The sequence below is a fragment of the Globicephala melas genome, chromosome 17 (assembly GCF_963455315.2).
Source record: "Globicephala melas chromosome 17, mGloMel1.2, whole genome shotgun sequence".
NCBI classification, from domain to species: domain Eukaryota; kingdom Metazoa; phylum Chordata; class Mammalia; order Artiodactyla; family Delphinidae; genus Globicephala; species Globicephala melas.
In genome coordinates this window covers 41,919,374-42,063,552 of record NC_083330.1, presented here as the reverse complement: position 1 = coordinate 42,063,552, position 144,179 = coordinate 41,919,374, and the positions used below count along the sequence as shown (strand labels likewise).

General features: G+C 40.6%; 1 protein-coding gene and 1 pseudogene across 2 annotated transcripts; one reads left to right on the top strand and one right to left on the bottom strand.

Moving 5' to 3' along the window:
- Positions 1-61,129: 61,129 nt before the first annotated feature.
- LOC115856587 (EF-hand domain-containing protein D1 pseudogene) lies at positions 61,130-61,671 on the bottom strand (annotated as a pseudogene).
- Positions 61,672-65,315: 3,644 nt separating this feature from the next.
- NIPAL2 (NIPA like domain containing 2) lies at positions 65,316-138,265 on the top strand. 2 transcript variants are annotated; one of them, XM_030862976.3, is made up of 11 exons: positions 65,317-65,550; positions 85,151-85,219; positions 87,130-87,301; positions 103,367-103,426; positions 115,820-115,941; positions 121,980-122,076; positions 127,334-127,469; positions 129,413-129,501; positions 133,387-133,450; positions 134,569-134,663; positions 135,992-138,265. In XM_030862976.3, the coding sequence occupies exons 1-11, from the start codon at positions 65,416-65,418 to the stop codon at positions 136,102-136,104; spliced, it is 1,152 nt and encodes a 383-aa protein (XP_030718836.2). In that variant the 5' UTR covers positions 65,317-65,415; the 3' UTR covers positions 136,105-138,265. The 2 variants fall into 2 exon arrangements, with proteins under 2 accessions (XP_030718837.2, XP_030718836.2); XM_030862977.3 differs by lacking the exon at positions 133,387-133,450 and having other exon boundaries at positions 65,316-65,550.
- Positions 138,266-144,179: the final 5,914 nt, after the last annotated feature.

Below are 144,179 nucleotides of genomic sequence, written 5' to 3'. Positions count from 1 at the left end.
TCACAATGCAATTTGCTGCGCATTTTTGTGAGGTCTAAACACCAGTTCTTGAAAGGAATTTTCCATTATTGCATCTTGGGAAGATAACTTCTTCATGAAAAATTCATTTGACTTTTATATTTCATAAAATCATCACATCGCATTCCCACATTTGGGATCTGCATGTGCGCTGGAGCACCCATGATTTTCAGCTTGTCTTTCCAGACTTCTAAGCCTCCCTTCATGACTTTTGCAGGGCGGGGACAACATCAGAAGCCTTACCTGGTCGTTGAGGTTACGTTGCATCCCCTGCCCAGGACCCTGTCCTTCTGAAAGCCAGGCGGAGTACCAGCAAAGGGAGAGCTCTCTTTGAGCCTCGTTTGAGAACCAAACTCCCCTACCCAAACTCGGTTCACGTATGCACACCCCTGGGCACCACCCCCATCCAAGCGAGAAATAAGCTTTCACCCACATTATTTTTTGGTGGCATCACTACTAGCATTAGCACTTTTCTTTCTGAGGTAAGGATAAAAGATTCATGGGAAACAGACAGAGGAGAGGAGAGGGGTCTATGTAACAGACTTGGTGCTATAAGTTGGAGTCTTCAAATACCTTTTTTTTTTTTTTTTTTTTTTTGGTGGTACGCGGGCCTCTTCACTGTTGTGGCCTGTCCCGTTGTGGAGCACAGGCTCCGGACGCGCAGGCCCAGCGGCCATGGCTCACGGGCCCAGCCGCTCCGCAGCACGTGGGATCTTCCCGGACCGGGGCACGAACCCGTGTCCCCTGCATCGGCAGGCGGACTCCCAACCACTGCGCCACCAGGGAAGCCCCAGATACCTTTTTTCATAAATGATGCTGATCCCAGCCCAGTTCCCGTGGTATCAGCCATGATAGGGTAAGCACGCTGCTGCACTAACAAACAGCCCCAAATCTCAATGACTTATTTCTGCTTATATTACACGTCCATCATAGACCCACTGCATTGTAATGGTTATTCCAGGATCCAGCCGATGGGACAACCACTATCTGAGATGCTGTCAGTGTTCGTGGCAGAGGAGAAGGGTATCTTGGAAGGCCTCTCATGAATAATTAAATGTTCACGCTCATTGGCCAGAACTGGTCGTATGGTGCCATCCAGACCCAGGGGATGCCAGGAAATGAAACCCCTTTACTTACCCAGAAGACAGACAGCAGAAAAGACTTGGTGACCGGCATTGATGGATGTTACATCCAACACGTCTGCCTAATGGTGGAGGTCCTTCGGCAGTCTCTATCCTAGCCAGCAACCCTTCTGCACCTTGGCCTTGACAAGGTCACAGCCCTGGGAGTACAGTCATAGAGAGCAGTCAGACTTGTAGTGAATACCATCTTGGGGTGTCTTCCCAGTCCCTGTACCTCTTCTCTGAGTGCTACACCCAAACTACCTACTCATAGGGGTGACCCCAGCAGTTGCTGTCATGTCAGTACTGCACAAGCCCTCCCTAGATCCAGTTGATTGGATCAGAGGAGTGCACCTAACCAGAGCAGAGCTAACAGGATTCTATGTCCCAGAAATTTAGAATTGTGGTTCAGAAACAGCTAGTCTGAGTGATGCATGGACATTTGGAAGCTCTGCTAAAGGCATTTTCTGCTTATGCATGGAAAAACTAAGAAAATTGTACTGCAGAAGGACGCGTCAGGCATACAGAGAGAATCCCAGCCTCACCCTAGCACGTAGACACTTGATTCTAGCTCGAACCTGGCACTTGGTTGGCAAAGAAAAATGAACGTTGTGTGGGCTAATGCAAGCATCCACCACAGAAGGTAATTACTTAGGTCAAGGGCATTGGGTGTCTGTAAGATTCCTATTAAAACACTGTCACTCATGGAATAGATAATAGCTAGCACCGTTACCAGCCATGGCCACTTTATGGTGGAGAAGTTTAGCAGGTTGGGCAGCCATTTGGTGATATCTTTAGAGAAAAGAGCCCCAGATTAGTCAATTTTGATAGACTGGAATGTATGGGCTTATAATAATGAGGAAATGTTTAATTGCAGATAACAGGAAGCTCCCAAATAACAGTAGGTTATTTCTCTCACACACAAAGAGGTAGGTAGTCTGGGGCCAGCACAGCCACTCAACAAAATCAACACTGGTGCAGTTTTTTCCCTTCAGTTCTCTGCTCTGCCTGCCCTTAGAAATCTCATCTTCATGTTCTAAAACGATGGCTGTTGGAACGCCTCCATGTTGTTCCTGCCAGGTGGAAGAAGAGAAGAAAGTTGTGTTCCCTTCTCTGAAGACTTCCCAGAAGTCTCAGTGGCCAGAACTTAATCACTTAGATGAGAAAGGCAGGAAAGCAGCTCTAAGAAGCTCTTCCTACGTGGAGTTGCCCGGGCTCCACCAGGTGCTTGCAGTAACATTAGCTCTGTTACACTGGCTCCAACTAACTGGAGTAGGAACCAGGAGCCAAATAGGACACCCATGGGTACATCAGGCATGAAGAAATCCGGCCTTGATGGCAAGTTGGTTTGAAACTGTCTAGTTGGAACTTTCTGGCCAGTTGGAGCCTTACATAATGAACGGTGACATAAAGACCAGATCAGATCCTCCCTTGGAGGGTGCACCACACAGATGGAAGGGAGTCACGCAGCCTCAGGCTATGTCCCAAATGGTGCCGACCCACCGCTCCATGGCTCCTTGAGTTCTGTTGTACGTCCCTGACTTGGAAGTCCTGGGATCCTCAGGGACACCATATTAGAGGCCACGCTTGTCTCATGTATCCTTGTAGTAAACCTCCTTACCAGATGTTATCTAGGAGAGTTTCTTTTTTTTTTTTTTTTGCGGTACGCGGGCCTCTCACTGTTGTGGCCTCTCCCGTTGCGGAGCACAGACTCCGGACGCGCAGGCTCAGCGGCCGTGGCTCACGGGCCCAGCCGCTCTGCAGAATGTGGGCTCTTCCTGGACCGGGGCATGAACCCGCGTCCCCTGCATCGGCAGGCGGACTCTCAACCACTGCACCACCAGGGAAGCCCCCTAGGAGGGTTTCTTTATCAAACCTTTAAAAGTCTGATTAATACAGGAATTATTGTGATAATTATAATTATTGTAATTAACGTCAGAGAGTTTCCAGAAGAGGGAAGGGAAAGAGAATGACATTGATGATTCACCACTTTGCTTCAAACTGATCTGGACATGGAGAGGACTGTGATCACTGTAATTTCTGTCTGCCTACAGAACAACAAATGTATGTCTTTCCCATACCTTTCCTCCTGGTTCCTATGGCCTCTATACCTACTTTCACCTATATTTGTTAATTCACTAGGAGTTGCAAATTGGTGATATTTTAGTTCTAATAATTTGTTTTCATTTACTAATTGGAATACTTTTATAAAGAAACTCTTGCCCTTATCTACTATTTGGTTACCCAAAGGTACAGTTCAAATAGGAAAAGCAAGATATATAAAAAGCCTGCCTCCTCTGTAGATGACTAATTCTTTTTTTTTTTAATTTAAATACCATTATGAAATTGTGGGTTTAAACATATGTAATGGATTTCAATATACTAAAATTATTTCTCATTGTCCTTTCATTGGTGGGGTTTTCTTCAGGTTGGCTCCTGAGTCCTTTTGACATAACACTTTCTTCCTGTTTCCTGCTAACTGGTCTGACAAGTTGTTCACCTTGTATATTTCCTGTCTTATATTTGGAGTCAGTCATTTGTCTAAGTAGCTCTGTTTCTTCTGAGTAAGAAATAGCATTTAGAAAGCCATCTGGGTGTTAAGGATGCTATTGCTACTGTGTTGATCATTGTTCCTAGACATTTTCAGTGGACAGAGTGCTGGAGGTGAGGGAGGGAACATATATGAAGCATATATATATATATATACACACACACACACATATATATATATATATATGATTACAGAGCTTTGATTAAGCTCTTAAATCTTTATCTCCTTTATTCCATGCCAAGAGTCCTGGTCCTCAAGCACACAGAGGTTGATAGAATTTAGAATATCCCACAATTACTTATTTGTTTTATCCCATATTGCACACATAACTATCTCAGAATAACAATACCAATCCTACCACCACTGCAATGACCAAAAACATTTTTTAAATAAATTTATTTATTTCTGGCTGCATTGGGTCTTCATTCCTGCATGCTGGCTTTCTCCAGTTGCAGCAAGCTGGGCCTGCTCTTCGTCGCGGTGCGTGGGCTTCTCATTGCGGTGGCTTCTCTTGTTGCGGAGCACGAGCTCTAGGCATGCAGGCTTCAGTAGTTCTGGCATGAGGGCTCAGTATTTGTGGCTCACTGGCTCTAGAGCGCACACTCCGTAGTTGTGGCACACAGGCTTAGTTGCTCCGAGGCATGTGGGATCTTCCCAGACCAGGACTTGAACCTGTGTCTCCTGCATTGCCAGGCGGAATCCTATCCACTACGCCACCAGGGAAGTCCCCCAAAACATTTTTTTTTAATGTGCATATGATTGCTCCATCCCCCCAATTTAAAAAATAGTTATACTCTATCTACATGATCAGAGCATGGAGCTATTATATTCTTACTCTCCTTCTTAGTCCTCATCTAGTCTTACAGTGCCAAGTAGTTATATATTTAATGCTCCCCACAGTGTCTCTCTAGATATTTTGATTGTTCAAAGTTTATTCCCCAGTAGACTTCTTAAGGAAAGCTTAGGGGACCAGTTTCCCTAAATTGTCACATCTTGGTAACAGTATGTCTGTACCCTCCCTTTACGCTAGAAAGCCAGTTTTGCTGAATATATCCTTGGCTCACATTTTCTTTCCTTGAGTAACTTAAGCATGTAACTCCGTTTTGTTCTGGCGTACAGTGTCACTATCAAAGTCTGATGATAATTTAATTTTTTCTCTTTTATGCCATGTGCTCTTTTTTCTAGATGCCCAAAATATTTTTTTCTATTTCTTTAAAGTCATATGATTTTGTTAAAATATATTGTGGAGTTGTTCATTCAAGCCAATGTTCCCAGGTACGTGGTATGCTTTTTTCCTCCTGATGAATTGGGCACTTTGTTATAAAATAGACTTGCTTATGCCTGGTAATATTATTTGCTCTGAAATCTACTTTGCATGATATTAATTTACCACCTTTAACTTTAGATATTTTTATTTTTAATTGTGGTAAAACATATATAACACAAAATTTACTATTTTAACTATTTTTAAGTGTACGTTTCAGTAGGGTTAAGTACATACACATTGTTGTGCAACTAATCTCCAGAACTCTTTTCATCTTGCAAAACTGAAACTTTATTCCTATAAAACAACTTCCCATTCTCCTGTCTCCCTAGCCCCTGGCAACTATCATTCTACTTTCTGTCTCTGTGAATTTGACTGCTGTAGGTACCTCATATAAGTGGAATGATATAGCACTTGTCTTTTTGTGACTGTTTTATTTCACTTATCATAATGTCCTCAAAGTTCATCCATACTGTAGAAGGTGTCAGAATTTCCTTTCTTTTTTATTTACTTACGTTTTTTATTTTTGGCTGCATTGGGTCTTCATTGCTTCACACGGGCTTTCTCTAGCTGTGGCGAGTGGGGGCTACTCTTGGTTGCAGTGTGCGATGCCTTCTCTTTGTTGCAGAGCACGGGCTCTAGGCACATGGGCTTCAATAGTTGTGGCTTGCAGGCTCTAGAGTGCAGGCTCAGTAGCTGTGACACATGGCTTAGTTGCTCCACGGCATGTGGGATCTTCCCAAACCAGGGATCAAACCTGTGTCCCCTGCATTGGCAGGCGGATTCTTAACCACTGCGCCACCAGGGAAGTCCTCCTTTCTTTTTAAGCCTAAATAATATTCCATTGTATGTGTATACCAAAATTTTGTTTATCCATTCAACTTGTCATGACACTTGGGCTCCTTTCATCCTTTGACTATTGTTAATAATGCTGCTATGAAAATGGATGTACAAATATCTCTTTGAGATCCTGTTTTCAATTCTTTTGGATATATACTAGAAGTGGAATTGCTGGATCACATGGTAGTTCTATGTTTAATTTTTTGAGGAACCACCGTACTGTTTTCGGTAGTGGTTACACCATTTTACATTCCAACCAGCAGTGCACAAGGAAGGGTTCCAATTTCTCCACATCCTCACCAACACTTATTTCCTGTGGCTTTGTTTGTTTTGTTTTGTTTTACAGATAGTAGCCATCCTAATGTGAGTAATGTGGTAGCTCATTATGATTTTGATTTACATTTCCCTAATGATTAGTGACGTTGAGCACTTTTTCATGTGTTTATTTGTATATCTTCTTTGGAGAAATGTCTATTCAAGTCCTTTGCTCATTTTTTAATCAAGTTTTTTTGGTTGTTATTGTTATTGAGTTGTAGGAGTTCTTTATGTATTCTGGATATTAACCCCTTATCAGACATATGATTTGCAAATATTTTCTCCTATTCCATAGGTTGCCTTTTCACTCTGTTGTTTATATCCTCTGATGCACAGAAGTCCAGCTTTCTTATGATTACTATTACTGTGCTATATATTTTCCATCCTTTAACTTTTAATCTATTTGCTTTTTTATCCATTCTGACAATCTGCCTTTTAATTGAGTGTTTAGACCATTTACATTTAATGTGATTTTGAATATGAGTAGGTTTAAATCTATCATTTTGTTGTTTGTTTTTTTTTGTCAAGTCTGTATTGTATTCCATTTTTCTCTATTTTTAACCTTCTTTTGGATTGAGTACTTTTTATGATTTTATCTCCTTTGTTGGCTTATTAGCTATAACTCTGCTTTATTATTTAGTTTTTATTTTAGGGTTTATAATATATATCTTTAATGTATCATAGTCACACATATTATAAGAACCTTATTTCTCTTTCTCCCTTTCTGGCCTTTGGGCTATTGTTGACGTACATCTTACTTACATACTTTTACATATGTTAAAAATCCTGAAATATATTGCTATTATTTTTGTTTAAACAGATAATTACTTTCTAAAGAGATTTAAATAATAAGAAAACTTTTATACATATGCACATGTACTCACCATTTTCAGTGTTCTTTATTCCTTTGTGTAGAACCATATTTTTTAATCTAGTATCATTTTCTTCTGCCTGAGATTTCCCATAGCATTTCTTATAATACATGTCTGCTGGTTATTAATTCTATCAGCTTTTTATGTCTGAATAAAAAATCTTTATTTTACACTTTCTGGGAAAGATCTTTTTGGTAGGTATAGAATTCTATCAATAGATTGACGTGACCTTATCTCTTCCATTGTTCCCCAAGGGAAATCTACTATCATTCTTATCTTATTCCTTTGTATGTTAAATGTCTTTTACCTCTGGCTGATTTTATGATTTTATCAGTGGTTTTGTGCAATTTGATCTTGATGTGCCTGCATGTAGTTTTCTTCTTGTTTCTTGTACTTGGGGTTCATTAAGCTTCTTGGATCAGTGAGTTTAGAGTTTTCATCAAATTTGGAAGCAATTTGGACATTATTTCTTTGTATGTTTTTTCAAGCCCCCTCCTCTCCTTCAAGGACTCTAAGTACACTTCTATTCGGCTATTGAAGTTGTCCCAGAGCTCACTGATACTCTGTTAACTTTTTGAAATTATTTTTTCTCTCTGTGTTTCATTTTAGATAGTCTGTATACTTATATCTTCAAGCTCAACTAATCTTTTTTTTTTTGGCAATGCTTAGTCTGCAATGCCAGTCATCTCACCCAGTATATATATTTTTTATTTTGTTGTTGTTCACTTTAAAGTTTTTACTTCTCTTTTTCTTTTTTTTTGAATTTTATTTATTTTTTTTATACAGCATGTTCTTATGAGTTATCTATTTTATACATATTAGTGTATACATGTCAATCCCAATTTCCCAATTCACACCACCACCACCACCCCACCCATCCACTTTCCCCACTTGGTGTCTGTATGTTTGTTTTCTACATCAGTGTCTCTATTTCTGCCTTGCAAACCAGTTCATCTGTACCATTTTTCTAGATTCCACATATATGCATTAATATACGATATTTGTTTTTCTCTTTCTGACTTACTTTGCTCTGTATGACAGTCTCTAGGTCCATCCATGTCTCTACAAATGACCCAACTTCATTCCTTTTTATGGCTGAGTAATATTCCATTGTATATATGTACCACATCTTCTTTATCCATTCATCTGTCAATGGGCATTTAGGTTGCTTCCATGACCTTCATCCAGTATATGTTTAATCTTAGAAATTATAGTTTTAATTTCTGGAAATTCAATTTGGATCTCTCATATTTTCCATTTTCTATTTAACTTTTTGCACATAGTCATAAAGAACTGTTTTATTGTTCTTGACTGTTAATTTTAATGTCTATGTCAGTTCTGGGTTGGTTTCAATAATGATTAATTATTCTCCTCATTATGGCTTGTGCTTTCCTGCCTCTTTGCAAGCCTGGCCACAATAGGCATTATTCCCAACACTGAGTAAGTGTCAGGTACTCTTCCCCTCAGTCTTTTCAGGTGGTTCCTTCCCCAGCTTTGGGTAGCACTGATCAGTACTCTGTTGAATACCCTAAGAGGGCCCTCTTCAGATCTCTAGAGTTCTTTTTCTGTGCTGCTCTCTCCTCAGCATTCTGTTCTGCTAACTCTAGCTCCTTTTGGTCTCCCTAGGCTCATAGGTTTGTCTCCTCAACTTGAGGAATCTGCCAGACTCCTCCTTGGTTTCCCATCTCTGCACCAAAACCTGGAAACTCTCATAAGGCAGCAAGTTGAAGCAATCATAGGGCTTACTTTGATTGTTTCCCATGTCTCAGGGGTCACTGTCATTCATTGCTTGATGTCCAGTGTCTTGAAACCACTGTTTCATATATTTTGTCCAGTTTTTCTTTGGCTTTTCCATATTGGAGAGTAAATCCAGCCTCTGTTATTCCATCTTGGCCTGAAGCAGAAGAGTGATGTGCTTTTCAACCTTTTTTTTCAGCAATATTTCCAGAATTGTGCATGCTAGTATTTTTTCTGTTCCGTTGTTTTAATTTTCATCTTCAGAAATTTCTGTTATCTGTATGTTGGATTTGTTTTGCCTATCTTCAATATTTGTTCTTTTGTCTCAAATTCTTTTTATGTTATTCTTCACTTCTTTCTGATTTTTAATTTTTTCCTCTTTCTTGTGTCTACCTTTCTTAAGACATTATCTGTTGTGTTTTTTTGCTAACAGCTTTATAGTTTAGTATTCATTTCTTTTTTTTTAAATTTTTCGCTGCATTCGGTCTTCGTTGCTGTGTGCAGGCTTTCTCTAGTTGCAGCAAGCAGGGGCTACTCTTTGTTGCAGTGCGCGGACTTCTCATTGCAGTGGCTTCTCTTGTTGCAGAGCATGGGCTCTAGGCACACGAGCTTCAGTAGCTATGGCTCGTGGGCTCAGTAGTTGTGGCGCACAGGCTTAGTTGCTCCGTGGCATGTGGGATCTTCCCAGGCAAGGGCTCAAACCCAAGTCCCCTGCATTGGCAGGTGGATTCTTAACCACTGCGCCACCAGGGAAGTCCTAGTATTCATTTCTGAAATAATGTTGTTGTTTTTTTTTAACATCTTTCCAGAGTTCTGTCAGCTCATTTCTGAGTTTTTCTATTTCTGACTTTTGTTGTTTTTTCAAGTCTTAAATTATCTTCCTAGTGTCTTTTGGTTCATTTTGAAGTAATAAGTTGTGATTTTGATATGTTTTGTGGACATGTCTTTCTGGTGTGTTTTTTATTATTTATAGGAATGTTATTCTCATTTACTTTTGTTTTTAAATAGTAACTTTGTATGGGCTTTGAGTGTTGCTCATTATGTGACATTAGTTTTCCTAAGCATGTAGAATGAGGTAGGAAATGAGGTTTGGGAAAACTTTTCTAACCACTCAGAGTGCCATCTTCTGTTGTTGTGTAGAGTTAATAAATACATGAGCTTCTTTCTGACACTTGCAGGCTCTGTTCTTTCCCTCCATGCCAGATTGGACTTTTGCTTTCATCCTTTCTTATTACCCATGTCCTGACCAATTTTGATTCCATTCCCATAAGTTTCTCCTAACTGTGTAGCCCTGTCTTAGAAGGGAGCTCTGGGTTAGTTTTGAGAGTTCAGAGGGTTAGATGGATCCAGCCTCTTCAGTCATTCTTACCAGAGCCCCTTTTTATTCACCTGTATGGGAAGAAGCAATGCCCTCCCAGTTTCACCTGCCATTCTCAAATTGGCTCACTCTGCTTTCCAGTGTGTACCTGCTGGGTATTTGTTCTTGGGCCCATCAAACCCTGCCAAGTTGCTTCTTTCCTCTTCCACTTGTGCAGATCCTTGATACTGTGCAGTTTTGTGGCTGCTGTTGGTTTGCCTTACCTGCTTGCATTTTGGGTTGTCACCTAGTTTTGTGTCCATGTGTTTTCAGTTTTGCTATGTATTTGTACTGTATTTATGAGAGGGTTCAGACAGATTGAAAAGCTCTGCTGTGGCCACCACCATTTCCCAAAGATTCTGTATCTGGCACATGACGTTTTGAAAGAGTTTCTTCCCCATTGGCAAAGCCCTAGACAGACCGAAACCAGGAAAGGGGAGTGAGAGATAGGATTCCCACTAAGAAGAAATGGAGAAAAGCATTAGGAGGTTATCCAGTGCATTCAGTGTAGGTGCTGAGGGTAAAGGAATGGTGTTAGTATTTGAAGAGCTGCTTTATTTACTTCTACTCAATAAATATGATGTCATTTTTCCATTATGAGGGTCAAGAGGACCTGCAGTAGTTTGGGTATGTATTTCTAGATCCAGTATATATAGATCTCTTACTTCAGGCTCAGTAACTTACAATATTTTGTTCTTTTTTAAATCAAAATGGCCTATTTCCACATTCTCACTGATACCTAGGACTCTCAGTTCTAACATTCTGTGCTTCTAAGGATCTCAAAATATTTGATAGATCTTTTATGGTATGCGTCCTGTAATGACCTTGGAGATGCAATTCAGGATTTCAACTACCCTATATTTTCCTACCCTATATTTCACTAATATGTGTGATAGGATTAGCAGCACAGGGTCATAAATTGATGAGTCCCAAACCTCCCATTCATGTTCTCCTGCTCTGGCCATGTTGCATTTCCCAGTTGAGTTTGTCTATCCCACTTTTGAAAACAAACCCAGGCCATTTGCCAAAGAGATAAAAGACACTGAGCAGTGATGATGCCTAAACTATGCTGAGCATGTTGCCCAATCTTTCTCTTTCTGGGCTATTGGGCTTTCCTGGCAGACTGACTTTGTGGGGCTTCTCAGAGTGTTTGCTACAGGTAACTGTCCGTGTCTCATTTGGAGTCCATGGCTCCAGAGCTATAGGGAGCCAAGGAAGGAAATGGGCTGGATCCTCAGATGAAGGGGAATGTGGCATTGGAAAATATGGGGGAATTAGGGCAAACTTTATCTCCAGATGTAAACAGCGCCTTTCTAAGGACTTGTCAGATGATTTGCAAAACAATTGTGTTTTCTTCAGTGGCCCGAAACAATGTCCAAATGGGGTTTTTATGGTTCTAGGGTCCCACATGGCCCAATCTCTTTTCAAAATCACATTCAAAGAAAATGCACTTCAGAAACTAAAAACAATTTTAAAATCACACTAGTCTTTATTGTATCTCTCAAAGATGGGGATCCAATTTTGAATCCTAGGCAACACAGGGTACCATAAAATTTTCACTCATCTCCAATTCTCCACAGCTATTCCATAGCCTCTAACTCACTCAGTCTTCTCCAAAACTTTCCCTGACGTCCATCCTGTGGGTCATCATACATGATTTTCTCCACTATCATTATTCTCTGCCCTGCTGCCTCACCAGAAATTGCCACAGGGGTTACCACACCTCCAGGCTGCTCTAGGAAAGCTGGGAGACCTGTGGCTCCTTACTCCCTGGTCTTCCCTTGTTGCCTGAGGGAAGCTGGCAGGACCTCTGGGAGCTATATTCTTTGCTTGCTCTGAATGTTTTTTTTTGCGTGTAAGTCCAGGGAAGAATTACTAATGAATAAAGCTCTCCTCCTTTATATATTTAATCAATTATGGAAAGTACATTTGAGAAAGCTTCCAAATGAGCCCCTGGGGTCAGTGATAGTGGTGAGAAGGGGACTAATGCTGAGCAAAATCATTAATAGCCACCCCAGTGGATGGGCAGGGCTTCCAAAGGGCAGACCTCCAAGGGAGTACTGAGGAGTGATCTTGCTTGTTGTAGAAGCTGATTCTGTGGTCTAAGCTCCCTGGCACCCCTTTAGGAAAATCCAGTTTTGCTTGTAGTCCCCTTATAAGTGCTTCAGTGTCATCTGGAGTGGTTTAAACCTAGGGGACAGATGGGAAAATTTGATGAGGTATTAGCAGTGATCAGAGATGATCAAAAGCTTACAATTGGGCCTAGAATAGAGAAGAGTATGGAGGTCAGAGAGAGGCAGTGTGGTTTCACAACAGGATGGTCCACTAGGAGCAACGAGAAAGTGATAATTATCTACAAACCTAGAAGGTACTGGGGCACCCACCCAGTAGGCTGGGACTCATGGGCAGTACTGGAAAGATCAAGACACATATTTTGTCCTAGAGAAATTGAGGTGCTGGCTATGACAGGCACTCCATGCAGGGGAACTAGAAAAGGATGCAGTGAGCAGAAATGGGGCCTAAAACAAGGAGACTGGTCATAGGGAACAAGACACAGCCTAGTTTTTAGAATCAAGGGACAAGATCAGAACTAAGTCCTAGGAAAACTGAGTGAAGCTGAGCCCACAAAGTACAAAGTGTAAGAGCATGGGCTGGGTTGGAATCCTGGCTCTTTGACCTCTCACCTTTGTGACCTCAGGAAAGTTAAAGAATCCCAGCCCAGTTTCCTTATCTCTAAAAGGGGGTTAGTAATTCCCACCTCACAGAATAGTCATAGACACTACATGGCATGACTGTTCTCAAGCACCGGTACTGCAGAGTAGGGCTATAAAGCATGTTAGCTCTTCTTCTCCTCCCCCAATCATCATCATCATCATCATAGCTCACCCACCCATTCAGAACACAACTCACCCCAGAGCCTGGGCTGCTGATTCTGCAGAGAAGTGATGGGGAGAAGTAGGCACAAAATACCTGCACGTGTACAAACGAGATAGCCCCATCTTCCTAAAGTTTGTTTGCAAGTCAGTTTTTTGGCACTCGGAACCCCTGTGCTTCAAAGCTATACTATAAACAATGGTCGAGGTGTCAGGCTGGCCCACCCATGCCTTTTTCTTCAGGGGAAAGAGGCTAAGCATTGAGTTGCCATGAGGTGGGGCTGTCATCTTCACTCTGACCTTCAAAGGAGAGGACTTGAAAGCAGAGGAAGGGTGGAAATCTGCCTTGAGATGAGACAAGCTCTTCAAGGCCACATGAGGGCTTTCCCAAACCCATAGATCTCTTGGAGCCATGCTACAACACTGATCCTGGAGAGCAGCGCCGAACCCCCAACCATGGAAGCCCAGATGTTCCAGGGCTGAGAGCTGGGGAGAAGGGGGGCGGCTAGATCTTCTTTGCGATGGTCCATGATCCTCATTCTTTTCCCTGCCCCTACTGAAGCTGCATTAGTTGAGTGGGTGCGTCTATTTCTGCCATTTGCCAGCTGTTGTAAGAGAACTAAAAGTCCCATCTGAGGCTGTGATGACCAATTTAATGATGTGGCTGTGAATTAGGGCCTAACAACAGAATTGTCACTTCATTTTCAGGCTTAGATGAGTTGAGTTGACTTTATGCTGCTTGACCCTGAAGTGGGCCCTATGATGCAGCTCTGCGTGGAATCCTCCAGGAGGGAGAAGGGGTGGAAGAAGGGCAATGACAAAACTTGCTCAGGCCACTCTGAACCAGAGGACAGAAAGTCTCAGATTAAATGGGAACTGCAGCAATACCCAACTTACCCTGAATTGTTGGAGAATAGGAGGTCTAAATTGATGCATTTTTTAAACAACTGAAAGCAAATGCTTCTTCCCCAAAATGGAAACTTCTAAAAGCACATTCATCATTGTTCCATGCTGTAATGGAGCTGTGTCCCGAGGAGCTTTCCCTGGCACTAAATGACCCCCAACTAATGTGTTTTTCTATTCGGGGATTCTTTTGTCTCTTTTTTTATTGCCAGCTACCACTTCTCAGCATGTCATCTCCCAGCATCTCCCACTCTGCTTGCTTGGCTTTGAACTCTGCAGGAGCTAAAGGTTACCAGAGAAAATGAGAAAATCAATCTGCTGGAAGAGTATCTTTATATTTCATTTGATTCTAAGGCAATAGAGTTGGATGAAGGATTGTTTTTCTTCCTCATCTTCTATGTGTCATCACTGCCACCCACCTCCCCAAAACACACACAGAAACACTCAAGGAAGACCAAGGCCCTGACCCATAGCCTTTTTCTTCATCCCAATCCCTGCCATTACTACCCTTAGACCCAGCCCACCAGGGCTCCTGCCCTGGACCCCCTCTTTTAGAGGACCCTACTGTGACCTTCCTACAGCCATCTTCCTTCCCATGGGGCAAGGAATCCAAGGAGCCAAGGGAAGAGTCCCATAGGGAGTCCATACTCCCTCTTTCAAGTCCATGTTCTGGGTACCTAGGACCCTGGGCGTCCCATGCTCAAACGGCCTTGAACCCACTTCAAAGGCCTCTTCCCTCTAGAGGGTGGACAGCGCTGCTGTGGTTAGAAGGGTGTGGATGGAGCTTGGATGCACAGGCTGAGGTCACACAACTAACTCCATCTGGGAACGGAACAGGGCTGGGGTTGGGAAGAGAAGGAAGGCACCACCATCTGCACTCTTGCCAAAGCTGCACAAATCTTAGGGGTGGACTAAATTCCTGCTGTATTTTAGGACATTTCAATGGCTTTGTGAGTGTCCCATCCAACACAATACTAGCCTTTTTGGGTTCTTGGCCTCCTGAATTCCAAGTACCTTCACCTGTACTCCAGATTTTAGCATTGCCCTGAATTTCACTAGTATTTCTGAATTTGTGGGCACTAAGCACGTCAAATATTATTTGCCCACTTGGGCCATTCCCCTCCTGCCCTCTGCCAGCTAAGGCACTGAGCCTGGGAAACCCAGACCACCATTTCTTTCAAAATCTGAATCTCCTTTTCCTTCTCATTGCTGTGACATCACCCTTTGGGGAAACAATCTGCTCCTTCTTTGACAACCAACTTTAGTTCTTTGATGAGCCTAGAATTTTAAAAACACAAAGACCTCTATTAGGAATATCTGCAAAACAGCTGACCCTCTCTACCTAAAAAGACACAAAAATCTGAACAGGAGTAGCACAGAGATGAGGGAGAAATACTTTTCACATCTCTACAGATCTGACACATCTCTCAAAGGCCACCCAACCGCCCTTGGACTCTCCCTTGCTCAGAGGGTTGCCACTTGTATTTCAGCCTATTCTGAGACATTCTGTTCCGATTCTTGACTTTGTGCCTTTCCTCCTTTCATTACCTGGAGAAGGCCCTAACCACCTCTGCCGTCAAATGTCATATTATTCTCTCACACGGCCTCTGTTCTTTAAGCTTGCGCTTCATGCTGAAGCAAAGCACAAATCAGGCTGCCTTACCCTTTGTAAAACCCTTCACTTCTCCCCATGTGGAAGAAAGCTCCCACTCTACGGCCTGCCTGTCCATCTCTCCATACTCATATCCCATCATCCCCAGTTTCAGTAATATCAGATCACTTGCTTCTGTGTGTTTGTTCATGCTACCCCTCTGCCTGGACGCCCTTGCTGCCACCCCGCCCCTTCACTGTTCACCTCTCTTCTCATGACCGACTCTGACTGTCCCTTGACACTCAGCTCAGGTGTCCACTTCCTGACCCTGCTCCTATCTCCTGGCAAAGGCCAGGTTGATGCCCCTCTACTGGGCATCCACAGGACTCGTTAAGCCCCTGTATGTGTTTTTAAGTGTCCTTAAGTTCCTCAAGAGTGGCCACTGAATTTTTTTCACCTCTGTTTCCCAACTCTACCGCACCAAGCCCTCAATAAATATTTCCTGAACACATTCAAACTGAGAAGAGGATGTGGATTTGGGGGATACTTATTTCCTCACTAGTGACTCACTCAAAGGTCTGCTTATTTCTGGGTCCCCTATGACTGGGGCTAGTAGAAGTCAAACTACTAGTAGATCAATCTTAATCAATCAGTTAATTATTATATCAATAGATTCATTACGCATCTGCTATGTGCTGAGCATTCCGAAAAAGTACGCAATTATACTCAAAGGTTTCTGTCTTCAAGGAGATGAAAACCTTGATAATTTTTCTGGAAACTAAAAATAACATTATTCACAACACAGCATTTTTAATAGAAAACGCATGAAAAAAATTCTTTTTTCCCTTTTCATGTCTCAAAATGTTTGATTATCAGCTCGCCTAAGGTTCCCAAGCCACGGGTTTCTGGATTGTGTTTGGCAGCTACAGTCTGCCTGAGAGGACTGAGAAAATCAAATAAGGACAAAGTATTATAGGGGAATGTTATTTTCAGGCAATAAAAAGAGACCAGAACTAGAAAAGCAACAACAGACCAAAGCGGGGAAAGGTGAAGACCTGTTTCTTTTATTCTTTTGAGAAAAAAAAAAAAATTGAACAAGCCACTTAGAGAGATTTTGTGGAATATTTGCTTCCAGAGCAGTGATTTTGTGACCCTTCGTCAGTGATTCTCAAACAGGGGCGATTTTGCCCCCCAAAGGACATTTGGCAATGTCTGGAGACATTTTTGGTTGTCACATCTTCAGAGAGGGATGGTCTACGGGCATCTGTCTATCCCATGGAGGCCAAGGGTGGTTCTAAACGTCCTGCAATGCAAGGACAGACCCCACAGCAAAGAATTATCTGGCCCCAAATGTCAGTAGTGCTGAGATTGAGAAACCCTGCCCTGTATTAGGGAGTGGGATCGACACTAACTACATTCCAAAATTCCACAAAAACAATCAAACGCAGTAATGGTGTTTCGTAGTCACAAGCTTGACCCCTGGGCATCTCTGACTCACACGTAAGGACAAAGCTGGGACTTTGACAGACGCCGGAACAGAGCTCTTGGATGATTTTTATGCTATAATTAGCCTTTAAATACTCTCACCCGCCTTTCCCTTCCCTGCCTCCAGTTTTGTTTTGTTTTTTTAAAAAAAAGGGAAATTAAATAAACAAGAACAACCCCAAAATACCCTTTGTTTATGTCGTTGGCTTTTGTTTTTTTTACTTTTCTTTGCTGATGGAGTAAAACACAATATTAGAGAGAAAGAAGATCACTAAAGGTTACTGCCGAGGCTTAGTGGCAGCTCATGGAGCACAGCAAAAGCCTTGCTTATGTGAACTACTCAAGAGAGTCAAACGCCTCAGACAGAGATGAAATACATAGGGGAAATACGATCGTCACGACTTGCTAATTGTGCTTTCCCCCATGGTAGGTATTTCTGGGTTATTTATTTATTTAAACACGGTGGTGTATGTTTGAAGTAAGAATATCCCAATCCATATTGTTCTATTTTCCCCTGAGAGGGTCATATTTCTTCTGTCAATAACCCAGGCTCAGTTCTCCTTCAGCCCCATATTACACTTCCTCATAAGAGATGAAAATGCCACATTTGCCTCGAGATCTTTATTCCACATGACTTTGCTAATGACTAGAGTAAAATTGAGAAGTTCAGGAGCAGGAAGTCTCTCTCTCTCTGTTAAAGTGAGTAAACAAACCAAAGGCAAACAAGACGCCAGAAGCTGAAATGTACTTTTAGAGTGTTTAAGATCTGTTCCACAAACCTGGAGGATATCCTCGATCTGTGCTAGGACCTTCTTGCCTCTCCACCCAATTCTCCCTGCAACATACAACCATGTCACATAGCCAATGCTGACAAAATCTTCTCATCATTTTGTTGTAGATTTTTGTCTCTTGGCATTGAAAGGATGTAATGCAAATGTTTATCAAGTCTCGCCAATCTTACCTCGCCCCATCTCTTTACCTCCACCCCACAGCGACTCATCTGCACCCAGATACCCACATGAACGTGCTAATTCACATGCCCAAGCCCTCGTAATATCTTACTGCTCTGAAGCACTTTCCCGACTTGTTCACCTGAAGAACTTTTCACCTTCAAAACCTTGCTATGACAGCACCTCTAAGAATATTCTGCTGACCTATAATACCCTCCCCCCCACAAACATAATTCTGTGTCAATGTAGCAGGTGTTGTTGACACCTCGCTCTTATTCCCTGGGACAACCCCAGAAGCCACCTGGAGATTCAGTAGACAATTCCTGTACCTGTCTATGACTTCATTTCTCAGGATGCTGTGTCTCTTGACTTGAGGACTTTCTCTGACCACAAGAGCATGTCATCCCCACACGTGGTAGGCAAGAGTGGTGGGGGAAGGTTGCCTCAGAAGCAACCCTTAACCATTGAGGGGTGGGAATTCATTCCTTATTTTACAAAGAAACCATCTTGAGGGATGTTCTCCACCATGTCTCTGATGGTTCCTGTAGGTCCGAGCCCCTGTTACCCACAGCCTTTACCCACTTATTAATACGCTCTTGATTGGCTCTTTCTCCTTCTCTGCTTTACTCTCTCATGCCTTCTTTGGACCTCCTTGGATCACCTCTCAAATAAATGAATGGCACCTAAATCTCTGTCACATGATCGACATCTTAGGAGAATACAAACTAAGACAGTCCCATACAAACTTCCATTATCATGTGTCTGCTCTGTGTTGTAATTATTTTTTCTGTGTGTTTCAGATAGCTCCTCCGAGGATAAGCACTGTGTGGTATTTATTTATCCTCAGTGCCTGACAAATAGTGGACCCTCTGTAAATGCGGTTGAAGTAAACTGAGGGGGAAATGGATGGAGGGGCTTGAACAACCATCTGCAGAAGAACTGGAAGAGTGGACCAGTGGGAATAGAAATAAAGAGAAGAAGGAATTTACTTATACAAACTGAGTTCTGAGGAAAAATCAAATAACTAGTGAGGATGGAGAACTCCCAGAAACAGCAATTAGAAAATGCATCTACTGAGGGGAATTCTCAAGAGGACAGAAGCAGCATTATAAATATGTGGAAGGAGGACTCTCGGGTGGGACAGTATCCAGGCTGGCATTTGGGTGGCCAAGGAAAGGGGGTTTCCTGCTGAATGGAAGGTGTAGATTAGACTGAACACAAGGCAAGATGAAGGAGTAATCTGGTTCTTAATTATTTATTTATTTTTGGCTGCATTGGGTCTTCGTTGCTGCATGCAGGCTTTTTCTAGTTACGGAGAGCGGGGGCTACTCTTCGATGCAGTGCACAGGCTTCTCATTGTGGTGGCTTCTCATGTTGCAGAGCACGGGCTCTAGAGCACAGGCTCAGTAGTTGTGGCGCACGGGCTTAGCTGTTCCTCGGCTTGTGGGATCTTCCTGGACCAGGGCTCGAACCCGTGTCCCCTGTATTGGCAGGCGGACTCTCAACCACTGCGCCACCAGGGAAGTCCTGTTCTGGCTCTTTTTGAGGAGAAACCTCCTTGAATGGTTAAGCCCCAGACTGATGTGTCAGATGACATCAAGGTTTAGCCCTCTGAGCACTTGCCATCCACTTGCACGTAGTTTCTGCTCAGCAATGAATGTCAATATGGTAGAAAAAACATGATGTGTGTTCTAAGTGGCTGAGCCTGGGCTGGGCTGCAGATGCACTGAAGAAGAGTCAGTGGAGAGAAGGTAGAGGCAAGGTGCCCCATGTGCCGAGGGAGTGGAAAGACCCAGGAACAGAGCGCTGGGTGTTTATTTGCGTGGGGGTGTGCATTGTTTCATCACAATGCTATATCCTTCCTTAATTTTCTTCTCTTTGTAGCCTCTATTTTTTTTTTCATTTTTCATGATGCAATGCTAATGAAAACTCTCAACGGATGTGAATGGAGAGGCAACGAATGAATACAGGATTCCATCTGACAAAAATTCACTGACAATCCACTAAGTACCAGGACATGTGCCAGAGACTAAGCTTGAAGTGGGTAAAAATATAATCCCTACCCTCAAGGAGCTTACAATTTAACAGGACCGTATTTGTAGCACATTTTCAGGAGGGCATGGAGAAGGGCATGCTAATTCCACAGAGGGGACAGAGAAGGGACAGCTTTACAGAAGAACTGAAGTTGGAGCCAAACAAGGAAAGCAGGGATTTCATCAGGGAGTGAAGACAGGGCAGGCAACCAGACAGCCATTCACTTGTTCATTTGCTCACTGATATTGAGTTCCTATTAAGTGGCAGGCATTGGGTCAGTGATAGTGAATAAGATGACAGTCCTGCCAGTTAGGTAGAGTCCAGTGCTAGAAGCTGATGAGAACCAGGTGTGACCATACAGTGGGACAAGAACAAAAGTAAGTAATTAGCATAATTAGTAAGTAATTAGCATAGTGTGCTCTTGTACACTGATGGCACAGTATGTTTCCAACCTGGAGGGCAGTGGGTAGGGGCAAGAGTAGAGGATGGTGTGCTGGAGGAGATGACATCCCAGCAGAGACATGAAGGTTGAGGCGTTGGCCAAGTGAGCCATTGGCCATGTGAGGACAAAGCAGAATATTTTAGCGAAGAGGCCCTTCTGTGCAAATGTCTGGGAAGAAAGGGTCCATTTAGGAGGATGGTTATCGATGAGCCTGGAGAGATAAACTGGGACAAGATCTTGAAGGGCACTTTGAAGGAATGTGGACTTTATTCCTCTGACAATGAGAAATTATTGAGGCCTTAAGCATGGGCATGCCATGTTTGTCTTTGCATTTTAGAAGGATTAGTCTGGCCACCAAGTAGAAAATGAATTGAAGGGGATAGGAATAGAGGCAGGAAGTCCAGCTGGGAGCCGGCTGCAGTAATTCAAATGAAAAATGAGGTCCTAAGAATGAGTGGTAATGGCACGTAGAGATGGGGAGAAGTGACCCAAGTAGTACATGCACACGCCCATAGACACCAAAGAATACAGTGGAGCAGAGAGATGTCACATAACATGGCTTCAGCCCAGAGGGAGCGGTAGAAATTGAATCAAGGTCACCCAAACGTTTGTGGACTTGCAATGCCATGCTAAGTAATTTGGAATTCATACTAATGGCAGTGGTAAACCAATGAAGGATTTAAGGAAAAGAAGATTTTAACCCTGATATCTCTGGAGGATGGATTGGCGAGAGAGGAAACTGCCACCATTTTGGAAATTGATGTCGCAGTCCAGGTGTGACACTGGGCCAAGATGTTGAACCTATCTGAGCCTGTACTCAACTATAATGTAAGTATAATAGTCTTTCAATAAGGTAAAATGGATAAAAATCTACCATATATAACTAACTAATTATATATATTATATATATATATTTTTTCTATCTTTCTTTTTTTCTCCCTTTAGCTCTGAGCCGTGCGGTTGACAGGGTCTTGGTGCTCTGGCGGGGTGTCAGGCCTCTGCCTTTGAGGTGGGAGAGGCGAGTTCAGGACATTGGTCCACCAGAGACTTCCCGGCTCCACTTAATATTAAATGGTGAAAGCTCTCCCAGAGATCTCCATCTCAATGCTAAGACCCAGCTCCACTCAACAACCAGCACGCTACAGGGCTGGACACCCTGTGCCAAACAACTAGCAAGACAGGAACACAACCCCACCCATTAGTAGAGAGGCTGCGTAAAATCCTAATAAGGTCACAGACACCCCAAAACACACCACCGGATGCAGTCCTGCCCACTAGAAAGACAAGATCCAGCCTCATCCTCCAGAACACAGGTACCAGTGCCCTCCACCAGGAAGCCTACACAACCCACTGAACCAAACTTAGCCATTGGGGGCAGACACCAAAAACAACGGGAACCAGAAACCTGCAGCCAGCGAAAAGGAGACCCCCAAACACAGTAAGTTAAGCAAAATGAGAAGACAGAGGAACAGCAGTTGAAGGAGCAAGGCAAATACCCACCAGACCAAAAAAATGAAGAGGAAATAGGCAGTCTACCTGAAAAGAATTCAGAGTAATGATAGTAAAGATGATCCAAAATTTTTGGAAATAGAATGGAGAAAATACAAGAAACATTTAACAAGGATCTAGAAGAACTAAAGAGCAAACAAACAATAATGAACAACACAATAAATGAAATTAAAAATATGCTAGAAGGAATCAATAGCAGAATAACTGAAGCAGAAGAACGGATAAGTGACCTGGAAGATAAAACCATGGAAATAAGTAATGCAGAGAAGAATAAAGAAAACAGAATGAAAAGAATGGAGGACAGTCTCAGAGACCTCTGGGACAACATTAAAATCACCAGTATTTGAATTATACGGGTGCCAGAAGAAGAAGAGAAAACGAAAGGGACTGAGAAAATATTGATGAGATTATAGCTGAAAACTTCCCTAACATGGGAAAGGAAATAGTTAATGAAGTCCAGGAACTGCAGGGATCCCATACAAGATAAACCCAAGGAGAAACATGCCAAGACACATATTAATCCAACTATCAAAAATCAAATACAAAGAAAACATATTAAAAGCAGCAAGGGAAAAACAACAAATAACATACAAGGGAATCCCCATAAGGTTAACAGCTGATCTTTCAGCAGAAACTCTGCAAGCCAGAAGGGAGTGGCAAGACATATTTAGAGTGATGAAAGGGAAAAACCTACAACCAAGATTACTCTACCCAGCAAGGATTTCATTCAGATTTGATGGAGAAATTAAAACTCTTACAGACAAGCAAAAGCTAAGAGAATTCAGCACCACAAAACCAGCTTTACAACAAATGCTAAAGGAACTTCTCTAGGCAGGAAACACAAGAGGAGGAAAAGACCTACAATAACAAAGCCAAAACAATTAAGAAAATGGTAATAGGAACATACATATTGATAATTACTTTAAATGTAAAATGGATTAAATGTTCCCACCAAAAGACATAGACTGGCTGAATGGATACAAAAACAAGACCCATACATATGCTGTCTACAAGAGATCCACTTCAAACCTAGGACACATACAGACTGAAAGTGAGGGGATGGAAAAAGTTGTTCCATACAAATGGAAATCAAAAGAAAGCTGGAGGGCTTCCCTGGTGGCGCAGTGGTTGAGAGTCCGCCTGCCGATGCAGGGGACACGGGTTCGTGCCCGGTCCGGGAAGATCCCACATGCTGCAGAGTGGCTAGGCCTGTGAGCTATGGCCACTGAGCCTGAGCATCCGGAGCCTGTGCTCTGCAATGGGAGAGGCCACAGCAGTGAGAGGCCCGCGTACAGCAAAAAAAAAAACTGGAGTAGCAATTCTCATATCAGACAAAATCAACTTTAAAATAAAGACTATTACAAAAGACAAAGAAGAACACTACATAATGATCAAGGGATCAATCCAAGAAGAATATATAATAATTATAAATATTTATGCACCAAACATAGGAGCACCTCAATACATAAGGCAAATGCTAACAGCTATAAAGGGGAAATCGACAGTAACACAATAATAGTAGGGGATTTTAACACCCTACTTTCACCAATGGACAGATCATCCGAATGAAAATAAATAAGGAAACACAAGCTTTAAATGACATATTAAGCAAGATGGACTTCATTGATATTTATAGGACATTCCACCCAAAAACAACAGAATACACTTTCTACTCATGTGCTCATGGAACATTCTCCAGGATAGATCATATCTTGGGTCACAAATCAAGTCTTGGTAAACTTAAGAAAATTGAAATCATATCAAGTATATTTTCTGACCACAGCACTATGAGACTAGATAGTAATTACAGGAAAAAAATCTGTAAAAATACAAACACATGGAGGCTAAACAATACACTGCTTAATAACCAAGAGATCACTGAAGAAATCAAAGAGGAAATCAAAAAATACCTAGAAACAAATGACAATGAAAACACGATGACCCAAAACCTATGGTACACAGCAAAAGCAGTTCTAAGAGGGAAGTTTATAGCAATACAATCCTACCTCAAGAAACAAGAAATATCTCAAATAAAAAACCTAACCTTACACCTAAAGCAATTAGAGAAAGAAGAACAAAATAACTGCAAAGTTAGCAAAAGGAAAGAAATCATAAAGATCAGATCAGAAATAAATGAAAAAGAAATGAAGGAAACAGTAACAAAGATCAATAAAACTAAAAGCTGGTTCTCTGAGAAGATAAACAAAATTGATAAACCATTAGCCAGACTCATGAAAAAAAAGGGAGAAGACTCAAATCAATAGAATTAGAAATGAAAAAGGAGAAGTAACAACTGACAATGCAGAAATACAAAGGATCATGGGAGATTACTACAAGCAACTCTATGCCAATAAAATGGATAACCTGGAAGAAATGGACACATTCTTAGAAAAGCACAACCTTCCAAGACCAAACCAGGAAGAAATAGAAAATAAAAACAGGCCAATCACAAGCACTGAGATTGAGACTGTGATGAAAAATCTTCCAACAAATAAAAGCCCAGGATCAGATGGCTTCACAGGCGAATTCTATCACACATTTAGAGAAAAGCTAACACCTATCCTTCTCAAACTCTTCAAAAATATAGCAGAGGGAGGAACACTCCCAAACTCATGCTATGAGGTCACCATCACCATGATAACAAAACCAGACAAAGATGTCACAAAGAAAGAAAACTACAGGCCAATATCACTGATGAACATAGATGCAAAAATCCTCAACAAAATACTAGCAAACAGAATCCAACAGCATATTAAAAGGATCATACACCACGATCAAGTGGGGTTGATCCCAGGAATGCAAGGATTCTTCAATATACATAAATCAATCAATGTGATACACCATATTAACAAATTGAAGGAGAAAACCCATATGATCATATCAATAGATGCAGAAAAAGCTTTTGACAAAATTCAACACCCATTTATGATAAAAAAAAAAAACCCTCCAGAAAGTAGGCATAGAGGGAAATTTCCTCAACATAATAAAGGCCATATATGACAAACCCACAGCCAATATTGTTCTCAAAGGTGAAAAACTGAAACCATTTCCACTAAGATCAGCAGCAAGACAAGGTTATCCACTCTAACCACTCTTATTCAACAAAGTTTTGGAAGTTTTACCCACAACAATCAGAAAAGAAAAAGAAATAAAAGGAATCCAAATTGGAAAACAAGGAGCAAAGCTGTCACTGTTTGTAGATGACATGATACTATACATAGAGAATCCTAAAGATGCTGCCAGAAAACTACTAGAGCTAATCAATGAATTTGGTAAAGTAGCAGGATACAAAATTAATGCACAGAAATCTCTGGCATTCCTATACACTAATGATGAAAAATATGAAAGAGAAATTAAGGAAACCCTCCCATTTACCATTGCAACAAAGTGAATAAAATGCCTAGGAATAAACCTACCTAAGAAGACAAAAGAACTGTATGCAGAAAACTATATGACACTGATGAAAGAAATCAAAGATGATACAAACAGATGGAGAGATATACCATGTTCTTCATTTGGAAGAATCAACATTGTGAAAATGACTATACTACCCAAAGCAATCTACAGATTCAATGCAATCCCTATCAAACTACCAATGGCATTTTTCACAGAACTAGAACAAAAAATTTCACAATTTGTATGGAAACACAGAAGACCCCAAATAGCCAAAGCAATCTTGAGAAAGAAAAATGCAGCTGGAGGAATCAGGCTCCCTGACTTCAGACTATACTACAAAGCTACAGTAATCAACACAGTATGGTACTGGCACAAAAACAGAAAGATAGATCAATGGAACAGGATAGAAAGCCCAGAGGTAAACTCACGCACATATGGTCACCTTATTTTTCATAAAGGAGGCAAGAATATACAATGGAGGAAAGACAGCCTCTTCAATAAGTGGTGCTGGGAAAACTGGACAGCTACATGTAAAATAAAGAAATTAGAATACTCCCTAACACCATACACAAAAGTAAACTCAAAATGGATTAAAGACCTAAATGTAAGGCCAGACACTATAAAACTCTTAGAGGAAAACTTAGGCAGAACACTCTATGACATAAATCACAGCAAGATCCTTTTTGACCCACCTCTTAGAGAAATGGAAATAAAAAGAAAATAAACAAATGGGACCTAATGAAACTTAAAAGCTTTTGCACAGCAAAGGAAACCATAAACAAGATGAAAAGACAACATGCAGAATGGGAGAAAATATTTGAAAATGAAGCAACTGACAAAAGATTAATCTCCAAAATTTACAAGCAGCTCATACAGCTCAATATGAAAAAAACAAACAACCCAAACCAAAAATAGGCAGAAGACATAAACAGACATTTCTCCAAAGAAGATATACAGATTGCCAACAAACGCATGAAAGGATGCTCAACATCACTAATCATTAGAGAAATGCAAATCAAAACTACAATGAGGTATTACCTCACACTGGTCAGAATGGCCATCATTAAAAATCTACAAATAATAAATGCTGGAGAGGGTGTGGAGAAAAGAGAACCCTCTCGCACTGTTGGTGGGAATGTAAATTGATACAGCCACTATGGAGAACAGTATGGAGATTCCTTAAGAAACTAAAAATAGAACTATCATATGACCCAGCCATCCACTACTGGGCATATACCTGAGAAAACCATAATTCAAAAAGCGTAAGGTACCATAATGTTCATTGCAGCTCTATTTACAATAGCCAGGACATGGAAGCAACCTAAGTGTCGCTCAACAGATGAATGGATAAAGATGTGGCACATATATACAATGGAATATTACTCAGCCATAAAAGGAAACAAAATTGAGTTATTTGTAGTGAGGTGGATGGACCTAGAGTCTGTCATACAGAGTGAAGTAAGTCAGAAAGAGAAAAACAAATACCGTATGGTAACACATATATATGGAATTCAAAAAACAAAAAAAAGGAAGAAAATGGTCATGAAGAACCTAGGGGCAAGACGGGAATAAAGATGCAGACCTACTAGAGAATGGACTTGAGGATACGGGGAGGGGGAAGGATAAGCTGGGACAAAGTGAGAGAGTGGCATGGACATATATACACTACCAAATATAAAATAGATAGCTAGTGGGAAGCAGCCACATAGCACAGGGAGATCAGCTCAGTGCTTTGTGACCACCTAGAGGGGTGGGATAGGGAGGGTGGGAGGGAGGGAGACCCAAGAGGGAAGAGATATGGGGATATATGTATATGTATAACTGATTCACTTTGTTATAAAGCAGAAACTAACACACCATTGTAAAACAATTATACTCTAATAAAGATGTTAAAAAAAAAAGATGTGGCACATATATACAATGGAATATTATTCAGCCATAAAAAGAAATGAAATTGAGTTATTTGTAGTGAGATGGATGGACCTAGAGTCTGTCATACAGAGTGAAGTAAGTCTGAAAGAGAAAAACAAATACCGTATGCTAACAAATATATATGGAATCTAAAAAAAAAAGGTTATGAAGAACCTAGGGACAGGACAGAATAAAGATGTAGATGTAGAGAATGGACTTGAGGACACGGGGTGGGGAGAAGGGTAACCTGGGACAAAATGAGAGAGTGGCATGGACATGTATACACTACCAAATGTAAAATAAATAGTTCGTGGGAAGCAGCGGCATAGCACAGGGATATCAGCTCGGTGTTTTGTGACCACCTAGTGGGGTGGGACAGGGAGGGTGGGAGGGAGATGCAAGAGGGAGGAGATATGGGAATATATGTATATTTATAGCTGATTCACTTTGTTATAATGCAGAAACTAACATGCCATTATGAAGCAATTATACTCCAATAAAGATGTTTAAAAAATAACAATAAAATTATCCATCACACACAGTAAGCCCTCAGTGTTAACCTTATTTGTTCTCTTACTTTTGTGAGGGTTAAATTAAATAATATATATGAGGTTCTCAGCAGAGTAATGGCCCATACAAAATAATAAGTAATAACTATTACTATTAGTTCTATTATTTTATGATTAATGTTGAGATCATGAACTAGTGCTATGACAGTGGAGAGCCAGAGGAAGGAATCTTGTCCGCAATGTCATGGTGAGTACAAACCTGATAAAAGGACTTTCCAAAAATAAAAAAGAAATAGAGAAGCTCTTTTTTCATTGTTTCAGAATCATTGGAAGTAAGAAAGCTAACCAATTTACTTTGAAATATTATGATATGATTAAGAAAAACAGGCAGGGGCTTCCCTGGTGGCGCAGTGGTTGAGAGTCCGCCTGCTGATTCAGGGGACGTGGGTTCGTGCCCCGGTCCAGGAGGGTCCCACATGCCGCAGAGGGGCTGGGCCCGTGAGCCGTGGCCACTGAGCCTGCGCGTCCGGAGCCTGTGCTCCGCAACAGGAGAGGCCACGGCAGTGAGAGGCCCGCATACTGCAAAAAAGAAAAAAAAAGAAAAACAGGCATATGGTGGAAACGATTTGATAGGTTTCAGACTCCTATATTGAGGAGGTTAAAATTTTTTTTTAAATACGTATACTATATTGTCAGTGCAAATCTTTGCAAAAGTCAGTCTTTTCTTTCTAGCCTAGCTTCTTTTTGTTTCGTGAAGGTTTCAGAGCTTGCCCTTTTGGGGTCAATGAAATGTCAACTGGTTATTTTTTCCTTTACCTGCATGCAGAGGTATGTTTACCCTAAAAAACAAAGCAGAAGGTGTGCAGTATTTAAAAATCTCTGGCTCTACTCAGGTGCCCTCTGACAGCAGCTCTGCAGCCAAGCTTGGGAAGAGTCACTTTGCCATGGAAAGGCCCCCCAGAGTGATTCTAGGACTATGACCAGGCTTTGGGTCATTCATAACCAAAGGATCTGCAGAGGGATAAACCAGAGTAAATCCTCATCTCCTGCACAGAATATGCAAACACACGAGTAAGAGTTTCTCTTCCATTGTATCAGAACAGCTGGAATTTTTATGAGATGACTTTCAAGGTTAGATGAAGTGTTGAATACCACCACCCAGGACCAACTGGTGAGTGAACACCAAAAAAGATGGTTTCTTAAATCCCGTGAACTTCCCCAGTGGAAAGTTATAAGTAATACTTGCACAATCTTGTGAAATGATTTTCCTTTCCACTGCCCCTGGTTACACACGTTCTCTGTGTACCCAAGAACAAAATGGCAGCCGTTAGACCATGAGTGTTTACTCAGCAAGTGCCGGTGTCCTTAGGAGACTCTCTGGCCGAATACTTTGTGATCTTTTGAGGGCTGGCTCCAAACTGGCCCCAGGAAGGATCTTATTACTTTTCCAAATCACTGGGGATCATCAATCAGACACCAGAGTAGAAACTGCCTCAGTCATTCAGTTAAAAACAAACAGAGCTATCTGGTTAGGGAAGAGGTTTATTCCCCATTGCGCCCTTGGTATTGAGGTCTGTTTAAGAACTTTGTATCACCTAAGCTTATTGAGACCTGTGTTAAGTAAGCAAGGCTGAATTTTAAAATATATCAATTTTTAGACCCTAACCTTGTCAACACAATATCAATCTCTCATAACTTGATAATAAAATCATAAAGATACCTTTATCAACTCTTGTTTTTTGTCTTTCTCTTTCTTTCTGTTTTGGAAATGAAGTTTTAACTTAGAGGGGAGAAACGGCGGAAAGATGAGCTACAGGACGAGAACAGGACATTTGGAGCACTGAGCCAGCATGAGGGCTCTGAGTCCATGTTCCCTCTTCCTGCCCCATTTCGAGTTCATGAGCAGGCAGAAGCCTGCTGACCATACATATCTGCATGTAAAGCCACATTTGACCAGTATCCCTTGCTGGGATTCTTTATATTTTATTTCCTTGGGGATCTATGGACTGTCCTTCTCAGGGGGCTTACAGACTGCAAGAGAAAAGCAAACCTGTAATTTAGTTAAGATATTGAGAATGTGGAATAAATCAGGACTAGTAGTAAAAGAGAGAGAAAAATTTAGGGTGTTGTTGGTTAGTGCTAAGAGTTATAGTGTTGGACTTTATCGTGAAGATCCTGTTCAAACATCATCCAGTGCATTGGCAATGAGTTTCGTGTCCAATTGTATTATCCTTCCTCATGTCATTTTGGAAAAGTAACTTAATCAGAGACATCTTGGACTGGACAGAGAGCATGGTTTCTGGAACCAGACAGATCTGGGTCTAAATCCTGGCTCTATAGTGACCTTGGACATGTTAATTAACTTCTCTGAACCAGTTTCCTTGTTTATCAGATGGGGAGGGTTACCTTCCCTCATATGGTTTTGTGAAGAATAAATGAGACAATGTGTGTAAAATGCCTTCCACTTCCTCCTGTTTTCTTTTTCCAGCTTTAAAAGATGAATTATACCTGCTACCTACTTGTCTAATGATCTATTAGGAAGATTAGTTAAGATTAGTTAATGCCTAGAAACCAGTTTTAGTGAGTAAAATAAATTAGTTTACAATAAAACTATGATTATTAAGGATTAAGAAGGGACTTCCCTGGTGGCACAGTGGTTAAGAATCTGCCTGCGAATGCAAGGGACACAGGTTCTAGCCCTGGTCTGGGAAGATCCCACATGCCGCAGGGCAACTAAGCCCATGCACCACAACTACTGAGCCTGCGCCCTAGAGCCTGCGTTGCACAACTACTGAAGCCCGTATGCCACAATTACTGAAGCCCGCGTGCCTAGAGCCCGTGCTCTGTGACAAGAGAAGCCACCGCAATGAGAGACCCGCTCACAGCAACGAAGAGTAGCCCCCGCTCGCCACAACTAGAGAAAGCCAGCGCATAGCAATGAAGACCCAACACAGCCAAAACTAAATACATAAATAAATAAATTTATTTAAAAAAGAATTAAGTAGAATAATGCCATTTGCAGCAACATGGCTGGACCTAGAGAGTATCTATGAAGTGAAGTCAGTCAGACAAAGACAAATATGATACAATATCACTTATATGTGGAAACTGATAAAATGACACAAAATACTTATTTACAAAGCAGAAACAGACACAGAAAGCAAACTTATGGTTACCAAAGGGGAAAAAGAGGGGGAGGGAGTTTGGGATTAACATATACACACTGCTATATATAAAATAGATAAACAACAAGGACCTAGTGTATAGCACAGGGAACTATACTCAATATCTTATAACAACCTATAAGGGAAAAGAATCTGAAAAAGAATATATATATATATATGTATTCTTTTCAGTTATATGTATAACTGAATCACTCTGCAGTACACCTGAAACTAACACAACATTGTAAATCAACTATACTTCAATAAAAAGGAATTAAATAGTGCAAATGCCCAGGGACCTGAGAGTGGCTGGGATTCACATGCCATGGCTGACCTGCAAGGCCCTAATCAAGTTATTCCTCTGAGCATTAGTGTCCCCCAAATGAAAAGTGGGGCTGGGAGAAGCAGTGGGTTTAACTATCACTGTATGAAGACTGAAGTCCTCCCCAGCTGGCATGATTTTGATTCAACCAATGACTAGTTCTGTAGTCTGTGGAAAGTATTTTTATAAGGAAACATTCTAGGACAAGTAAGATTTCTCTAAGAGTGGCTTTTGTAGCGTCTTCTCTTAGTCACTAGGTAAAATGTTCTGATTCCTAAGGCTTTATGATGGTGATGGTATGCGAGTGCAGATATTGAAATACAATGACTTCGGTGGTCTATTTCATGAAACATGTATGTTACCAAGTAAAAATTCCCCATTTGACATTGTCCAATAGAGAATCTTAACTATTTGGTTCCGCATTCTCTATGTGCCAATGAAATAATGTGTGCACGTGCATTTGGAGACAAGGGGAGTCCTGTTTGCAGTGAACTTCACAAACACTTTGAAGTCAGAAACGCTTTTAAAAAATTCAAAGGTATCTTCTCACAAGCACAATGGCAGGTGTCTCGATGTTTTTGTAAGTAGAGTCCAAGGAATTTTGTCTGGCTTTTCTTCCTCTTGTCCTAAAGGACAAGACTATAACAATTTTTTCACATAATAAAGACGAATATTTCAAAGGATTTCTCTTCAAGGGCAAAACCTACAGCAATATCAACTTCTTTATTCCTAATTAAAATGTGCATTCTTCATTATGCAGCAGGAAGCCTGGAGCTACCTTGCCATGCTGTCCCTAGGGACCACGCCCAGGACCCTCCCACACTAAGACTTCATAATGTGAAGTTCCAACGTGGACTTTGTTTATGCAAAATTCTCTTTTTTTTTTCTTCTGAAAACATAGCAAAGTGCCAGGGCCTTTGAGTATTTCTAAAGCTTACGGTTAACAAAATGCACACGTATCTCACAAAGGCATACTCTTAAATAGCATTTAAAATTTTATCCTTACTAGTTCCTTAAATGCTTTCCAGATTTATCCAGTTAAAGAAGCAACCAGTCGTTGCTTAATAATAACCTAAAAATGTAAGATTTTGCCAGTTTTAGTTAACTTTTTGACCACGACATCACTTTTGTTAACTGAAATGAAAATGCTGAAAGGCTTGAGAACTCATTTTCAGTCTTTCGTGTTGTCAAAGAGAAACACACAATAAGCTTTCAGGCATTTTATTTTATTATTTATTTATTTATTTATAAATTTATTTATTTATTTGTGGCTGTGTTGGGTCTTCATTGCTGCGTGCGGGCTTTCTCTAGTTGCGGTGACCGGGGGCTACTCCTTGTTGCGGTGTGCAGGCTTCTCACTGCGGTGGCTTCTCTTGTTGCAGAGCACAGGCTCTAGGTGTGCGGACTTCAGTAGTTGTGGCTCGTGGGCTCTAGAGCACAGGCTCAGTAGTTGTGGCGCGTGGGCTTAGTTGCTCTGCAGCATGTGGGATCTTCCCGGACCAGGGCTCAAACCCCTGTCCCCTGCATTGGCAGGTGGATTCTTAACCACTGCGCCACCAGGGAAGTCCCCAGGGCATTTTAAACTTTCTTTCTTTCTCAATTTTTTATTGTTTCAATAAGATAACACAGGTAAAAGTCCTAGTACATATCTAGGATTTCAGTAAAAATTATTCCTCCATTAATAAAATGCCCCTTATCTAGCTGATAACCCTTTGGTTTAAACATCAAATGCCAATAAGACATTGCCCAAATGCAAAAGTCAGGTCAATAGAAAAAACCACAGAAGTACAGGTCTAGAGCTGGCCCAGCTTAAGCTGTGCTTAAGTTTATGTTCTTCAACACGCTGTTTGAGCTCGAAGACCATGCCTCAGTTCCAGAGAATGGCATTCTTACTTTCAAGAACCTCAGTGCCAAGATTTATTGGGAAGTTGGGAATTTGTTTCTAAACTGAGAGGCCTCAACCATAACATAACCAACGTTGAGGAATAGGATTTATAATCCTCTAGAGAGCCTTAATTATTTGGCCACTACATCATTTTCATTAACTGGAATGAAAACTCTGGCTGGTTTTGAGAACTCAGTGCTAATCACGCAGAGTATACTGACATCTGGTGGCACTGATTAAGCAAATACTTATGAATTAATACGCGCTGTAATTAAAATTATTGACTGAATTCTTTTTAGATATTCAGCATTCCTTTGGAGCTTTCCTAAACTCTATTTAAAAAGGCTTTGCTGTTCCCCGATAATATTTATCAACTGGCTTAGTCCATTCATTTAAGACACTCAGTAAAACATTATGTTTTAACTCAAGGTGAATTAAACCTAAATTAATCATGATAGGTGTGAACTGTTGACTAATTTAGGACTCCAATTTCAACAGTAAGAGCTAAACAGGAATCAATTTTTATGGGGTTTTTTTTGGTTTCAAGGAATGCTTTAACATGGAATGTGATTATTCTAGTTTCCTGCTTAGAAGCCAAGAGTGGAGAGCTGCCCACAGTAAAAATAGGGTGTGGTGTGTACAATTTTATGCTACTAAATCATTTGACCTTTGAAAAATACATCTAATCAAATCTAGGAGAGAATTACCACTGTCTCCTTATTAGCATGACTCTCTCCAGAGTTGTCCATCAAAAGAAGTTAAACAATAGTTTCCACCCGAATCTTCAGAGTAAAAAATGAAGACAGATTTTGACTTGTCCAAAGTCAGTGTCAAATCCATGAATAGAATCCGGGAGTTACTAAATCTTGGTTTTTGCCACCTTTTGATGTGTGTTTCCATTTAAGATGAGTGACAAGTAGTCAGTTGTCATGGTTTTTAAAAGATCTCTGTAAGGTCTGGATTTTGCATCAGAGTCTGGACTAAAATCATGTTTAAATTTTGTTTCCTCTCATCTTTTCCTGGTTTTGATTATTTTTTAAGAGTAGTTGATGGTCTCATGACACGAGCCTTCTATTTTGTGTTTTGTGTCTTGTGTTTTGAATTTTATGTGAAATTGTGGGTTTGATCTTTGACCTCTGTTTACTATAATACTGATTTGCCACTGATTTGATAGCAAGCCATAGGGATCTAGTGTAAACATGCTGCTCACTTTACACAGCTCTGTTTTACTCTTAAGTGAAGAAATATGTGTGTAGAATATAATTGAGAGGCTCTTGCAGAAGGAATAAAAACCACATAAAGTTTCAACGTCCCAGGTAGCACTCAGATTAATCACCTTCTGTGGCAGGAAGATCTAGTAAATCAAGAGGAAGTCATCAATGTAAAGAGGTGTAACCTCGAATTTAGTTGTAACTTGGTCAATGTACTCCTCCAGAAATAGGGGGAATGGTATAGACCACACAGTTCTCCTGACCTGGCCGAGGCTCTGAACTCAGAGAATGCTGATCACAGGTGTGGTCAGCGCAAGAGGTGAGATTAGCCCTGAATCGTTGCATGCACTAATCACAAGGTTGGGGGTGGGGGGTGGGATCAGTGCAACTGGGCAGGAAACGCGCAACATGGGGGGGAAGAACTGCCATGATTGAGAGTGGCAGGAAGTGGGCATCGTGAAGGCTTGGCCAAGCCTGCTCTGGAGCAAGCACCAAAGCTGTGAGGTGTCACACCATGAATTGTATTTCCCACTTCTCAGATTTTCCAAAGGGACTATGTTTAGTTCTTAATCCCACAACCAAAGAGAGATGAGAAGACCTTGTCAAAACTCCAAAGAAGGTTTGCCTTGTTACAGCTGTGCCTTTGGTTTCTGGCCAGGAAAGCACAGAGCTGCACTAACCTCAGGAAGGTGGGGAAATGGCAAAGCCTTCCTTCTGGGGGGAAAACAGTTCCTGTTTCTTCCTGTTATGCCAACTGTCTATGAGTTGCTGGCCTGAAGTGAAAGTTGTGAAAGAATTGTCTTATCAGTGTATATTCCAAGTCTTAGTTTCCTGTGGGCTGGTTTCTGTTATGCCCAGTTTAGGATCACTCAGCCCTTATGACTCCAGGCCTCAGCTAAACATGGAGCTTTAGTGGCTGTCCTTGGAATACTTTGATTCATTAGAAAAGAATTTGCTGTTAAAAAGACAACCTGGTCTCCGTTTTTCAGTTTCATCTCATTTCTCTTAATCATATTCAGAGACAGCATGAGAATGAAATCATTCGTTTGTCCAACAAATATTTATTGGGCCCCCGCCTTCTTAATGCACTACAGAAGGCATTGTGGAGGAGAAAAGAAATATATGCTAGTTAGATGCTCCCTCAAAGAGCATACAGTTCCGTTGGAGACATGGGGCATACACATGGGCAAAGTCGAGGAGAAATTCAAGAGTCTCGGTGCACAAGACAAACACCCAACAAGGTAGAGGTGCCACAAAGCATGGTAGGATTCTGAGGAAAAGGAAATGGTGTCAACAAAAAGTGTGTGAGCTCAGAAGAGGAGAAAGAGAGCCCGGAATACCGGAGCTCAGGAAACGTTTGCTAGCAGGCAGAAAGTGAACTGGAACTCAAAAGGCGGCATTGCACACGGAGAAGGGGGAGGCATTCTGTGGTGCAGCAAAGAATCAGGTAGGCATGTTTGGGGAACAAGTCTAACCTAGAAGAAAAGATTCATGAACATGTCTCATGTTGCAGGAGACATGAGTTCCAGCCCTGACTCAGCCCCTTATGGCTGTGTGGCCTTTAGCCGGTCTATTAAACCAGCTATACCTGATTTATACCTTATTTATCTGTAAAATGGGAATGCAAACATCCCCTCCGACTTGCATGAGGGTACTGTAAAGATCAAATGAAGTAATAGGCATGAAAATGCTTTGCGATACCACATCAGGGACAGATTAGAGAACGCCTGAAATGCCAGCTGGGATTTGTCTTTAATCCTTTAAGTAATAAGAAGTCATTGAAGATCTCTGAGGAAGGGAGTGAATGACATGATGAACAAGGTGTAAGGAACCTAATTCCCTTCTCCAACTCCCTCCTCCAGCCCAGCAATCTGTCTCTCTTCTCTGCTGACAATTTTCTGTGATGTCAATTCAACATCTCCTACAGGCGCTGGGAGGAAAATCCATCCCAGCTCTTGGGAAGGGCTGTGTGTGCCTTGAAACAATCATGCTATGTAAATCAAAAGCCTCGCTGCATCTCAGTCCTCCCATTCACTTGAGCATATCTATTGTTTTTGGAACTTCATCCAATTTATTCACATTTCAAGATGCTTCATACTGTGTACAGAGCATTCTTGTACTGTATCACCAGAAAGCATCTTTGTTTTATGATGGTTGTCTTTTGGCTACGCAGCCCTGAAGAGCATTAGCCCTTTTCCCCATTTCACTGCCTTGCTGAATCCAAACACATTTCTAAGCCCCTTTAATCTTTTAACATTATCCACCTTTTGAGATGAAAATGTTTATTTTTTTCTTATATTTGAATCTTATTTGAATTGCTGCTAAAATTCATGATATTACAGAGTTTTAACTTAGCAATGAATCATTTTGCAGTAAGTTGGAAAATCCTTGAATATCCAAAATCTTAATCAAATACAGCTAATTTTTAAAAATAACATATTATTCAGTTTAGTTTTTCCTTTCTTTGTTTGAAACAACTGAAAGGTTTGAAGAAAATTAAAAGGTAATATCTAAAGACATTTTTAACCCCCTGAGTGATTCCATGAATTTTAGTTCCTATTTGTCTTGGCAAAGGAATGAATGAATGGGTGAACTCAACCAACTAGATCTGGAAAAACGTATTTCTTTTTATATCATTCATCTCGTTCAGGAGTTGGCGAACTTTTTCTGTAAAGGGACAGATAGTAAATATTTTCAGGTTTGTGAGCCATATGGTTTATGTCACAACTACTCTGTCATTGTATCGGGAAAGCAGCCATAGACAATACAAAAATGATGGCTGTGGCCGTATTCCAATAAAACGTTATTTACAAAAACAGTCAGTGGGTGGATTTGGCCTTTGGGCTGATCTTGTCCTCAAGCTCAGTTGTTCTCAAACTTTGGTGTGCATCAGAATGACCTGAGCGACTTGTGACAACAAAAGCTGTCCAGACCCCAGATTCTGATTCCATGGGTTTGGGCTGGGCTGGGGGTTCTCACCATTATTCTGAGGCACCAAAGTTAGAGAACCTCTGCTCTTTTCCCTTAAGAAATGCAGCTCCAATGTCCTATATTAACCACCACAATTTTAATGAGAGACTCATAAAAGGGAGGTTGAGAGAAGAGAATCAAACTTGGCCCAATGAAGATTAGCATATTTTAAAGTGTAAAAATAAAACAATTTTTGCATTTCTGGAAATTTTAGGGACTGATCATTTTGATCCATAATTCTAGCTAGCATCAATTTCTATATATCATCTAAAAGGTGACATTCAAATACATTATAGAACTATAGCTATAGCCAAATTATACTTAAGATTTAGTTCTTAAGGCATAAACTGAAGTTAAACAACCTCAAGTGATTTTAAAAGGTTCATCAGCCTTCCAGCTTCTAAAATAGTTTATTACTATTATTGTTAAAATTATCACAACCAAAAATTACTTAATAATAAGAGCTTTACAACCCATAAAATACCCCGTTGTTTTAGCACAGCATCAGTTGATACTTTATAAATCCGGATCCAGACTTTTTCCAAAAACTTGTTGAAAGCTACTCAGCAAAGCAATGAAAAGATAGAAAATATTTTTTTCCATATAGAAATTGAGAGGCGCATGGGTCCCACCCTGTACAAAAGCATTTCTCACACAAAGAAAAGACACTCAGATTATAAACAGATGGCCAATCACATGGCAATCAATTAAAATATATCAGGTGAGATCTGGTTCCAAATTTGAATTCCATTTTTGTTGGCTAACCCCAAGAGTTTCCTTCACAGTGGGATGTACTGCTACGTGGAACTGTAGGCTCCAGCCACTCCCTGTTCTCCCTCTCTGGATGGCAAGGAGAAAGACTGCTGCATAAGCAGAGAACTTGGCATCTGAGGAGGACTGCATTACTCTTGAGCCCATCTGCCAGCTGGTGGTGATGGATGGGGGAGTGAACTATAGCCCTTCTTGGCTAGTGGATGAGTTTCCATTTGGTGCTCCTTTGTTATTCAACTCAAAGCTAATAATTTTTTAAAATTTTATGATTTTCCTTCTTTTCTCTTAACAGTATGCTGCCTGCCTGACATACTGTACAAATACAGACCAGGTTAAAAAACAATCAGAGTCTGATTCTTGAATTTGAACACTGGATTGATGAATGCACATGCACAAATTGCTTCATTTCCCTGCACTTCAATTTTTGATAAATGAGAGAATAACACTTTTTAATGTATTTAATTATAAGACAATAAACAGGTTAATCCTGGCTGTAAGGCAGTTGGCCATTAGAACAGAGAAAATTCAATAATCTGATATTTTAAATTGTTTTTGTAAGTGATACAAAGCTGTTTTACATATGTGGTCAATGATGCAAGACGTTAATGCCCATATAATTAAGAAATGATTTTTATATTTGTATTTGGCAAATATAAACTAACTTCTAAATGCTTAATAACATAGTAATGATCTCTGTATGTGTCCAAATCCTCTTAAACCCAGAGCACTGCCTCCCAGTGAGGACACATTTAGTACTCTGGTTTTTATTTTGAAGAGCTGCTAATCCTCAGCTTGTCCTCAAGTGAGCACTGGTGATCTCACTGGTTTCGTTTAAAGCCAGGTGAACCACACGGATACCATTTCTGAAGCCTCTGGTAATGCCGAATGAACAATTCTCAGCCACAAACAGAGTGCCTGCCACACACCCTAACTGCTGATCTCGTTCTAGTGCATAGTCCATAAAGCCCATCGGATTCTGGAACAGATTCTAAGAGGTCAAATATGTAACTGTATTTTCCCCAAAGATAGTGGAATAAAACGCCTTTATGTTTGCTTGATTTAATTTTCCCCCCAAAGAACAAGCATCACGGCCCAAGAATGTTGGTTTACTACCAAACTGATATTTTATCTTAAAGTCACAATACTCTTAAAACAATTTATTCCTCTGGACTGTATTCCCTCTGTGTCTCTATTCAGTTTGAAATCAACTCCTGTTTTTCTCTGTTATTGTGATCCAAGAAGACGCACTATCGTATCACATCTAATATGCATCTCCCAGACCCCTATTGTATGACTCTCACTTTTGATCGCGAGGTTAAACAATGAGTTGCTTATTTGTGCCTGCAACGTGTAAAATGGAGCGATCTTTAAGTGGTTGCTGAATTTTCTACATAAAGTGCTGTTAATCTCCTTAACAATAACATAAGAAGCATCCCGTTGAAAACTTTTCAGGGTACATTTCTAAAATGAAAGTGAATAAAGTAAAATGAAGATTAACCCCTTCATCCTAAAGGAAGACTTTTCATAAAAGTGTGTACTTTTTCTTTTCTTTTTCTTCTTCCATCAAGCATCAAACTACAGTATAACAACATCTCAAATAAACAAGACTCCTAAGTTCCAAAACAAGGGAAAGGAAAGCACAAAAATTCTCTTCTGGGAGAATTTATGTCTTCCATTCTCTCTTCTCCAGATGATGAACCTTCATTTTTCTGAGTCATGTATCCTCCCTTCACTACTGTATCTGCCGAAATCGTATGCATCTTCTGACACTTTATTCAAGTTCTGCACACTCAGTGATGTTCTCTGTCTTCCTCTGACCAGAAAGCTATACTCCTTCTGATTTGATATACTTTTTTTTTTAACATCTTTATTGGAGTATAGTTGCTTTACAATGGTGTGTTAGTTGCTGCTGTATAACAAAGTGAATCAGCTATACATATACATATATCTAAATATCCCCTCCCTCTTGCGTCTCCCTCCCACCCTCCCTATCCCACCCCTCTACGTGGTCACAGAGCACCGAGCTGATCTCCCTGTGCTATGCAGCTGCTTCCCACTAGCTACTATTTTACATTTGGTAGTGTATATATGTCAAGGCTACTCTCTTTCGTGCCAGCTTACCCTTCCTCTTCCCCATGTCCTCAAGTCCATTATCTACGTGTGTGTCTTTATTTGGTTTGATATACTTTGGACAATATATTGCACACAGATTACCCTGCAGCTATTCTCCAGTGGCTTCATATCTGTGTTTTGTGGCTTGCCCAAGGTCACATAACTAGTAAGCACTTAGGAGGAAATGAAAACCCATGGCTGCTGGCTCCAAATTCTAGGATCTTTCCCTCCACATCACGCATCTCCTTGAACATTGCTCTGTGTTACTATTTGCTCAGAAAAAAGAAAGAAGCTGTCCTTTCCCCAAAGAACTGTAACTTAGTATTTCATGTGCTGTCAAAGTACTTTGTCTCTATAAGTTCCATTCTTCTAACTGGTTCTCTGCTCCTTGAATGTCTCCTTTGGGGGCTCCTGGTCTCTCACTGTTCTTTCCAATTTCAAAATTCCCCAAAGTTTATCTTCAGTCACCTTCTATTGTGTTCTCTACATCTTCGACTTCATTTATACTTATGAGTTCAACAACTGTTCCTGTGTAGATAATTTAGCTCAACTCTCTTGGCCTGCACTCTTTCTAGTTCCACTATTATATTTTCTGGTGCCTGTTTAAAGTCTGCAACATGTTTTTTTAAAATGACCTAATCATTTTCCTGTATTAGGTCCTCTTCCTACCATACCAGATTCTTCCAAGTGAGAATCTCAAAGTAATCTTTCTTTCTCCTGCATCCCCATTGTAATCACCAGACAAATCTTCTAGGTCTGTTCCATTCTTTTCCATCCATTCCAGATGAATTAAGAGGCACCTCCTTAATTCATCTCTCTTCTGAACAATTGCAATAGGTAGCTGACTCTTTTTCTCACAACCTGTCTCCCTGCCCAATCGTTCCTATACATCGCTTGAAGCCAGGGAATAAATGATGCCAAAGCACAGGAGGCAAGGCTAAGTAAGTACCTTGACCTTGAACAGTGAGAAAACTGGGACCAATTAAACTTAAAAGCTTTTGCACAGCAAAGGAAACCATAAACAAAATGAAAAGACAGCCCTCAGAATGGGAGAAAATATTTGCCAACGAAGCAAATGACAAGGAATTAATCTCTAAAATATACAAACAGCTCATGCAGCTCAATATCAAAAAAACAAACAACCCGATCAAAAAATGGGCAAAAGATCTAAATAGATATTTCTCCAAAGAAGACATACAGATGGCTAAAAAGCACATGAAAAGATGCTCAGCATCACTAATTATTAGAGAAATGCAAATTAAAACTACGATGAGGTATCACCTCACACAAGTCAGAACGGTCCTCATCAAAATATCTACAAACAGTAAGTGCTGCAGAGGGTGTGCAGAAAAGGAAACCCTCCTACACTGTTGGTGGGAATGTAAACTGGTACAGCCACTATAGAGAACAGTATGGAGCTTCCTTAAAAAATTAAAAATAGAGCCACCATATGATCCAGCAATCCCACTCCTGGGCATATATCTGGAGAAAATCATAATTCGAAAAGATACATGCACCCCAATGTTCATTGCAGCACTATTTACAATAGCCAGGACATGGAAGCAACCTAAATGTCCATCAACAGATGAGTGGATAAAGATGTGGTACATATATACAATGGAATATTAGCCATAAAAAAGAACGAAATAATGCCATTTGCAGCAACACGGATAGACCTAGAGATTGTCATACTGAGTGAAGTAAGTCAGAGAAAGACAAATATATGATATTGCTTATAGGTGGAATCTGAAAAAAACGGTACAAATGAACTTAGCTACAAAACAGAAATAGAGCTACAGATGTAGAAACTTACGGGGGTAAGGGGGGAGAGGGATAAATTGGAAGATTAAGATTCACATATACACGTGACTATATATAAAATAGATAACTAATAAGGACCTACTGTATAGCACAGGGAACTCTACTCAATACTCTGTAATGGCCTATATGGGGAAAGAATCTAAAAAAGTATATGTATAACTGATTCACTTTGCTGCACACCTGAAATGAACACACAACATTATAAATCAACTATACTCCAATAAAAAAATTTTTTTAAAACTGACTTTTAAAGATTGAGGTAGAATAGATCAATAGATCAGTATTTTAAAACTATTGGAAAATATAGGGAGAATGAGAGAAAGAGAGAGATTGATTGATTCTGAAGGGATATCCTGAAAGCCAAGGAGGAGAAGCAAGGAGGGACCAAATACTGAAGAGGTCAAAGAAGCTACTTCTTTACCTCTGGTACATTCTACTTTCTTACCATCTATATTCTTATATCACCAACAAGAAATAATTCTGTTAAAGCAAAACCCAAAATTAATAGCCACTTCATTTTGGTATTTACAATTAGTTGCACCCATCAAAGTAATGATTCTCAAAATATTGGCAGAGTAGGAAGTCAGAGCAGTATTAAATAGGATATAAACCTAGATCCTGGGAATGTACTAAAGTGTTCTTTTTATGAGAGTAATAGTTACTACTGTATCAGTCTCAACATAATATCTTTTATAAGACTGTAGTGAGTATATTTAACCACCAACACTCGAGGGAAAGTGTTAGGTTTTACCAACCCCAGGTAAACATTTAAACTTTATCAGAGAAAACAAAATCAAACAGGTATTGGGCTTCCCTGGTGGCACAGTGGTTAGGAATCCTCCTGCCAATGCAGGGGACACAGGTTCGAACCCTGGGCCGGGAAGATCCCACATGCCACAGAGCAACTAACCCCGTATGCCACAACTACTGAGCCTGCGTGCCACAACTACTGAAGCCCGCACACCTAGAGCCCGTGCTCCACAACAAGAGAAGCCACCACAATGAGAAGCCTGCGCACCACAACCAAGAGTAGCCACCGCTCGCCGCAACTAGAGAAAGCCCATGCGCAGCAACGAAGACCCAACGCAGCCAAAAATAAATAAATAAATTTATTTTTTAAAAAAATCAAACAGGTATTTAATGTAATAATATACATGCTGCATCCTTAAAACGAAATATTTCTCATTTGACTACACATTAAAATCTGAACTCATTTGCAACTGAATCAAGAAACGGCAGAGTAAGCAACCATTAAAAACTCCTGGATACATTTAGTCTCCAACCAAAGGTAATCAACCCTTAGGAGGGTTGATACATTACAAAAGGAAAGCATCTTTATTTAAACCAGATTTTTGCCAACTGTGGTTTCCCATTAGTGAGTTGCAAGATTAATTTAGTGGGTCATGACCATTATTTTTTTAAAAAATGAAATAGAATAACATAAAATGTTACAGTTCATCACAAATTGTAAGGATATCTTTATTCAGTAAATATAATATATCTGTATGTATTGTACACTGTGCTACAGTGTAGATAATATATCTTTTGTGTATTACAGTCAAAAAACTTGAAAAACTGATTTAGGGCAGTAAATTATGCTTCCTGCTGCTCAATAAAAAATAGTGACAGCAGCAAATTCCATCAAATTATATTGCTCTGCATCATCATACCTATTCTTGAAGTAGCTGCTTTAAAAAAATACCCTGTCTCTCTCCTCTGCTCCACCTTCCGTGCATTTCTTATACCAGTGATTCTCAAAGTGCTGTCCATGGACTCTGGAGATCTCTGAAAAGAGTCTACAAGTTCATTGTAAGATGAGGATGTTATTTGTATTTTCACTGTGCTGACATTTGCATTGGTGCAGCAAAGGCCAAATGGATAAAACAGCTGGGCCCCTAGCACCAGTTGAGGCAGTGTCACCAGATTGTAACAGCCAGTGTCTACGGCACTGCCATGCCCTCCTGGATTTTTCTTAAAGTGCCAATTTCACTTAACAATGATCCTGATAAGGCAGTAGAAAGTATTCACTTTATTAAATGTCAACCCTTGAACACATACCATTTTAATATTTTGTGTGAGAAATGGGACATTCTAACAAGACCTCGATGCATACCAACTATGATGGTTGTGAGCTAAGCTAGCTGCTTTTTTAATGGAATACCATTTTTACTTGAAAACAAACTATGCTTATTCAGATGTGGGTATTTAGCAGACAGTTTTTTCTAACATGAACAAAGTGAGACTATCACTTCAAGGGAAGCAACTGAAAGTATTTATTACCAATAATAAAATTCCAGCTTTATAGCAAAAATGAAAATTTTAGAAAACTTGACAGTATACCAATACTTAAAGAATTTTAGGATGAAATCGGTGGTGATATTGACCAAAGTGATTGTTCGATATTGTATAACGAAATGTGTCAACATTTGGAAGATCTGCATAACTCAGTGAATCAATGTTTTCCAAATGACCATTGCATGACACAAGTACAAGATAGACCAATGGTTTTTAGAGGAATGGAGTATAAAAAGTTATTAACATGGTTTAGAATCCACCAACTTTTAAGAAACCAACCTTTAAAAACTATTACTCATATGTATAACTGAATAACTTTGCCGGACACCTGAAACTATCACAACATGGTTAATAACATATACTCCAATATAAAATTAAAAGTTAAAACAAAACAAAACCTATCACTTTTTGCATTATGGTGTCAAGTCAAAAAGCAACATCAACAATTATCTAAGAAGGCTGTTAAAATACTCCTCCCTTTCCAGTTACATATTTGTGTTAGGCCAAATTTTCTTCATCTATTGCAACCAAATTATGTATCATATCAGATTGGATGCAGAAGCAGATATGGAACTACAGCTGTTTTCTATTAAGATAGACATTTAAAAGATTTATTAAAAATATAAAACAATGCCACTCTTCTCACCTTTTCTCCTTAAAAGTCTCTTACTTACGTTATTATATAGTAAGCTTATTATTTTCAATGAATATATAAATTAAAAAAAAATTTTACCTTTAATGTCTAATACAATAAACATTGATAGATAGAACACACATAAACAAAAGCTCTTTTGGGTCCTCAATGATTTTTAAGAGTATAAAAAACCCTGAGACCAAAATGTTTGAAAAACACGGTCCTAGACCTTATTTGACTCTTCTCTCAAATCCAAAACTATGAATACACATTTGAGCTTCTGAATCAACAATCAATTACACTGTTTAAGAAGAGCTTACAACAGGTATGGATGAGGGAATACTTAAAGCCATTTCTGGGTTTAAAAAATGAATTTCCTAACTGAAGAATATTTAAAGTACATATTATATAATAGGCAAGGTTAACATAAGGCCCCAACTAAGACCTTTAGTGTTTTCTCTCCTGCTCATCTTGATATTAAAGTGTTTGCTTTTAGAGGGAGGAACACTCCCAAACTCATTCTATGAGGCCACCATCACCTTGATACCAAAAGCAGACAAAGATGTCACAAAGAAAGAAAACTACAGGCCAATATCACTGATGAACATAGATGCAAAAATCCTCAACAAAATACTAGCAAACAGAATCCAATAGCACATTAAAAGGAAAATACACCACGATCAAGTGGGGTTGATCCCAGGAATGCAAGGATTCTTCAATATACGCAAATCAATCAATGTGATACACCACATTAACAAATTGAAGGAGAAAACCATATGATCATCTAAATAGATGCAGAAAAAGCTTTCAACAAAATTCAACACCCATTTATGATAAAAACCCTCCAGAGGGTAGGCATAGAGGGAATGTACCTCAACATAATAAAGGCCATATACGACAAACCCACAGCCAACATCATTGTCAATGGTGAAAAACTGAAACCATTTCCACTAAGATCAGGAGCAAGACAAGGTTGTTCTCTTTCACCACTATTATTCAACACAGTTTCGGAAGTTTTATCCACAGCAGTCAGAGAAGAAAAAGAAATAACAGGAATCCAAATTGGAAAGAAGAAGTAAAGCTGTCACTGTTTGCAGATGACATGATACTATACATAGAGAATCCTAAAGATGCTACCAGAAAACTACTAGAGCTAATCAATGAATTTGGTAACGTTGCAGGACACAAAATTAATGCAAAGAAATCTCTTGCATTCCTATACACTAATGATGAAAAATCTGAAAGAGAAATTAAGGAAACAGTCCCATTTACCATTGCAACAAAAAGAATAAAATACCTAAGAATAAACCTACCTAAGGAGACAAAAGACCTGTATGCAAAAAACTATAAGACACTGATGAAAGAAATTTAAAATGTTATGAACAGATGGAGAGATATACCATGTTCTTCAATTAGAAGAAGAAATATTGTGAAAATGACTATACTACCCAAAGCAATCTACAGATTCAATGCAATCCTTATCAAACTACCAATGGCATTTTTCACAGAACTACAACAAAAAATTTCACAATTTGTATGGAAACACGAAAGACCTCGAATAGACAAAGTAATCTGAGAAAGAAAAACGGAGCTAGAGGAATCAGGCTCCCTGACTTCAGAATATACTACAAAGCTACAGTAATCAAGACAATATGGTACTGGCACAAAAACAGAAATATAGATCAATGGAACAAGATAGAAAGCCCAGAGATAAACCCACGCACACATGGTCACCTTATTTTTGATAAAGGAGGCAAGAATATACAATGGAGAAAAGATAGCCTCTTCAATAAGTGGTGCTGGGAAAACTGGACAGCTACATGAAAAAGAATGAAATTAGAACACTCCCTAACACAATACACAAAAATAAACTCAAAATGGATTAAAGACCTAAATGTAGGGCCAGACACAATAAAACTCTTAGAGGAAAACATAGGCAGAACACTCTATGACATAAATCACAGCAAGATCCTTTTTGACCCACCTCCTAGAGAAATGGAAATAAAAACAAAAATAAACAAGTGGGACCTAATGAAACTTCAAAGCTTTTACACAGAAAAGGAAACCATAAACAAGACAAAAAGACAACCCTCAGAATGGGAGAAAATATTTGCCAATGAAGCAACTGACAAAGGATTAATCTCCAAAATATACAAGCAGCTCATGCAGCTCAATATCAAAAAAACAAATAACCCAATCCAAAAATGGGCAGAAGACCTAAATAGACATATCTCCAAAGAAGATATACAGATCGCCAACAAACACATGAAAGGATGCTCAACATCACTAATCATTAGAGAAATGCAAATCAAAACTACAATGAGGTATCACCTCACGCCAGTCAGAATGGCCATCATCAAAAATCTACAAACAATAAATGCTGGAGAGGGTGTGGAGAAAAGGGAGCCCTCTTGCACTGTTGGTGGGAATGTGAATTGATACAGCCACCATGGAGAACACTATGGAGGTTCCTTAAAAAACTAAAAATAGAACTACCATATGACCCAGCAATCCCACTACTGGGCATATACCCTGGGAAAACCATAATTCAAAAAGAAACATGCACCCCAATGTTCATTGCAGCTCTATTTACAATAGCCAGGACATGGAAGCAACCTAAGTGTTCATCGACAGATGAATGGATAAAAATGTGGCACATATACACAATGGAATATTACTCAGCCATAAAAAGAAACGAAATTGAGTTATTTGTAGTGAGGTGGATGGACCTAGACTCTGTCATACAGAGTGAAGTAAGTCAGAAAGAGAAAAGCAAATACCGTATGTTAACACATATATATGGAATCTTAAAAAAAAAAAAGGTTCTGAAGAACCTAGGGGCAGGAGGACAGGAATAAAGGCACAGACATGGAGAATGGACTTGAGGACACGAGGAGGAGGAAGGGTGAGCTGGGACGAAGTGAGAGAGTGGCATGGACATATATACACTACCAAATATAAAATAGATAGCTAGTGGGAAGCAGCCACATAGCACAGGGAGATCAGCTCGGTGCTTTGTGATCACCTAGAGGGGTGGGATAGGGAGGGTGGGAGGGAGACTCAAGAGGGAGGAGATATTGGGATATATGTACTTGTATAGCTGATTCACTTTGTTATAAAGCAGAAACTAACACACCATTGTAAAGCAATTATACTCCAATAAAAATGTTAAATAAATAAAGTGTTTGCTTTTATTCACTGTACTGTCAAGCTGGGTATCATTACAAACACATTTATTCATCAGTAGAAGCCACAATTCTCATCTGACACTTTAAATGCCTCATCTCCCCTGAGATGTGTATCACACTTGATGCAAAATGCTTGCCACAGCGCTCCCAGTGTCAGAACTCTTCTTGGTGAAATGGCAGCATGAGAACCAGTGCACCCATGCCCTCAGAATACTCCAGAACAGACGTTACCCTGCAATGAAAGTTCATATGAAATCAGCATGACTTAATTACATTCATCACACCGAAAATCTAATTCTATGCCAATGATACATGGCACTTGGAGCTTATTTTACAAACATTACCTAATTAATCTCAAAACATCCCTGAGAGGCAAGACATAATGATATATGAGCTGACAATCTAATTATGTCTAATTATTTATAAGATTTCCCCCTGCCAAGAGGTTTCTATCGCCAGTTCAGAGAAGTGGGCTTGCTACGTGCTCAAATCAGGTGTGGAAATCAATTACCACTTATTCCATCCAAAATTGTCTTGCTATAAAGCACCCACATTTCCTTTTAGAACAGATCAACCTGTACCATTTTCCATTGGAAACGCTCATGGAAACTCCAAAGCCCCCAAGCAATCTAGTGTTGAACTCATAGTTCTGTACCTTAAATGACATTCTTTGCTCACTTTTTACCCACGAGCAATTTTGATTATTATCCCAATTGCTTTGACCAGCTTTGCTCTACTGTCCTCTTTTTCCCCCCCACAGTATCTTTTTCTCCTGTAAAGATACTCACAGACACTGGCCCTATCATCGAGACAGTTTTCTTGCCTCCAAATTCTGTCATCAGAAAGCTGCCTTCTCTGTGCTTTTGTTCCTGTTGCCTCGCTGACTTGAACGCTCTCGGGTTTCCTCAAGTTCTCTGCATTCCCTTATTTCCATTCGACTTGAAATTAGGCAACTTTGTTCCATCAGATAATTACACATCAGCTTCTAAATTTTCTCTTGAGCAGCAAGTTGGGCCTTGAAAGTGAATGCCATATGTTTAAAAACATTGCTAGAAGACATATTGTGAAGGGGAATGTTACTGTTTGTGGGAAAAAAAAGATTATACAAGTATGCTTAAAAATACACCTCAGGAATGTTATTTATTTAAATAACAATTCTTATGAGGGCTGTATTAAAATTCTCCAGAGACAGAGAGATTTATTTTTAAGGAATTGGCTCACATGACTGTGGGGGATGGTAAATCCAAACTCTGCAGGGTAGGCTGGCAGGCTGGAAATTCCCCCAGGAATCGATCTTGTAGTTTTGAGGCTGAAAGCTGAATTCCCTCTCCTTGGGGGGAACCTCAGTCTTTGCTCTTTAGGCCTTCAAATGATTGAATGAGGCCCGTCCACATTAAGGAGGATTATCTGTTTTACTCAAGTCTACTTATTTAAATGTTAATCACATCTAAAAAAATACATAACAGCAACATCTAGAATGGTGTTTGACCAAACAACTGGGCACCATAGCCTAGCCAAGGTGACACATATAATTAACCTCACAAGGTCCTACCTTGTTTAAGAAAGCTTTTTTTTTTTTTTTTAACTTTTGACTGCGTTGGGTCTTCGTTGCTGTGCATGGGTTTTCTCTAGTTGTGGCGAGTGGGGGCTACTCTTCATTGCGGTGCACGGGCTCTAGGCGCGTGAGCTTCCGTAATTGTGGTACGTGACCTCAGTAGTTGTGGCTCATGGACTCTAGGGCGCAGGCTCAGTAGTTGTGGTTCATGGGTTTAGTCACTCCACATCATATGGGATCTTCCCGGACCAGGGCTTGAACCCCTGTCCCCTGCATTGGCAGGCAGATTCTTAAACACTGTGCCACCAGAGGAGTCCTAAGAAAGCATTTAAAGCAACTGTATTTTTCATCTTTGTAATCTTACTGTCTAACAAAGTACCTCCTATACTAGGTGTTCACTAACTATTCAGTGGTGAAATAAATGAATGTGTATTAGACTTGTGTTTCCAATAAAATTGTAAACTTGAGCGACAATATTTCCCTTGCATTTTCTGTAACTATGGCAATCACATAACTCAAATTTTCCAGGGTAGTATTGATTTCAAATGCTCTGTCCCATTGTCACACCATGTGTCCTAATTTTAAATTGTAGAAAACATGGTGACCATAATTCTAACAAGTAGTTTCATGCTGAACACAGTACTTAAACCTCACTAAATACTTAACTGATTGAAATGGAATTTCCAGCCAGTGGACATTTTGTTTAAAATATGACAAAATACAACTGGGGGAAATTATCATTTCTCTTCTCATTTATTCCTGAGACACGAAATGCAATCTGGTTCTTGTATTTTAAATTTTCCAGTTCTCAGGGTGTGGTTATAATGAATTGCTGAGCCAGTATGAAGTAAGATACTTGGTAATCAGGGCAAGTTTAAACAGTGTTGAACATTTTTTTAGGGTGAGTGACCATCCAGGTAATGTATCCAGGAAAGGCCTTGAATAGAAAAGGAGGGACACTATTAGACAAATAAAAATCCCTGTTTCTGGATTCTCTATGCAAGTAATAAAACCTTGAGATTCCAGGAGGAAAGTTGCTGAATTTCTTTAAGATAGAAGAAGACAGAATCAAAAATAAATAAAACATTAAGAATTGTCTTTCTTTTTTCCAGTAAAAATTACTTAAGGCTTTTCTGGACTGCAGAAATTATTTTCCTACATTATAATCTGATGTGAGCTTTAAAACTGCTGGTTTGTTCCAAAACGATATCTCAAAGGAGTATAAGTTATACCACATGGAGTTTAGATAGCCTTGGTGAAAATTTAAAGCTATCATAGAAAGATGAGTGATGAATTCAAGGAAGCCAGAAAGTGCTTGAACCAAAAGCTTTTAGCTATTCAGTCAAAAAATTAGCAAAATTTAGTGACAGCTTGGGTACGGGGGGTGAAGATATGGAAGAGACAAAAGATGTCTTAGCTGTGGTAGGAGACTAGAATTATGCTAATCTCATTGTGAGAGACGGAGAAATTAAGACAGAACCAGTTTGGAATATTTAGTAGAGGAATGAAGGTGATGAGTAATTTTGAGCATGTTGATTTTAAGTGAAACGTGGAGCTACACTGTAAACAGCTAGAAATACAGTTTAAGAAAGTAGGTGAGAAATCAGAACCAAAGCTGAGGTTTCCAGGATCTTTACTATAGAATTTAAATAAAGTCCAAACTATTGACTATGCCTTCTCTATATCTACCCTAGCCAAAGATGTACTTTTCCTGGACTCGAGCTGAATGGGGTGATTTACAGACCCCCTACTTGGTCTTTGCACCTTCTGGGACATGTGATTACTCTTTCCTCACCTATCTGGAATGCTCTTTTCCTTTCCACAGCCCCAAACACCCCAATAACTCACACTCCAACTTCAACTCAACCTTTAGGTCTTACTTTATCTTTTCTGGATGTATGCCCAGTAGTGGGATTGCTGGGTCATACGGTAGTTCTATTTTTAGTTTTTTAAGGAACCTCCATACTGTTCTCCATCGTGGCTGTACCAATTTACATTCCCACCAACAGTGCAAGAAGGTTCCCTTTTCTCCACACTTGAGGTCTTACTTTAGATGTTTCTTCCCTGACTGCCCCCTTACACACACACACACACACACACACACACACACACACACACACACTCCTGTGTTAGGTTAGTTGCCCTTCTATGAGCTTTCAGGGTATTTAGTATTAATCTCCCTCACTACTCTGTGTTATAAGATCCTGCTTACTGATCCGTCCATTCAACTCGAGTTTAAGGTTCCCAAGGGCGGGCACTGAATCTTTCCTGCTCATGGTTACATTCCTAACTCCATTATACATAGTAGGTACTCAAAAATTGAATGAACAAATGAATTTTCAGAGAAGGTTGAATGTGGACAACATCACAGTAGATAAACTCCAAAAGCTTGTCTGAAAAATAGGTTGATAGTTGATATTTGATGATAGTTGATACTTCAAGTAACAAGCTTGAAGTGCCTTGAAAAATTAATTCCTGTGGCATACTTGTATCTTGTGGAATGGATGTTAAGGTTATGGTGTTGTATTCTGATGTGATTTTTCTGGTAAGACATGTAAGGCTAAAGCACACCCATGTGGGTGGTGGACATGTCTTCTAAGAAGCCTGAAGCCTTTCTCCAGGGCAGCCACCTGGGAAAGAACTGTGTCCTCGAACAGGAAGTAGAACTGAGGAGTGGGCTTGAGGGTGGTGGAAGGAGAGGCTTCATCTCGCTTAATCTGGACTTCGCCTCCTAATACAGCAGCCGTTAGATGTATGTGGCTATTGAGCCCTTGAACCATGCTGTCTGAATTGAGATGTGCAAGTGTAAAATCCATACCAGATTTTAAACTTAGTATGAAACAATTAAATATTTAATTAATATTTTTATATTGACTGTGGTGAAATGATAATATTTTGGATATAGTGGGTTCAATACCTTATTAAAATTAATTTCATTAATTTCTTTTTACCTTCTTCACATGGCTACTAAGGTTTTTTAAATTCCATGTGTGGCTCGACTTACAGTCCTTTGGGACAGTGCTGGTCTAGACTTAAGAGAAGATCTAGACATCTCTGAACGTCCTCTTGGGTGGAGCCATTAAGGCAGCGGATGGGATAGGCCTGAAAGCTTGGCAGCTAAGCCTTGTGTTGTAAAAGTAGGATGACTTACGAGCATCTCTGTCTTGTTTCCACCATAAGGAAAGGCTTCTTGCCGGTGCCTGCTACTCGTTGGGCTCTGTGCTAGGCACTGGAGCTTCAGGATAAACCGGATGGACATGGCCCTTGCTATCTGGCCACATGATTCAGTCCTCTCCCCAGTCAGGAGATTTTCCTTCCACTCCTGCTCTCCTTGGAGGAAAGCCAGTGGAGGAGGGAAGCATGACATTTGTTATTTTTATTTTTGTTTGTTACTGTGATTAAATTTGTTGAATGCTTACTCTGTAGGCGGGCTAAGCACTTTTGATGCCTTGTCTCGCTGAATGTTCATTAATAATCCTACAAAGCAGGAACTACTATTATTCCCATAAAGAGGAAGAAACTGAGGCTTGGGGAAGTAAAATTAACTTGCCCAAGGACACACAAAAGGGACAAAGCGCAGAGTGAAATTCAGATCTGCCTGGCACCAGTGTCCCACTGCTAACCACTATACATCACCTCATTTCCTCACAAATACACAGGTAACAGTCACCCTGATGGCTTCAGTTTGTGGAGATTTACTATGTGCAGGCACTAGCCTCAGCAGCTGATGCTTACATATTTAATCCTCACAATAATCCTAAGGAATGTGCTTCTTGTTGTTATTGCTATTCCTATCGTACAAAAAAGAAAACTGAATCTCAGAAAAGTGAAGTAACCTGTCCAAGATCACATAGCAACTAAATTAGGGCATTATTTGAATCTTAGTTCTCCTACATTTAAAGTTCTCTAAATATTCCATCTCTCTAAATTACCCATAAAAGATATTTTTAAAAATGTGGCTGGTAGGTAAAAGCCAACCCTCTTTGATTAGAGACTGTCAGACATCTCAAGACATTTTAGGGAGAGGGATTAGTCCCTTCTAAAGCTGCTCTCTCTTCCCCTAAGCAGACAGGGGGAAAAAAAAAAAAACAGTTTGATATAATCCAAAAAAGATAAAAATTCTCCTAGACTCCTCCTTCAGAGTTGGAAACATTCTGCATGATCATCTGGTCCAAATCTCTCATTTCACAGATGAGAAAATCAGGTTCACAGAGGTCAAATGACTTGCCCAAGGTCATGCAGCTGGTTAGTGGCAGAGCAGAACTGGAGCGCGTGTGGTTTCTCACAGAACATGACTCTCTCCACAACCCACACTGCCTCCTGAGGACAAAGGAAGGCCTGGGGGAAATTCAGGGGTGGTGCAGGGCTGCCCTAGTGGCGGCAGGAAGCAAAGTTTACATTGTCTCCTAGCTCACGCAGTTTCTATCATGTCCCCAAAGCACTCATGAAGAACCTACAGTGCTGTGGACCCAGATACACAGGACTAACAGTATAAAACCAGCACGAACTGCGCACAGGAAAACAAGCTGAGGCTTTTGCTTTAATTGCTTTTCTTTCTTTTGATCATGTGCAAATCCAGGAGAAGGGCTTTTCAGAGGACGTGTGCGTAACTCAGTGGTAGAGCAGTGACGCTTGACCATCTGGGCAGGTCTAGGAAGGCGTGTTTGGGAGGCGATGCCTCCAGGAGATGCAGACTGGAGGCTCCATGCTGATCCTGGAAAACTTCACACACAGTCAAAAAATTTTAATGAGCAAGCTGGGCCTAAAGCTGTTCCTGGGTGCTGCGCTTCAGGCGTCCAGCCGTTCAGTGGCACAGGTGCCGCCAAGCCGCCGCGCACTGTCTGTCCCCGCACATACTTGCACTCGCCACTTGCACCCGGCATTCTGTATTCCTGTCATAGTCTTTCTCCTTCCCGACACTTATTTTGGTCACACTCTTTCCTCAGGCCCTACCCAAGGTTCCCAACCTCCTTGAAGCTATTCCAGACCATGGTCAGCCTGCTAATCGTTCCTTTTTCTGGAATCTAAGATGAATATCCTCCTTCATTTAGCACTTAGTTATCTAGTTCATGCTTGATTTGTACTTCTTTGTGTACATGTTCTGTCTCCTAAACTGGAATTTAGCCACTCAAAACAAGGGATAATACACTACCAAACATAAGGTAGATAGCTAGTGGGAAGCAGCCGCATAGCACAGGGAGATCAGCTCGGTGCTTTGTGACCGCCTGGAGGGGTGGGATAGGGAGGGTGGGAGGGAGGGAGACGCAAGAGGGAGGGGATATGGGGATATATGTATACATATAGCTGATTCACTTTGTTATAAAGCAGAAACTAACATACCATTGTAGACCAATTATACTCCAATAAAGATGTAAAAAAAAAAAAAAAAAAGAAAAACAAGGGACAGATCTAGTTTCCCCTGCAAATTCCAAATTCCTTCCTGGTACAGAGCCATATAAGCATCAGGCACTCAAGAAACCTTGGATGTTGATGACCGTGATGATGATAATGATGCTGGAGGAGGACAAAGCTAGAGAAGAAATTCTATTCCGGTAGAAAGCTCACAGAAACCTACAAAACAAATTGGATTACTATAGAGATCAAACTCCAGGCCAAAGGAAAATGGTAGAAATCATCAAATTTATGTCTGTGAACCTTCGGCCTGCCGCATTTGCCATATCTGGCTTCACAGGCCATTTTATTAGTATTAAGAACAACACGGGGCTATCTTTCTTATTCCCTTCCTTGAGGAGCCCACTATGATGGCTAACTTCATGTGTCAACTTGACTGGGCCATGGATGCCCAGGCATTTGGTCAAATATTATTTTGAGTGTTTCTGGGTGAGATTAGCATTTGAATCGGTAAACTAAGTAGAGTAGATTGCACTCCCTAATGTAGGTGGGACTCATCCAATCAGTAGAACAAAAGGCTGAATAAGAGAGAATTCCTACCCACTCCACCACACCACTGCTGAGCTGGGACATCAGTTTTTTCCTGTCTTCAAACTTGAACTGCAACATCAACTCTTCTCGTGGTAAGATCTGAGGGACAGTTTTGCATGTTCCACCTCCACTGGCCCCAATTCTTATTCCTTTGACATAAATACTCCTTTGGGTTAAGACATCACATTGCCAGGGGTCTATTTAGAAAGCAAATAACCACAAAAGATCTATTACTTTAATATCTTGACATGGATTCTTTCCCAGATGAAAGTAGAGAGCAAAAGACTGAGACATAAGATGGTACAATTTAAGATGAGGCAGAGGGAGAGATGCTGCGGGACTGTCTGGGGAGGACAGTGGGACACAGCCTTGGGAAGTTGTACACAGTCAGATGTCAGTAAACGCAGGAGGGACAGGGTGCAGATGGAGGACAGAGGATGGGAGGGGCCAAGGAAGGGGTCTTGAAAGGAGTCAAGGAAAGGTCAGGCTCCTCCAAAGGGGTGGGCACTGGATGAACATTCTGTCAATTGGACACTAGTGTTACAGCAACTGGCTCTGTACCTGTTGCTCCAGGCCAGAGACCAGAGACTCTTATCAGCTCTCTCCTCCCTTGGCCTCTCCCACCTCCTCATGATTTCTCACTAAACTCTGCTGTTTTAAACTTCTTGTTGCTTGGATCATGTCTTCACGTCTGATTCCCAAAGATGCAATTCTGCCACAGGCCCTGAGGGTCCCACCAGGACTGTGCTCCACCTTCCAGCCTGGTCCCACCCTCGAGGGACCTCTCCCATTTCGAGAATCAGTCCCTCTAATGTGGATGATCCCAACACTCCCTCTCCTAAGCCTCCTGTGGCTTCAAAGTGATGCACAATTAGGTAAAACTCCTGGCTCTCCCTTAACAGACTTCTAACCTGCTCCTATCTAAGGCCCTTTTTAGTTACAACTAACATTCCTATAGTGGATGAGAGTTTACTGAAATATTATTGTTACCTATAATCTGGCTGTCATCCCAACACTCAACTGAAACTGCTCAGGCAAAGATCACCAATGACTTTTATTGGTCGTTATTGCCAAAACCAAGAAACACATTTCATTTATTGCCTTGGTGTCCTCTTTGCTGCTGATGGCATTATTCAACATACCCTCATTTTTGTTACTCTCTCCTGCCTAAGTTTTCATGGCACTATTATCTGCTGGTTCTCCACAACATGCTTTTGTCTCCTCAGCATCCCTTTTCCTTACCTTGGTAACTGCCCCACCTCCCTGAATAGAATGAGCACATGACCCAGCTTGGCCAATCATAATATCAAATCTCTTTGTCCTCAGTGATTGGTCCAGAGATGGGTCACATGTCCCAAATCAGGCCAATCAGTTTTTCACTAGGATTTTCTGAATGAAGCTGGTTGGGAGTACCCTTAATCAATCAGTTTTGCCGTGTAACAAATACTCTCAAAATCTCAGTGGCTTATAACAACCGGTATTTATTTTCTTGTGCGTGAGTCTACAGGACAGAAGTGACAAGGATTGGCTTCAGATATGCTTCACAGGTTTCTTTATTCTCTCTGGACCAGTGGCTACTGGGGACATACTCTTCTCAGGAAGGAGCACAGGAGCACAGAGCAAACAGAAGCATGTGATACCTCTTAAAGTCTTGGCCCAGAACTGTCACATTGTCCCTCTGTCCACATTTCCAAAGCAAGTCATTTGGCCACACCCAACATCACTGGGAAGATGCCTCTGGTGGGAGCAACTGCAGTCACTCAGCAACGGGAGGGACTATGTTATGCAAATATCCCTGCATGGAGGGGCGTGAAGAACTGAGAACAATAACCAACCTGCCACACTCTCTTTACCTTTCTGAACCCAGGCTCTAAAGATGGACACTGGGAGCTGCTGTGGCCCTACCCCCCACCATGTGAAGCTGATCTGAGGATGAAGCCCATATCCAAAAAATCAAGTCCCTAGATCCAGTGGTCTGGCTCCATCCCTGCCTTCCCAGATTTTAGTTATGAATTATTGAATTTCCCTTTGAATTGGGATTCTATCCTTCACATGACAAGAGGCCTAGAAAATATAGTCTCTTCCCTCTCGAGTGGTCCTTTTTGACCTTGTGCTCTGCACTCAGCTCTTCTCTTTCTAGAACAGGGGTCGGCAAACTATGGCTCATGGACAAAATCTGGCTGGCCATCTGTTTTTGTACGTAGTTTTATTGGAACACACCCACATGCATTTACTTATGTATCGTCTGTGGCTGCTTTCACACTACAATATCGGAGTTGAATAGTTATGATAGTGACCATACAGTCCACAAAACCTAAAATATTTACTACCCGGCCCTTTACAGAAAAATTGTGCTGAGCCCTACCCCAAAAGATGGAGGCCACGTGCTCTTCCAGCCAGTCTCATCCACCTGCAAGCTGGGGACTCCCAAATCTATTTCCCTGGCCCTGGCCTCACCCTGCATCTTGGGATAATTCTGCACACCCTTTTCTGCTCAGATGCCCCGCAAGCACCTCAAATTCAATAAGTATCGAACTTAAACTGAACTCATCCTTTCCCCCTAAACCAGTTCCTCTTTCCAATTCCCATCAGTAATGGTGCTGGCTTTGCACCCAGCAGCCCAAGCTAGATTATTCCTTCTGCCTTCCTTCCCTGCCCCATCAACAGGTTGTGCTGGTTTTACTTCTAAACTTTTCTTAAACTCTCTCTCCTCTCCAGCTTTCCTCATATATCCTCACTTGAGCCATTGCAGTCTTCTCATTTGTCTCTTTATCTCTGTTTTCCACCTGTCCCTCCAGCAGGGGATCCTTTACAGACCCAATCTTGTCCTGCAGCTCCCTTATCTAAAGTACTCAATGACTCCCATTAAGAGTCAAGTCCGGGACTTCCCTGGTGGAGCAGTGGTTAAGAATCCACTAGCCAATGCAGGGTACGCGGGTTCGAGCCCTAGTCTGGGAAGATCCCACATGCCGCGGAGCAACTAAGCCCATGCGCCACAACTACTGAGCCTGCGCTCTAGAGCCCACAAGCCACAACTACTGAAGCCTGCGCGCCTAGAGCCCGTGCTCCGCAACAAGAGAAGCCACCGCAATGAGAAGCCCGCGCGCACCAACAAAGACCCAATGCAGCCAAAAATAAATAAATTAATTTTTTAAAAAAAGAGTCAAGTCCAACTTTGACAACCCAACTGGCAAAATCCTCAATTTCCTGGCCCTCCCAGTCTCTCTATCCTTATTTTAGAGTATATCTCATCTCACCCAAGACTAATGTAAAAACATACAAACTATGCTGTTTCTTGCCTCTGACCTTTGTTTATGCTGTTCCAGCCCTGTTCACCCCCTACCTCTGTCTTTCATTTGGCTAACTCATCCTTCAGGATTCGCGACAGACATCACCTCCCTCTAGGTAGCCATCTCAGGCTTGCGCCTGTCTTCCTGAGCTGAGCTGAGTGCATCTTCTTTGCTCTCTCCTAGCTCTCAGGCAGAAGTTAACGTAAGTTTACCAGTTTACCTGCCTATCCGCTCACTACGATGCAATCTCCTAGGGACAGAGCCCATGTTTCATTTATCCTTGTGTCTTTGGCTCCTGCACAAAGTAAATGTTCGGTGAACTGAACTGACCTATAAGATTTTTCACTCATATTACCTGTCACTGAAAGTTTGCAACAGACTTTGAGATAAATATGATTATTTTCACTTTATGAATTAGGAAACTGAATCTCAGAGAATTTGTCCAAAGCCATGTAGCTGAGAAAGAGCAGAAGACTGAACTTGAATCTAGGTCTATGGACCTTGAAATTTTGGAAACTCTGACCACAAAACCGTGCTTTTATTCCTGAATTAGTCTTTTGTATTAGTTATAAAATATATAATAGTACAAAAGTTATGCCATATTACACATAAATTCATATCTTTAAGAATAATAATACAATGAATGCCCATGTAGTCCATTGCCCAGTTTAGGAAATAGAACTTTGCCAATACCATTGAACCACTATCCAAATTTTGTGTTTATCATTCCCTTGCTTTTCTTTAGATTTTCTCACGTATGGATGTCCTCAAACAATGTATTGTATTCCAACATGTAAATGTATCAAAGTTCATTTGTCCACTACTCCTGTTGATGGATGCTCGAGCTGTTTCCAGGTTTGTTTGTTTGTTTACTTGTTTTTACAAAGAGTGCTGTTATCCTTGTACAATTCTGCTATCCACATACAGAAGTTTCTCTGGGATATAGTCATAAGAGTGAAATTCATATGTGCACCTTCATCTTTACCAAACAATGTCAGACTATTTCCAATGTCTATAGCATCAGCAATGAATAGTAGTTTCTGATGCTACACATCTTTACCAACATTTGGTGGTACAAAAAGATGTTTTCTTTTTGTAGAGACAGCAGTTAAAAAAGAGAAGAAATCGGGCTTCCCTGGTGGCGCAGTGGTTGAGAGTCCGTCTGCCGATGCAGGGGACACGGGTTCGTGCCCCAGTCCGGGAAGATCCCACATGCCGCGGAGCAGTTGGGCCCGTGAGCCATGGCCGCTGAGCCTGCCTGTCCGGAGCCTGTGCTCCGCAACGGGAGAGGCCACAACAGCGAGAGGCCCGCGTACCGCAAAATAAAAAAAAAAAAAAAGAGAGAAGAAATAAATACGATGTTAGAAATTATTTTATAAAATACAACAAACCCCTGATATTTGTGAGAAATCCCAAGAACTCATAACATATAAAAATTTATGCTGAGAAACAGCTTCACCTCAGCACCTTAGAGCAGATGTTGGAAACTGGCTAGATGGTGAAGAGGGTCATGACTTTTGGGATTTTGGAAGGCTCTGGATTTGTCACTTGGGAATGTCAGGGGTCTACTGTAATATAATTTGCATGTAGTCAGAGTTAACGGGAATTCTTCTACTCATTAATATTACTTATAATCATTCTTACAGTTAAGTAGCACAGTATTTAGGGGTAGGAAAAAAAGGCTGAAGTGGGAAGAAGAATGAAAAGGATAGATCTAGGGGGAATGCTAAGAGGACAGGAGAAAGGTGACGGGAAGGAACAGAATCTCCTATCTTTTCACTATTTTGTGTCATCTCAGCAGCATGCCCTTCCTCCTATTGGAGAGCGGACAGGCAGTGGTTGAGCCTGGCCTGGCTTAAACCTCAGCGTCATCAAAGGACAGAAGATGCAAAAGCACCTGGCAGGATCAGGCTAAGAATGAGTACAGGGAAGTTGGATGGGAAACAAAGGAGAGAGGGGCATGACAGGAAGAGTCACAGAAAAGGATTACGCAAGAAAATGGGCAACATTAACATCATAGGCCTCCAGGGACTATCTCCTCTGAGAACCACCAAAGAAAGAAGTATCTGTGCAAATTAACACAGTAGACCACTCTTTGATGTGGAGGGGGAAAGAAAAAAGGAAGAAGTAAAGGTTGCCAAGTACAGGCACATTCCGGCTACGGAGAAGGACAAAGGAAGGCGAGCAGGAGAGGGACTTGAGGGGGGCAGTTGGACCTTCTGGGAGAGGCTCCCAAATGAAGGCGAGAGCTGCCCCCCCCCACCCCGATGAGGTTAAGGAGTTTGCACTGGGGGGTGGTTGTGGAGGCTTGTTGGGGCAAAGGTTCAGCAGGGGCGAGGGTGCCCGGCCAGCTCTCCCCGGGGCATCTGTGAGGCACAGCTGTGGACACAGGTCCAGCTCAGCCCAACTATGTACTGAAAGTGGCCTTGAGTTCCCGGAAGGCTGCCTGGTGGAGCTTCCTCTTGTCTTCTGCCCGCTTCCACTCATCTTGCTCTTTTAGCTCCGCTTCAGACTTACTGGCAGAGGACAAGGCTTGGACCTTGGCTTCAAAGAAGTCCTTGGCACCTTTGACGCCCTCCAGGGCAACATCGATCTCAGAAAGCTTCGCCAGTGCCATCAGCCCACTGTCCTCCCGTAGTTCCCCTGCTGCGGCCTTGTGGAATATTAGCAGGAGCTCACGGAAGCTGAGTTTGCCATCAAAGTCCCCGGGCACCTCCTTGATCATTCTCTTCAGGCCCAGGTGGGTCTGGGGGCCCCCAGCTTCTCCATCACCAGCTTCAGCTCCATCAGGTCGATGAAGCCATCCCTTCCGGCATCGTACAGTTTGAACATGCTCTCCAGGTCCTTGATGAGGCGGTGGCTGAACTCCGGGAACTCGGAGTAGAGGTGGAAGACCTTGCAGCGGCGGGGTCGCGCCGCGCCCTCGTTGACGTCCAGCCGTCGGTTCAGCTGTGCGCTCAGCTCGGCGTGGGCTCTGGCCGTGGGCGCCCAGGCAGACGCCCGCGGCTGGGGCTCGGGGACTGGGGCGGCTCGGGGCACAGGCTGGAGCCCGCCGTCCACCTCCTCCCACTTCAGTCACTGCTGCAGCTTGCTCGCTAGCTCCTCGCTGGCCACGGTGGATGCGGGGACGCGGGGACTGGGCGGACAGCGCGCTCTTCGCCAACGAGCGACTCTGTGACACTTCCAAAAGTTCTTAATTTTATTGTAATTGTATGTGTCAGTCTTTTCCTCTGTGGTTTGCATTTTTTCTGTTTGTTTAAGGAATCCTTCTCTATCCTAAGGTCATAAATAGTAAACACCATTTACTGAGTACTATCTGTGTTTCAGTACTCTTAATTCCCTTTCATGGATGATGAATGTAAGACACAGAGAAATTAAGCAATTTGATCAATATCACGCAGTAAATAAGCAGTGGACTCAGGATTTGAACCCAGACCATCTGCCTTTAGCATTTGCACTTTAAAGACTGTTTATACTTCCAGTTGTAGAGATCATCTGGTTAGTCTAAAAGATTTAGAGTTTTACCTTTCTCATTAAAGTATTTAATCTGAAGTTGGCTTTTGTATATGATGTAAGATACCTGAAATAATCTTTAATAACTACTTTATCCCCTTAGACATTCATCATTAGTGAAACTAGTGTTGACTGATTCATGCTAAAGATGAATTTAAAATAAAAACTAGGGACTTCCCTGGTGGGCCAGTGGTTAAGAGTTCGCCTTCCAATGCAGGGGGTGCTGGGAGCTAAGACCCCACATGACTCGGGGCCACAAAACATAAAACAGAAGCAATATTGTAGCAAATTCAATAAAGACTTAAAAAAATAAAACATAATTCTCAACTTAAAAAAAAAAACAACACCTATTTCGTGGAGACTGCAAGAGAGTGATCCCAAGCAAAATGTAACCCTGCTCTCGAAGTTCGCAGTGAAGTTGAGCTTCAAATGATGTGCCCCAGAATAGAATTCTTTGAATTAACTGAGGAAGGCAGACCTCCACCGTTCCAGAGTTGAGGACAGAAGATTGATCAAAGGCTTTGGGCATCTTGTAAAGTGAACAGAATATCCACTGAAGAAACCCTGCAAAAGGCAGAGGCCATCACAATGCCCGGAACAGCCTCCAGCTCTGCCTACACTGCTGGGACCAAAATAGCTCACACGGCCTTCCTGCCGCCTCCTTGTGAACTGTGTGGGAAGGAACACTGGTCACGAATTCTTTGTTTCAACTACCCGCACACGCTACGACAGTCACAGCAACAGCAGCGACACCTTGGAATCTGGAGAATAGCACATCACAGGCTAGACATCATACCTATTCTGCACCGAGTGCCATCTTCCTCCAAAATTAAAGGTTTTTAAACAAATGCCAAGAAACTGAAAATGATTTTTAATTTAAAAATGGGAATGAGCTGAATGTGCGCCAGATCATAAAGGGTCTCATATTGACAGACTTAAGAAGTGTGAACTTCACTGCATCAGTGAGCAGGTTTGGAAGTCTTTTAAATAGGAAAGTACGGGGCTTCCCTGGGGGCGCAGTGGTTGAGAGTCCGCCTGCCGATGCAGGGGACACGAGTTCGTGCCCCGGGCCGGGAAGATCCCACGTGCCGCGAAGCAGCTAGGCCCGTGAGCCATGGCCGCTGAGCCTGCGCGTCCGGAGCCTGTGCTCCGCAACGGGAGAAGCCGCAACAGTGAGAGGCCCGCGTACCGCAAAAAAAAAAAAAAAAAAAAAAAAAAACAGGAAAGTAACACAAACCGTTTATTATTTTGCTCATTACAGACTGTATGACTGGTTACAATATGGGTGATAGAATACTCTAAAGACTGGCTGTGACAAGCTCTGCCGGTGGTGCCCTCCTACCCCAGCCCGGTTTTTCCCTGCTAGCAGAGCTCGCCTCCCACTCCGAAGGCTGGAAATGCCTGACAGTCACTTTCCCAGCCTCCCTGGCAGGTAGAATACGGGCATGTGACCCAGTCCTGGCTAATGGGACCTGGTGGGAGAGGTTGCTAAGGGGATTCTGGAAAAGGTTTCCCTCTCTAATAAAAAGATGCGTAAGAAGAAAAGCCCCGCTTCTTTTCTAAATATGATCGTGTTTGCATGTAATGCCTGGAGCTGCCACTGCGAATAGGGACACGGCCAATACCTCAGAGATGGCAGAGCAGAAAGATGGAGGTGACGACGTCATAGAACCACACAGAGCCACCTTCCCTTTGGAGATAACAGATGCTTATTGTTCAAGCCACTTTTACTTGGATATTCTGTTACTTGTACCCTACACCATCTCAAGGAAAGAAGCATTAATAAAGCCTCCAATATACAATGTAATATAATGTTACAGAAAATATTAAAAAAAGACAGTTTTTCCTTCAGATACTTATTTGAAATAAATGAGCCATAAAATTGGAAATAGCTACCATATTAACTGTTCACTGAACATTTTGGGTGCTCAAGCAAGAAACTATACAATCTCGGAGATGTCTTATTTTTTCTCTATCTGAAATGATTTTTTTCTCATTTTCTTCTCTCATTTGCACATTTCCCTAAGAACATTTCTCGCTGTTCCCCGGCAGGCAGCAATTCTCTCTTCTTGAAGGTCTCTGTTTCATGAAGTCATGGCAGTCATAGCACATTACTTAAGAAGAAGCTCAGCATCGTTCGAACAAAGAACTGCAAGTTCCAGGGCTTCAGGCAACAATACAGAATCACAGAGTGCTCAAGGTGAGAGGTACTTAACATCATCTGTAGTAACGCAGTAGAATTTGAATACAGATAAAACCAGAACATCTGGTTAGAGTTCCTTAAGACCATTAACAATAATCTCCCAACCTAAATTCTTATATGCAGTGGCTGGCAACTTTTCAGCATGTCCTTCTGGTTCCATCTGAAGGAAACCCCATCCAATCCCCAAAACACGTCAGGGTCCTCCAGCTACCACTGGAGAGTCCTTCTTTCATTCTAGGAATATTTGCTAAGGCTCTATCAAGTGTTGGCACTGAGATTTAATCTCTCCGATCTTTATTCTCATGTCGCTTACAATATTTTCCGGGAACTCGGGACTTTTCCATATGCGAACCATTTTAAAAATACAAGTGAGAAACACTGCATCTGAGATAGAGAGCTGGATTGCCAGGTACAGGCGGAGTGAAGGTGGCTGCTTTGGGTTCGCCAATGTCTCCTTTCACACCTATTCACTTCGATAAGTGTTGACTCCGCGCCGCTGGGGCTGGAAGGGCTTTGGCCCCGACAGGTGCGGACCCGGCGCGCAGAGGGGCGCGGCTCTTCTCCCTCTTCGGGCCCATGAGGCCTCTGCTCGCCCGTGCCCGGCGGCGGGACGATGCGGAGCGAGCCGAGACGCCCCGGGAGGCCGCAGAGCGCGGGGCTCCTCCGGGAACCTGGCGCCGCGCGGGGTCGGGAGCCAGGTGGCCCAGGCGCGCCCGCCTCGCCCGGGCACCGAGCAGGAAGTGGCTGCGGCGCGGCCCGGGCGCGGCCTCCGCAGGGCGCGCCTCCTTCGTGGCGCCGTGCTGTGCGGCCGGGCCGGGAGGAGGCGGGAGCCCGAGTCCCAGCGCGGGGAGCGAGAGCTAATGGCGGCGCCTGCGCCCAGGGGCCCCGGAGCCGCCGCCTCGGCCGCCCTGGACGAGCTGTCCCGGAACCTCACGTACGGGGCGCTGGGCGCCGGCAATGGCTCCCTGTCGGGCGCTTGGTACCGCCGGAACCAGGTAAGGGCCGGCCGCCCCGCCGCCTGGTGGGGACCGGGGTGGTGCCGCGGCGCCTCCGGCTCCTCGGCCGCTCTCCCGCCGACTCTCAGAAGGACACCGCGCTGTCCAAGTGGGGCAGAGCTGACATGATGTTACCACACATTGACTTCACTGCCCCTCGTTTGGGAGAGCGGGAAGCCCTGGTCTGCCTCTCCTGGGCATCGATCCCTGGGAGCGGGTCGCACAGGTCTGCGGTCATGGGCCTCTGGGGCCCCAACCGTCCCGCCTCTCCGGCCTGAATCCGCCTTCTTCTCCCGGAATGATTCTAGGAGTGCGGGGCGAATCTCCTCCACCCATATCCGCCCCCCCACCCGCCAGGATCATTTTACAGTTCAAAAAAAATAAGTGACACTCTGTTCCCCGAATCAGAGAACTCGTTAAGGACCGCCAAATGTCACCTCTGTGCGGATGCTCTGAGCGTGTGCGTGTGTGTGAGTCCCCAGTGTGTCAGCACAGCTCTTCCATTGCGGCGAGAGGATCGCTGGTGCTCTCAGCTTGCGATTGCCAGACTCCTTTTTCACCGGCGCTTTGGGGAAACGTCGAGAGCCTCAACAACGTGCATGTACGCTGGAAATACACGTTTAACAGAATCAAAGAGGATTAGAGCTGCCCATTTATTTGGGGCTTGGTTTAAGATAAGAAAAAAAGCCCTTCCTCTAGCCGTATTTCTGTTCTTTCTAGTGGGTGCAAGTGATCTTGATATGGTCGATTCCAAGCTTCCTTCTGTTTTCATATGGGTGTTGCTTTGTTCTTGTTCTTTAACAAATCAATGGTTCTTTTTATTTTACAACAATATAATTATAAAATATTTGTTGCTGTTGTTCTACATCAGGGATTTTACCAATAATCAAAGGCCTAGAAGCCTTTTATGCTTGAAAAGTGTTTCGAATGTTAGTTTCTGAAATGTTAAAATTTTGTTTTCAAAACCAACACGGAAGATAATTTACTTATATAAAGACAAAACAAGCATGTTCACGTTATTAGTATTCAACAGAGGAGACAGTATCACTCTGAGTCTGTTTTACCACAAAACATACTAAAATAGGAAAAATGGGGGCACAGAGCCTATTGGATTCCATTTCTCCTTGCTTCCACCCACAGGAGTTACAAAGACAAGAATTGCTTTTTATGGGAAGTTCTTTGAGCATATCTGTTACACTATGCTTATGCTAGCATATGTTATAAAGCATATTATAATATGCTTATGCTAGAAGCACTCCCAATAAAAGTTTAAGAATGATATTTTGTCTTTTGGTAAAGGAATTAAAGAGTAAATGTGACCTACCATGGCATCATCCAAAACAGGAGAAAACATTGTTTGCAGAGTGGAAACCCCTGCAGTCATTAGTTTTCTTTAATGTTTCCTGGAATTCAAGATCATCTTGGCTCTCTGACACCAAACACAGCTTATCATGTGACATAAATGTGAGAATTTAACTTTATGTTTGCAAGGCTTAACTTGCCTTTGACAATATAGAATTGTACAGGTTAGAAAGAGTGTATCCAGGATATGCTAATTGAAACTACCCAGCTGACACCCAAGCATAGCTAGTTTGAGGTAAGACTATATCAGCTTTTCCCATTATTATGCAAACTTAGACTATCTTATAAGATTATGGTATTTTATCCTTTCAGCGACTGCATTTGTTTTTAAGCAAAAGTAAAAATTGATTTTTAAAAATTCATTCAGCAAACATTTTATTGAGTGCCTCTAGTGCTGGGCAGACCAGTAGAAATAAAATGGAATCTAATTTTTCTTTTATTTTTGGACACTAAGTGAATACAGATGGCTGAAAATGGGAGTGGCTCCAGGAAAACAAAATAAGAGATGAAAGTTTAGGACTCAAAACTAACCTTGATTGCTGGATAGCCAGGATTTAATAAGTTTTATCACTACTGAAATGTTTGAACAGTGTCTGTTCACTGATAGCCCAGCTTTCTGTGTCTTTCCAAGAGACAACCATGAGATCTGATAAATTAACCTTACTCACAGAAAAAGACCAACTTCCCTGAAACACATTCAGGTGACAGATGAATATTTAACAGTGCCCGCTTAGAATCAGTGTCGTCTAAGGCAAAGATGTGAGTGCTTCTAGAGGAAGAAATCCCAAAACAAGTAGGAAGTAGAAGTTCAGTGGGGAAAATGTTTTAGGGAATCAGGGAAGGGAGGCCTTTGCTCCATCTGCATCTTTTAGGAGTCTACCCATACAAGTATAGATGCAATAAAGTTCTACAAAGGTATTTTCTTTATGTTTCATCCACAAGTTTTCAGTATAAAAAATAATGTTTCCAAGATGGTTACTGAGCTCCGTGCTTTGTACAGATCACTGTGGGATATTCAACATAGTCTTTAGACTCAACACCTTCCTTCCTTCCTAATGTTATTAGGTGCTTGGGGAAACGAGCTATGCGGGTAACTGTGAAACAAGGCAGTATGTTTTAAGTGTCATGTGAGGAATATAAAGTCCTTTGGGAATTCAGAGCAAGGTGGGTTTTAGCAGGGGCCATCAAGGATGTTTTGTGGAGAGGTAGTATTTGAGCTGGACACCTAAAGACAGAGTTTCATTGATGGGAGTCACAGGTGGAAGGCATTCCAAGAAAGGGAAAAGTCGGGAGACCAAGGAGCAGCCCACGCTGTCTGAGCAGGTGCCCTTCTGAACATTTTTGTACCTAGAGTAGAAGTCAGTGGCCATTCTGGTTGCAGTGGAAAACTGATACTGACTGGAAGGTGGAAATACAGTTTCGGGTCTTAGATATTGTCATGGATTGCCATGAAGGACAACAGGTAAAGAAGTTTGGACTAAATCTGGTAGACAGTGGGGAGCCATTGAAGGTTTTTCAAAGAGGGAGTAAAAGGATCAAAGCAAATTAAAGACATTTAAATTAGGATCAGGGACTTCCATGGTGGCTCGGTGGTGTTTAAGAATCCACCTGCCAGTGAAGGGGACATGGGTTTGAGCCCTGGTCCGGGAAGATCCCACATGCCACGGAGCAACTGAGCCCGTGCGCCACAACTGCTGAGCCGGTGTTCTAGAGCCCGTGAGCCACAACTACTGGAGCCCACGCACCTAGAGCCCGTGCTCCGCCCCCACTCGCCACAACTAGAGAAAGCTCACGTGCAGCAACGAAGACCCAACGCAGCCAAAAGAAAAAAAACGAACACACAAATTAGGGCTAGCAGGATGCAGAGGCCTCTAACTGGCTAGCTATGGACCGAATCCAGCCTGTAGATGTATCTTGTGTCAAACTGCAGAGAGGTTTAGAAAATGTTTAATACGTTGCCAGTGTTTAAAAATGAGTAGATTATATATAAGGTTTCAAGTTTCCATGAACTGTTTAAATATTAGAAGTGCTAGCAACTTGGCCCTCTTTCGCACGTGATAACCGTGAGGGGGAGTTCACTGTTTAGAACAACCGTGCTCCCCACTTAGGCCCCTCTCTTTGCTCTCATCTCTTTTACCTACTCGCCTTGTAGGCACTTAATTTGCAACCAGCGTTAGAGGCTGTTGTCTAGTTTCTGCTGTCCACTAGCAGAGTTCACGTGGGCGTCACACTGGGCTTCAGTTTTCCTTACTGGTAAAATTAGGCTTAGAATAGAAGATCCCCAGACTCTTTCATGCTATCTGGTTGAATAAATAAGTGCCAATCCGGCAAGGCTGTAGAGGGAATGGACAGGAAAGGATGAACGTGGGAATATTGTGGAAGAGGGGTTTTGTGGCTGTTTCTTTAAGTTTATCCGTGTTGCTAAATATCTAAATTCACAAAGACACTGTCAGAAAGGTTTATTCTGCATAGGGTGAAATGAAAAATTTAGATTTTTTTAATGTCCTTTATTTGAACTTTTGATGTTCAATGGCTTGAATTTTTAAAGTCAACATATTTAGAGGAAAATTGATACAACTTGGCAGGGAAGAGGCGAATCGAAGAGACATTTGTTACGCATTTACTATGTGACACTTTATAGCTATTATCTCATTGGAGCCCCGAACAACCTCGTAAGGTACATATTATCCTCACTGTTCATGTAAGGAAACTTGTGTTAAATAACTTGCCCCCGGATCTTACAGCAAGTAGATTTAACTGCAAAGCTATTTTTATTCCATGCCTGAAGGCCATTGCTTAGAAACTAAGGCTTGAAAAGAACGTGGTAGGAGAAAATGAATATGGCTTGTCTCACTGTACTAAAGAAAAATCACATTGAGTTTTATATTGCCCTTTTATTGATTTTGCTTTGCTACCGTTTATCTCCTTTCTGCTGGTCGCTGCATCTGATTGCCTCTTAGAGAAAGAAAAGTGCCAAAACTTACAAATAACCAAAGGGCCAGGTAGAGGTTGCTGGTCCTTTCCATTTCCTTCCCAAGAAAAATCCCTTTTTTGTTTTGTTTATACTTACTGACCTTTCTTTCTTTTTCTTTTTCTTTTTTTTTTCTTTTTTGCCATCCTTATGTATCCAACATGGCATTTTCCCTTTACTACATTTTCTTCGAGATATATGTATAAGGCAGCAAAAAGAAGGAAGGAAGAAAATGATTACCTCACAGCAACTGTATCAAAGCTTTTTTAATCATTATCATCATCATCATCCCATGGTCCTTATTAGAGGAACAGACTCTTAATGCTGTTGTGAATTTGTCACACCACGTGTTTGCCTTTAAATCTACCTGATATCCTCTTTACGGCTTGATTTATACTAACCAGCTATAATATTTGCATTAATGCAATCAGCTAAGTTCAGGCTGTGGGAAACTTCAGTTTACAGGTTTCTGTGGCTCGGTTTCTTCAAAACTCGTTTTTACAAGGGAAAAAAAAAAAAGGAGAGCAAGGATAGAGAGAGAACCTGTAGATTAAAATACACCTAAAAGACCTATTAGGAAAAAAGACAGCCTTCGTTCACAGTGTTTAGGGATGCACACTTGGGTCATAAAACTATAGAGAAAAGCAAGGAAGTGATTGCCATGGAGTCAGGCCAGTGTTTCCTTGGGGAAGGGAGAGGCTGGGATGGGATGAGGCAAAGGGAGGTCTTTGGGTGGGCGCCCAATTTCTGTTTCTTGATCTGGTTGCTGTTATGAGGGTATTGGCCTTATAATAATTCATTTTAGTAAATTGTTCATCTATATCATTTTCTTTACAGTTGCCTGTATCTATTATATTCTACAATTTTAAGATGTTAAAAAATATTAGGATTGCTATGACTGTTCAACTTGCATGTTTTACCCAGATGGTGTGGGAAGTGGTATGCCATGTTCATTTTGTTTCCTTAGGAGAATTTTTTAAACAATTTCTTTTTAAAATGTTGGTGATTGTTCAAAGTGGCATTTGAGAGTTTACCATGGAAAGGATGACATTCCCCTAAGCTATCCTTTTTGTTCAAGGATAGTGTGGTCTAAAAAGCTCAGCTTCTTTGCTAGGTGCGTTGGCAATTTTCTTAATTTCTCCAAACCTTGTCTTTCTCTATTGAAATGGTAATAACACTACATACCTTATAAAGTTGATGTAGGAATAAAATAAGATAATGTATATCAAATAGTTCCAGACACATAGAAAGCACTCAGTAAACACTAGCTATTATTAGAAGTATTACAGTCAACCTATATTATAGGAAATGTCATAAAATATATATTTCTAATAATTAATAATTATTGTATTTAACTCATTATAAATGGAAATAAGAGAAATCATGTCAGTTATGTGATGTAATTCTGTTTTCTTTAATCTAAAACCACTGATTTCTCTACATCCACTGCCTTCCTCACTCCCTTTGATGTTTGCCTCCCCTTCACTCTCCAAACATAATCACATTACAGAACACTTCCTGATTGCAGTAATTTCCTAATTGGAACACTTGTTATCTTGAAGTACTAAGGTGAAGATTCCTCCCATGTCTGATGCCACTTTCCAGAATTCAGGGTTGGGGTGGATGGGTGTGTAGCCCTGGGAACAGCTGACAGGTTTTGGTGGCAGTAGTGTGATGACGTCTTCAGACATTGACTATAGTTTAACCACCCAAGCAGGACCAGCACCCCAGCTTGGGAAGGCTCATGCCGTGTTAGCGTTAAGGCTTAAATGCTATTTATTTTAGCTTGAGTGTTTTTTGTTTTCCGAAGGTCCAACATTCCTCTATTCAGTTTACATCTTTTCTAACCTACCCCACGTGTTCCGTCCAACAGAATTACATTTTACATAAAGTCAGAGCTCTTGGCCGGTCTGTCCTGGTACACCAGAGTGTCCTAATTGCCTGGAGGCTGGCAGATAACACTCCACTTCCCCTCCACATAATTCTCAGCATGTACCTACCTGTACGTTTGCTTCACCTTGTCACTTGCCTGGTCCTTGGTCACTCCCAGCATGGTCTCCTGTCATCTTTGGCACCCATCGGGAGACACGGAGTAAATACAGGCTCGTGTAAACACAGGCTAGCAGATGTTTAGTCATGAGCTCCACACCACCAAATATTGCGTTTCTCCTGGCGTGACTCCTTCAGAGACCCACCCTGGCCATGGCAGGTCGTCTTGAGGCCTGCCAACAGCCCCAGCTCTTGTTTCCTAAGCCATCCCCTCACCTTCTCGGCACCTCTCAAATTTTCTCCTTTCAGTAACTTGGACCCCTGGCCTGACTTCTTTAGCTTGCAACGGGAGTCCATCTCTCTTCTGGCTTTTGAACTTGGCTTCCCTACCAAGAATGCTTTGTAAGTTAGGAGACTTTGGTTTTCGAGTCACAGGAAACCTAACATTAACTGGCTTAAGTAATAGAGGAAATTAATCAGTCTGGATGACGTGGAAGGCCGGAAGAACTCTGGGTCCACACCAGCCATGTCAGCATTGCTGGTATGTCATTCAAGCTTGAGGAGAATCCCGTGAATTCCGGGGGGTCTTTATTTCTTCTTCAGCCTTTGGACTTGCAGGGCTCTGGTTGTTCTGGGGCTGTTTGGGAGACAGCAGCACTATGTTCCCTCTTGTCACAGCCCACATTAATCTTGATCAGCTAATTGACAATGAGGACCCAAAATGCAACCAACATTCCACTCAATAAAAATCACAAGCAGAGGGTCCTTCTCAACAGAACAGTGTTGGGTAGTGATATCAAACAAATCGGAAAACAGGGACTGCGTCCTCAAACCGTAGCCATACATACGCGTGTGATATACATAAATTATATCACGTGTACATTATACAACGTACAATGTGTATGTGTGAAAGTGAGATAGAGGGACTGCTTCTGAAATACTTGAAAAACAACATTTGAAGGGCTGGTGTGAAGCTACCCTTGCTTATATAATCTGATGGATTGCTTCCATTGTGCTTCCAGGACTAACATAGTACAGTTATGTAATTGTAAATAAAGAGAGCCAAAGCAGAAGAGGAAATAGTGTGATGTACCTTTGGATATGGCCGCCTGAGTCACAGCAGTGGAGAAATGAGTGATTGTTTGTGAGCAAGGTATGAGCAGACCTCATGTTACAAGCAGCTGCCACAGCCGTAAAATAGAGAATAATTCTGAGTTCCATGTGCAGCATTTTATTAGTCTTTTGAGCTATACTTGCAGACCCAAATCACAGTCACCATCAATGAGTCCTAGGGGTATCATATGTGGGATGATCATAAAGTATGCTGGAACCTGCCTGCTGGACCAGTGGGATGCGAGAATTTTGCGAGGAATGGGGGAAATTACCTTGGCTATGAGGACTGACCCTTTAGAGGCAATGAAGAGTCCAAGTCACAGTGTCCCAGAGGAGAAAATTTAAACTTGATTCCTGCCTTGACGTCAGAAAGATCTGATCTGGTGGGTGGCCTGGCAGGTCAGTGAGTGGCAATGTCATGATCCCTCCCCCATATCGAGGCACAAACTCACCCAGTGGCTGGGGCCTGACATAGACACTAGAGTTCAGTCTCCAGGAGGATGGAGCTGGCAAAATACGGCCAGAGTGCAAGGCAGGCAGTGCTCTCAAAACGGACATGTACTCTTGAAACCTAAGCAGGTGTTGGGGAAAGAACTGTCATTCAGTGAGGTCCCAAGTTTCCAACTTTAGGGTAGGAAGCCTCTCGCAAACCCTGGGCTGGCCCTGCGAGAGGCAGCCTGCAATCCTGCTTCTTTGGAAACAGAAGATGACAGATTTTTTAAATTATTATTATGAATATGTTCTTGAAAAATTTGAAAGTAAGGGGACCTCATCTTAATCTGGATGCAAACAATCGCATTCTTTGTGTTCAGCATGTCTGTCCTTGTTTCAAAGATTCGCCTTTCCAATGTTAAACGGGGTTGATTTGTTTTGTAATAGAACCAAGTTTAAGATTTCCTTAAGTGATATCACACCTTCCTTAACTATTGTTGCTCTCCTTTTAACCAAGTGTTAAAAGCCCCCAAAGGATGTCTTATTAAATTTTTCCCATAAATTTGCTCTGCTGCAACTTAAATTTCTCAAAAGCAAAAAAACATGGTGGCTTCTTAGTAAGCTTAGTAAGGCTTATCCTTAATGGAGTTCGGTTTTTTAAAATAATGAATGTACGGTTATGTAAGTAAATGTGTTCCCGAGTAAAAGACAAAATGTAATAGTGCTTAATTGTATGGAAAGGCAATATGTTGGGCTTTTCTGCCTAGGTTTTTAAGGTTGATTAAAAATTGGCATGGGACAGCTTGTAGAATAGCAACGATATACTGTGGTATGTAACCCTGACCTGTTCTGTTGGCTCTAAATCACCAGATTTGGATCCAGTGTCATGAGAGTTTCTCAGGATAGAAAGGCAATAACCGTATAACATACAAAAACCAAGATAACAAATTAAAACTCTGTTCCTGACTGAAAATTTTTCTTTCTTCTTTTTCACGTATGGGATTATAGTTTTAACTTAGCTTGGGTTAGTATTGCAGACAACGTAATTATCTACAAGGGCAAAGGAGATTAGTGGTAAGAATAGTCCAACCCATTCGGTAATCTAAAAAGCATTTTATATTTCAGGTTGCCTCCAATGTTTGCTGCGATGAATATGAATATTGTTCCTCTATGGCCCTGTTGTAATTAACTCTCCACATTTCCCCTACTTCTTCTCCGAGATCCCGAAGTGTCTCCTAATTGGTTTTCCTATTCCCTGTCTTGCTCCCTCCTAGTCCATCCTCCACACTGTAGCCAGGATGAGTCTTATAAGAGTCACGGCTGGACCTAACATTCTCTGGTTTAGAGTCCTGCATGTTATAGCACCACCAGCAGATCCATGGCACGAAAAGCCTCCTGCCTGCCTCTCCAGTCCAGCTGTACTGGAGTCATGCAGATGTGATTAAAGTTAAAGATCTTGAGGTGGGATGATTATCCTGGATTATCTGGATGGACCCTAAATGCTGTCACATGTATCTTTTTATAAGAGGAAGACCCAGGGAGATTTCATATGGAAGAGGAAGGCAATGTGGCCACAGAGACAGAGATTAGAGTGATAGAACCATAATCCAAGGATATGTCAGCAGCAACCAGAAACTGGGGGAGGCAAGGAATGGATTCTCCCTTAAAGCCTCTAGAGAGAGTGTGTCCCTGCCATTTTTTTTCTTTAATCCTTGAAATAAAAATTTTAATGACTGAAATTAATAACTAAACAGATTAGGTAAACAGTAAATTGGAAACAGCGAAAGAGCCTTATGTCACAGTATAGGCAAACAAGTTCCAGTCTGTGCACCTGTATGCAAAATGTTATTTTAAAATAAGGCTTCTAGAAAAAAATGTAGGAAGTTTTCTCATGACCTTTTAACCCAGATATAAAGGGTACCACACATAAAGTTAAGGATCAATAAGTTTACTTCATCAATAGAGTATATTTAAGTCCGTTTATTACTTAAAAGTTTCTATGCAAAAAGAGGCAAGACACAGAGTGAGAAAAGTTGTACGGAATGCATATATTCAAAAAGAAATCATATTGGGGATAAAGTACTCTTACACATCAAGTACAGAAAGACTGCCACCATCAATTAAAAATTGGACAGTCTGGAAAAACATTTAAAGAAACAAGAGAGCCAAGTGGTTTATAAGATTATCTGAAGGTTCAACATCATTGGTCATTATAAAAATGGAAATTTAAACCATAATGAGATGTGAGGTTCTCTAGAATAGCTAAACTTAAAAAAAATTACAATACCAAGACACCAAGTGTTGGAGGGGGAGAGAGGCACCTGGAAATGTTATTTACTTCTATATAACATTTTGGAAGAATCTTTGTGAGTAATTATAAAACCCAGACATATGCATACCCTATGAACTAGCAACTGAACTTCTTGGTATGTGGGCCCTGCCATCTTGATTTCACCCCAGTGAAATTGATTTGGGGCTTCTGGGCTCCAGAACTGTGAGAGAATAAATTTCTGTGGTTTTAAGCCACCAGGTTTGTGTTAATTCGTTACAGCAGTCACAGGAAGCTAACATACTCTCCAACCTAGGCAGATTTGTACTTTGTCCCTTCTGTTCCCATGGGTTCTATAGAACATACCTCTATTATAGATGTCACAGGTGGTAGTCTCTTATTGGTCGCTTTTTCTACCTCTTCTGAGCTTATCGAGGATACTCTGCATCCTTAGTTCCTGAAATAGGACCTAATATTTAGCAGTTACTAAACAAACACCAAATGGGTGCATGACTGAGTGACTAGCTTCTGGTGTGGGCTTCGAGTTGTCTGTCTCCCATATCTGCCATCTTCTCTCTGATCACTTCCATTTTATGTCCTTTTCCTCCACCTTGTGTGTTTTTCCCAAGCAGTGTCTACCTGTGGTTTTAAGCTGTGCAGTGGTTTTATTTTTCTACTTAATCTCTTTCCTTGGTTCAGCCAACTTCCTTTTTATTTCTTGCTTTTATTTCTTTCCCTGTTATCATCTCCTCTTTTAACTCTTTTTCAATGAATCCATATTCTCTTTAATTTCATTGAGTCTATAAAGCAGAATTTTTTAACTTCTTACTTTGAAAATTTTCCAACCTATAGATAATTAAGAATAATAATACAGTAAACACCATATGTCCTTCACGTGGAGATTCACCAGTTGTTAACATTGTGAAATATTTGATTGTTCTCTCTCTCTCTCTCCCTCTGTTTTTTATTTTATATTGTCATGTATCATTTGAAAGTAAGTTGCACGTATTATGAGTCTTCACTCCTAGAAACTTAAGGATGTATTGCCAAGATTTTGGATGTCCTCCTATCCCCTCCCAACTTTCTGGAAGTAGATTTGTGTCTACCTGTTTACTAGGTGCAAATAAAAAACAACCCCAGCTCATTCCTAAGAGTTTCCTGTGAGATGAAGTGACCTGAATGTTCATTTCTCAGGTATATCATTCCCTTTCAGGTTCAGGCTGTTAAGATCATTCCTGCAGTGATTAGTTGACCTAAATCACTTAACCTATGGTATTTCTGGTATTCGAAACTGGATCGCTCACGTCCATGTTCAGGGATATTTTACTGCCTGGAACAGGAGGTAGCATTATTCTAGTTGTGAGTTGAATATGACTATTACAGTGTTCAAGACTAGCTCTGGGGCTTCCCTGGTGGCGCAGTGGTTGAGAGTCCGCCTGCCGATGCAGGGCACATGGGTTCGTGCCCCGGTCTGGGAAGATCCCACATGCCGCGGAGCGGCTGGGCCCGTGAGCCATGGCCGCTGAGCCTGCGCGTCCGGAGCCTGTGCTCCACAACGGGACAGGCCACAGCAGTGAGAGGCCCGCGTACAGAAAAAAAAAAAAAAAAAAAGACTAGCTCTGAATCTATGGTTCTTTTGGTTCTTTTGTACTAGCTCCACTGGGTCTGATTCCAGATTTATGTTTTGAAGGCAGAGCCAGGAATATGGTTGAGTTCAAAGCCAGAACTGGGATAGACTATGACCAATTCCACACACCCCTGTTATCATACCCCATTGCCATCTGGCCAAACTGCCCCACCCATGGATTATAGGTCAATGACTTTATGTGAAATGTCTAAAGAACATTCTGGCACCAAAAAGTAGGAGATAAGATTGTTATTCCAAATAAAACAAAAACATCCTTAGTACTCATCAGTACTGATATTGTGAACCTCATTCTCCATAAATTGTTTGCTGTGGCTCCTACCATCTATTTGTCAAGCCATCCTGGAAAAGCCAGAAATTGAGCTACAGTACTGACAGGAGTGAGCATGGCAAAAATTAAGGCCATCTTTCTGTGTCTCTGGTCTGTACTTCTAGCTGCATTGTTAAGGTGTGGAGCAACCTTTCCTTCTAACTATTATCTTTGCTTTATTTTATTTGCACTGAGAAAAAGAAACAGATCCTGCTAATTCTAAAACTGTGGTAAATTGGCATTGACTAGCCAGATGGTTACCTATTGCAGTCTGTGAAGAAATGGTGATTCAGACATGAGCTGGGTGCCTTGGGGCCAGAATCTGCCTGGTATCTATCTAACTGTGTGACTTTGCACAAGTCACTCTCCTTCTCTGGCCCTCTGTTCTCTTTCCTGACCACCAGTCTCCAGATCAACAGGGAGGGGAGAAAAGAGGGCGGGGGAGAGAGAAGCTCTGAGTTTCCACTAATTCTAATATGCTAGAAATCAGATAACACTCTGAATAAAGTAATGAAGTAAACGAGATGTCTTTAATTTAAATGGCAAGTTTATAAGGGCTGCTCACTGTACGCAAATGACACTTCTGATTGCAGGTGAGGATTTTGTAGTCATTAAAGCACATTTACCAGAGCCTCTAACTGGAAACAGCATTTAGTAATGCTTGCCTCAAGTCACTCTATGTCCTTGAAGGTAATTAAACCACCTTTTTAAAGAAACATTGCAAATTTGAACCTTCCCTTCCCAACAATTAGGGGCATTAATGAGGATTTACTGAATTACTACTCTTTACAGGTATGTGTCAAATGAATTTAATGAGCATGCAATTAACCTTGAATAATTAGGTAAATTTTCAGAAGAACGAACAATAAGGTATACCAGTTTATAATGTGTACTGGCATACTTCCGAGATATTGCACGTTCAGTTCCAGACCACCGCAATAAAGCAAGTATCACAACAAAGTGAGTCACATGAAATTTTTGGTTTCCCAGTGCATGTAAAAGTTATATTTACACCTACAGTAGTCTGTTAAATGTGCAATTATATTGCATATTGCATCATGTCTAAAAAAAACAAGGTATATTGATTAAAAAACACTTTATTGCTAAGAAATGCTAACCATCATCTGAGCCTTCAATGTGTCGTAATCTTTTTGCAATAGTACCGTCAAAGATCACTGATAACAGATCACCGTAACAAATACTGTGATAATGAAAAAGTTTGAAATATTGCAAGAATTACCAAAATGTGACACAGAGACACAAAGTGAGCAAATGCTGTTGGAAAAATGACGCTGATAGACTTGCTTGATGCAGGGTTGCCACAAACCTTCAATTTGTATAAAATGCAGTATCTGCAAGGTGCAATAAAGTGAAGCACAATAAAATGAGGTATGTCCCTATTAGCAGGAAACTGTTCCTGACACCTGCTTTATACTATATATTTCTGTTTTTTAGTATATATGAATTCACTAGATTTTAAAAGTCAGGGGCTTCCCTGGTGGCACAGTAGTTAAGAATCTGCCTGCCAATGCAGGGGACACGGATTCGAGCCCTGGTCCGGGAAGATCCCACATGCCGCAGAGCATCTAAGCCTGCGCCACAACTACTGAGCCTGTGCTCTAGAGCCCACGAGCCACAACTACTGAGCCCGCGTGCTGCAACTACTGAAGCCTACACGCCTAGAGCCCGGGCTCTGCAACAAGAGAAGCCACTGCAATGAAGAGTAGCCCCGGCTCGCCGCAACTAGAGAAAGCCCACACGCAGCAACGAAGACCCAACGCATCAAAAAAACCAAAAGTCAACAGGCAGCTTTCTTTTATTTATTTATTTTTGGCTGTGTTGGGTCTTCGTTGCTGCGTGCGGGCTTTCTCTAGTTGCGGCAAGCGGGGGCTACTCTTCATTGCGGTGCATGGACTTCTCATTGCAGTGGCTTCTCTTGTTGTGGAGCATGGGCTCTGGGCTCACAGGCTTCAGTAGTTGTAGCAGGCGGGCTCAGTAGTTGTGGCTCACGGGCTGTAGAGCACAGGCTGAGTAGTTGTGGCACATAGACCTAGTTGCTCTGCGGCATGTGGGATCTTCCCAGACCAGGGCTTGAACCCGTGTCCGTTGCATTGGCAGGCAGAATCTTAACAACTGCGCCACCAGGGAAGTCCCAGCAGACAGCTTTCTATTGCACACTAGTGGACACTTAATTGTTGAAATCTGAATTCTGGGACAAGCTTGTTCTCTCGCGAAACTGAGTGTTTGCTGTATTCAAACCCCAGTTGATTATAAAATACTGTTTGACATCTTCCTAGGGCCAAAGGTCAAAATTTACTATTTCTAGACAGTGTATAATCAATCTGAGACTATTTCAGTTCAAATAGCATTTAATAAACAACTTCTCTGTGCCAAAGACCTCTACTAGTCATTTGGGTTACAAAGATGAGTTGATAAGTCATAGCTCTGCCCTCAAGGAGTTTATAGTCTAGAGGGGAAATGCACTTGTAAAACATAATTATAGTACAGTTTAATATAGGTACTGATAGGCATGTATAAAGACTCAATTCAAAAGGAGGCCAGAAAAGCTAAACTTGAAGATAGATCTGAGGAAATTATCCATAACTCAGTACAAAGAGATAGAGTTGGAAAATATGAGAGCTATTTTAGGAAACAAGAATTAAAAAGTCCAACATACTTGTAAGAGGAGTTCCATGTGGAGAGAATAGAGAGAACCATAGATGTTGGATTGTAGTTGTGTAAGATGTTAACATCAAGGGGAGGACTGGGGGAAGAGTTCATGGACCTACCTGGACATTTCTTTGCAACCTACTGTGAGTCCATAATTATTTCAGAATTAAAAACATTTAACAGTAATTACTGAAAGACTATAAATAAGATGTGTAACTTCCTAGCCAGAAGAGTAGGGGAAAGAAAAGAATAAAGAAAACTCAATCGTTTCAACAGGATTCAGGAAAAGAGAAATTAGAAAGCAAAGAAAAAGCAAGATAACTACAAACACAAAAAATATAGAAATAAAGGAAAATATATTTACAATCACAATAAACAAAATGGACTAACCTCCCCATCTGACAGAAAGTCTCAGGATTTTTTTTTTAATCTAGTTATTTTCTATATATAAGAGACTTGACTAAAATATGATGCAGAAATGTTAAAGTGATGTGGAAAGTAGCAAATATCAAAAGAAAGCAGCTACAGTAATATCAGCTAAAATAGATTTTGAAGAAAAAACCTAATGATAAAAGGAACAATTACTGGGGGTGGTGGTGGTGGTGTGATGAATTGGGAGATTGGGATTGACATGTGTACACTGATGTGTATAAAATGGATGACTAATAAGCAAAAAATAAATAAATAAAAAATAAACATAAGTAAATAAATAAATAAAAATAAAATTTAAAAAAAGGAACAATTAGCTGGGAAGATAAAACCATCCTGATCCTGTATATACCTAGGACTATAGTCTTAAAATATATAAATACATGTTTGAGTAGATTTTTAACATACCTCCCTAGGCAATTGATAGACAAAGCAATACAAAATTTAGTAAGAATATCAAAGATTTGAACAATGACTTAATGGAGATAGATAGATGAATGGATAGATAGATAGATAGATAGGAAGGATATATAAAATGTATTAACTCAACTTTTAAATATTTTATTTTCAAACATACATGGAACACTTATAAACTTGACCCTACACCAGCAGGTCACAAAACAAATTCCAATTTACACTGTGTAATAGGTCAAAAGCAAATGTTAATATACACACAGTGTATTTTCTGCCCACGACTCAGTAAAATTAGAAATTAGTAATAAAGTGATAATTGACACCTCATTCATTTAGAAATATTAAAAAACACATCTCTGAATAATATAAGGCTCAGATAAAAATGATGAGATAATCAGAAAATATTTAGAACTAAATACCAATGAAAACTGTACATGCCAAAACTATGCAGGCAGCTAAAACAGGGTGTACTTAGGGGGAAATGTAAAGCCCTATCTGCATGACAGAAAGAAACAGAAAAAGCTAATGAGTTAAGAGTCCAAATGAAGAAGATGAAAAAAAGAAAAACTGAGTAAACAAAATAGATAATAAAAATAAATCGAGGAAAGAAAGAAATATATTTGTATCAACTTCAGAAAAAAAAGTCACTTATCTCTGGGAGGAAGAAGAGACTGAAATAGAGCTAGTTACATTTGTAACATTTTATTTCTTTGGGCAAAAAAAAAGATGTAAATGCTTTGTGTTTTTAAAATTATTTTTGTATAACAACTTATTGAAATATAATTCACATATCATATAATCCACTCATTTAAATTGTACAGTTCACTGAGTTGTACAATCATTACCTCCAGCCTTTAGCTGTCATATGAACAATACTGGTATGTAAATTTGTGTACAAGCTTTTGTGTGGATATATGTTTTCATTTCTCTTGGATATATACCTCGGCATGGAATTGCTGAGTCAAATGGAAATTCCATGCTTAACTTTTTGAAGAACTTCCAGACTGTTTTCCAAAGTGGTTGCACCATTATATATTTCCATGAGCAGTGTTAAAGGGTTCTGATTTATCTACATCCTTACTAACACTTGTTATTATCTGACTTTTTGATTATAGCTATATTATTTGGTATGAAGTGGTATATCACTGTGGTTTTGATTTGCAATCCCTGATGACTAGTGATGTTGAACATCTTTTCAATGTACTTGTTAGCCATTTGTCTTCTTTGGAGAAAGGTCTATTCAGATCCTTTGCCCATTTTTAATTGAGTCATTTGTCTTTTTATTATTGCGTTGTAAGTGTTCTTTATATAGTCTAGGTATAAGTCCCTTGCCAGATATATGATTTCCAAATATTTTCTCCCATTTTGTGGATTATCTTTTCACTTTCCTTGATAGTGTCCTTTGAAACAGAAAGTTTTTTAATATTGATGAGTCCAATTATTTTTTCTTTGTTGCTTATGCTTTTGATGTCTTATCTATGGGAATCCATGGCCAAATCCAAGGTCACAAAGATTTACCCTTATGTTTTCTTCTGAGAACTTTATAGTTTGGGCTCCTACATTTAGGTCTTTTGGTTAATTTTGAGTTAATTTTTGTATATGTTATGAGATCAGCAGCTGTACCATTTTACATCCCCACCAACAATGAACTAGGGTTTCAATTTCTCCACATCCTTACCAACACTTGTTATTTTATGTTGTTTTTTTTTAAATTGTAGCTCTCCTACTGGGTTTGAAGTGGTAGCTTATTGTGGTTTTGATTTGCATTTCCCTAATGATTAGTGCTATTGAGCATCTTTTCATGTGCCTATTGACCATTTATATATCTTCTTTGAAGAAAAGTCTATTTGAGTTCTTTGACCATTTTTCAGTTGCATTGTTTATTTTTTTGTTGTTGAGTTGTAGGGATTCTTTATATATTCTATATATCAATCTTTATCAGATATATGATTTGCAAATATTTTCCGCCGTTGTGTGGGTTGCCTTTCACTCTGCTAATAGTGTCCTTTGGTGCACAAGAGATTTTAATCTTGATAAAGTCCAGCTTATCTATTTTTTCTTCTGTTGCCTGTGCTTTCCGTGTCATATCCAAGAAATCATTGCGAAATCCTGCTAACCAATTTCTAAACACTTGGCCTGGTGGTGTTTAAACTACTCAGTGAATCATTTAAAGAATTTTGAAGTAACTTATTTCTATTCAACAATTTACTTTTATAATTATAGAAGATTTTCATAATTATCCATTCAATCCCAAACTTCTTCTGGATTTTTATTTTCCTGATTACTGCCAAATGCAGTCAGTCAATTGTAAATCGAAAGCATGGAAATAGCACATTATATTATGATACAATTGTTCCCCATGAGGAATAGTGATCAAAATTAGTGCCAACTGCTTTTATTAGGAAAAGAAAATTCTTAACTGATTAAAGGCCATGGATATTATATGTCAACTATTAAATGGGTTTTCAACTTTTCTGCTTCATTTTTTAGAAATACTGAATTTCACTTCAGCACATATAATGAAGTTCTAAAACTTCAAAGACATTTTGCATTCTGAAAAGGGTTCCTTGTGGTTGTAATGTTCATTTGAAATTCAAATAACTCCTTGGAATTTGAAGCTAGCTAGAAGTTATGTACTGTAGAAGAAGAAGGGGGAAGAGCCCTTCTATCATTGCTAATTTTTACTGCTAGAAGATATTACATCTTTGTACCTAGATAGGAGCAGAATATGCATCTCTTGAAGTCATCAAATAATACATATGCTATCTATAGTGAAGATCTTGGGCAATGTGTCAGAACTAATTTTTTAACCTCTGTAGTTCTTGTTTTAAACCACTCTATGCTTTCTAAAGCAAGTATTTTTTTAAGCCCCTCATTTTTTTTTAAGTCTCTACATTTTATAGTAGATGATGTAGAAGACCCAATGGAAGTCTTAGACATGATTCCCTTCCCTCAGAGAATTTGCCATCTATTTATAGAGCCTAATGATACACCTGACAATATAAAAGAAGAAATAAGGGATGTTCACCATTTAGAGTCTGAGAAAGTAAAGATGGGCTGTGGTGTCTGAGAAGGTTGTAAGGAGGTAGAGCTCTGATGGCCAGGAGGGTGAGGTCTGATTGAAATGGGCTGAGGGAAGAAGATACTCTGAGTGAGAGGAATGACATGAGAAAAAGTATGACATCTGACTGGAGAAGTCAGGACCCAGATACCCAAGGTAGAGGGAGCACCTTAAAGTGTGCTGTGGACAATTGGATGGGTCAGGTTGAGGACCGATTATGGGGAGCTGGTACAGTAGTTTTGTATTTAATATAGTTGTCTGTAGAGAGACATTGTGGGTTCTTGACCAGCAGAGTGGCGGGAAAATTTAGTCTGTCTCCAGTGAGGTTCATAGCAGTTTAGAGATAAAGGGATTTTGGGAAACACCTTATCCAACATCCCCTGTTTACTGAGGCCGGGGAGCTGAAATAACTTACTCAGTGTTGCCCATTAGAAAATAGCAGATCTGAATCTCAGGTTCATCATTTAACCCCAAAGCCAATGATCTCTCCTTCATACCACTGTCTTCCAGAATATCTTAAGAGAAAGAAAAGAGGGAGAACAGAAATAATTATATAGTCCATACTTGAGGCAATGAGCACCCCAATCAGAGAGGTTGCTGAGGAAATTGGCAGACAGGATAAATAGAAGCATCTTAGTGGGAAAAAGTCAGAACCTGATGACTGTTTATTTTAGTGAATGAAGCACATATCTAGAGAATTCAGTAAACGACTGAACTAGTTATAAAAAATAATATTTGACTAAAGTGAAAAATTAATCCTAATACAACCATTATTCATATTCCAAGTGACCCTGGCAAATGGGTGCTAAGTAAATATTTGCTGAATGAATGAACAAATGAATGAATGTATCAACTTAAATTTTCATAGTTTTTTTGGTAAATATCTTACACGTGCTATTTAAAGTACCATTTAAAGAAAACATTTTCTTTTATAGATTCACCTTTTTGGAGTTTTGCTGGCCATTTTAGGAAACTTGGTAATCAGCGTTTCCCTAAATATTCAGGTAAGAAGAAGCTTATTTTCCTAACTCTGTAGTTTGATCCAGGGACACATTATGACTTCAGTGAGCCTCAGGCACTTTTGCCTTCTTGGACTTCCTCCTCCATTAAAGAAAGTATATCTTATGACCTCATTGATATAAAGACAAATATAATCCAGGCTAGATTGTGTCCATCTTTTTTCTTCTGATTTTAAGAGAAGTTAAATGTTTTGTGAGCCTCTTAATAGTATTGTGTACCCCAGACCAGGCGCCTGTGAATTTGTATCACACTTAAAAAGATGCTCATATCTTAGCATAAGCCAAGATTTATTTTAATGTTCTACATTTTCTTATAGTACTTTTATTATTTTCTAAATAACTTCTGAAATTTTTAAAAAATTTTAAAGAAAAGATTTTAAAGTAATCTAGAATTGTACATACTTCTTAAGGAAGTAAATTCAGTTATCATAAAATCAATAGGGAAATAGAGCTTTATTTAATGGCCAGTTTTTCAGGAATTCATACATTTCCAATACAAAGAAACACTCTCACACCAGTCAGAATGGCCATCATCAAAAAATCTAGAAACAATAAATGCTGGAGAGGGTGTGGAGAAAAGGGAACACTCTTGCACTGCTGGTGGGAATGTGAATTGGTTCAGCCACTATGGAGAACAGTATGGACGTTCCTTAAAAAACTACAAATAGAACTACCATATGACCCAGCAATCCCACTACTGGGCATATACCCTGAGAAAACCAAAATTCAAAAAGAGTCATGTACCAAAATGTTCATTGCAGCTCTATTTACAATAGCCCGGAGATGGAAACAACCTAAGTGCCCGTCATCGGATGAATGGATAAAGAAGATGTGGCACATATATACAATGGAATATTACTCAGCCATAAAAAGAAACGAAATTGAGCTATTTGTAATGAGGTGGATAGACCTAGAGTCTGTCATACAGAGTGAAGTAAGTCAGAAAGAAAAAGACAAATACCGTATGCTAACACATATATATGGAATTTAAGAAAAAAATGTCATGAAGAACCTAGGGGTAAAGCAGGAATAAAGACGCAGACCTCTTAGAGAACGGACTTGAGGTTATGGGGAGGGGGAAGGGTGAGCTGTGACAGGGCGAGAGAGAGTCATGGGCATATACACACTAACAAACGCAGTAAGGTAGATAGCTAGTGGGAAGCAGCCGCATGGCACAGGGATATTGGCTCGGTGCTTTGTGACAGCCTGGAGGGGTGGGATGGGGAGGGTGGGAGGGAGGGAGACGCAACAGGGAAGACATATGGGAACATATGTTTATGTATGACTGATTCACTTTGTTATAAAGCAGAAACTAACACACCATTGTAAAGCAATTATACCCCAATAAAGATGTTAAAAAAAAAAAAAAAAAAAAAAAAGAAATACTGAAACCAGATCTAAATGAGTTCCCCCATCCCTCTGCTACCAGAGCTTTCTGCCCTGTTATGTTTATTGTGGTAGCAACTTCGACTCATAGATTGGAATCCCTTTTCCAAAGGTGTTTCTTTAGTAACTTTTTATCTTTATTTCAGCATTTGAATTTTTTTGACAATCTAAAAGAAGTATTTTGGTGTGGTGGACTAAAAAGTCACTTAACTCCTTAACACACACTCCGTCTTTAGATAGTAACAGTGATAACAATGATATTTACTTCACAGAGTTGTTATGAGAATTAAGCAATATGTGAGAAGGCCCTTTAAACTATAAAATGCTATATCAGTATGATTCACTTCTGTTAATATGTTTGGAACAAACAGAAAACCATAATAATTGCTCTATAATAATCTGCAAATAAATTTAAAAGCCATGAAGCAATTTTATAGGACCAAAAATTTCAAGGCCAAGTTTTGGTTGGGTGGAAATATTTTCTTATTTACATCGTGATGTACTTCCAGAAATATTCGCATCTTCAGTTGGCGCACCAAGAACACCCAAGGCCACACTTCAAGAGCGTGCTGTGGTGGAGCGGCATCATACTGATGGCTGTGGGAGAGACAGGAAACTTTGCAGCCTATGGATTTGCCCCCATTACTCTCATTGCTCCATTAGGCTGTATGTCTGTTACAGGTGAGCCATTTTTCTGTGTTTTGACCAATAGAAATTTTAAGAGATCAAAATAGTTGGCAAAAAAAAATACAACTTAAACAACACATGCACAAAAGAAAAAAGTCATTTCCTGTTTTCTTAGCATGTTAACTTGGAACAATTATACTACCAATTTCAGTTATTCACTGTCATGGTGCCACATGAACCACAAAGAAACTTGCATTTTGTAGCTGTAACATCTATGTTTCAAAGCCTGATTCCCAGTGTCTGAGTCTTAATAAATGAAATTAACAGTAGCAGAAAATGTTGTACCATGCTTTTTAATCATTAATGAATTATCTTAAAGCATTTGTGATAAAATGTTATGTTTTCTTCATATGCTAAACTGACATTACACGTAGTTAGAGTCCTTGATGCCTGATCCATAGGTTAGCATCTCTTTTACATTAAGAATTAGAAATAAAAACAAATGGGACCTAATGAAACTGAAAAGCTCTTACACAGCAAAGGAACCATAAACAAGACGAAAAGACAATCCTCATAATGGGAGAAAATATTTGCCAATGAAGCAACTGACAAAGGAAAAATCTCCAAAGTATACAAGCAGCTCATGCAGCTCAATATCAAAAAGACAAACAACCTAATCCAAAAATGGGCAGAAGACCTAAAGAGACATTTCTCCAAAGAAGACATACAGACGGCCAACAAACACGTGAAAGGATGCTCAGCATCACTAATCATCAGAGAACTGCAAATCAAAACTACAATGAGGTATCACCTCACACCAGTCAGAATGGCCATCATCAAAAAATCTACAAACAATAAATGCTGGAGAGGGTGTGGAGAAAAGGGAACCTTCGTGCACTGTTGGTGGGAATGTAAATTGATACAGCCACTATGGAGAACACTATGGAGGTTCCTTAAAAAATTAAAAATAGAACTACCATATGACCCAGCCATCCCACTACTGGGCATATACCCTGAGAAAACCATAACTCAAGAAGAGTCACGTACCACAATTTTCATTGTAGCACTATTTACAATAGCCAGGACATGGAAGCAACCTAAGTGTCCATCAACAGATGAATGGATAAAGAAGATGTGGCACATATATGCAATGGAATATTACTCAGCCATAAAAAGAAATGAAATTGAGATTTGCAGTGAGGTGGATGGACTTAGAATCTGTCATACAGAGTGAAGTAAGTCAGAAAGAGAAAAGCAAATACCGTATGCTAGCACATATATATAGAATCTAAAAAAAAAAAAAGGTTCTGAAAAACCTAGGGGCAGGACAGGAATAAAGACACAGACATAGAGAATGGACTTAAGGACACAGAGAGGGGGAAGGGTAAACTGGGACGAAGTGAGAGAGTGGCATGGACATATATACACTACCAAATGTAAAATAGGTAGCTAGTGGGAAGCAGCCGCATAGCACAGGGAGATCAGCTCGGTGCTTTGTGACCACCTAGAGGGGAGGGATAGGGAGGGTGGGAGGGAGGGAGACCCAAGAGGGAAGAGATATGGGGATATATGTATATGTATAACTGATCCACTTTGTTATAAAGCAGAAACTAACACAACAATGTAAAGCAATTATACTCCAATAAAGATGTTAAAAAAAAAAAGAATTCGATATTGGTTATTCTACGTTACTATAAGAATGTGTAATCTTAGGGCTTCCCTGGTGACGCAGTGGTTAAGGATCCGCCTGCCAATGCAGGGGACACGGGTTCGATCCCTGGTCCGGGAAGATCCCACGTGCCATGGAGCAACTAAGCCCATGCACCACAACTACTAAGCCTGCGCTCTAGAGCCCGCGAGCCACAACTACTTGAGTCCGTGTGCCACAACTACAGAAGCCCGTGAACCTGGAGCCTGTGCTCCGCAACAAGAGAAGCCCGCGCACCACAAAGAAGAGTAGCCTCCGCTTGCCGCAACTGGAGAAAGTTCACGCACAGCAACAAAGACCCAACAAAGCCAAAAATTAAAAAAAAGAAAAAAAACATAAATAAATTTAAAAAAAGAAAGAATGTGTAATTTTACAGTAATGTCACAATTATCCTACTTTCAAAATTTGTATGACTTACTAAATACATTTAGAAAAGAAAATATGAGATGTTGGTAAAGACTAAAAAAAAAAGCAAAAATTACTGCTAAAAAAGAGAACAAAATCTCTAAGCCATGTTAAAATCAATAAAATCTTTTGAGTTTCACTCTTTATCTGCTGCTATGGAAACAGCATGTTTCTATGTTTCTGTGAATTTGCAATCTTCATTGAAATAGAAACAAGTTGATGGCTATTGTCTGGTAGCAACTAGATCAAGCATAATGTGCACCCACATATCCCAATTGTAATATTTCTCCTAAAAATTATATGATAGTCTTAAAAAAAAAAGCATAGTTTAAACTGAAATAATGTATACTCAAAGAGAATTTTATTTCATTTTGAAAGTAGTTTCCCCTTCTTAATAATTTAAAATATCTTATTTAAAATACTTTCATGATGTACAATAGTAGAATAGTTAGCAAAGAACACTTTTGGCTTTCAAGAAATTGTTCAGTTAAAATCACCCTACTCTGAATAGGCACACAATTTATGTAATCATTTGACTTTTTTTTCTTTTTTTTTTTTCATTTGACATTTTTAACATTTAGATAAAATCAGCAATTTGAGGATATCTTATCTTCTATTTACTACTGCACATACCGCGTACATGGACATTCTGGATGTCTTTTTCTTCTCAAAATTTGAGAAATAATAGATAAAAGGTATTGTTACATTGTCACCTTGGGACCTCTACAGGCCCCAGTTGTTCTGAAAATGTTGTATTATTTTTCACAGTGAGTATCTGTTTAGAGGTGATCTTTAGTTTCGTTTCTTATTCTGCTTCATGCTCTGTTTCTATGCAATGTCCAAAGACAAAAGTGTCCGTGCAGATCAAACAGATGCCTCGGGGGGGGGGAGGGTTGAGTGTGTGAGCCACATTGTACTGAAATTCTCCATTTACCTCTAGTCCCCCAGTCCTGGGAAAACTTTTTTCTGGGAATGAGAAGAAAAGAGCCATTCCAACTAACACAAAGAAAGGGGGATGTGCTAGATTTATTATAAAGATCAGCGATCTCACAGAAATGAAATATTAGCCAGACCTCTTGGGACCTGAAGTGAGAATTCGGAAATTGCCAGAGATGAAGGGCCAGCCTTGATACTCCTCCTAGACCTTCAATGAAGACGCCTGTGAAGCTGCTCATTTTGGCATATCTTGCTCGAAACTCTCATTAATAACGGGAAGCTTTAAGTTTAACCACCTTCCCCTTGGACAGTGACCTGTCCTCCCCAAACTCCCTGAGGGGAGGGGGCAGTCCACCCACCTTCAAACTTGGAGATGGGCTTTTCTCAATGCTACAGATCATTTTTCTTTGTCTGCTCCTAGCCTGGATTAATGTTTCAACTATAGAACATTTTTAGCAACCTCCCTCTCTGCCCATTTAAAATGATTCCAAGAAGTAAACTTATAGCCTCAAACATAAATTGTTTCCTGCTTTACAATCTTTGCAAACAGTAATATATGCTCATACATAACATTCTCACAGCACTCTTGCACTGAATTTAGGTCACTGTGCAATGCTGTGGGAGGGTGAGGGATGCTGGTGATTGAGAATTTTCCCCAGAACAACCCCCTACCACTTTTATAATTCTTCATGAAGATTCTAGAAACTCTAGAAAACTTGAAGCAAAAGGGACAGTATTTTTTAATAAATACGTTATCTTACGGCTATGTCTACAGATGAGGCAGAAGAGTGTCTACACGTTACTGAGCTAGAAATTTTATTTTCCCTATGATTTCTTGGGAGCTTCAAGAAAGAAATCAAACCTTTCTTTGAATTTTTTTTTTTTTAAAGATAACGTCTGTTGCAGTGTTGCATGAGGGATTGCATATTCTTTTCTGGCTTTCAAATTTTGAAAAGGAAGAAAAATAAGCAAGGAAGAAAACTGAAGTCCAGAACAGTTTTTTAAAAGTTTTAGCTCTTAAGTCTGAGTGAAGGAACTTTCTTCCATTTTCCTCATTCTCCTTGGGCGGCCTGGTTCATACCAACACACTATGTTCCTTTTCTCCTCTCCAGAAGTAAGGATAAATTGTGAGTCACCATCTCACTACATCCAGGCTGCTAATATTGTCAGTCCCACTGTTTTGTCTTACATAATCAAAATTCCTCCTCCCTTTGTACACTTCAGTGGAACAGATTTTTTTTTTTTTGTCTTTTTTTTTTTTAGGACTAGCACTACAGTAAGCACCATGGATATTTCAGTTCTCACTCTACCCACGTTCCTGCCTTGAACCATCTTCCTTTCTATTCTTTCTTTCCCTCTATCTGTGTGACCTGCTGCTCTACACTGACATGCTTACCTGGAGACAGCATTTCTCAAGCACTAGTTTTACTGATGGTTTCATAGGTGTTCTAAGAAACAAAGAATTCTGTAAGCAAACAGGTTTCCACAATATTGGATTTAAAATGTGACACAGGTTTTGTTAGTGGAGGACTTCTTGAGGAGGACTTCTTGAGGCCCTGGGATGGGCCCAGGCATGCTGTCAGTCTTTCAGAGGCAGATGCAGTAAGCCAGCTTTCCCAAACCTATTGTCCACAAGGTGCCTTTATAAGAAGTATCTCAAGGGACAACAGTTTTGCAGAAAACCCTTTAGAGTTCTTCAAGCAATGCTCACAAGCAGTCACAGCATCCTAGAGACTCAAACAGGGTAGATAGCTGGCCGGTGCCTGCAGTGGGGGGTGGATAATGGGGAGTGATCCTGGTGTATAGGCAGATCTGAATTCCCAAGCCTGGGTCCAGCTTTTGGAGAAAGAGGATCAGAGCCCTTGTATCCTTGTATCACCTTATATTTTCACCCTCTTTTTCTCACTGAAGGGCTTCCTCAGTGAATAATAGGGCAAAAGCTTATTCTGACTAAAATGCTGGTTATATGCTGGCAGTCTGATTAATTCTAGATTTTGACTTGTGTTTGTTTTTCCATTAATTAAGAAAGCTTAAGAGATGGTTTTTCAATTTTGTCTAAAGCCTCGGGTGGATACTCTTCTACAGGGCAGTAGAATGGTGAAGAGCGCAAAGCTCTAGGACCACACTGCCAGCCTTCAGATCTCAGCTCTGCCCCTGGAAAGCTCTGCGACCTTGGGCAAGTTATTTAAATGGGAATATGCCTCAGCTCCCTAATCTGTAAAGTGGGGATACAAATAGTTCTTACCTCAGAAGTTGTCATGGGGAAGAATTGAGTAAACACAAACACTTAAGAACGGTGTAGGATACATAGTGCAGTGTTGGATACATAGTGCAGTGACAACTAGCCATTGTCACTGTGATTTATAATCATTATTAAAAAGAAACAAATTACCTTATTCTTTTTTTGAATTTATTTATTTAATTTATTTATTTTTGGCTGCGTTGGGTCTTCATTGCTGCGTGAAGACTTTCTCTAGTTGCGGCGAACGGGGGCTACCCTTTGTTGCGGTGCACGGGCTCCTCAGTGCAGTGGCTTCTCTTCTTGGGGAGCTCGGGTTCTAGGCACGCGGCCTTCAGTAGTTGTGCCTCATGGGCTCTAGAGCACAGGCTCAGTAGTTGTGGCGCATGGGCTTAGTTGCTCTGCAGCATGTAGGATCTTCCTGGGCCAGGGCTCGAACCCATGTGCCCTGCATTGGCAGGCGGATTCTTAACCACTGCGCCACCAGGGAAGTCCAGTACTTTATTCTTTATAACAGAGTTTACTTCCATGCCCCTGAAGGTGACTGGTGGTTAAATTATCTAAAATGGATGAACCACTTCAAGAAATGCTTTTTATTGTTCTTATCCATGCAGTAATTAATTCTCAGGGAGCAGAAATGTGGGCTTTTCACAGCTCATTTGTTCAGCCATTAAGCAGCATTTACCCTTTGACTTCTCCACAAATTCCCCACCAAAACGTGTTGGAAAATACCAAAATTTCCAAATAACCTACCAATACCAAATACATTTAAAAAACAGACACAGAAATTTGTCCAAGGAAAAACATAGCAGTCTGAGACATGCGTGCAACTTTCTGTCTTCTTGCTCTGGCTTCAAAGCACTTTTGTTCACTTGCTAATTAACTTCAGAGAGGCTTTCAGGTCTAACTGCAATTTGAGAAAGTGTTTTCTGAGAAACTAGTTATTATACCAGAAATTCAATAAAAAGAAATAAGTTGGATATTCTGAGGAGTTTGTAATAAAATTTTAAACTACTGCTAATCTTTCCTGTCCCACTTCCCCAGGAGGCCTTTCTGGGCTTCTACACTAAATTAAACAGGCTTATTCTCTCCCCCCTACACGGGTCCTCTGCTCAGCTATTTGGTGCCTTTTTGTGAATTAGAAAAAGGCATCCTTTCTCATGATACTCTATTTCAGTCTTTCTGTCTGCAAATTATAATAATACAATAATTTCATTAGAGCAGGACACTCTGGTGCCATCTGTCAGAAAATTGTCCTGAGAAATATACAAGTCACCAAGATCTGACATGTGGGTGATGCCCCCTCAGGTGTAGTGTATTCGTGCAGTGCACAACCTGCTCGACTGCATGTAGCAGCCTTGACCCTATACGTCCCCTTTGGCAACTCTCATCATGTTCACAATGACCTATTAAATGCATTCTGGCCATTCAGCTGAGACCCAGGAGACTGGTGACTGTGTGTGCCTGCTGTCTGCTCTTTTCAGGAGAGCGTGGTGCAGGAAATCACACAATACAGCCTCACAGAATTGGTTTGAATTTGAATTATGATAAAATGAGGATTGGGCATTCTGGGATGCTCTGTTCTAGGATGCTGGACGAGAAGCGTTCTGTTCTGTTCTAGGGTATTGTTTAAAAGATTTCAATTCCCAGTGAAGCACAATGGCTAAACATTTCATTGCAAACAATTTGTGAATACTCACTCCTGTAAATATTTAAAGGTTTATTAAGCTTGTCCTTTGGGGGGTCGAGTTATATTATTTGTGTATCTACAAAGCATGACTTTACATTTAATGTTTTCGTTTTTCTGTTCATCGCCATGACTGTGATCTGTGCTATGCGTCAGCATTGAGATGATTAAAAATAATAAAGTTATCAACAGTCCAAAGAGTTGAAGCCACAAAAAATTAAAGGAGGTTCGTGGTAGACCTTTCTCAGCATAAAACTGACTTGGCTAGGGGTGGCAAAGGAATGGGATATGAAGGGAGATTGTTGCAGCGGCAGGGAGGGTGGGAGAAATAAAACGTAATAGAGGACTTCCCTGGTGGCGCAGTGGTTAAGAATCTGCCTGCCAATGCAGGGCACATAGGTTCAAGCCCTGGTCCGGGAAGATCCCACATGTCGCAGAGCAGCTAAGCCCTTGAGCCACAACTACTGAGCCCACGTGCCACAACTACTGAAGCCCACGTGCCTAGAGCCCATGATCCACAACAAAAGAAGCCACAGCAATGAGAAGCCCATGCACCGCAACGAAGAGCAGCCCCTGCTCACTGCAACTAGAGAAAGCCCACACGCAGCAACGAAGATCCAACACAGTCAAAAATAAATAAATAAATTTATAAAACAAAACAAAACAAAACAAATGTGATGGACATTTTTCAGTTCTATACCTCTGAGTATATTGATTTAAAGTAATTAGAAAAGAGTTCAGAGAATATATCACCTTTTTCCAAGTTAAATTCAGGCAACAGTTTAGAAATAGTTAAAGATAAGAAACTAATATTGAATGAGCGTCCACCTTGCCAGGTACTGTATGAAACACACAACCTTGTTATTTTACTTAATTACTGCCCAGATGAATAGAAGTGAGTAATAAGTAGGTTAAATTTGAGATGAATTATATGAGATCAAACACTTGGAATTTTATATGGAATGATAAAATTAATAGCAGTGAGGTCTCCTTGGCCCTGGAATAATTTCCTAAGAGAAGTAGTCACCCTGTGACTGGGCTAATTTGAATTAAGGCTGGAAAGCTGACTGCACTGAGAGAATGAGGCAGATGACTGGTAAGTCTTTTCCATCTCTCATTTTCCCTAACATGCTGGCTTTTGCTCAAATTGAAATTCATGATGTGGAATATACGTTGTTTCGTGTATTTCTGTGTGCCATTATAAAGCTGTAAGCTGAAATGTGTCTGTATTCCATTAAATGATGGTCATAGCACAGCCAGAAAGCCCTGGTGAGGCCTTTTGGAATTCCAGAGAAGTCATCTCAAGCAGAAACTTTGGTCTCCAAGATTTTTATTAGAAACAAATGAAAGAAAACATAAACAGGCCAATGAGCGAGTGACCTGTAGTGTTCCACAAACCTCGATGCTGTGGATTCTCTCAGTCCTTTAGCGCCCTGCGCTTGGTGCCAGCCTGGATGAAGTCATTGGAGCTCTAAACCTCACGGGCTGCCTGTGATAGTGGCACTTTACACGGACGTTTATTTTAATGTTGGAAATATGCAGAAAATATCCCTTTTCTCAGTGGCTTGCTGGGTTGTCTGCCATAGCACATTTGTCTCAAAACCAGCCTAAATAAGATGTGTGAAATAAATCTCTGAAGTTCTCATTTTGTGTCTGCTCATGCACTCTCAGCTGAAAGCATTCCTAAAACCTAAAAAACTTTATTTGAAACATCTTTTCCACCCATCCTTATTTTCTGAGAACGCCACAGTGTATTTCTAAAGAAATTGCTAATGATGATGTAATGCACTATTACATTTATAATACAGAGTTAATCCTGTCAGTGACAGTAGTTTTACTTTTTTGGACTCCTTTCAATTTAATCACTAATGTACGTCAAGAAAAATGTAGAAAAGAAAAGATTGGGTTTCCCTGGTGGCACAGTGGTTAAGAATCCGCCTGCCAGTGCAGGGGACACGGGTTCGTGCCTCGGTCCGGGAAGATCCCACATGCTGCAGAGCAACTAAGCCCATGTGCCACAATGACTGAGCCTGCGCTGTAGAGCCCGTGCACCACAACTACTGAGCCTGTGCTCTAGAGCCTGCGAGCCACAACTACTGAAGCCCGTACACCTAGAGCCCGTGCTCCACAACAAAGAGAAGCCACCACTATGAGAAGCCCACGCACCACAACGAAGTGTAGGCCCCGCTTGCTGCAACTAGAGAAAGCAAGGAAGACCCAACGCAGCCAAAAGTAAATAAATAAATAAATTTATTAAAGAAAAAAGAAAAGATTATTGTTCATAATCCAGGTCAATTTCCTCATTTGAAATTATGCACTTTACCTACAATTTCATTATCTTCAATAAATGACAATGGCAATTTTTTTCCCTTTTTAAAATTGAGGTATAGTTAATTCACAATGTTGTGTTAATTTCAAGTGTACCGCAAAGAGATTTAGTTATATATATATAATATATACGTATTTTTTTCAGACTCATTTCCATTATAGGTTAGTACAAGATATTAAGTCTAGTTCCCTGTGCTATACAGTAGGTCCTTGTTGTTTACCTGTTTTGTATATCGTAGTGTGTACATGTTAATCCCGAACTCCTAATTTATCTCTCCTACCCCCTGCCCCCTGTTATTCCTTTTGGTAACCACAAGTTTGTTTTCTATGTCTGTGAATCTATTTCTGTTTTATAAATAAGTTCATTTGTATCATTTTTTTTAGATTGCACAAATAAGTGATAACATATAATATTTGTCTTTCTGTGTCTGATTTACTTCACTTAATTTGATAATCTCTAGGTCCATCCATGTTGCTTCAAATGGCATTATTTCATTCTTTCTATGGCTGAGTAATATTCCATTGTATATATATACCACATCTTCTTTATCCATTCATGTTGATGGACATTTAGGTTGCTTCCACATCTCGTCTATTGTGAATAGTGCTGCTATGAACATGGGTGTGCACGTATCTCTTTGAATTATAGTTTCGTCTGGAAGTATGCCCAGGAGTGGGATTGCCGGATCACATGGCAACTCTATTTTTAGTTTTTAAGAAACCTCCATACTGTTCTCCATAGTGGCTGCACCAATTTACATTCCCATCAACAATGTAGGAGGGTAGGAGGCTTCCTTTTTCTCCACACCCTCTAGCTATTTTTTAATTAACATGAATTACTGGACACTTTCATTCCTGCCAATATGGATGGTGGGACAACTTTTCTCTCTATAAAGAAACATTTTTCAAAGTGTCACATCCTCAGATTTTCAAATCCTAATTCCGTGGAATTCACTGTAATTGACATACTTTTCCCCTCCAATTGTACAACTAACGGGGAACCGTCGTTTTGGAGAAGTCAGTACCTCAAAACGGCCAGAGTTGATTGAGCCCATGAGCACACTCAACGCGTCCACGTGTTTGAAGCTTGATTGTGACTGACATGAAAGTGCTTTTGTGGTTTGCTTTTTAGCAGTACAATAAAGTTGCCATTATAAGTGGTCAGAAACCACAAGCCAGATATTTACATGTGAGGATCTGTTTGTAGCATTATTATATAAATATGTTCTTTTCATGTCATGGGTTCTTTTTTTTTATAAAAGAGTACTTTCTTTACTACTTTGTCTTCTACTTTCCTATATTATAAACATATACCCTGCTTTCTCTTCAGATCATAGAGGTTAAACAATAACTTGAATATCCAGGCAGGAAAATTGATGACATTTTCATTTGCGGACTAGATCAGAGTTTACAAACTGGTGGCCTGTAGACCAGATCTGGCCACTGTTGTGTTTTGCTTGGCTCAAAGAATGTATTTTAAAAATACAAATGAATTTCCCATGTTTAAAAATTGGATAGTGATACACAAAAACTGGATTTTTGTCTTAAAGTATCAGATTTGGTAACACTGGACTTGCAGTTGGCTAGGGCTGAATTCTGACTGCCACCTTTCACTAATCTTGTGTACGCCAGGTCACCACCGCTCCACAGCCCCTCATCGCCACAGCCCACCACCCTCATTATTCTTTCTTCTTTAGAGGATTACCTAACTGGCCCCTGGAGGCATTTGAGTTTGTGACCTGTGGACCAAAGTTTTTTTCTTTCCAGCTTTATCAGATAAGAATATCATATCCATAATCACATTTAAGTAAGGTGTAATTGAGTTTTAAAACTTTGGGTTAAATTTGTCTTTTTAGAGGTGGTCATAAAAGGGTAAAAAATGGAAGGAAGTAAATAAATGTGAACAAACTCGTTTAAAAATAGCCATACCATAACACATTTAAATAGTTACTGAAGTCTCTTCTGTGCTCTTCAACCTTTAATAAAAAAATTATTATCTGGGGAGAAAGGGAATTTAAGTAAAAGGTGCACATATATCTTAATGTTGAAAATGGAAAAAAGGAATGCCAATTTACCTGTTACTCTACAGACACAAAAATATAAACTCACATGTAAAAGTCTACCCTTGAGTGTCATTGCTAACATATAGAAAGTTGATGCTTAACTTCTGGTTTACTAATCCCCATTAGTAGCTATTACAGAAGATAATCTAAATCAAGTTTGTACATCCTATCTGAACTCTCATATGCCAACTCTTGACCACATTAAGGTAAGTAGCTCTTCCATAATTACAGCCAGCTCTTGTGATGTCAGAGTGGAGGTGAATGAAGAAGAAACGAAGGTTTATTCCTACGTAGATCAGGAAGCATTAGGGAGCTCAGCGTCAGGGCACATGTCTACCCTTGGGACTGGCACCTCCCCTATGCCTGGACCTGGTTCAGCTGAAGCCACGGGGATCTTGCTAGGCCTCTATCTGTTTTCATCTAGAAATCAGAATCAGAATGCCCAAGTGTAAGTTTCCTTGCATCAACCTTGACAGGAAATCGTCTCCATTCTGGTTGTTAAACCAAGTGACATTTAATGGCTGAAAAGAGTAGAGATGACTCACCAGTAGGAGTCAGTCCATTATAATTGTTGCTGAGATTCTCCTGACCATAAAGTATTATGATGAAGGCCAAGTGACTACCTTAAGACACTGCCCCATGGGCGCACTCTTTTGAACCAAAGAAAATACTAGAAAAAACTTTTTTGTCCTTTCCTCTTACAGAGTATTCCTACTATATTTTTTTAAAATTGATCATTTCTTTCTTTTTTTTATATTTATTTTATTTATTTACCTTCTTTTGGGGGGGCGGGCTGCCTCAGGTCTAGTTGCGGCATGCAGGGTCTTCATTGAGGCGTGTGGGATCTTTCATCGAGGCTCCGGCTCTTTGTTGTGGTGCGCAGGCTTCTCTCTAGTTGTGGCGCACGGGCACCAGGGCGTGTGGGCTTTCTAGTTTGCGGCACACCGGCTCTCTAGTTGAGGCGCGCGAGCTCAGTAGTTGTGGCGCGCGGGCTTAGTTGCCCCATGGCATGTGGGATCTTAGTTACCCAACCAGGGATCGAACCTGTGTCCCCTGCACTGGAAGGCGGGTTCTTTACCACTGGACCACCAGGGAAGTCCCCCTACTATATTTTTTTCCCCATAACCACTGTTTGAATTTTGGTATGTTATCTTTCATATGCTACCTTTTACCTTCTTTTTTTAATGCATTATGATCATTGTGGTCACAATGCCTCTGGAGTCACTGTGTTCACTGTGTAATGAATTGAACTCCAGTGTCCAGGATCACGCTGTATAGACCAGTGTCTGGGAGCACTCTCTGTGTAGACCCACGTCCTGTGAAGGCCAGGATGGAAAAGGATTCACGAACCTCTGCCCAAATATGCCTGTAGTCAAAAATGTACACAAAACTCTGAGTGCTGAAGTTAGTGCTCAGTGGTAAACTATAGTTTAATAAGTTACAAGTGTGTTCTGTTTTAATGCTTTTGAACTATTGATCTTGAAATACTCTATTTTTAAATATTAAACTTTACTATAGGAATAAAAGTGTAATAGTTTTCCCCCCGTTGTACATGTTTATTAGGCAATGGTTGTTGATGTAGCAGCAACTAGACAGGGTTGAGTTTGACAGATCTCTGATTGCAAATATATATGGGAGCACTTCCGTTTATTTATCTTTTCTCATTTAAAAAATTTACTTCTGTTCTTAGAAGTCATGTTATTAGCTGTTGCTCAGAAACTGTCTTTTTCTCAGCACAGCTCGCATTTTAACCATGTTTTGCAAGATAAATGAGTTATAAGTAGATGTATCTTAATAGAATGTTCTTTTTTATTACTTTCTTTGATAGATAAACTCATTCTCTTATCTGAAAATTTTGTAGAAAATCACGTTCTCTTAAAACTTAAAAAAATGCATCAGACATATAAATTCTTTCAGAAAGTAAAGGTAGCGTATTTATGTTTCATAAAACTCTATTTTATGTCAATTGATATAATTTGATGCTTATGGTGTATTTCAATTTTATTGTTACCAGTCATGTCCTTTTTGCTTTCAGCAGTGAAATTATCTCCTACATAACATTCTTCCCTCTTCCTTCTGAAAGTGAAATTATTTATGAGATGGTGGCTTAGCAACAAGAAGAGAAGGAAAATGATCCTTTCTTACTCCAAGAGAGAAATGGAGTGTCGTGTGTTAGAAAGAGCTCTGGACTGGAATGAGGAAATACGCATGCTGGTTCCAGCTGTGCTGTTATATAAATGTTTGTTAGATGCATGGATCAGTTTCCTTGGACCTCAGTTTCCCAATCGTAAAGTTTAGAACCTAGAGTAGATTATCTCTCTGTCTACTATTAGCGCTAAAATTTCCTTATTCCACGTAACCAATGTCTACCTTCTTATTGGAATCCTTTGCTGTGAAATGGTCAGTTCAAGTATTGTTATAATGGAATGCGTTTGGTATGTGTTAGTGTAATGATACCTCACCTATTTTTTGTTGTTAATCTATCTCCCTCCGCTTGGGAACATTCTTTACCTAATTACACAAGAAGTCAGTAATGGGAGTTGGGAGTGAAGTCTTGATTTTTATACTTTTATACTTTAGTATACACTTTTATACTTTTCTAATGCTCTAACATGTGAAATTAGTTTCCATGAATTATTTGGTCCAAATCTGAAATAGAAATTTATCATACATTTTTATGCTTGTCCCAAACTCAATTCTTAATGTAACGGGCTACATAGCTATACATTAATTTATCTTCAGAAAATATTGCTTTAATGTTTTAAAGCCATGCCACACAATAAACTCATGCTTGGTGGACATTTCCCATGCTCTGTTTATTTTGTGTGAAGCCCCCATTCCTATAAATAACCTGCTCAGGAAAAATTTGCAAGGACATAGCTCAACTTGAATGAGAGAGAGCTAGGTTGAAAAAAAGATGGAAAAAACATATGTGGATTCCAGCTTATCCTGAATGAGTGTTCTGGCTTGGATTTTATTTCATTTTAAATCAATTCCCAGAGCACCAGATATAGTTACATTCAAGCTTCACTGATTTAATGTATTATAATTCAGATTCATTAAAATTATATCTATGAAGAATTTTTAATGACATGGCAAATGGTAATACAGTAACTGAGGAAACTGAGAAAAGAAATTTTGCCTTACATTTTGATCTCAACCAGAGGGAAATAAACACACAAACATATTAACTGTGGTTCTTTCCTAGATGATGAGATTATTTTATAATGATTTTCCTTTCTGTATTTTTGCTTTAAAAAAAATAAGAAATGCAACTAATAGTTTTTGTCAAATATTTAAAATACAAATAATTGTTTTTTGTTTTTGTATTATTGCAAATTTGGATCTTCCCTTGCCTCTACTCATGACTCCATAAGAGGAACAGCTCAGATTCAACTTACCCCACACACACCTGAGGCCATAGCAGTAGGTCATGGCACAGTTGTAAGGCTGAGGTTTCAGTAGTATCAATAATGGGAAAGAGGGTCTTCAACATCACAAGGGTCAGCAAATGCAGGAGATCCCACCAGCACTTTTATTTATGTGCTGAGTACTAAGGCATATCTCAGAGTAAAAGGCATATCTCAGAATAAAAGGAACCGATAACCTTTTGCAGGCATATCTCAGAGTAAAAGGAACTGATAACCTTTTGCAGGAGACAGGCAAAAAAAATCCTAAGTCTAACAAAAAAGTTATATAATATAAGGGGTAATCACACATATGGGTGGAGTGGTCAACTCGGTCTGGGGGAATCCAGAGGTGATGCTTGAGTCTAGAGTTGGGTGAAAGGATGGAGGCAGAGTTGCCCAGGGAATAGCTTATATAAAAGTCCTTTAGCATGAAACTCAATAGGGGTTCTGGGAATTATGATTATTTTAGTAAGAGTGGACATAGAATATAAAAGAGATCGAGGGCAAACGTGGCAAGGAAATTGTCAGGAGTAAAATCATGGCTGTCTTTGAATGTCATGCTTAGTAGTTTGACCTTTGTCTCTGGATGGCTAGAAGCCATTAAGAGGTTTTAAAGCTGTGGTTTTACATTAGATTTCCATTTTGGAAAGACGACTCCTAGTGCTGTGGGGAAGGGGTAGTGAAATGGGAGGCTCCAGAGGGAAGCTACTTTAACGGTCTAAGCCTGAGGTGAAGCTGACCTGAACCATGACAAGGGAATGAAGAGGGGATGGACTTGAGAGACAATGAAATCCAGACTTAAAAGACCCAGTAGCCTGTTAGATGTGTGGTGTGAAGGAGAGGGGATACCAAGAGGAGTCTTAGGATCCTGGTGTTCAATAGAGGTATCCCTGGAATAGGGATTATGGGAGGAGATGATGGGAAATAATGTTTCCGTTTGGAATATATTTAAAGTTAAGACTTCCTCCTTTTCATCCTTTCTTCTTTCCTTCCCTTCTATCTCTTTCTGCCTTTCCATCCCTTCCTTCCTTCCTTCCTTCTTTCCTTCCTTCCTTCCTTCCTTCCTTTTCTCTACATTCATTCATTTAGTAAACTCTTATTAAGCCCTCACTGTATACCATGCACTATCCCAGTCACTGTCGTAGGTTCATTGTAATCCACGCCAATTTCCATGAATCCTCAACCAGGAGGGGCAAGAGGCCATCTTCACAGCCCCAGCCGCCAGGTGTCTCTGACCAGGACACAGCTAGTCAGGCCTAAGACTACTTAACTCCTTTCAAATGGCATTGCATAATATATGTTTTTATATTTGGAAACACCACTAATGGCCATTTTCTTTCTAGGTAGCGCCATTATTTCTGTTATGTTTCTGAAAGAAAATTTGAGAGCCTCAGATTTACTAGGTAAGTAATTATTTAATTCATGTAATTAAAACACTGCTTGATGAGGAAATAAATAATCCTATCCAATAAAAATATGTGTTCTAAAAACAGGCAACACATTACTGAAATGGATATAGTCTCATCTAGAGGCGAACATTATTCTATCTTGGAACTGCCATCTGCTCTTTGACACGAAATACATGCACCTTCATCATACCCTCTGCCCATGCCATTGACCACAGCAAATCATTATTTTACAGTATTATTATTATGAATGTTACGGAATTTTTATGAACATAATAAAATCCAAGAAAACATCTGTGTTACCTAATAGAGTATTCCACTTCATAGGACATATTTGATAGATTGTTGTATGAAAGTGCTACATAAAAATGAAAACCACATACAAAAATTAGATGCACCAAATAACCGCCTAATTTCTATTTAGCCCTTTCCAAAAGTAACATAGAATGTTGATCTTCAAAATTTTATTTAGAAATACAGCTATTAATGGAAAATCACAGTAGCCTTCCTGGCTGTAAAAGATTTCCGCTATATGGCAAAGCCATCACATATTGATCGTATCTTCTACCTCTAGTTGGAAATATCATTAGTGAGAAGAATTATAGAGCTTCATATTTTCTTCCTTGACAAAATCCTGTCTGAATTACTGCTGACATATGATAATGAGTATAATACTTTAGAAACTTTAAATAAATCTATGTCTACTCAGTTCCAAAAAGATCATTTTTAAAAAATTTTGAGCTTAAATGTGACACCAGTGTTGGTATGTTGAACATTTGTTTCCCTGATCATGTTTCCCTTGAGCCTAGTGTCTTGAAAGAGTTTTCACTTTTTCTTTTTCCTCCTTGGTTTGATTCTGCTAGTAGAGTTTTTAGTCAACATGGTCAAATTTTCATGGTTAAAATGTTTTTCCAAATGCATTCATATGTGAATTCAAATATATTATTTTTCTGTACTCTTTTTTTGTACTGTTTATGGACTCATTTGGGGAGGTGGTATGGAATCAGAAATAAGAATGAGCAATGCCTGAGTTTTATAGATTAAAACAACTAGGTCCCACATTATGTTTCTCATTTATCAAAAGTCTTAGGGAACTTTAAATCATTTAATCTAACATATGTCATCTTTTGTAGTTAATGGTTGGTTAATGTTTAAATAAATGTAAGGTATTTAATGAGGTAATACAGATGGATGTAAAGGAAAACTTGCCAATTATCGTGAACCCTTGTGATAAAAAGATGATTAAGACAGAATCCCTGCCTTCAGATAATACAGTCAATGATAAAATATATACAAAAACACATTTTTTTCAAAGCAGAAGATAATATGTATCATAATGCCTTGAGCCTTTAGTTTAGAGCTGGGTTTCTCAACCTCAGCACTACTAACATTTTAGGCTGGATAATTCTTCATCCTAGGGGGCTGTCCTATGCGTTGTAAGGTGTTCAGCAGCATCCCTTTTGGCCTTTACCCAGTAGATGCCAGTAGCACACTTTGCCCCAGTTATGACTACCAAAAAAGACTTCAAACACTGTCAAATCTCCCCTGGGGGGCAAAATTGCCTCCGGTTGAGAACCACTGGTTTAGAATAAAGAGAGATTACTCTAGCTGGGAAGCTCAGAGAGAATTTTCTACAGCAGAGGTACCATTTGAATCAGTTCTGACAGCTGAATAGGACAGGCATGGGCCACATCCAAGCATTTGGAGAAAGACATACAGAGGGAATAACACGAGAAGTGTTGACAAAGGTACAAAAAAAGTACGGCAAGTTTCTATGTAATACTGTACTACAACCACTGCCAATGAGGATTAGGGAAAAAATTAAGGCAAGTCATAACTATAGAAAGGGAAGAAACAGAAATATCAATAGGTGCCAATGATTTGATTTTATACTTAGAAAACCCGACCAACTAAACGTTGCTAAAAGCAGTATACTAGCTCGACATCAAAGGATATAAATTAAACTCACTCTCAAGGGTTCAAATCTGTATTCAACTTCTGCTATCAACTGTGTGGCCAACGTATTACTTAACTTCTCTAAGCCTCAGTTTGCTGACAAATATAGACGACTGTTTTGGGGGGAGGGGGTTGTTTGTTTTTTAATCTTTGGCACGTGGCACGCAGCATGCAGGATCTTAGTTCCCCAACCAGGGATGGAAGCCACGCCCCCTGCAGTGGAAGCGTGGAATCTTAACCACTGGACGGCCAGGGAAGTCCCTAGAAGACTGTTTTAAGGGTCACATTGGATAATTGATACATGCACTTTGAGAAATGTAAAGCCCTGTTAATAAAATTGGCATTATTTCTGTGATCAACTTCATTACCAAGAGGTAATACTAAAACATAAGAAATAGGAAACACACACACATACACACATAAAAAAAACACAACAAAAACCTCTATTAGGGCTTCCCTGGTGGCGCAGTGGTTGAGAGTCCGCCTGCCGATGCAGGGGACACGGGTTCGTGCCCCGGTCCGGGAGGATCCCACATGCCGCGGAGCGGCTAGGCCCGTGAGCCATGGCCGCTGAGCCTGCGCGTCCGGAGCCTGTGCTCCACAGTGGGAGAGGCCACAACGGTGAGAGGCCCGCGTACCGCAAAAAAAAAAAAAAAAAAAAAAAAACCCTCTATTAATTCTTTGCTAATTTCTCTTACTTTAATAACAGTCAACATTTATCAACTATTTACCCCTTTCAGGTACTGTGTTTTACATGAACCACCTCATTTAAATGTAGGAACAATCCATTTAGAGAACTGATACTTAGATTAAATAACTTAACCAAGGTCAAATAATCAGTCAGTGGTGGACCGGTGTTCTAATAATGGCAGCCTGATTTAACTATAGCATAATGGGTGAGGGTAAGTCTCAAGTGTCAGAGAGCTATGTGACCTTTGCTAAGTTACTCAGTCTCTTTAAGCCTCATTTCCTCAACCTTAAAATGAAGTATTACCTATCTCATAGGATTAGATGAGTTCATGTATGTAAATCTCTGAGAACGGGGTCTGTCATGTAATAAGTCCTCACTAATGTCAGCTATTATTATCCTTATTACTAACACCACCACCCACCACTACTGGTTCATGAGAGGAAACCTTGACTAGGATATTCTAACGAACTTTAGCAATCCAGGTAACATTTCGCACAACTCTGGCTGAGTTTTTTTAGCCTTTTAACTTAATGCTTTTTGAGCAGGGATATGTCTGATGTCACATTTGTTTCATACTGTAATTAAAAGTGATCAATTCTTGACTTGAAACTAGAGTCACAGGAATAAGAAAGGATTTAGTCACCGATTCCATACCCATGCTTCCAAACAGCAATATCATACGATTATCATGATCTAAGATGTAATAACCCATTTCGTGCTTGGGGAAGGACTTTTCCCCAACCGTACTCAGTAATGTGTTAAGTCACCTGTATTTTCTTTGGGCCTGTATTGCTGTTGCCTTGAGAAAATTTGGCTTTTTCCGTTAAAAGCTAAAAATGCTTTTTTTTCTTTACAGGGACTAAAATCAAACAGGGAAAAGAGTAGTTAATGGCATTTTTTGAAAGATTAACATATAAGCATGCTAAAAACTAAATCGTCAAAATGTGCAAAAGAAAATCATTTACTTTTCCCTGCTTCAAGCAAATGAAAGTTTGTTTTTCATGATGGAACAAATGAAGATTTTTTTGGACCATGTGGAAACAAGCTGAATTAATTTATTGCCAAATGTTGCTCTGTGGCTATGAAGCATTTCAGCACTAGCCTCAAAAAATGACCTCACAAAAGCTATGTCTGAAAGGAATCGCCAACTATTATTAACTCAATGACAGGTTTTGGACTGTGCTCTGATTCTTAGTGGATTAATAATTTTAAATTATTTTAATGATTATTTTTCCTCGAAAAAGCACCAAATTTCTCTCCCCTTCAAGCAGCCAGAATTATAGTATTTTCCCCCTCTTCGCCCTTAGTCATCAAAAATCCTGAATCTAATAGTCTGTGAGATCCTAGTTGATTTAATCCAGATAGCGTCATCATAAAAAGAAAAATTATAGTCAATTCATCAGCACTCTCCAGAGACCAGTAACTTGATTATTTCAAGTCACCTATAAATGGTTTCCCCAGATAGAACGTCAAGAGATTAATAGTGAGACAAAAACCACCTCCTTCCTTCCTACTCCCACACCAGAGGTCAGCTTGGTTTGAAGCCAGTATCTAGAATACAGATCTAGCCAAACGAACCGTCATTTCTGGTTGAGAGGACAGATTGGCTATTTGGTCTTAAAACTGCCTCAAGAAAGGTAGACTTTCTGATGCTAGATTCAGAACCATTTGGATTCACTATATTATTGAGACTTCCCAATCCAGGGCTCCTTCAGGATTTAGCTGCCTTCAGCCTAGGGAATCTGGAAAGATTGTACTGAGGGGAAGGCATCCTTTGGTGTTAAGAGGTCCAGTTTATGCTGTGACTCCTGGTAACCCACAAAAGCAATAGCTGGACCCCCATTGATCAGGAGGCATATAGCAGGCTCCAAGAGAACCAGCCAGCAGTGTTGGTTGACATCAGGTTAGCTGAATTTTTAAAACTCTTATGGCTACCAGAAGTCAGGTCAAGCCAGATTCCAGAAGCTAGCTAAAAGGCGGTTAACACTAGCTGGCATTGAGCCAGAGAGTGGGGACAAAATTAAAGGAGATTTCAGGTCTTACTTAAGGAGAAGGGTGGGCTGGGAAATCAGATGTCAGTTGAGGAAGAACTGTGCAAGTAGACCCTAGAATCCAAGGCTTGCACAGGTGAGGAACTCAGCAGGTTGGAGATGCCGGTGAACAGAAGCATAAGGAGAAGCCTGATTCTAGGCTGTTTTCCCTTCCACCACTTTTATATTTCAACTTCAGTCCACAAGTATCTATAGGAGACTTTTGCAACAGAACTTCAGTAGCCTCTTGAAACAGAGGCTGCATTCTCACAGCTGGATCCAGTTAAATGTCAGGCATTTCTCAGAGTATAAAACGTTCCTCAAAACACTACTTCAGGATGATATAAATGGTCAAATATGTTTAGAAAATATTACAGCCATATCCTCCCTAAGGAGATTCACAATGAACACTAACACACTGAGGATCTCAGGGGTCTTCCAGTAAAAGAACCATTTCACTTGGTTTAACTCACCTCTTTCCAAATAGATTTGACTTGAGACCTTTTTTGGTGGAGGGTGCATCTTATGAAATTGGGTTCTAGGGAAGAGCAGTTTGGAGACACTGTTCTAAAGGAACCTCAGGGCCAGTCAGGGACCCCAGGGACCACTGCCAGGAGGAGTCAGTTCCTTCTATCCCCAGTGGGGATGCTTCATCCAGCCTCAGGTTATGGTCAGTACAACTCCTGGGTGCCACTCACTGAGACTACAATGTGAAGGACAGCCGTGAGTTGTCCGTTCATCAGCTCTGGTCCATTGTGCATACAAGAGGTAGAAGAGTGTAATCGCTGAGAATAAGTTACCTAGGTTCCAATCCAAGCTCTCCACTTAGCTAGAAAATCCCAGTCAAGAGAGTTATTCCCTCTGTGACTCAATTTTCTCCTATGTCAAATGTGGCTAGTAATACTTTAACAGTATCCAATGTTATATATTATATAATACATAATGTACATATAGTATATGTTAGTATAGTAACATGGTGGTATAGTTATTTTTTGCAGGCTTTTTTGTAAGAATTATTATATGTGTATAAAGCATTTAGAATTGTGCTAAGTATTAGCTATTACTATTATAGTTCTTATTATCATCACATTCCTGTATGACGGTGATCATAATATAACTCTCATGTCAGCCACAATTGTCTATGAAATCTATAGTTTTAAGAACATCACTTAAAAAGAATGATACTTGGGCTTCCTTGGTGGCGCAGTGGTTGAGAGTCCACCTGCCGATGCAGGGGACATGGGTTCATGCCCCGGTCCGGGAAGATCCCACATGCAGCGGAGTGGCTGGGCCTGTGAGCCATGGCCACTGAGCCTGCGCGTCCGGAGCCTGTGCTCCGCAACGGGAGAGGCCACAACAGTGAGAGGCCCGCGTACCGCAAAAAAAAAAAAAAAGAATGATACCTTCCTTTGCCCTCCCGGGATACCTAGTCGATCTACTATAAAGAGCAGGGATGATTTTGCTTCCCTGCTTTGTACATATGACAAGTTTATAGGAAGAGATTTTATTAATACTTGTGTACTGTATCAAGCTAAATCTGAAACTCCCATCAGATCATTATAGACTTTTATGTGACTTGAGTCATATTTGATGAGAAAATGTATTTGCTGCAGGTCTGGGCATGAGGGTGGTAGATGAGGCCACATCCCTGTATCATGGGTCGTGTCCAGCATCCCATGGTTGACCCCCACCTGCAGCTTACCCACTGCTGCCCGACTGCTCCACCTTTGGTCCCCTCCAATAGCCAGCTCTTGGTGCTTTGTGCACCAGTTCCCTGAGGTTAGCAGTGGGTAGGAAACATAGCGCTGGTAGTGTTTCTTCTTCTCTGTGTTCTCTCAGTTACGTCCTTTGCTTTCTTTTGCCTTCTTTTAAGACCAGTGGAGAGAAGTCTTCACTAGGCTGTCAGGAGATGCCAGCCAAGTCCTTCCTATCCTGCCCTTCTATTCTCAAATTGAGTTGTTAACCCTGTAGAGACAGCCCCAGGGACAGTCCCTAGTCATCCCTAAACTACAATATTAGAGATACAAGTTTGGATTAAGTTTGAAGCTTGACTCAGATGGTCTTTGACCCTTGGTAGTCAGCATCCTAAGTTGGATCTGTCCCAGGGTGCTTTGTCACATCAGGTCTCCAGATGAGTTTTCAAACATATTCAGCTCCAGACTGGCCTCTTGCAGAGCCAAATTCCTGGAGTCTAGCAGGTATGATAAGTTAATTTGTACCTAGAAATGAGGACACTGCATCGCAGAGGGATAAACAACTTGCCTGGGCCCTTCCAGCTAACGGTAGCAGTGAAATTTGAATTCTGTGGAGCTGGTCTCAGCTTGGATTAGACTTCTCCTATCCAGGTCTTGACCTGACAGTTAACCATTTCCCTGGGCCAAGGGCATGTCAAGTGCTGCTTTCTTTCCTTTAGGATCTTATACTTCCAGAGTACTCCTTTGGTCAAATGGGCCAACAAAAGGTAAACTAGCAAGTTTCCTAAGTCAGAAATCTGCGCCTTTCAAAAGAGGGAATATTTGTGGCTTTATTGAAATAAAAATAACAGGAACTGATGTTTCATGCCGCTTTTAGAAAAAGGTGGGATGCAAATATGTTTTACAGAAATTTATTGAAGGACTTGCTAATGGCTACCTTCGACACTTTTAAACACTTAACGTTAATGTGCACATGACTCATGAAGCAGAGAGTAAATCACACAGAAAAATAAAAATGACACCAAAGAAACAAGAAAATGACAGGTAGCAGCTATCCAGAACTGCCTTTGTAAATGTCGGAAGCTGCTGAAATTAAAATTATTAAGAAGAAAGAATGTATGACCTCCTGAGCTGCCACGGAGTTACTCACTAGTCTTGCAGTGACATGAGGTACAGATGAGATAATACGTGTGAAAAAGTACTTTGAAGGGATAATTGGAAAACCGTCAGTCATTTTATTTGTTTTTAAGGAGTTTTGGAATGCAGTGAAGATCTACATTGGTGGAAATGGGCACAGTATGCAAATGTGGAAGCAGATGTGAAACAGGGAGGGATGTGTCAGGATGTGAAACAGAGACCATATTGGAAATAAGACTGCCTCCACAAAATGGAATACTATGCAGACTCTGAAAGAATGAGGCCGCCCTACATATAATGATGTGAAACATTCTCCAAAGATGTTCTGTTAAGTAGAAAAAAAGCAAGATACAGAAAAGTGTGTATAATATGCTATTATCATTTGCATAAAAAATCAAAACACATGCACTCTCACACACACCTGCCTAAAACATCTCTGAAAAGAAAACCTCAAGAACCAGCAGCAGTAGCTAACTTTGAGGAGGGGACCTAGTGAGCCCCGAGGGTGTGAGAGAGATTTAACTTTTCACTGATCCCTCTTGTGTGGCTTTAGAATTTTTTACCATACGCGTGTGTTACCCATTCAAAACTAAATGTTCTAAAAAGGAAATTTAATTGACACTAGATACAGTTAGATGAGATAAAGAAATGACTGGCAGAGGAACTCAGTATAGATAAGAAATCTGGATTTCACAAAAGTAAATTGGAAGTCTCTGAGACTTTGGAATTGTATTCAATGTGTTTATTCTACTTTACTATACCAAGTTTAGAAAAGTGGTTTTTTAAATCCCTTCTTCCTAGAAATGTAATATTGAACAATTATCTTATAAGATCTTTTTTTTTTTAATATCTTTACTGGAGTATAATTGCTTTACAATGGTGTGTTAGTTTCTGCTTTATAACAAAGTGAATCAGTTATACATATACATATGTTCCTATATCTCTTCCCTCTTGCGTCTCCTTCCCTCCCACCCTCCCTATCCCACCCTTCTAGGCGGTCACAAAGCACCAAGCTGATCTCCCTGTGCTATGCGGCTGCTTCCCATTAGCTATTTTACATTTGGTAGTGTATATATGTCCATGCCACTCTCTCACTTTGTCACAGCTTACCCGTCCCCCTCCCCATATCCTCAAGTCCATTCTCTAGTAGGTCTGTGTCTTTATTCCTGTCTTACCCCTAGGTTCTACATGACTTTTTTTTTTCTTAACTTCCATATATATGTGTTAGCATACGGTATTTGTTTTTCTCTTTCTGACTTACTTAACTCTGTATGACAGACACTAGGTCCATTCACCTCATTACAAATAGCTCAATTTCGTTTCTTTTTATGGCTGAGTAATATTCCATTGTATATATGTGCCACATCTTCTTTATCCATTCATCCAATGATGGACACTTAGGTTGTTTCCATGTCCTGGCTATTGTAAATAGAGCTGCAATGAACATTTTGGTACATGACTCTTTTTGAATTATGGCTTTCTCAGGGTATATGCCCAGTAGTGGGATTGCTGGGTCATATGGTAATTCTATTTTTAGTTTTTTAAGGAACCTCCATACTGTTCTCCATAGTGGCTGGACCAATTCACATTCCCACCAACAGTGCAAGAGTGTTCCCTTTTCTCCACACCCTCTCCAGCATTTATTGTTTCTAGATTTTTTGATGATGACCATTCTGACTGGTGTGAGATGATATCTCATTGTAGTTTTGATTTGCATTTCTCTAATGATTAATGATGTTGAGCATTCTTTCATGTGTTTGTTGGCAGCCCGTATATCTTCTTTGGAGAAATGTCTATTTAGGTCTTCTGCCCATTTTTGGATTGGGTTGTTTGTTTTTTTGTTATTGAGCTGCATGAGCTGCTTGTAAACTTTGGAGATTAATCCTTTGTCAGTTGCTTCATTTGCAAATATTATCTCCCATTCTGAGGTTTGTCTTTTGGTCTTGTTTATGGTTTCCTTTGCTGTGCAAAAGCTTTGAAGTTTCATTAGGTCCCATTTGTTTATTTTTGTTTTTATTTCCATTTCTCTAGGAGGTGAGTCAAAAAGGATTTTGCTGTGATTTATGTCATAAAGTGTTCTGCCTATGTTTTCCTCTAAGAGTTTGATAGTGTCTGGCCTTACATTTAGGTCTTTAATCCATTTTGAGCTTATTTTTGTGTATGGTGTTAGGGAGTGATCTAATCTCTTACTTTTACATGTACCTGTCCAGTTTTCCCAGCACCACTTATTGAAGAGGCTGTCCTTTCTCCACTGTATATTCTTGCCTCCTTTATCAAAGATAAGGTGACCATGTGTGTGTGGGTTTATCTCTGGGCTTTCTATCCTGTTCCATTGATGTATCTTTCTGTTTTTGTGCCAGTACCATACTGTCTTGATTACTGTAGCTTTGTACTATAGTCTGAGGTCAGGGAGCCTGATTCCTCCAGCTCCATTTTTCGTTCTCAAGATTGCTTTGGCTATTTGGGGTCTTTTGTGTTTCCATACAAATTGTGAAATTTTTTGTTCTAGTTCTGTGAAAAATGCCAGTGGTAGTTTGATAGGGATTGCATTGAATCTGTAGATTGCTTTGGGTAGTAGAGTCATTTTCACAATGCTGATTCTTCCAAATGAAGAACATGGTATATCTCTCCATCTATTTGTATCATCTTTAATTTTTTTCATCAGTGTCTTATAGTTTTCTGCATACAGATCTTTTGTCTCCTTAGGTAGGTTTATTCCTAGATATTTTATTCTTTTTGTTGCAGTGGTAAATGGGAGTGTTTTCTTGATTTCACTTTCAGATTTTTCATCATTAGTGTATTGGAATGCCAGAGATTTCTGTGCATTAATTTTGTATCCTGCTACTTTACCAAATTCATTGATTAGCTCTAGCAGTTTTCTGGTAGCATATTTAGGATTCTCTATGTATAGTATCATGTCATCTGCAAACAGTGACAGCTTTACTTCTTCTTTGGATTCCTTTTATTTCCTTTTCTTCTCTGACTGCTGTGGCTAAAACTTCCAAAACTATGTTGAATAAGAGTGGTGAGAGTGGGCAACCTTGTCTTGTTCCTGATCTTAGAGGAAATGCTTTCAGTTTTTCACCATCGAGGACGATGTTGGCTGTGGGTTTGTCATATATGGCCTTTATTATGTTGAGGAAAGTTCCCTCTATGCCTACTTTCTGGAGGGTTTTTATCATAAATGGGTGTTGAATTTTGTCGAAAGCTTTCTCTGCATCTATTGAGATAACCATATGGTTTTTCTCCTTCAGTTTGTTAATGTGGTGTATCACATTGATTGATTTGCGTATATTGAAGAATCCTTGCATTCCTGGAATAAATCCCACTTGATCATGGTGTATGATCCTCTTAATGTGCTGTTGGATTCTGTTTGCTAGTACTTTGTTGAGGATTTTTGCATCTATGTTCATCAGTGATATTGGCCTGTAGTTTTCTTTCTTTGTGACATCCTGTCTGGTTTTGGTATCAGGGTGATGGTGGCCTCGTAGAATGAGTTTGGGAGTGTTCCTCCCTCTGCTGTATTTTGGAAGAGTTTGAGAAGGATAGGTGTTAGCTCTTCTCTAAATTCTTTTTTTTTTTTCCTAAGAAAGGACAGAGCTGACCAATAATTTTTTCCAGGTTCTTATGTATGGTTTTTATTATTTTCCTTTCATTGAAATGCTTAATAATGTATATTGTTTTCTTTTAAAAAATTCTCATTAGAAAATACCTTTTAAAATTGTGTATATGATTTCTGTATTCACAAAGTATTACAGTATAAATTGTTGCATTAGAGTAAGCTTATTTTATAGGTCCTACAATACCATGAATAGCTATTGTCCAGCTTGTGTAAAAAATCAAATGAATTCTCAGAAACTAGAGTTCAAAACTCTAAGTCATTTGGTTAAGAGCAACAGGAAATTGATGTCTTCAAATTGTGAGATTTTATAGACACACCAAATTGTTTCAGGTTGGAGTGAATGCTGGTTGTAAATTATATACACAACAATGCTGACCTCAATGGTGAAACAGGTTGAATTATGTTTTCATGTGTGCTATCTGAAAAATGCTACATAAACCATTTTTTCTCAGGCTGCTAATTATTAATAAATAAGCAGTTTTCCGTGTTATTTGGAAAGGCAAGTCCCCCTCTTCTGTGGCCACTCCTCCCCCACACATTCCCTTCCTCCATTATTACAGTATAAGTAACGTTAAGGTGATGACAGTAACACATTCCTACATAGGTTTATTGTGTGGTATTTTACCAAGCTATCCCTGGAATTCTAGACTTTAAATTGGATCAAATAAATCTTACAGCAGAGTCATCTTTCACCTCCGTTATTTCTGCTAAAAGGACTCCAATAAATGGCAATGATTAAGGTATTCATTTACCAGAGTTTCAAAGTGTAAAATACCTAAGTTTGTGTGTGTAAAGGACACAAAGATGACTAGGTGCAGAGTAGATCATCATCAGATGATGGATTTCCACCCTCTCTGGGCTCTGCCATCTAGATCTAGATGGATCTAGCTTCATCGTGCACTTACTGGTCCATGTGGAAACAAACAGCCAGGTTGGATGTGTTTTCATGTCTCCATATGCATGCGTTCTGATCTTCCCCATCTTTGAGGAAAGCTTCTCTGAAGAAGCCAGGATTCATCTGGAACAACAGAGAAAAATCAGAATTTATGTCCTACCGCATCCATTCCCTAGCCCTTATCCCCCTTTAAAGGTAATGCCGTTGGGTGAATGCATGATGCTATCTGGGGATGGTTTGATGAATCGTATTTTAATAGACATGGACCTTTACGAGTAATGCTTAGTCTATAGGTAATGTTTACATAAACAAAAAGGCTTAAATGTCCCTTTTCAACTTGTTTGTCTTTTCAATTTTATTTAAAGGTATGACACTGGCATTTGCAGGAACATATTTATTGGTGAACTTTGCTCCAAATATAACTCAGGATATCTCTGCAAGAACAGTACAGTATTCCTTTGTTGGCTGGCAGTTCATGACCTACGGGGTAAGAATTCTAAAAATTTTACTGTTACAGAGGCAATATTATCTAGACCACTGGTACACGCAGACGCTGGAAAATTAATATAATCTCTTCTTCTCAGCATTAATATCTCATTAAAATGTAAATATATTTGACCAGTACTAAAGTATTTCAAACACTAAATAAAAGCACCCCCATTTCCCAGGCATTCTGTCCTTGGGGGTGACCTATCACTGGAACAATTTCCACAATTTAATGGAATTTAATCCGGCAAATTCCAGAGCAACATATTTTAGGACAATTCAGAGTAAAAACAAACAAACAAAAAAACTCTTTTCCCAGGTCAAAGGAAAGTACCTGAAGACATATTTTACTTCACTGAATTTTATCCAAGATAGGTATTCCCTTCAAAAAACCTTTCTTTGAGACCAATGCAGTAGCCTGTCTTAGGAGAAGCAAACAGCGGGTAGGACAATACTGAGAGATGTGTAAAAGAGAGAACGGAATGAGCTGATGTAGAAATTGGAAGCCACTAATTGGGATATTTTATTTGATGCAATGGCTGTATCCGGTGGGTATAGAGCAGTGGTCCCCAAACTTTTTGGCACCAGGGGCCCGTTTCATGGAAGACAATTTTTCCATGGAGCGGGGGTGGGGGTGTGGTTCAGGCAGTAATGTGAGTGATGGGGAGCGATGGGGAGCGGCAGATGAACTCTCGCGCCGCTCACCTCCTGCTGTGCAGACCGGTAGAGGTCTGAGGCCCGCGGGTTGGGGACCCCTGGTACAGAGAACGTGATTGAAATGGTTGGTATGTAACTTGTTACAGAAGTCAGTTTAGATTGGAGAATAAGAATATTCTAGGAAGGGCAGGCAGTAAGAAGAAAACTGGGATTGTCTAAATGAGCATTTAACCAAGAACCGAATTGGTAAAATATCAAGAGTTGTGAATTCAAGAAAAATAATCAAAGCACACAGAGTCAAACATTTTTAGGGTTAGAAGTGACCTCAAAAAACTATCTGGTCCAGTGCTCTGCCATTGAAACAGGTAAAATACTGTGATCCTGCTGTATACCTATTATTTAAACGTGTGACATTGGCATTTGCAGAGACACGGCGAGCTTTGCTGTCAGTGTGATGTAACTCAGGATATTACAGCAGGAACTGCGTGGTATTACACTATGGTGTGGCCCTTCCTAGTCGTTTGACAAGAATCCTATATATTTTACCATCTCTGATATACAATTCTGACCACTGGGACACAAGTGTTTATAGGGCTTTTCTTTTTATAGTCTCTCACTGCACTTCTTTCTCTTACTCAACAGAGACACTCTGTTTACAAACATTCCTCATACTCTACACCCCCTTTAATAAACTATCCTATTTCCCTTCTAAACACCACCAAAGATTTATTCCCTTCCACTTTCTCAGCTCCTGATCACTCCTCACTCGTCCTAAGCTAGTAGACCCCTCCCCTCCACTTTCTCAGCTCCTGGTCACTCCTCACTCGTCCTAAGCTAGTAGCCCCCTCCCCACGAATTACCAAGTGGAATTGCTTTTTTTGGTCCTGATTCTTCTTGAGCCTTGTGCAGCACTTCCTGATGGTCCACTCTCTTCTCCTTGCATCTCTCTCTTCCCGGGCTTCCTTGGTTTGTTTTCCCTGTTTCTCTTCCTCCTCTCTGATCAGTCCATCCCAGGCTCTTGGTAGGTAACTCCTTCTCTTCTGCCATCCACTCTTTATCTATTTGTGCTACAAACTCGTCCAGGGTCTTTTAGGGTGATCTCATTGCCCACTCCACCACCATCATTCTTTAGAAAGACTTCCAGATCCAGACCTGCATCTCCTTCCCAGATCTCTTCTAAGCCGCAAAGCTGTGTTCTCATCTGTCTACTTATTACTCGTCCCTGCTTGGATGTTCCATAGATTTTGCAAAAGTAACATCTCAGAAACTGAACTCAATATCTTTTCCCCTAAACTCCCTCCTCTCTTAAATTGGAAGGTTCCCCTTACCCCTGCCCTCCATCAAACTTTAGGATTGGTCTTCCCAATTCAGAGTAGGTTTCCTCAGGTCTGTCATAATTTGTGTCTCCCCCTCCCCTATTTTATCTTCCTACTTGTCCACCATACCCAGTCCTTTAACTATTAAGGCTTTCATCAATCAAATCTAAGCACTAGAAGGGCTCATTGAGCATGTCATGATAGTCTAGACTTGATGTCCTACCCACACATTATTATTCTTTGCCTACAAGCAAAACAAATTCTTCATCCGGTAAGAAAAGGGTCACAGAGTCTGTGACCAGAAAATTAAAAGCCTGAGCTGAATCCTTTGGAGATTAAAGATGCATCAAGACTTATTTCCTGGAATAAACAGCATTGTTTGATGATGATGTATTTTATATCATTTTAACACCATAGAAAACATCTTTAAAGAACAAAACTACCTTTTTAAACCTTATAGTTCCACGCAAAAAGTACTATGAAATTAATTGCATTTTTCCACTTTCCAAAGTTAGCTCTTCATTCATTCATTTATTCACAATTCATTCAACTTATTAGCCACCTAGAATACAGAGGAGAATTCCTGAAGCAGGAATTTTATAGTCCTGGGAGAGACCCATATTCCTGTAAAATAATGAAAGTATATTTGAAAGTAAATGTTGCCAAAAATGTAAATAATTCCAGATATTTATAAGATAGCATAAAATAAACCTTTAATAAAGTCACATTTGGATAGCACTATTGGCATTAGACTCTTAGGGGAATAGATCTATATTATCTTAGTTTATCTCAGTTTGGAATTTAATCCATTATATGTTGCATCTCTAAAGGCTCTAGAAGTTATCAATTACATACTAAGATCTTGAGCTGAAGTTTGGTTTAAATCTGTTAAACATCTACATAATTAATATTTAATCCTTCAACGTGGCAGAGTCTGTGCTTTTTCTGCAAACCATAATTGCAAAGATCATAATTACAGTAATTAAGACGATTCTTTGAAGTATGTTCATCTAACAGTTTTTGTATTACACCAAGTATAAATGCAACACCTGAACTGCCTTTCGGGACTGATCAAATAACTAATAAAATGAATAAAAATATTTTAAGTCTGAATAAATTTTACATATCTCAAAAGGGGATTGTAAAGTCATATTACGGACTAGTTAATAGCATCTCCTTGTATCATGTGTTGACCTGTCCCAGGTCAATATCCATTTTCCCTTTAAGGCTTCCATGAAGTCAGAGCCTCAGAAACAAGGCCCGGGAGCCTACCCTCTGAGCTGGGACTCTTTTGGGCAGGAAGACGATTTGAGGAGCCTGGTGTCTACTGGCCAGAGAGGAATGAAGTGTCCTTTGCTCACCCACTAAAACAGACTTTCCCACCTGCTGTTTGCCAAAAAGCAAAGAGCAATCAAGTTTGCAAGGTCAAACTAGCTTGGAGAGAGGCTATGAAACATACATGGCCCCCTGAGAAATTCATCTTCTCCACCAGCAAGTTAAAAACTAGAAGTCCTTTAGGAAAGAGACAGGCTTAACCTTGTGAATCCTGCCCTGCCCAGACTTATATGACCACGAGGCCCTTTTCTTGAAGGGCCTTTTGTTGAGGAGCAGCTATTAATGCCTCTGCAGAACTCGCATGAGGGAACGTGGCTCTGAGCCTCAGTTAATTCGTGTTCTTTGGCGGCTTGACTGTGGCTGTTTTGCCCACCCAGATTTCCCCATAGACGATTCAGATGGAAACCTCTCTTGTGAACATAGAATCCTTCACAAACTAATCTGCATCATGCTCATTTCCTCTCCACGAGACCAAAAATTAAATCAGCCGAAGCAGGGACCCAGCCTGTCGATTGGTGTAATTCTCTACCCCGAAGCAGATGATTAAGTTGGCCTTTCTGGCAAAAGCTGCTTCAACAACCCACCAGCGGGTGTTAAAACCTGAAGGGAGAAAACTATGTGCGTACAAAGCCTCCATGTCTGTTGCACGAGGTTCATCTGCTTTGTTGTCTGAATGGAAGTAGCCACTCGCAGGTCTGCGCTAGGATACACTTTGCGGCCGCGGTAGCCAACCTCACCGAGCAGTCTGAGCCTTATGCCCACTCCGACCACGGTCTGTCTTTCATCTACGCAACAGCCCTAGATATTGGCAGATGGAGAAGCTGAGTTAGGGAGGTTCAGTAACTTGTCCAAGGTCACTTAAATACTAAGTGGCAGAGCCAGAATTCAAAACCGGGTCATCCACTTCTGGGGTGCACATTCCAGTTCATTTCCCCACACAGCTCTCCAAGCAGAATTAATACAAGCTGACCTCCGAGTATCAGACCTTTGTCCAGGCTTGGCCTCAGAGAGAACCTTTGCAGAGGTCATTTCTTTTGGACAAGGCAGCTATATCAAAGGCTATACTTTCAGAATGAACTCGGTGAGAGAAAAGGAGGTGAACACAGGCTCAGATTCTGGTAGTAAGACTAGGGTTTCCAGTGATGACATTTTGTGTATCCCTTTTGTCACATCATCCCATGGACTGCCAGTGCCCTTTTTACCACTGAAAACAGGGTGATGCGTGCCTTTAAATCAAATTGGAGGATGAATCCAGAGAACCCAGAATAATTCAGAAAACTCATCCTGAAAATTTTGTTCCTCTGGAAAGACTTTAGGTACCCAAACCTGAATTAGTTTCCTATTGTTTCCATAACAAATTGTCACAAACTTAGTGGCTTAAAACAACACAAATTAACTTTCTTGCAGTTCTGAAGGTCAGAAGTCCAACACAGGTCTCATGGACGAAACTCAAGGTATTGGCAGAGCCGTATTCCTTGAGAGCGCCCCTTGGGGAGAATCTGTTTCCTTGCCGTTTCCAGCTTCTAGAGGCAGCCAGCATTCCTTGACTTGGGTCTTTCTCATGTTACATCTCTCTTTGACCACAGCTGGGAAGGTTCTCTGCTTTTAAGGACCCTTGTGACTACACTGGGCCCACTCGGATAATCCAGGATAATCTCCGCATCTCAGGGTCCATAGCCTTAATCACATCTGCAAAGCCCCTTTGCTGTGTAAAGAAACGTACACACAAGTTCCAGAGTTTAGGACGTGGACATCTTGGGGTGGGAGGGGGGGCATAATTCTGCCTTCCAGAGCTGTACCACTTAACCCTTCTGAGCCTTGGTTTCCCCATCTGTAAAATGAGGACAGTAATAGTGCCCACCTCCTGAGGTTGTTGTGAGGATTCAATGAATTAGTACAAGTAAAGCATGTGGCAAGCATGCACTAGGTGCTGTTATTATTTCTGGCCTCTGAGATCGCAATCAGCAAAGCAGCCTCTTCCTGGGTCGCAACAACCTGCAGAGGTCACAGCTTCTTTGATATTGATTTTTTCAGAGAGGAGAGAAAATGTTACTAGAAGAGAAAAAATTAACATTAAGTGTTGCCCATATTCGTGTGTTATGGCTGTTAAACATGCATGTCAGACTTCTCTGGTGGCCCAGTGGTTAAGAATCTGCCTGCCAATGCAAGGGACACCGGTTTGAGCCCTGGTCCGGGAAGATCCCACATGCTGTGGAACAACTAAGCCTGTGGGCCACAACTACTAAGCCTGTGCTCTAGAGCCCGTGAGCCACAACTACTGAGCCCGCATGCCACAACTACTGAAGCCTGCATGCCTAGAGCCCATGCTCCGCAACAAGAGAAGACACCACAATGAGAAGCCCGTGCACCACAACTAGAGGAAGCCCATGTGCAGCAAAGACCCAACGCAGCCAAAAAAAAAAAAAAAAGAAAAAAAAAGCATGTGAAAATGTCTGGTAGACAACTGGATAAATGAGACTGGAGTTGGGAGGTCAGGACTGGAGGTCTAGATTTGGGCATCATTGCCATGTAGGTGATGTTAGAACTCTAGGTCTGGATCACTAAGGCTCCTTATGCTGTTCTCATATATTTATAATTGTCCTTAGGAGCTCCAGTCATCCTCAACCCTCATCTGATAGTTGTTGCAAAATCAAAAAGAGAAGTGTGCCATTCTGAAGACTTCGGATAGAATAATTTACACTTTACTCTTTTTCATCTTTTTCATTTCTAGATTTTAGAAATACTCATTTTCTGCATTCTCCTATATTTCCATAAAAGGAAAGGAATGAAACACATTGTGATTCTGCTAACCCTCGTGGCACTTCTAGGTAAGGGTATTCTTTTGTTTTCTAATTATCTAATGTAGCCATGCTAAGTCATAAAAGAGTTTAAAGGAAAATATTTGAGCATTCTATTTTTTCTCATTGTTTCTGCTTTTCAATTCTGATCTATAGAAACTGAGTCTCAGTTACGCAAATTGTACTTTGCATGTCCATTTCTGCAATTGATATATGTTTAATTTTTAATACATTTAAGGATTTTTACTTCTTGATAATTTTATTTGCTCTCTGACAATTTGGGGATTTTTTTCTTAGTAAATAATTGAAGAATATTAAAAGAGAAACAAATGAATAAACCCAAATGAAACTTTTGTATCAGAAGTTATCTAGGCCTATCCTATTTACATTTAGAAAAAAAAAAACTTTAAAACATGGCTAATATGAAACAAATGTAAGCAGTATGATTTTTCTTGAATACATTTCTTTCATTCATTATTTAACTACCCGTTTCCTTTTTCTCCAGAGGCACCTTATAAGATTTGAAAACTGATGCTTACATAAGCCCTCTCTCTCTCTCTCTCTCTCTCTATATATATATATATATATATATTTTTTTTTTTTTTTTTTTTTTCTCTGTACGCGGGCCTCCCACTGTTGTGGCCTCTCCCGTTGGCTCACGGGCCCAGCCGCTCCGCGGCATGTGGGATCCTCCCAGACTGGAGCACGAACCCGTGTCCCCTGCATCGGCAGACGGACTCTCAACCACTGCGCCACCAGGGAAGCCCAGCCCTCTATATCTTTTTAAATCTATTCTCCCTCCCCACTCCTCTGTATCTCTCTCTCTCATACATATACACACACACACACACACACACACACACACATATATACACATATATATATATCTCAACACTAGGAGATCTCACTAATCATTTGGGAAATTCCCTTTTCAAAAATTTATTTATAATTCTTTCTTTGCCTAAGATGACCCATCCATCACATGTTGTTAACTCTAACTTTGTACATTGTATTTATACCTTTGAGGCAGCTGCAGCTCCCATGTTCATGAGGTGCTGGAGGTTTCATTTCTTCATTTCATCAACTCTCCTTTGAATTGGAAGAGTTGCATTTGTGATAGTTACTTATAGAAACAAATTTACTCTAGAACATGTTCAGGTATGTGGTTAATCAAAAGAACAGAAAAGAAACTTTATATTTTTGTCTTCCAAATTACCAGGTAGGGAGAACAAAAGCAAACTAAGAGAAAAGATGCACATTATGTAGGAAAATATTGAAAATAAAGGAAATTTTAAATAGGAAAGTAAGATAACAGAATTAAGACCATACATATCAGCTTTGATCATAAATGTAAATGGGGTAAGTTTACCAAGTGAAAAAGAAAGATTTCCAAATTGTACTTGAGAAAAATTCCCGTATTGATTTTGAAAAAGATTCTGAAATTGGATTCAGCCAGTTTCCTCTGGTTCAGCTCTATAAGGGTTATTGAAACATCACCCTTTCTGACTGGCCTCTGCTGGTTGTGAAATATTTTGACTTCATACATCAATTTCATCTAAACAAGGTAACTCAGATTGAAAGTAAAAGAAAGCAGAAGGTCATTATATTACCATCTAAGTTAAAATCAAGGCAGCAGCAGTAAATGCAACAGAGGATCCTGGAGGCTCCCCTATTAGTATTTAGTTGCTAATCAGGGTAGGACTGGGGCTTGGAAGGAGGAGGCATCAGGGGACAGGGGCCCTCAGTAGACTGGGCAGCAGCTATTTCAGAAACTACATTAGCATAAATATAAGAGGAGTAGGAGACTTCTCTTAGCTCATGGAAATAAGGAGACAGAAAAATCTGTAAAATTAGAGAAACTGAATGCTTAATTTTGATCTGGCAGCTCTAAGTTTGAACTCTAAATCCAGAAAGCAGAGGATACACCTTCTTTCAAGTGCCTGTGTAACATTTACAAAGGCTGATCTTATAATTGGCCACAAAGAAATTTTTGATAAATTCCAGGAAGTTGAAATAGTACAGACCACATTTTCAGATCACAGTGAAATAAAAACAGAAAATAATAACAAAAATAGAACCACTAAAACCGTACCACCTGGGAATGTTAAACACTATGCTTAAACTGCAGCTGGGCCAAAGCAGAAACCACGATTTCATTACAGCATATATTTCTTAAATTATTATGAAAACACTTAATATTAAACCTATAGTTTATGACTAATGCTGTATTCAGAAGGAAATTCATTGCTTTAAATGTAAGTCAATTAAGTACTCAACTCAAGAAGTCAGGGGAAAAAAGCACAGAAATAAAGCTGAAGCAAGCAGAAAGGAACAATTAGTAAAGATAAAGGCAAAAATTAATGAAATAGAAGGCAGAAAAGCAATGGATCGATAAATAAGCGCAAGAATCAGTTCTGAGGAAGAACTAGGAATAAACTGAGAAGGCTGACTTTTAAACATGGGCCAGCATAATTCATGTTGGGCAAAAATCGTACTGTTAAAATGATGAAAGTAATACGTGTCTACTGCTGAGAATTAAGAAAACAGAGAAAGACAAAAAGAAACTATAAAATATTTTAATATAAAATATAAAAATTCATATAATTGAGCACTGCAGCATGATATTATGGGAGTGTGTCTGGTCCTCTGTAGAAGATAGTTTACCAATAGATTTCAGAAGAACAGTGGCTGTCAACACAGTAATTGCCCTTTAGGTGATTTTCCTACAGAAATTGGCAGAATGATATACAAAGATTTGTATTCAAGGATATTCATCACAGTTTCATTTTTAATACCAAAAAAATGGATACAATCAAAATATCTAAGAGTAAGGAGTTCCCAAAAGGCATTCCCATTCATACAAAGGCTTACTCTCCAGCCAGTAAAAATCATACTTTAGAAGAATAATTACTGGCATAGAAAATACTTAATGGTGATGGAAAATTGGTTCCTAAGTAGTATATACTGTATGATTCACATGTTATAATATATTTGTGCTTAGCGATAGAAAAATAACTACAAAGAGTCTCAAATGTTAAAAATGATTTGGGGGACTGCCCTGGTGGTGCAGTGGTTGAGAGTCCGCCTGCCGATGCAGGGAACGCGCGTTCGTGCCCCGGTCCGGGAAGATCCCACATGCCGCGGAGCGGCTGGGCCCGTTAGCCATGGCCGCTGAGCCTGCGCGTCCGGAGCCTGTGCTCCACAGCGGGAGGGGCCACAGCGGTGAGAGGCCGCGTACCGCAGGGAAAAAAAAAAAAAAGATTTGGGGATGAGTGTTGAGATTACAGGTGATTTTTATTTTTCTTTCCAGACTTTTCTGCATTTTTCTTACTTTTGTAAATGGGCATGTATACATTTTATAGTTTAAAAAATGAGTTTAAAGTTTATTCATAATCCCATTGTCTAGAGATAGCCACTGATAGTATCTTGATGTAGTTTCTTCTAGCCATTTTTTCTGTGCATATGTTAAGTACTTTCTACTTTTATATCTACAGCATTAGAATGATACTGCATTACAATTTGGTATTCCCACCCATCCTCATTAACCACCCCCGCCCTCAAAAAAACTTGGAAGTACTCAACACCAGCTTAGAAATACAATAAACAGTGATTAATCAGGTGGTGATTGTGCGTGCTTTGAAAATATAGTGATTAACTCTAGCAACTGATAGTTGGTTTAGCTGTTTAATAAAGAATTCTAGTTTTGTCTTTGTTTTGTATTTAAGTAAATTTAACATCAGATGGTGGTTGAATTAGGTGGGCTTTGCAACCCTGAGGTTCTGAGGCGAAGGGAACAATGTGTTCAACTCTTACTCCGTGAATGATCTCTTTTGGAAACCTGGCTGTTCAGACCACAAGCCCATCACCACATCGTGCTCTAATTTCAAGCCAAGTGTTTAGGAGGAAATCAAGGTCCCTCAAGAGCTAACCTTATAAACTTAAACCATCAAGTGACATACATGTCTATAGATATTTTCCATTTCTAGATTAGCTAAAATATGACTATTTTCATAATCTATAGAAAATATGTAAAATGACCAAGTCAAAAAACATTTAAGGTGAAGAAGGGCCCAGCTGTAAGGGCCTCTTTGTTCAGATTGGGAGTTTGTTTTTAGAATTTATCACCTGGTCTCCTCTGTTAATTATGACTTTTAACAGAAAGTAAATGTCTAATTTGGAAGTGTGCCCTGGTAACCTTCAAGTCAAAGTATATTTTTATTTTTTAGAAAACTAGGCTTTTCCTAGTTGGCCATCACCTGCTATTTTAAACATTATATATATATATATATATATCCTTTTCAAAAGCTAAAAGGAATAAAGCTCAGATATATTATGACCAAGTAGATCAAAGATAGTATTTCTTCTTCACACTGCCTTTGACTTACAGATATTTGATTTCATGTAAAAATTAGTTTTTAACTTTCTGTGGGTTTCAGCTAAATTATGGAATTATATGCAACAGTAGTTTCAAGAGACCTAAGACAAAAAGAAAACACTCTCTTCTTCCTACAGAAACACTGTGTTTCCAGAAAATTCTTCCTTGCTTTCATTCTGACATAACCTTATCAAATCACTTTTCCCTCATTGCTGTTTGAAACATATGAGAAACTTGTTCTCATAGTGATAAATTCCTCTTTTAGCATAGAAAATAAACAGACATTGCTTATGTAAATCTTAGATTTAGGGTTGACTCTGAGAAATGAATACTCAGCTCTGTCCTGCTTACTATTAACGTCCTTGTCAAAAAATATTTTTAATGAAAACGTCTAGGCGTTTACTAACAAAAGGGCTCATATGTAGACTTAGTACAACTCTTAGTAAACTCACGGAGTGAGTTGCTTTTCACTTTCCAGTCTTCTCATCTATTCGGCTTTAAATTTTTTCGGTATAGTTTAATAGTTATTTTCCCATTAATGTCACATGGGCAATCTGCCTTTTCTTATCTCCTCCCTTCACTGTTTTCTTCCTTTCCCGTCTACTAGTAATTATAACCTCCACAGCATCCTTTCAACAGTGAGGGCTGGAAAATAAGCATCTTGCTCCAAAGATAAGCACTCAGTCACACAGCAGATCTTTAGCTGATTTAAGCAAATGGAAAGGCCACAGCTTGAGCAACAGGACTACTGCTTGGCTGGCATCACAACCTACCCTACACACCTCTCAGGGCAGTCTTCATTCTTAAAGCATAATAGGGGTATTTACTACTCTACCATGTAAAGTTAAGATACTTATTTGTAATTCTATCTCAGATATGTATTTTATTTGTGTTTTGTGTTTTCTTTTTCAGCCTCATTGACTGTTATTTCAGTAAAAGCCGTCTCAGGCATGATCGCTTTTTCTGTGGCGGATAAAATGCAACTAACTTATCCCATCTTCTATATCATGTTTATCATCATGATAGCATCCTGTGTTTTCCAAGTCAAGTAAGTTAGCTCTTACATACTCACTGCCCTTTCAACATTCCTGTGCTTCTCTGAGCATTCATCTTTATTGGCCTCAGATGATAATTAAAATTAGATGCAACCGATTTCTAAGGGTGAGGGGTCTATGCTTATCCTCAGCCAATATCCCTGGCTTTATCCTTCACATCCAATAATAAGTTTTTACGAAGCATTGCCTTCATGTTTTGTGAGTTCTAAAGTGTGGCCATAATCCAGCTAAGTGCACTTTGATACTTTCCTGATGCTCTTCTGCTTGTAATTAATATCCATCGCACACAGGTTGTCATTAGCAATAAATCAAAGGGGCAGGTCCACATCCAGGATTTCATTCTAAATATAGGAAATACATGAACCCTTCACCTTCATTTCTTAGCTCATACTCATTAATTGCCCAGAGATGGACAAAACCAGACGTTTGGCCGGGAGGGAAATCCTTTCCCCAAAACTTTGCATCTTCAGCCAGAATTTTCCTTGCACCCACGGGATTGCAGAATGATTGTTTTCCATTTCTCTTGGGGCCTCACAGCGGTGATATGGAACATTTTTAATTTCTGCTCTTCTCTCCCCCCACCTCCATCTGCTCCAATCTCTTCCCCTCCATTTCACATCATGATTTTGCCTTTGCTGCTAGGTTCTCCTGAGTCCACCAGAAAGTTTTCTGTTTACCCCAAAATGCTATGCAGGAGCGCCAGCCCAGTGCCAGCCAGGAAGTCAAAGCCCAAATTTTGGAGGAGAATGGTTCCTTCCTTAGGTGCTAGAAGTCAAGTCTAATTGTTACGGGTTGAATATGGACCCTGTTACAAGGAGTGTGTTACCGGAGAAATCCAATGTTCTGTCACTGTTTCATTTGTCATAAACAAACTGTTTCTTTTGTTTGTTTATAAGACCAAGTGTGTATCTAACACTTGAATCATGAAACTGCTTTGTTTCATCTCTCTTCTGAATTAATCGGTACAGTTACAATAGCTTTCAGAATTTACTGACTAGCATCATTATCTTTAAACTCTGCTTCACGAATTTAAAAGCCAGATACAACTGAAGGTAAACTACATTCCTATCACCGTTGTTTCAGTCCCTGCACCTCTCACCCTAGAACTGTGTGACCACACTAGAACTGTAGAACCATGGTTCTCAGCCCTGGCTTCCCATTGCAATTCATTACCTGAGGAGGTTTGTTTGTACATATATGTATACATGCACGTATATACTTACATGCCTGTGTACATGCATGTGTGTGTACATGCATGTACACACACACATAGAGGAACACTTGGGCTCTACTCACAAATTTTTTTTTTTTCAATTGCTCTAGAATAGGACCTAAACACTAGTGCTTTTCAAAGTGCCCAGGTGATGTCAATGCAATGCACTGCTTCAGAAAAGGTCTAGTCCCTGACAGGGCTGCACGGTGCAGTTGTGGGAACCTGAACCATGTTGGCGGCCAAAGTGGGAAGCTGAGCTCCCACATGTGCTCTGCAGCTGGAGGGCTGAGCATTGTTTTTGAAACATTAAACATTCCTTTACTTCTCCATCTTCTTTCTTGGCACGTGGCATGTCAAGGGATAGCTATACCATTCCCCGATATGATATTTAACAGGTTCTAAAGTCTATCCTAATGAATCAGCCCCAGTGTGATACTGGTCCAGCAGCTTGAATCGCTTCCAACTCAAACTTCTGTGGCCTCCAAATATGATTAATTGCTTTTCATTGTTACTGTTGTTGGTTTAAACAGACCGTAAAACCTGACATCTGATCTCATACATCAGATGCATATAAGCTATGACTGCTGATTGGAAATGCCCTTTTACTGCACTTCCTTTCCCTTTGTAGTTGTAGCTAAAGAACATGCATTTCTCGATGTTATTGTTAACTTATTGTTGAGCGTCTCTTAAAGACAGAGCTTCAGTAAGTGCCTTCTGCTCTAGGCTCCTGAATCAAGCCACAAAACTCTACAATACAGCGACGGTGGTGCCCATTAACCATACTTTCTTTACCATCAGTGCCATTATTGCAGGTGAGTTTTGGCTTTCTATGCTTAAGTGATTCTATCCCCATAACAAGCATAAATGAAGTCTCCCTCAGAGTAATGAGAAAATCAAGGAATATTTTGGTTATAAGGAATGTATAGCCCACATCCTCCTAGCTACCGCCCAGTGTCTGAACTTCCTCCATAACATCCTCTAGGAGAGGTTCTTCTACTTTGTGTGAATGTTCCCCAGTGCTCTCTGTGCCCCGAGACAGTTCAGTCCTGGTTTGAATCACTCTAATAATCTGGAGAGCTCTAATTATTAGAAAGTATTCCCCTGTATTGGAACTGAAATAAGCCTCCCTGTGAATTCCAGATGCTCATCTTAGTTCTGCTTTCTGGAGTCTTCTCCTTGCCAGCCCTTCTGATAATCAAAGCGCAGGTCCTCCTGTGTCCTGTCTCTGGACCAAACATCCCCAGTTCGATGAACTCTTCCCTCCCTGGTGCTCACCACTTGCATCAGAGAGAGGGATCCAAACGAGAATCCAGTGTTCCAGGGAAGGCCAGACAGATGAGAACAGAAACTACTACTTTTACTGTTCTGGCCTCTATTTTTCTACTATTGTAGTTCTTTTCTTTCTATGGACAATTTTTTAAATATGTCAGACAGAGTAGTGTTAAAAAAGTATAAATTTGAAACTTGGTCCAAACAAAAATACAGTCGATTCAGGTATATCATTTGTAAGTTTGGTACTGGTATACCTTAGTTCATTGGCTTATTAGATGTATTTACTACCTTGTCATACTGGGACTTCATTTCCCAATGCAAAGTTTATGTATTTGGGAGGTAATTAGGTATTATCTGTTGCCTAATGGACACATCTTTTTTATTTCATGGCAAACAGGGTGACTGCCAGGGGGCAATTTTTAAATGTAATTAATGCATTTTCTGTTTCCCAAAATTGAAACATACTTTTAAAGAGAAAGATTATATCCGAAAACATCTAATTTTTTTTTAGCATTTTATGCTTGTTGACAAAAGAAAGTAACAAAAGATTGTACACTTGTGTGCCCTAGAAATATTGAAAAAGGAAAAGAGCAAGGCCAAAAACATTTATAGGCGTGACGTACAGCATAATAATTAAGATGACTGTGCTAAAGATGTGTAAGACATGTAGTTCCCCTGAAAAGAAGGTTTTATAGGAGGCCCAACAGGGCTGGATCTGAATACTTAGCAAAGCAAGTAACTGATGAGTCAGGGAAGCTGGAACTTTCTGGGAGTGATAATAGTTCACCTGATGTTACTGAAGTGTGGAATGGAGGTGAAGCTTCTTGACTTACTTCTCCTCTTTGCCCCCATCAAAAAGTATAGCTTTTACGAAAAGCTTAAAACGAAATGAGATACCATATGTTGCCTGCTAAATTAGTAAAGCTTTCGTTTTGCTCTTTTTATCTCAATAATCAATGCTGACGAGGCTGAAGTGTTGCGGGCACGTTCGTGGAGTCGGGTACCATGGTACCTCCCTCCTAGAACTGAGTTTCAGCGTTTTTATCAAGAGCCTTAAAAATGTTTCCACTCTTTGATCCTACAGCTCAAAAACAAAAAAATAACCCAATTAAAAAATGGGCAAAGGACTTGATTAAGACATTTCTTCAAAGAAGATGTACTTGTGCTTGGCCAACAAGCACATGAAAAGATGTTCAACATCACGAATCATTAGGAAAAGGCAAACCAAAACCACTTCACACCCATTATTTATTTAGCAAATAAATAAATAAAATAACAAATGTTGGCAAGTATATGAAGAAATTGGAACCCTTGTGCACTGTTAGTGGGAATGTAAAATGGTGTAGCCACTATGGCAGTTCCTCAAAAAATTAAGCGTAGAATTACCATATGATCCAGCAATTCTACTTCTGGGTATATGTCCGAAAGAATTGAAAGCAGGGACTCAAACAGATATTTGTACACCTAGGTTCATAGCAGCATTATTCACAGTAGCCAAATGACAGAAGCAACATAAATTGACAGATGAATGGGTAAAGAATATGTGATGTATACATACAATGGAATGTTATTCAACCATCAAAAAGGAAAGAATTTTTGATACATGCTACAACATGGATGAACCTTGAGGACATTATGCTAAGTGAAACAAGCCAGTCACAAAAGGACAAACACTGTATGATTCCACTTATATGAGGTATCCAGAGTAGTCAAACTTACAGAAATGGAAAGTAGAGTGGTGATTGCCAGGGGCTGGGGGGAGGCAGAAATGGGGAAGTTGTTTAATGGGTATAGAGTTTCAGTTTCACAAGATAAGAAGTTCTGAAGATTGGTTGCACAACAATATGAATATAGTTGGCCCTCTATATCAACAGTTCTGCATCTGTGGATATAACCAACAGTGGATAGAAAATATCCCCTCCCCCCCCAAAATTCCAGAAAATTCCAAAAAGCAAAAATTTAATATGCCGCATGATAGCAACTATTCGCATAGCATTTACGCTGTGTTAGGTATTATAAGTAATCTAGAGATGATTTAAAGTATTTGTGGAGGATGTGTGTAGGTTATATGCAAATATTATGCCATTTTATATAAGGGACTTGAGCATCCTCAGATTTTGGTATCCGCAGAGGGGTCCTGCAACCAAATCCTGTGGGTACCGAGTGACGACTGTATACTTAACACAACTGCACTGTAAACTTTAAAATGTTTAGGATGGTAAATGTTACGTTATGTGTATTTTACTACACTTTTTTTAGTTTTTGCTCTGTTTGAACAGAAATTCCTCTTAAAGCGACAACAACAAAAAATCCTAAAATACTGGGAAAAAAATATGTAGAGAAGTTTATTGACACTTTACAAAAGCAAAACGTTTGAAACAATTAAAAATGTCCTTCAAGAAATGAATATTATGGGGCACCAGCTCAGAATAACAAGAAAACATTAAAATGATCACAAGGAAATGTGTAATAACATGGAAAAGTGCTTCAGAAGTGTTGATTCATTCAACAAATATTCATCAGAATGGGACATGGCTTATTCCCGTAGGAAGTTTATCCTCTAGGTGAGGAGATAGACTTCAGACTGAGAAAGCCCCTGTCTTGTTCCCTGTGGTATCTGCAGCACCTAAGCAGTGGCTGGCACGTAGGACTCTCAATAAATACTTGTCCACAGGGTAACAAGGCCAACACCACACACACAAAATTTGACTCCAAGTAATATATAATTTAAAGATAACTTATTTAGTAAAAAATCTACGAAGGCTTTGGGACCATAGGCCAAGAGGAAATCATTGAGACTAACAAGGAGAGAAGAAAAGCTCATCAGAGTAAAGGACACATCCACATTTCCCTTCACCCAGAAGGAAAGACCAGATGAAGGAGATGGGAGAGGGGTTGGCAGTGAGAAATGGAGCTGGGGTAGCACATCTGCAACCTCCAGTGCCTGAATGAGCGTGTGCCAGACCCAGAAACCGCAGGGTGTTGCCAAGACTGACAGCATGGGGAGCAGCTGGCCTGAAGTGCGAGCGCTGTGTCAAAGGCCCAGAGTCCACCCAGATGCACAGGTCAGGCTTGCTGACCCCAGGCTTAAAACTGTAGGTGGAAAATATCACTCGAGTTTTGTTTTCTTGCACATGCCAGTGGGACAAATCTTGGACTGGATAAGAAATTTCTGTTGGCAAAAGTTACGTTAATGGTGCTGACTTTTTAATAATGATACTTACATTATATAAAGTCTACAAATCTGTGTTCTTTTGGAATCACTGAAAATGTTAGTATGGCATGCAAATACTTTTAAACTACAGGGTGTGCATTTTAAGGGTAACTATACTTAGAAAAAATAATATATTAATTTGAAAAACAATATGTAGCTATTGTAAATATTCTTACCCTGAAATTAATGTTATCTTCTATTTCTACGGTAGGTATCATATTTTATAAGGAATTCCTTGGTGCAACTTTTCTCACTATATTTATATATCTTTTTGGGTGAGTAAATGTCTCAGAAGTAAGGTATGTGAAATCCTATTACTTTTATGTGAGATTTTTGGCATTGTACCTGAGGCATAGAAAATTGGAAAATTATATAAGAAACATCAGTTCCCCGAGTTCCTAAAAGAAACATATTTTTCAACTTAACACCCTACCCAGGGCTCAGGGTCTTTGTGATTTAAGTATCTCTCTGAGGGTTCTGAAACATTGGGGATTTTCTGTTCCAGCACAAAGTCAAGGTAAATCCACTGGCCCTTGTAGCTACTCCACATTTTTATACTCTATCAGACCTACCCCACCCTTGGGAACCCCTAGGTTAGATCTCAATCAGGGAACCACAGATGCCTCTAGGATCACCTAGAACAAAAGGCCGAGACTGGGGCAGATCCCTACCTTTGGACCTAATAACATCAGATTGATGCCATCCCTCTCCTGTGTCTGGGTGCCCAGCGTTAACCCTGCCTAGAGATTTGGAGGACAATCACTGCTGGCATTGTGGCAAACAAAGAGCAGAACGTTGACAGAATAGCGCCAATGTATCAATTCTTCCATTGGTGCCAGCTGGCACCCTATGAATGCTTAGCTGCTTCTTGATGTGGTATCCTGCATGACCATTGTTATGCAAACTTGAGCCCAGACTCTTTGCAGTGTAGAAAATCATCTATCTTGAGAATTCAATCTCATAAGATTTTTGGGCGAGGCTAAACTTCTGGGATCTGGAAACCATGACTATTCTTATGGCCAAGGACAACAAAATATCTTAGAAAATTAAAGAATAAATTATTTTTTGCTCGTGTTGCATGCCAGTAATGAGTCTGGGCATGCATGGATAGAAAATGAGACCTAGTGTCTACCCAAAGGGTTTAGAGCCTAAATTAGCCTCCAGATGGTAAAAACCTGAAGCAGAGACTTATTGGAAGCTGCCTAGGTCTTGGTTCTGGGGACAAATATTATTGGCTGCAGCAATTAAGACAAGTTCTAGGCAGCCTACCATGAGAAACAGAAAGAATAAAACCAGTGGAATGTATGTCATCATGTCGAATATGGAATTCAGTTATTTAACACTGTGAGTTCTTTCAGTGATCTTGTGTTCTTTATTACCATTATTCTTACAGGTGTTTTCTGTCATTCCTTGGTGTGGTTTTGGTCACAAGAAATCGAGGAAAGGAACGTCTGCCACAGTCTTACATTGATATTGGACATGTCCCTGGTAAAACTGTATATTCCTTAATTTAGAATAGAAAATTTTATCCTTATAAATTAATCATTGCTGGTATGATTTGGGGTGTAAAATTAATCTAAAACATAATTCTTACCCTCAAAAACATGTACATTTAATGATGAAACCAGAGGTGATAGTTTAACTGTAAATGTTAATAATCATTTATTTGAATATTGGCTTTGCACAGAACACTGGGGTTAGAAAAGAACTGATCCTGTTTTCTTGATTTGGGTGATGTTGCAAATTTCCTTTTTAGGTTTCTTTAAATTGGAAAAGGGTAGGGAAAGGAGTAGGAGTGGCAAGAACAGACCCTTGTTGCTTGGAGAGCCTTTGAGGGAACATCTAGGGCCAGAAAGTCAGGTGCTCAGACGGAGGTGGCCTGTGCACTATAGGGCCAAGAGAGACGTTCTTCTCGATCACCTGAACGTGAGCTTCTTCCCCTCTTCCTTACCTCATTCATCCAGAGCGGATACATCGCTGTCCCAGCTCTCCACTCTCACCGAGAATAACTAGCTTCTGTCACGTAGACAACACAAGCCGTAACCAGAACAAAGGAAACGGGCTGCCGTGTCCCCACCTCCTCCCCTGCTCACCACCCCCAACAGTCTCCAGTTTTGCTAGGGATCTGGGGTGACCAATAGGTTTCTAGACAAACAGCAGTGATGTTCTCACAGCTTCCTCCACCATTCTGCTAGGACCGAGCCTTTGAAGCAAACACCATTAAAGCCTCATCCCTATGACTGAGAAAATATGGCCCTATGAGTTCTGTGTTCTCTTTCGCATTCGAGCCATCTTATCAGCATTCGTGGCAAGGGTGTGTGTTAGAGATGCCTTGTATGGTTAGGGGCTCTTTGGTAGGGAGTAAAGTTCACTTCTTTTTAACTCTATTTTTCATTTCACACAGCCCCACACATAGGATCAGTAACAGCTTTAGAAGCCACTAGGAAAGACTGTTTTTCTCTGTTGTTATATGCATTAGACTAAACATGAACAAGGAGACAGAACACTGGGGAGAGAGGTTTGGAGAAGAGTGCATGCTTCATGTTAATCTCCTGACTGATCCAACCTGATTTCCGTGCTCAGCATGGTAGACCCTGGGTGGGAGACGGCTCGGTCATGTGGACAGCAATGATGACACATCAAGGGGCGTGGAGTTCCGTGGGCCTTTCTCCCTTGACGTTTATCTCTTCTACTTAGAGGGTGACCACCTAGTATTTTTTCAAGGGAATAAAATGTGGCCTAGATAGAGGAGAAATTATTAAGACTTATTCTTCTGAAAGAGCTCAAAAGATTCTTTGTGATTCTTATCGCCACAGGGAAACAAACATTGGACAAAATACAGCCAGATTCAAACGGCTTATCCTATGGAACTTTGCCTGATGGAAGTGACTCCACAAAGAGCCCGAGTGGAGAGAAGAAAGAGGTCTGAAGTGCCGAGAGGGATGGCTGCTGGCCTGTTATTCGATACCACCTTTTAAAAAATTGCACATGTTCAATTTGTGTCAGCAGCTATTTTATGCTGACATGTGCTCCCATTTGTTTCAGAGTCCTTTACCCCACCTCCATGTCTACGGACTATCAGGGCCTTCCTAAGCTTTGACAGTCTAATGTGTGCATGGAATGTGATTTGAAGTGTTCCCCACACCCTGGACCTCTCCCTAGTGATCATCGAACTGGCTAGATCTTAATTAGAGCCTGGCTGCCCAAGCAGGAATGTCACACAAAAATGTGCGTTCACGAGTTGGCTGCAGAACACATCGGTTGCTTTTCCCATACAGCTTGCAAGGTCGGTTGCTTTGTTTTAAAGGGACACTTTAGCCCCACCACCTCGCTCCTAAACCAAAGGTTTGAGAGCGTTCATTTTTCCTAAGACATCTTTTATGAACCTCCCCAAAAACATTTCACCTTCCTATTCCCAAATTGAGTGGTGAATCATCTTTTCTGAAAACTAGCCCTATCACAAATATTCTTTGAAAATTAAGGGTGTCTTTAAATTAGAATTTATACCCCATTCTATGATGGGGTATACCAAAATCAAAAGACCTTGACTGGTGGACTTTTTTAAGCTTAAGAAAGGAAAAATTTAAGAATTAGTACCAATTTTTTAAATAAAAATGTAATAGAATGGTGACGTTTTCTTCAGCTGTACGATCCTATTATACTTGAATTGAAACTGAAGACAAACTTCATATAGTATGCCTTTATTTGTTGAGATCTTATAATTTATCAAGTGGGTTTTTATGTTTTAACTTTTAACACGTCTCAAAGATCATATTTAAGTTCTTAGTGATATTTTCACTAACACTCTGTTTCTTCCTCAAGGCATTACTTCAAGCTTTAGAATAAAATTCTTCTAGGTAAAAGAACAGTTACGATTAGAGAACTGGATTTCAGCCTTTTCAAATCTGTAGACATAGAACACAACCAAGGAGTCCAACCTAAGTCAAGGGAGGAAACCCAGGTGCTGCCATGCCCTGAATGGCTCTTCCGCTGCCATAGTGACATAGCTACTAAGATACATTTGCAGGTAGAGTCCATAATCATATCTGTTATTATTTATGATCTCCTACTATTTAAATGAGAAGAAAAGAGCTAGCTTTCATTATCACCAACACCAAATAATAAGCCCCATCCTTAATGACATTTCAAAACCTTCAGATCACTTCTGACAGGCCAGTCCAATACTATTCCAGCTAACTGTCTTGCATTTGTTTGGTTGTTCAACTCAGAACTATTGAAACTATAGTCTTAACTGCTTTGGGTCTTTTATCTTTGTTCTTTGTCATGACCTGCATTCCTGACCAGACCAACCAAACTGGCCCACAAAGGTGAGATTCAAATCCATCAGCAATGTATGAATAATAACCTAGAGCCCATGTCTGGCTTTTGAACTCCTGGTAACAATTCCTGCCATTGTGGAAAGTATCCCATTAATTCAAATAACACAGTCATATAATTTATGGCATGTTTTACTGAACTTGGTCCAACATGCTGGCATTGGAAGGCTCAGCTAAGAAATGTGTCTGGTGTCTTAAACTACAGATTTCTGGTGACTCTTAAAACTGGTTTCAAAGATTTGGGAAATAATTAGACAGAAGAGTTTTACTTGAAGTGGGACGATATTTATAGCTATAGCACGTGGTTTTGCACGTTGTAGAGTTTTGCACGGAGACAAGCATAATGCCAATACTTTAGCGGTCGCCAGCATTTGCATCTTTTAAAAGTTGTAAGAAATGACGTTGACATGCACATTTGCACAATCCAGCAATGCTTCAGGAGTTTAGGTGACACAGAAAATATATTCAGACCTAATTTTACTTTCCATATCGCGTCTCCAAAGTAAGGTGAATAGGAGATTTACTTGCACTGACTTGTAAAGATTTTTTAAGTTACACACTGCACGACAACAACCAGAGCCAACCCTGTCCTCCTCTTGGCATTGTGAGTCGGGGACCTTTAGCCAACACTTGACTCATCTGACTGTCTAGACCAGGGGGTCTGCAAACTCTTCCTGTAACGACACAGAGAGTAAATATTTTGGGGTTTGTTGGCCATACAATGTCTGTGGCAACCACTCAACTCTGCCATTGTAGTATGAAAGCAGCCATAGACAGTATATAAACAAATGAGCGTGGCTGGTGTCAGTAAAATTTTTTTTTTTTTTTTTTTTTTTTAGTATGCGGGCCTCTCACTGCTGTGGCCTCTCCCATTGCGGAGCACAGGCTCCGGACGCGCAGGCTCAGCGGCCATGCCTCACGGGCCCAGCCGCTCCGCGGCATGTGGGATCTTCCCAGACTGGGGCACGAACCCGTGTCCCCTGCATCGGCAGGCGGACTCTCAACCACTGCGCCACCAGGGAAGCCCAGTACAATTTTATTTACAGAAGGAGGTGGCCGGTTGGTGGGCTATGGTTTTCCAGCCCTTGGTCTAGACTCCTCTGCCCTTGCCGTGCTGCTTCTTCCTTATTTCTTGGGCATTCAAGAGTTTAAAAAACAAACTGGATACAATGGGAGTGTTAGCCATGTCTTGATATTTACATTAGGATCTTGTTGCTTATGTAAGATACAAATGAAAGCAATGAGTTCATCACTGGTGCCCAAATTCTTCTCTGTTGAAGGTAGCAGTTCTTTTATGAGCACCACTGACTGTATCGGAAGGGCCTCTCCAATCCCACACTCTTAAGTGGATAATTGCCTCAGAAATGAGTAGCAGTTACCTCTCATGTAGCAGATTAAAGCAGAGGTCCTTACCATCTGATTGTTATCAGTTTAAGTGTTTGCTTACCCTGTAACTATACTACTTTCGTCACCAGAATCACTTGAAAACAATATAATAAAAAAATGTCTCAAGCAGGGATTCCAGAATGTAGTTTTCAACCCCCCAACCCATTCCCGCAAGCTCCTGGAGATTCAAGTTTGTGCCAGAGAAAGAAAGGGAAGACACAGATTTCATACATTAGTACAATTTCAGTGCTATTGAAGAATAATGGTGATAATGTGTAAGTCTGGCTCCAGAAGAAGCAGGTGCAATGGTGGACGTGGCTCAAATGGATAGACGCATTGAGCCAAATTCCTGAAGCCAAGAACCTCCTTATGCTCCTTGTTTCAAAGCACACAGCTCATCCAGGGGTGGTGACTATATACACTCGGCCACACCGAAGGCTGCCTCCTGCTTGCCAATTTAATAGTGATATTATGGACGTAAATATAACCAGTTATTAAAATGAACCTTTCCAACACCCTTCTAGACTGCTTTATTTAAATTCCAAGGCTGGTTATAGAGCAGTCCTTGAACTGGGCAACTGCAAACCTAATGCACATGTCTGGCACCAGCCAGTATGAGTGCTTTAGTGAGGTTGCTAGATAAACACCACACAGTTTGAACTTTTAGAACAAGATCTCAGAATTGAACCCAACATGACTGTGTGGGGAATTTAGAAGCTGCTTCTAATTGTTAGACTCATCAACCGTCTGGCTCTTATTATGGCCATCTTGAAGTAAAAAAAATAAAATTCCACATATATGTGGTTTCCATGCAAATATAGACCAGTCTTGGGCTATTAAATGTAGTGTTTTAGTAATTGTGGTAAATGCAGGGAAGAACCTTCCCACCCAGGAATTCTTGAGTCTCTCCCCTTTCTCACCAGCTTCAGGGTACCACACAACATGCTGTCCTGTGCCAGGAGAGCAAATCAGTTACAGGAGCTGTGGCCCATCCAAGGAAACTTTTTTTTTTTTTTTTTTTTGGCTACAAAAGGAGGAAACTCCGCCTTCAGTGTCGGTCCTTATTGAGAGTTAATGAGTCCCAACCGCAATGTAAAAGAGGACTATCAATCCCAATATCAAATAAATGTGGTGTTTTGGGGTGCACGCAGCTGGAGTTTCACAGAGTTCCAGGCAAGATGCAAGATAGTCTCCGTGTTCCAGGAAAGAATCTGCTTCCCAGGGAGCTGGCAAACGCATAACGGAGAAGGAGCCCAGCCATTCCTGAAGGACCAGCATGCATGGACACAAGCCACTTTGCACATTTGAGCTGCTGCTATCCAGACGCAAGCTAATCCTTCCAGCATGCACGCATCCTGCTTTTGGAGCCTCTTCCTTCATGGTTCTAATTTGAAAACCAGCCTCGAAAATTTTCTGAGTCTTGGGCTCTACTCCTTCCGTCCAACGCACCTCACCTAAATCTTCTGAACACTAAACTAAAGGAAATGAATCAGTTCAGGAACTTTTGATCTAGGGACTTGAAGCTTGAATTGCCTGCCTGGTTATGGACACTAACCCAATTACCACATGCCTCAAACAGCAAAGACGCATTCAGGTACTCAAACGTAATTGATCACATACTATTTTCAGTGTAATATGTTTAAAGTTATTAGAAATATAAAAACAAATTAGACATGAAGACTAGCTCTTCAGGAACTTACTGTCTGGTCAGAGAACCGATAGCTTTCATCTGTTGAGCCCTTACTGTGTAAGTCTTTTACTTTTGCTGTTCATTTAGTCCTTATAATCTCCCTCTCTCTCTCTCTCTCTCTCTCTCTCTCTCTCTCTCAGGGAGGTCACTATCTCTACTTTACAGATTTAAAAACCAGGGCAAGAGGCAGGGCAGGGACTAGGGTAAGATAAGAGAGGCACCTAGGGCACAAAATGTAAGGAAGCTCATGGGAATCTCACCCTCAGGGTAGAGAGAGGGCCAACCCTGCACTTGCAGGCCCTGTGAATAAGGGCCCCTTTAAATTGTGTACCCCAGGCGCCTCACTGCGTCCTGACCCTGGCGATAGGAGTCAGATAATTTGACAAGTGCCGTTCAGCTGGTAGGTGGAAGAGCTGGGATTTGAACCCGGGACGCCTGAGCAACCCACACGCTTACCACTAGTACCAAAATATCTAAACTGCACAGTAGAATGTCAAAGGGCCTTAAGAGTCTCGAATAAAGGGCATGGGAGCCCAAAAGGGAGAAGGGTCACTTTTGGCTAGGTGACAGTCTTCAAGGGAATTGGGGATTATAGTGGATCAAATGGGGCCCCCAACCCCGAAAAGATATGTCCACCTCCTAACTCCTAGAACCTATGAATGTGAGCTTATCTGGGAAAAGGATCTTTGCAGATGTAATTCAATTAAGAATTTTGAGATGATATCATCCCAGATTACCTGGGTGGTCCCTAAATCTAAAGACGAGGATCCTTGTAAGAAACAGAAAAGACAAAAACACCCAAAGGAGAAGGCCACATGAAGACAGAGACAGAGCATACAGCCTGAAGCCCCAAGCCAGGGAACGCTCAGAGCCTCCAGAAACCGGAAGAGGTGAGGAAGTATTCTCCCCTGGAGCCTTTGAAGGGAGCGCAGCCCTGCTGACACCTTGACTTCACTCTGGCCTCTAGAACTGAGAGAATATACTTCTGTTGTTTTAAGCCACACACTGGTAACTTGTTGGGACAACCACAGGAAAGGAACACAGGTATTGAGCTGGCCTTTGAAGCACATGTAGAATTTGGACATTAGAGGAAACCTGTGAGCAAAAGAGAAGCTGAATAGCTCAAAGCAACCTTGGGAAACATCTGGAACGCGGGTCACATGAAGAGGAAGACAGATTGATAGGACTAGAAAGGCAGCTAAGAAGGCCTTGAGTGGCCAGCTCTGATAGAGACTCGAGAATTTGGACTTGACTTGGGAAGTAAATTGATGGCACTAACTTCATTTCTGGGGGTGTGGGGGGGACCTAAGGACATCATCGGTGTCTTTTCAAAAGCTCATCTATCGGAATTTAAAGACATTTCCCCTGTATCTTTCTTAGTCATTCACGAGGGATATCAGATGGCATAATAAACATTCAAGAAATAATGATCGAATTCAAGTTTTGCATCTGTGGCACATCAGGTCCTATGAGAAATGACCAAGTGCAGCAGGGTCGTAGGCTAGACAGTGACCACTGAGACAGCCTGTGGGCACAAAAGCTGTGCCCAGAGGAGGATGAGCTGGGTCAACCAGAGCTGCGCCCTCCAGAACCTGAATTGGGAGACGTGGAGAAAGCCAAGGAGTTAGGAGTGGGAGCTGAAGCTGGAAGGCTCCCTAGAAAGGTGTGAAGGTAGAATGACAGCTAAGGGCCATGAGCCCCGGTTATTAGTAAATTAAAGTTGTAGGGGAGAGGGAATCGTGGAGTAAAAGAGCTAAAAGCCAAATCTGCTCGCAGAGGAAAGCAAGTAAGCAGATTCTGCAAGAGAAGCAGAGACTCAAGAGGGGCTGACCAAGAGAAAGCCAAGGCCCAGGCCTGTGTCGGGAAGGCCCAGGTGTGTTGAGGCTCACCTCCACTCATGAGCACACCTACACACCAGCTAAGCCCTTCCCAGCTGGCTGCAGAGCATATCTGTGCCCGGCCACCACCAGAACCTGACTTTCCCAGGGCTCATTGAGTTTCCAAAAGACATGCGTTAGATGGAGCTGCTGGCACAGAAAGGGAAAGGATGAGCCAACTGGAGAAACGCTTCGTGAAAACCAAGAGGACATTCTTTCGATTATTCAAATTATAATGTAGACCCGTTCAATGGGAGTCTTCAGACAGGAGGCAGAAGAAGGTGGGCCCAAGAAAATGACCTGAGTCCCTGGTAGATCCCAGGCTTGATGACATCATAACTTTGTTTTTTGTTTTTATTTATCTATTTTTGGCTGCGTTGGGTCGTCGTTGCTGCGCGTGGGCTTTTCTCTACTTGCGGAGAGTGGGGACTGTTCGTTGCGGTGCGCGGGCTCCTCACTGCGGTGGCTTCTCTTGTTGCAGAGCACGGGCTCTAGGCACACGGGCTTCAGTAGTTGTGGCACATGGGCTCAGTAGTTGCGGCTCGCAGGCTCTAGAGCGCAGGCTCAGGAGTTGTGACGCACGGGCTTAGCTGTTCCGTGGCATGTGGGATCTTCCCGGACCAGGGATCGAACCAGTGTCCCCTGCATTGGCAGGTGGATTCTTAACCACTGCGCCACAGGGAAGCTCCCCTTGTTTTTTTTTTTTGGTGTAGTAATCCTGAAATGTGGTGATTTAAGGATGTCCGAGGCATCTGCTGAGTGAGAGAGGGACTGAAGAAAGGGATGCCGTGGGGAGCTGGAGACAGATCAGTCACCCCCAGTCACACAGACCGGGAAAAAACCAGGGAGCTCAACCACGAAAGAGCCCTTTAAATACCTCATTCCTCGACTCTGTCTGCAGGGCCTGCAGATCTGAGCAGGTGGGCCTTAGGGCAAAACTCTGCAATGCACCACCCGCCCCCTGCCCAGCCCTCCCCCCAGCCCCATATCTGGCCGCACCCCTAGGACAAGTTCGCTCTGCCTCCAGGAACAGTTTGGGTGTCCTCACAGGCCTCGCGGCCACGGCCATCCTCTCCCTGTGGCGTGGCCTCCTCCGCTGTCAGCCCCGGAGATGGTGTCTGGCCAGGAGCGGGGCTGACCCTTGGCGGCGGCTGATGGGAAGCAGGCTGCTGCCGAGAGGACAGAAATCTGTCGCGGGCGCAGGCGCTCTCCGCTGCCTCCCGCGGGTCTTCTCTAAAGCAAACCACCTGCTTCCTGCCAGGCCGAGCCTTCCAAGGTCGCCGCAAAGGAGAACCGAGTCCAAACCAGCGCAGAGGAACCTTAGCCTTGGCACTGTCTCCGCTTCTATTTGTTGGGCACTCAGAAGTCTGTGGAATGCAGACTCATTTTCCACTGAAACGAGGGAAAGTAAAGACAGCACCAAATAAAAATAGATTCCTGGCGTTTCCTGTTTACTCAGCACTGCTGCTCTCAGCCCGGGCCAGGGGCCCCGCTGGACATCTGGGCACTGAAAGTGAGGAGTTTTTTCCTCCCCTGTTGCCATTTCCCTTCCTTTAGTTGCACGTATGTTTATTTTGGGGGGTTGCCCGGTCCATTGCCAAATCTCCCTTTTCTCTCCCTGTTTAGAGGGATGCCAATTGCTGGGTGCTTGTCTGCCTCTGATGCCCCAGTTTCCTGTTTATAGAGCAGAGCTCTTTCTCCCTGGCCTGCTGGG

Excerpts from the sequence above, each read along its gene's own strand:
- NIPAL2 (XM_030862976.3), top strand. The coding sequence starts at position 65,416 with ATGGCGGCGCCTGCGCCCAGGGGCCCCGGAGCCGCCGCCTCGGCCGCC. Across the intron at positions 115,942-121,979 it reads GGCAGTTCATGACCTACGGG|ATTTTAGAAATACTCATTTT; the intron begins GTAAGAATTCTA and ends TTTCATTTCTAG. Across the intron at positions 133,451-134,568 it reads ATATTTATATATCTTTTTGG|GTGTTTTCTGTCATTCCTTG; the intron begins GTGAGTAAATGT and ends TTATTCTTACAG.